We start from the raw sequence: 121,896 nt of genomic DNA, 5'->3' as shown, positions 1-121,896 counted from the left end.
AAAAAGAAAAAAAAAACATCATGGGGTTTAGAATGGAAATGTTTTTCAACTCTAAACTCTTTCATGAGATCGAGAGATAGAAAAATGAACCTGTTTGTAAACTATTGTTTTCCTTTTCTTAACCTCAGATAAAATCTGGTCTTTCTTTTGGTGACAAGGAAAAAGAAGTGTGGGGTTATATACAAATAGCATATCCTTTTCAAGAAGACAAGATGTTATTAGTGAGTAACCACGTAATTTTTGTCTTCCACTAAAGATTTAGGCATTTCTTCTAACATGTCAATCCATACTCCACACATCTCAATTGTTGTTTTTCTATCTACTAATTTCGAAAACTGAGCGTGACGTTGATATACATTTTGACATGAAAATTGATGTTTTCATTATCTTGTTTGGTCCGCTTTTCATAGTTAAGTCAATGGTTATATCAATCTTGTCTACTTCAATCAACTCATTCAATATAGTTTCATATCGAAAAGAAAAAAAACCCAAGGTGAACTGTTTGCAACTCCACACTCGGAAAAGTTGGGAGCATGGGTTTCAAAGAACCTAAAGAAAGTAGATTCCGTTGCACAATGGAGAATAGGGTGAACTTTTTCTTTCTTTTTCTTTTCATTAGTAGCTGAATCTCTCTAACCTGGCTGATGAAAGGAAACTGAGTGGGAATGAAAAAAAAAAAGTTAACCTTGTGGGCTTGAACAAAATCACAATATTTCATGACAATAAATGCCAAAATGAGTCAGGACAAGTAAAGTAGATGGAGAAGTGTCCAGTACTATGAAACTAAAGTCTAATTGGTCACTCATCTTCAATTTTTCAGAACATGAAAGCAGCAGAAAAACAAGAGAAGATAAATTTAATAAATAACATGAGGTACAATTTAAGCCATTGATGGTTACCATCAAGCAACAGTCACTATTGTGCACATTTTTTTTATCAGCTGATGGAACCATGGAAGTGGAATTACACCAACACAAAAGGTACTCTCTCTGTTCTTTGCTGTTTTAACTAAAAAGAAACTGAAAAACTTCAGAATCTTACTCAGACTTCTTTTCAAAACTCAAATATCTCAATAATTTTCAAGAGGAAGTGAGGTAAAAATCTCGATCCTTCCAGATAATGGATTCATGATGATTTACTACTATGCAAGAATTAAATGAAGAACATGAAACAGTGAAACAGTCCTTTAGTCTTGCTATGTTCAAGCTGGAAAGAAAAAGCAGCATGATTCAAAGGTACCCCCCCCTGGACCTTTTCTTATTCTTTCCTTTCCCTTTTTTTGTTAAAATGGAGCTTCACTAAAAGATTCTTCACACCATAGAAGGAAAAAGTATTCAAGCTAAATGAACTGATTGCTTTACAAGATGAACAGGAAAGGTATGTACAACGTCAGAATTGATATTGAGTCTAGTCTAGCTTTTGAAATATGTCGTGGGAGGTTTGTTTCATTTCACTGTGTATTCATTTACCCACAAAGTAAATATAAGCACATTAAAGAGAGAATGGTATGGGCTTGACCTCCCAATTTACGTATTAATTTGTGTGCTACGTATCAAGAATCCAAAAGCTCCAGCTTATGTCAAACACAGCTTTAGCATCAGGACATCTGCCAACATTGAATGAATTGTCAGGCAAACAATAAACGATAATCATAATCCTCCAAGTTAGTAGTAAATGTTTCTTTTAGTGACATGTCATATCCCTCAGCTTTACTTAGAACTTCATGAAAAAAAATATATTAGATTTAAAAAATTTGAAGTTTTATGGAACAAATGCATATCTTACATAATTAAAAAAAATTCTTAATTTTCTTTTATTATTATTATTTTTGGATCAGATAAATCTAATTTTCTTTTATATTAGCAATTGCATGACAATCGTTTCGCCCCACAACATTTAGTTGACAAGAAAACTATGGGCATTATGACCTTTCCGTTCCACCTACTCGTCGAAAATTGTACACAAGAACTTTAAGTCCATGGTTGATGACAAAAGACCTGATTATATACCCCGTACGTACGATCCCATCTCTAGAGGCTTGGCCTTCTTGTTCATATCTCTAGATTTGAAGGCTTTTATGTAAGTAGTAGTTGGGTGGGGTGGCGCTCTCTTCCCCCTCCTAAGGTTGTTATTTGATTTGTGTCGATTCATCTTGTATGTTTCTTTTTAGAAAAAAAAAAAAAAAAACTCATTGTATACATACTTATATATTGGCAATCTAATTATACAGGGACATCTGGGACGAGAAGTGAGGTGGTTTAGTCTGAGAGTTGCGAAGTTTGGAAAGTTGCTTAGCCATTGGCCCGTGGTAAGGAGTTCATAAGACTTGAAAATGATCCATTTTTTAGATGTGGGGTCCAAATTTCTTGGGCCAAGCGAGGGTGGAGTTGGCTTCACTCTCTCAACTCCAACTCATTGAGCCAAACACTTCTATAGTTAGTTAGTTGTAAGGAATTTGTGAAGAGGACATGTAATCCCACATTGATCAAAAAGTTTGGAAGATCCTCAAATACAGGTACATCTCTATTAACTCAAGTCCAAGGTCTTTTAGATAAGAGTTTATTCTCAAAGTTACTTTGACACAACATAACACGCCAGCGTCATTGTAGAAATATAGAGAAGTTGCGAACTAGAAAAGGATGCCTTTGCCTCTATAGCGTTTGTTTTTCAGCTTCTCACTCGTACAAAGTGGTAGGTAGACTCTATAAATCCACCAACTGAATTCTTTCTTTGGTCAATTTAACTTAAGTTGGTTTTCTTTCCACTGGCACCATCGATGTAATGATTCTTTGGGTCTTGTTTCCTGCCTTTGCCGACAGGGACAGAATTGGTTTTAGCAAGAAGTTTTTAGCTAAACGGCAGCTTCGCTACTTCTCAGGGTTCAATAGTGCAACCTTCATGAGTGCTCTTTAATTTTAATGTTATCTACTATGACAGATCTAATTACTTTACCAATTAAAAATCTTGTACAGCAAATCTAACTAATTCTTGTAAGAAAAATCATATCTATAAGCAGTTAACAACGACACTGGAGTCCAGTCAAATGAGAACTCCAAAGATAAACTAACAACAAAGAGTTATCGAAGTGGTTTCGTTATGGTAGGGATACCACTTCCCTTTGTTTCTGATATATATTTAGTATTTTGAACTGACACAAGCGAGTTAAAGTTTCAATAGTTTTAGCTGGGCATTTTTCACTTACCTCAAACTGAGAGCTGAAAGAAAAAAGTTTCCTTTGTTCATCAGTTGGATTCAACAACCATTGGCAGAAAATCGCTGCTGCTCCAACAACAGATAGAAGTGACAGCATCGCTAGGAATCCGAAATGTGAAGTATCGTTGGCAATTATTGCAACTCCCAACATTATAGACTCTGCTAAACTAGCTACTGAGACCTCTGTTGATGCAATGAGGTTCGTTTTGGATGATGGTATACCAGTTTGAAGAATCTGTTGCCCTACAACATTATATGACATGTGTCCGAGCCTAGATAAAACCTGCATATAGGACAATCATTTAGGAAAACAAAAGATGAAAAGATTATCTGATGCATCAAATTTTTAGCTAAGAGCAACATTCGTTAACATCCTACAAACAAGATGAGTCAAATTCTCCCTTGTCTATGAATAACATTAACCTAAATTGCAGATGGTGAAATTTTGAACATAAACAAGCTAATTTATGGACCACAATTATCGAAAATCAGATTAGCTTGCCCACTGGAACTGATTCTGTGTAGGAGTTTGATTCTTACGATCATAGCTAAGAAGAAAAGAAGAGGACTCTGCCGGGAAAGAGACCCGCTCAAGTACACAGCAACAGCAACTGTCAAAAGTGCAGCCTGAAATATTAACCCAACTGCTCCAGCCTGACAAATGGAACTAGGAAGTGCATGAGACAATGCCCAAGATATAGAACCCACATGGTATTACGAGAAGAAACATGGAAGAAAATTTAACCTTCAAAATTCCAAATTGCCTGACCAAATTTGCGGATACAAAGGTTGCAGTAACACCCATGAAAGCACATAATCCACTAAAACCACCAATTATTGATGGACTAAGACCTGTAAGTTTAACAACCAGAAGTAAAAATTTAATCATTCAAAGCCAAAGAACAAAGTTTCAGAAAGCAAGTCAAGGAATAGATATAATTTTTCCAGAAATACAAGTACCAAAGAAAGGAGTATTGGGATTTTGGCAGTGGTATGGTCGTTGATTAAGTTAGGAATTAGATCCACCGATTTTTAAGGACCAAGGAATTGAATTATTTGATGTTTAGCAATTTGTTAATGTGATCTAGCTAAGGTTTTACACGAACAATAATGCTAATGATTCTATAAGAGGGCATCACATATGTTGAAGCTGCAACTGCTTGGAAGAACAACTTTAAAAGTACGATAATCATATTGAGTATGGAGTTGAAAATATACCTTGCTGAGTTAAGAATGCTGTCATCAAACTGCCAGGAGCAAGGACAGCATTGAAGTAGAGGAGCACATAGGCAAGGCTTGCAGGAAGCGCTGGTTGCTGCAAGTACTCTTTCCATCCATTTTTAATAACTTCTACACCCACATCCACTGAAAGCACAAAAACTGATATTAGAGAGAAAGAAAACTATTGAAGCAACTTTGTTTGGGTTACATAATGGTTAGTGAAGGTTACATATATTCTCAGCACTAGGTGAAGTTACTTCATTGGGATCGCCACAACAAGTTTGCAAACACTTTGCACGATCAAGAACACCGGTAGAGAGTTGGTTGGTTAACCATGTAAGTAGGACCTGGTGCAACCCGTATAACAATTAACAAATGTACCTCTCAATAAACATCTAATTAGCAGGGGAACAAGTAATTACCACAACTGGCAAGGACCATAACATTAAACCTGCAGCGAACTTCAAGCAAGTTACTGGATCATACTTGGAAAGGATAATGCCAAATAAAGATGCTCCAACTATCTGCACATTAAGAATACCTTAGTCAATTGAGTGCAAGTTTCCATATAGTTAAGGTGAACGCCTAAATGGTAACTTTTTGTTAGATTATATAATGATTAACCAACAGAAAATCAAGATTACATGGAGCTGAAAAGAAGTGGAATTCAGACGCCCCATTTACCTCACAGAGAAGGTCAATTCTACTAAGAACAGCATTAGCTTCTGCAAGTGCAATAGGCCTATTGATTCCAGCTAACTGTACATCAAAACAAATTTCTAGTTTTAGAGATATACCTTGAATAACAACAATACGGATAATTTTAAAACAAACCTACCAACACAACCCAATCACGCTCCATTGCAACCCCCAGTGCTATTCCAGAAAGCCTCTCTATGGCTCCAGCAAAGATCAGTGTAACAAACCAAGGCTGGAGAAGTATGGAGGACGATGCAGCAGTATGAGGAACAGTATGGGCATAAATAACCATTGAAGCAGATAGCAATTGCGCAGCAGCCTGAATTACAAAGATAATGGCTTCAGCTTCAGCTAGTTAAGTTCCAAGTGTGCTTTAGTATCAGATTTCTGATATTAAGCATATTTGAATATACAAAGATACCTGAACACAATTCAGGCAAGTAAATGCTGGTACTCTGGGAAAATTATCCATAAACTTCCCGACCAAAGGACCTCCAACTATTAACGCAAGCTGTCAACACTTTTTAACATATTAGAGAGTATTTCTCTTGCACCATAATTCAAAATGATTTATCTTGATGAAAAGCTAGTTACCTTAGTAAAGAATCCCATAACTGCAACTGGTAGAAGACTGGGATGAAGCAACGCAATGGCAGAAGGCCAAGCAAAATTCCAAAGCTGTTCTACCAGATTGCCCGCGATACACGAGGCATATAAAGCTGTAAGATAGAGGTATTATTTATGGTTGGAAACAACTACCACGAGGCTAGATTCATAAAAGCCTCATCATAGTTCATATCTGAAAGTATCAAATCATAGTCAAATAATGGCTGAAACATCACCCAGCAGCCATAGAGGTATATCTAGCACCATATGATCTCAAACATCTTTTCAAAAGTTGAACTAAGGATTCTTATTCAAAAATGCATAATAGTTAAATGGTTTAGATATTTTAACTCAGACCAAAGTCAAGACCCTGGGTTTTCACGTCTTCAAACTTCTGGAAGTTTAGAACTCTAGTTGGGGAAAACCTTTGTTATGATTGCAAGAAATACTAGCTTAAGATCATTTATATCACTTCAGCATTAAACTTTGGTAGGGGGGTCTTACCGTATAATCCAGCAGGATGAGCTGGAGTTGCTGCAAGAACATTCTGCTCCTCCTCAGATAAAACCTACAATTACAGAAAAAGAGTCGATCTATTGCCTGATTAACGGATTTGAACTATTATCTTCATCCATAACAAGGTGAAGTACATTAAATTATAGAGAAAAAGAAATTTCCAAGGCAGCATACAGGCAAAGTTGTCAAAAGACTATCAACATAAGTCCCTTCAGTCAATAAACTCAGAGGTTCTGTCTGTAGCGTCAAAGTTTCAGCCTCGAGGAATCCAGAATTCAATTGCACAATTGCAAGTGAACAATCGCCTTCTACAGAAGATAAAGCTTCTTGCACATCATCTTCTACAGAAACTTGATCGAATTGTACATCAGAGTTGGTTATTGAACATTTTGAAATGACCCTCTGAAGTCTGAAGCAAAAAAGATTCAGTAGATAGATAGTTAATCACCAATTCCAACATGAAAAACAATATTTCAAGATTAACTAAAGTGAATTGGTGAATATAAATGTTTACAATTTGAAGGTAGGAAAAAGATATGCCCAATCGACCTAAGTTGATGTACTTTCATTATCTCATTACATGATACTGGAGCCAAGTAAAATACAAAAAACAAACCTAAGGCTCCCCAGTTGCACAAAACTCTATTCCACCAACCAATAAATTCAAACTCCAACTCAGGATCAATTGTTATACGAGCAAACAGAAATATTCAGACAAATGCAGCTACGTCAAGCTCCCTCATACAGTTGTATAATATAAGAACGTCATAATGTTACAATTATATTATGATTCATCATACCGTCCGTGGGCATTACCTAGAGCTGGAAGAAATGCAAGTCTGACTAAGATTCTTCAACCGTCGGCAAGAAACGAAGCTATAGCGAACTCGAGAAGAATGCGACAACAAAGAAACTTCACGAATTGAAAATTTGAAACAACTGAAAGAGTAAGGCTGACTCAGCGCGAGAGTGTAACCAATAGCCATGGCTGCTGCTGCTGCTTTTGCTTCAAGTTCAAGCTCCCAAACTTGAAGAGCCTACAAATGGAGCTTTGCCCACTCATACAGCCCCTCAAGCACAAATCAGCAACTGAGGTTTCTTTAAATACATGAAAAAAGAATCCCCACAACGATTTCTTGACCAAAATCAAAACCCCACAACTCAAATCCTAATGAGGCAATCGAAAATGCTGGAAATTGGAAGCACCCCACAATCTGATTCTTGATGAACAATCTGGGAAGATAAATGTTGTGGGTAATGGATGGTTTTTGGAATGGAAAAGGTGGTGGGAAAGAGCCTTATCCTTGTTGTGTCTGATATGGGTTCGGAGTAGCGTCCAGCGGAGAGTTCAAAGCAGAGTGGCGTATGATCATTTTAAGCCTCAAATTAGGAAGTGATTCGGAGACACTGGGGTTCGTGGGCCATAAGAAATTTTAGAGCTTGGATTGCGTAAACATGTTTACAAAAGAAATTGAGAAGGAAATTAATGAGTATTCATAGTAGAAGCTGGAGGTTGAATCTTGATTTTGATTGAATCAATCTTTGTCTTGGTTTTAAAAATATCTTGAATATGTTTTTGCGGTGATTTCAAGATTATCAAACAAAAAAATTGATATTCCATTTTGGGTGAGTTTTTAAGATTTTGACGATTAAATGTTTGGATGTATCAACGCCAAATTTAAAATTAGGTGGAAAAAACTTTCTTTTTCCCTTTGTAATAAATTAGAGTGAAACTTATGTAAACACCAATGGTAGCTTTGTAACAAATTTATTAGTCATTTTTTTAATATTTTAAGTTTGTCTTTTCATGTTCGTTCTCTATCATTTCTTTTATCATTTTCTTCTTCTATTTGTATTTTTCTTTTCTGTTTTTTATGCGATTTTTTTAAATGGTATTTCTTTTTTTATTTTGCTATTTTTGAAGTCATTTAATCTTTACATTTTCTTTCTTTTTTCATTTTTTTCGTTTTGATTTATTTTCATCCTCTTTCTTCTTTTTCTTTTTTCGTTGTAATTTCTTTTCCTTCCCCTACATCATTTAGCAATCGCGTAGACAAATCTAAACAATCGTATAATCAAATTTAAACGTAACAAAATTAAACAATTTAATTGAAAAAATAAATTGTAGTCATATCTAAACGATCAGTATAAAAAAATTGTTAAACGATCGCGTTTAGTCAAAAAAAATTGATGGTGTAACAAACAATAGCCAAATTTTGCAAATATATTACTCGCCCTGACGACGACGTAGTTGATGGGACGTTTTTAGTACACGGTGTGCTTCTGGTCTTTTTCTGTTTTCAGAATTGTTCCATATATACTTTGCCCCTTTTTTTTATATTTTTGAAAAGACCCTTAAATTAGATTGTTATATGTGTTTGGTCACCTTACGTACACCTTTACCAATTTTATAAAACAAACATGTCTAATCCCTAAAATCGGTAGGATATTAAATTTATGCAAGTAGACATCATAGATTGAATCATCTTTTGACATTTTTACGACGTTTCCACCAGTGTGTGGTTTGATTTTCAATTTTAAAATGACACAAATTTATTGAAGAAATTTGAGTATTTTGCTCCAAACTGTTATATATCTATTTTGAGGTTTTCTTAATTAACAGTCACAGCGTTAACGTCTGATTAATTTTTAATAATTTTTTATAAACAACAAATTAATTTTAGAATTTAAGTTTTCTAGTACAAACAATTATGGAATGAGAGATTAAATTTCAAATCCATAAAAGATCGTGTTAATTATCGTTAAGTTAACTTCAATTAAGTTAACACAAGAACTAAAATAGATACCTAAGAAAAATTAAGGGATAAAAGAAAATATTGAATATATGGAGAAATCACAACTAACCTTGAAATGCAAGAACAAGAAATATTGTAAACATTTAACCTAGAGACTAAATTAAAGTACGAATCATAATTTATGGATACAAATATAAGCATTCGTGATATAAGTTCTAACTATTCACTCTTCAAAAAGTAACTATTATAGATGGAAAATTTTAAGTATCGATATTCATCCATAGTATTAGCGATAGAATCTAAAATTTAGTTATGAATAAATCTTAATTAAAAATCAGTCCGTTGTTTTTTTCGGAAAAAAAAGGTTCACTCTTTGGTATTTCATACAAAACCTCATAAAAAGAAATAGTTTTCGATTTTGCTTCCTCAAATGCAAACCAATCTTCAGCGGACAATTCAATGGCGTTTGTCGCACATGTTCGCAAGCTGAAAGTTCTAGCTATGGCTGTCCACCATAAACAATTTTGATATTTTTATCAGGTAATCAACTCAGACTCTGCCACTTTGCATTTTCAGATTTCCACACAAAGAACATAGATTCCTAATCAGAACTGTAATGGGGTTTTGTGGCTGAATTCAATCCACGAATTTCATTGTTTTGTGGGAAATTTTCATTAGTTACGGTTGTTGATGAGATATTGGCTGGTATCACTATCAGGTTGGATTTGGGTTAATCTAACATGTCTCTATTTGATTTTCGTCTTTACTTATTCTATTCGTTATGGGGAGAAGTGGTTGGAGGATAGTGTTTAGTATTAGTGTAGGGGATTAACCTTCACATGATAGTTTTGTTTGTTTAGCTTTTGTTGTTCCTGGCATTAAATTTGAGCATAGAGTTAATGAAGTGTTGACGGCATATATCCTTGAATGAATATGATGATAGTGTGTTGGTTATACTTGAGAATCATGTTCAATTAGAATATAGTTTAGTATGTAATTAGTTTGATCACTCAAGTTAGGACATTCCTAATGTGGAAGGTCGGATATTAAGTGTTTGAATTTTCTTTTTGAATGAACGGAAAAGAATCACAAAAAGCCCCTGTGAAAGTTCGGGCATGATTGTTAGTGATTTTGGAGTGGTCGAACTCACTTTTGTGTCACATTTAAAATCACTCTTAAATATAACGTTCATCCAAGATCAGTTGTAGTGGCCAAAAGGAGTATGACTTGCTTGTACCATCAATCTCAAAAATAGGAGGTTTGATTCATGATAGAAATGATTTTGACTATTTTAAAATCGCTCTAAAACTTGTCCTTTGTTGTCTCTTAGGGTTGGCTTTTGGCCTTTTCGTGTAGCTTAGGTGGATGACGAAGAAGGCCGGCCCTTTGTTGGAGGGTGTACAGTCCTTTTAAAAGAAGAGAAAAGTGATCACTCTTTTCTTTGAATTCTAAGGTACTGTATGAAGACTACTACAAGTCATGTTTCTCCATGAATTTCCAAATTAACTCTTGTATTAAAATATATATTTTGTTATTTGTAGAAAGATTTGAAGTGCTCAAGCTCAAGTATCTATCTAACACATATTGTGGTTTGAAACACGAAGAGAATTCTAAAATTTCCTTTTATTTTCTTCTTTATATAATGAAACATTTGAAACACCCAAAAAGAAAAGAAACACCAATTATTAACAATTTTCCTATCAAATTAGTACACAACCTGTAGAAGGAAAACATTCAACCAAACTATCAAAACTTTTATTTGAAATGAGCGAGTTAACAAAACGCAGGTCTAATCATCATGAGTGAAGTATCAGAATGTTTCAAGGGAGTCTAGGAATCCACCCATCTTGGTTAATGAAGGATTCCACAGAGAAGCGTCTTAGTTGCGAGGCATCAAGTGTCTTTGCCCATGGAACTCTCATGGAAGTGGAAGCTCCTGGTCCGGTACAATTCTCCTCAACGTACATAAAATTTTTCCTAAAGAATGCAACACCAATTAGAACTTGGCAATTCAATTAAAAAACTTAGAAGTGAGAGGCTTTTTTCCCTTTTTTTTTTTTAAGTTCAAGGCAGTAGCACCTCGTCTTGAAAAGGCGAGACTGACCTTTTGTGAAGCCCCAAGATTCAAAGCCTTGTTTCTTGGGGATTTTTCATTCTTTATTAACCAGAAAAAATTAAATTTACTATGCCTAATGCAAATTTTCTTGTGTTCTCTTCTTTATGCATTACTTTGATATATAATGCGCCTCAAAAAAAAAAAAAAAATAAATAAATAAAAAATAAAAAACCCTGCATTTTTTTTGTGCCTCGCTTAAGTCCTAAATGACTATTATGCTTCACTGTGCTTGAGCTTGAAAAACACACTGGCTGTGAACTTACTCTTTGCTCTTGAAGTTCCAGGCGTCCCATCCCTCTGGTGCTACCACTGGACCCATTATAGCATCTTTGAATATAACTCTGGAAAAAGGACCATATGCTCTCCCCAACAAAGCTTTGCCACTACCCGTTATGGTGCACCCTTTAAATACAAATCCACTTGGATCTGCTGCTGATCTTCGACCTTGTGCAGTAATGAATCCTTGGTGGACTTGAGGGAGACTTGCAACATTAACATTTATCAAGCAATCCTACATTGTCAAAAGAACATGTTTTTATGGTCCCAAGTTGCCGTAAAAGTCTCTTCCAATGGTGTAAATAACAGAAACATTGACATTTGAACTGAGTACCTTATAAACTGATTGGCCACTACCAAAGATGAAGTCTATGGCTCCTTCAATGTAGCAATTTTGGAAGAAATGGCGACCTTGCACATCCCATAACGTGTCTTGATACCCTTTGAATCCACAGTTAAAAAATGCCGATTTGTCGCCATAGATTCTTGCTGCTATTGCTTGTGTAATGTAAGTTCCATCATCGCAAACAAACAGCTCTGGAGCTTCTTCAAGGTTGAAGGAGTTCTGTGTGCATCACAATAACACATAATCAAACATCTTGATTTACCATACAAAAGCAACAATTCTATAACAAGACAGATATTGAGAGTTATAGAATCCTGCTCAAACCCCTCTCAGGTGCGTACGCCATACGATATATATCATTAACTATGAACTTAACTTGGGCTTCAAAATCTCAAATGATGCTATGAATATAAATTCAGTTTTTAGAAGCCACAGCACCTCAAAAGTAATGCCTCTAGCAATAATGTTAGGAGGACGTGAAGTAAATGTAGCACTAGTGTCCGTTTGTTGATGGTCATCGAATGTGATGATCGTATTGCTGCGGTCAGCTCCTTCGAGATATATGAAAGGTTTTTCTGGTGGGATTGTCACCTTTTCTCTGCAAAAGGTTTGCCAACAATATTAGAACAAAACCTCAATACCAAATTTCATAATGGTACTGTTTTAGTATTACTTGTATACACCAGGGTTTATTTGAATCTTAATCCATTGATTGTTATTAGGTGGAACTGAGTCAATGGCTGCTTGAACGGTCTGGAAATCGCCTCTTCCCGACTTGTCAACAACAACAACGGATTGAACTGTAAGGTCAAAGGCTCTTGCATGATTCACAGCTTCAAAACCAAAGACAACAGCATTAAACAGAGTGAAGAGCAAGAGAAATGGAGGTTGTAGCTGCATTTTTTACAATTTTTTTTTTTTTTTTTTGGATTTAGATGCCAGTTAGAAAGTATAAGTCGTTTATCATCAGAATAGTTGTAAAAACTGAAGAGTTATTAGGCCTTGTATTCATACATATACATAGAAAGAAAGAGATATTAATTCATAAATGCAAATTATTTTGGGAATCATCCATGATCTTATTTGATTTTGTTTTCACTGATGAGATGACGAGATGGGATGCTATTCATGTAAAAGAACCATTAGAATTTAGAAGAAGAGTTTAATTGCAGTATCAAAGACAGGAATGTAACCTTTGATCTTGCAATATTTCAGAGGAGTTAAGGGTTCATTTTCTTTTTGAGAATTCTGCATGGATGCATATTATCCCAATGACTTCAGTGATTAACATTTGTGATTTTGATTAAATTAATTGTTTGAAATCCTGAATTTGGTATTAATTTTCGCTATCTATCTTAATGGCCGCATCGAATATTTCCATAGAATTGAATGATTTGTTGATGAATTGCCAAATGAATGCACAGATATAAAAGGCAACAAAACAAATGGTTTGGTATAAGTATACATTTTCTTTTTCGTTTTGTTTTTCTTAAAAAAAAAAAAAGACTGCATGTGAAAGTTGAAAAAAATAATGATATTTTAATTATCAACTTAGTTATTCTCGAGTTTTCTAAATTATTTTTTATTTTTAGATATAATGTTTAGCTCACTAACATGAGTTGGGTTGAGTCGGTAAAAGTTATCAACTCAATGTTTGGCTCACCAATTTTAAATGTTGACGGAGTTTAGTTGATTATTTTTACCAACTCTCTCGCCCTCCCTCAAGTGTTTTTAATGACTCGATTCAATGATCATCAATGACACACTCCAATGATCAACTTTGGCTTCTGACAACGATCTTTAACAAAAACTTTGTGTGACTAACTCTGACGACTATCTTCATGAGACTAGTTCCAACATCTAGAGCCTCCAACAACAAGCTTTAGAATCCGGGAACAACCTCCCATGAAAAACTCATGTGAAAAATCACCTTTTATATGATCAACTCCAATAACCTCCTCTAACGACCAAAAAGACCACTTTGAATGATCAACTTTGGTAGGCAACTTCGACAATTACCTTGGACAACCATTTACCATTCATCTCCAAAAAGTAACTCCAACAACCAACTCGACCAATAATATATACTAAAATTAAGAACAAATGAAAAAAGTTTGGCTAGTGAAAGTTCTTCTATATACAAATTTGAAATTATTAGTTTATAGTGTTTAATAATTATCCTTTATAATAATTTAATACCAAGAGATTGTCTAAGGATGATAGGATCATCCTTATAGTCATAAGCATTGAGAAAGCCAAGTTCTTCTTAAAAGTCCCACTACAATCTAAGAGGAGGATATTGCTTGTGTTTACTTGGTAGGACCGACTAGCTTGACTATCTTAATGAACAATATCTTTTGTATGCATGAAATTTGGCTCATGACAACCCTATTTCTATGCATGTTTTAACTCATATATTCTATGAACGCAAAAGTATATGGAGGGTTATTGTTGATCATATAAATAATAGTATGTTGTATATGTTAAGTGCAAGTATATATATAGATAAATAGACTATTGTAAAATATATTTTTATTTAGGTGTGAGTTCACATCTCAAAATAAGTGTTAAGAATTTGAGAGAGTGTGTTTAGTTAGATGGCACAACAAAAAGAGTAAAAACAAAATTATAAAAAGAAAAATCATAAAAAGTGCACGTGTTTTTAAGGTTAAAAAAATTGCACCAGATGTATTATAACTTAATCCAACTTAACTTTACACTTTAAATATATAAACTTCCTAAACCAACTCAAATCAACCAAACTCTACACTTCAAATGATCCATAGTATATATTGAGAGGGCATCCCCCTGTATCTCTTTTAAATATTGTAAACTCTTCGCATTTTTCAGATGTGGATCCACGATAATACTTATCCATTAACATTTCTTAAAAACAAAAGCCCTAAATCAATTACTTCCTAAACTTGAAAGATTTTAATTTTATTCCTATCATTAGTTTTGAGAGTTATAAGTAAATTGCATGACAAATTGATTTGATTGAAATCATTGTTGATCAAAAACAAGATTCCAATGCAAATACACATATATAAAAAAAAAAAAATATTATCATCATCATTAATAATTAGTTTCAATTATCCATAAGAACTAAAGGCATGAAAAGGAAATCTGATATATAAGTAAGAGATTTAACAGTAAAGTAAAGCTGTCTGATTTTAATATATAGTTTTATATATATAAACACATATATTATATATACTAATATAGCTGTCTAAATTTTATTGGTTGCTTGCAAGTTGAAGGAAAGAATTAACATTAAATCATATAAGATAAAAAGCTATGGGGGGGAACATGAAGAAAAACATACTATAAAATAATATATATCTTTAATTTGAACAATCATTAAAAAATTAATTAACAAAAACAAAAGTAATTGGCATAACCTTATCTTATTTGGGGTATTTTGAATATGTGATTAATTTATAAAAAGAAATCCCAACTTGATAGGGGTTTAATGATGATTAGTAAGAACATATAATAAAGTTTTAAGAACTTCAAAATTTTAGTGGGGTGAACACATTTTGAATTGGCCCTATTTTGATGGATTTTATTAAATTTAAACAAAAAAGAGTAGTTGAAAAGTGATCATATGAATTTAATTTAATTGAGTTAGTTCTTGACTTAAAAAGAATCCATATTAAGTTTGAGTAAATTTTAGTGTATACATTTTAATAAATTAATTGTAAATAAACCTTTATATACACACAAATATGAATATATTGTTTTTTTAACTTTATATATATATATATATATATATATATATATATATATATATATATATATATATATATATATATATATATATATATATATATATATATATATATATATATATGAAGAGACAAAAATTTCTCAAACGTTTCGAAAATGACCTAAAACTTTTAATAGATATTAAGATTTAAAATGACGTGATAGTAACCTATAATGAAAATTTAAACTGTCAAATTATTTAGATTAGTTATCACCATATAGTTCTAAATCTCGATTTGGTTCAAAATTATGAACGATTTCTATTCTTTAAGGATAATTTTGATACCTTTACGAAAGTTTAGGGGTAATATCATAACTTCAAAAAAAATATAAATATATAAAGATGTTTTATTAAAAAAAAAACAAATAGAAAAATTCTATAGTACTTTTTCTTATAGTTTAGCTTAAAATATTTATCAACTCTAAGATATCTCCTCAACTGATTAAAAAGTATATACCATTAGTGAGAGACTCAAATCATCACATATCTATAAGTATAATGAGTAACTCAATATCACTTGAATTTTCGTTACCTATTAAACAAGAAATATATACAAAGAGAAAGAAAAAAAAAATGGGGGGATTAGATCACAAAATTTTGTGAATGAAGATTAGCATATTTTGATGTGAGAGTATTATTTGAGTGGCAAAAATAAAGCAAGAAATATAGAAGAATGCCTCCAATAAGGTAGGCAACCCCATTGTCATGTCATTGTCTTATTATTTATGCATATATGTATATAAAAATTCTTTCTGTTATTAATTCTATTCTTTTTTCTAGAAAAAAAAAACAATATATATTTTTTCCTTTTTCCTTTTAGAATTAACGATTTGTAAGTGTGGGGTCAAATCTAGAATCTTTCACGAGGGAGCGAAAAATTTTGCAAAATTAAAGAGAGACGGGATTAGAATAATACGAAAAACTTTAAAAGGTTAAGACAACCCTAATACGAGAGGCAATTGATGTTCTTTCTTTGCCTAGCTTTCGAAAACAACGATAGACAAAGATTAGAAACTAATAAACAAATTAAAGGTAAAAAATTGAAGTGTAATTAGGATTAAGAAGCAATTTAAGAGGGTTAAAGAGATGGAAGGTAGTATAGGGTTATGGGGATGATGATGATGATATAGAAGAGGTGTGTAGAGAGGATTATTGAGAAGCAATAGATGTGGATGAAAAATTGCCACATCTAAGAAACAAAACAAAGAATAGTCCAAACCTATATATATATAAAAGAAAAGAAAAGAAAAAAAGAGAGAGAGGCAGAATCATAATTTAGAAAGAAAAGAAAAGAAAAGAAAAGAGAAGAGAGAGAGAGGGGGGGACATACCAAAAAAGAAGGAAGAATCCAAAAGAGAAATAAAGAATAGAGGGAAGGGCACATGATTGAAAGTTAGCATCAAAACAAATAAACAACCACTTGCCTTCTTCTTCTTCTTCTACTTCTTCTTCTTCTTCTTCTTCTTCTTTTTTGTTTTAGTTTATTTGCTCAATTGGCTTAATTACATCACTACTAATCATTGCCTTGCATGAAAACAAATTTCTGTTGACACCCACACCCACACCCACATCCACACACACACATACACCTCAATTAGTGCTTCCCAACACATCCACTTTCTCCTATTTTAATAATCAAACTCTACCCCTAACCACAATTTTGTATCTATAACGTAACGATTTTCGTCTACCACCGATTAAAAAGTAAAATTTTGCTATATTTGTAAGTATCTAACTGTTTTATCATTTAAAATAATTTATATATATATATATGTATATGTATTTTTGTTTTTTAATATAGTCCTTTTATGTTATATCATTTTCAAATAAAATTTTGTTTTTCGTGGTAAATGAATATTGAAAATGACTAATGATAATTTTACGTGACATGGTTTGGTGAATGAATGAAAATTTAGAGAAGTAAAGAGAATTTTTGAAAATACACAAATTTCTTATAAACTAATTGTTGTGTAATTTTTATCATTAACTAAGGTTAACAACGACAATCAACAACCGAAATTGGAACTTTTCAAATAAAACAGAAAAAAAAAAAAAAAGAAAAATACTCGGGTCCATACTAAAATTGTTCTCATTTTTATGCAACCGAATATTATATAATACGAGTAAAACATATTTCTGCTTAAAGAAAATAATAAAATGACTTGGTTGTACCTAATTAGGTAATATAGTTCAAGTTTAGTTTCAATTTAGTTGAGTCGAGAAGGTAATTTGATAATTAATCAAGTATTATACTCACACAAAAGTACCAACAATCACGATAGTAGGTCAAATATTCAACTTTTAGGAAAAAAGCGTCTTACATAAATTATCATTGAATTAAGTTAATTTTACGAAATCGATTTGACTAAACAATAAAGTTAAATTAAAGAATAATTCAAATGGATAACTTAATTCAAAAAAAAAAAAAGAAAAAGAAAAGAAGTGTTATATATTAATTAATGTTTTTTGGAATTTGCCTAGCTTTGAAGACAAGACATGGAGACAAAGTGAGGTTGTGCATGTTTTTTGCTTCTAACAATAATAATTAATAACAATTCAAAACCTGTTTTTTTTTTCTTTTTTTTCTTTTGTTGCCTTCTCTTCCCAACTTATATATTGTTTTTTAAAACACTTTAGCAACCAATTTTAATATATTACCAATATCCTCCACCCCACCTAATTACTTTTTAAAAAAAAATTTATTTAATATATCATCATTAATAATTGAATCAAGTAATAGATTTGTTTAGGATTTTCAAGGGTTAATTACCTTGTAAACAAAAGGTTAATAAATGTGGCCACTTTTCATCGATTAGTTTGTATTGAGCTTTACAGCGTTGTAGTTTGTTCGATATTTTCTTCTAAATTGTTTGAAACATCTTTAGGTTGATGGAACGAGGTACACTATTTTTTTTTTTCTTTTTGTCTATAATCAAAATAGAATCTAATTAAAGTCAATGTAAATATAATTAGGAAGTAGAAAAAAAAAGGTTGATTAGCAATTTTTTTAGACTAATTAGTTAAGTTAGTAATAAATAGTAATGATGTTTGTTAATATTCTTACTTTATAAATTTAAATTATTCACAAAAAATATATATATATAGAAAGACATTATTCAATTTTAAGCAATATAGCAAAAATAAAACTCAAATATTTACAAAATATAGCATTTATGTTTATTATATTTTGAAATATTTTTTTAAAAATGGTCTTTAACAAAATTTACATAATGAATATATAAAAATAAGAAATTTAAACTTAAAAAAAAAAAAGAAAAATAAAATAAGCATAAAAAATAGGATTTGAAGCCTTGAAAATAAAACAACAATAATAATAATGTTAAGTTTAAGAAAGAGAATGTTTTTTTTTTATATATATAATTATATTTAATGGGATTAATTAATATAAATATAGTGTAGCATATTTATTATTATTTATGTAGTGAAATAGAAATAGAAATAGAAATAGAAATAGAAATAAAATAATAGAAAGGAAACATAACATCACATGGGTAGTAATGTATCTAAATCTCTAAAAAAGAAAAAGTAAAACTCAAGAATCTCCCTATCATTTGATAAAGAGAGAGAGAGAGAGAGAGAAAGAAATTGAAACTAAGGCTATATAGATTATAGGGTACATTTTTATATACTATATGCTCACCATCAAATCAATCTAATAACAATATATAATATATAGTCATACATTTTTGTTTTATATATATGGACTTTTTCCATAACTCATATCAACCAAATTATTTACCTTTTATGTTTTATAAATATTTTTAACCCTTTTTCATTTGCAATTATTTTCTTACCATATATATACGTGTATACATATTTTATAAATAAAAAAATAATAAAGAAAATATATTTTTTTTAAAGAAATATAGATGTAATTCTATGGATTTGAATGATTATATCTCTATTTAACTTAGATATTGAAAAGTTAATTAAAAAATAACTAAGTTATTGGATGATATATTCTTTTTTACTATTTTATTGTCAACGTTTTACTTAAACAACTATAGGTGAGAGATTGAACATCTTTGATGTGATAACCGTAAGCATGTTTTATTCATTAAACTATGTTTGAAACTCACGTTTTCATTAATTAAATGTTTGTGTGGAGCATTAATTAACCGGAGGGGTATTCTTTGGATCCTAAGCAATTTAGGAGAAGGGAAAAAAAAGCAACAATGTTATCGAATGAATCCCTATAAATTTTAGTTTTCAAAACTTCATTGGTTTTGAAAACATTAGAATGTCCGTGTGAAAGTATATCGATATGAAAAATTAGTTGAATTATATTGACATGAAAAACTCGCATGTCTCATAAGTCTCATTCACCCTTTGGCAACTCACTTCTTTGGTATTAACCTTGCCTTTTCAAGGTGACCCGTGGAAGAACACTCACACCAACGTGGTGTCAAGACAACGAATGTATAATTTAGCTAAACACAAAAGAGTAAAAAGCAAGAGTTTTCCTTCAAACTTTACTTACAAATGAATCTATTTGTAATGTTTTTACTCTAACATCAACACGTGTCTACATGTAACACTAACAATGTCAAAAGAATTATTATAGAACGTTTGTTTCAATTATGTTCCAATTAAAATAATTCTCTTGACTCAACTAGTCGATTTTAATCTAGAAGATTTTTCGGATTTGGAGCATGTGTTAGAATGAAAAAGTTAGATGTTCGAATCTCTTCTCGGTTATATTAAAATTATATATTTTATATATATAAAAAGAGAGTAAAGGAATTAAAGATATATATATATATATATATATATATGGGGAAGAAATGGGAAAGAAGAGAGAGGAAGAGAAAGGGAAGTAAACGTGTTTGAAGGACTCAGAACGCGTGATATTTTTCCCGTGATTCTTTTAAACCCTTTCTTTCTCTCTCAAAACTCAAACTCTTCATTCAATTCTTTCAATATCTTCAATTGGTATATTCATTCATTCATTCATTCATTCTTCTTCTTCATTCAATCGCTACTCCCATGTTTTTGCCTCATGTAATTATTTTGTTTCTCTGTCCTATTGCAGATTCTCTCGCTGATTTCTTTCTAATTCAACGCTTTCAGCTTATACTATTCCATGGACGCCGATCAATCTAACAATTCCACAACGTTATTGCCGCACCCGGCCAATAAGCGACCACCTAAAATTCTAACCGCCGAACCTACTCAACACACATGGAAAACTGAAATCCAGCAACAGATCTACTCATCTAGGCTCGCGGAAGCGCTTCGCCGAGTCACTCATCCACGCTCCTCATCTACGATTAACGGAAACCTAGTTCGCCAAACTGCGGATTCTGTACTCGCCGCTACAGCCAAGGGGAGGTCTCGATGGAGTCGAGCGATTCTAGCCACTCGATTCCGCCAGAGCCTTGCCAGACGACGACGGAGGACGAAGAAATTACTCGCTCGTAAACCGGAGCTCAAGAACGAGAAGGCTAGGAAGTTACCTGCGGTGCAAAGGAAGGTGAAAATTCTTGGCCGCTTGGTTCCTGGTTGTCGGAAACTCTCGTTCCCGAATCTTCTGGAAGAAGCGACGGATTATATATCGGCTTTAGAGATGCAGGTAAAAGCCATGACGGCGCTCGCTGAACTCCTCGCCGGAAATCAAAGGAATATCGCCGGAATCTCTAACGATTCTTGAGATTGGTAATCGTTCCATAGATTCGGAAATCGGGATCGCCGCCGTGGTTTTTTTTTTCTTCCCTTCTTCTCCAATTGATATATATATATATATATATATATATATATATATATATATATATATTTGTTCCCGGCGGTAATATTATTTTTATTTGTTTTGTTGTTATTCCATATGTAATCTTATTTTGTATATTTTAAATTATAAATTTAGATTCTAAATTTTGGTTGAAATTTTGATATTGGAATTTGATTTATCGCTTCATCTCTATATATTACACAATTTATTAAACATAAACATTAACATTAACAATTTTAGGTTAAACTATGGAGTTTGGTTCAAAATTTTAGGATTTAATAAGAATGTTTATTTGCTTCTCTAACCGAAATTTAATAGATTCAAGTTTTTTTATCCTTCCTAAAGTCGTGATTGCAAAATTAAAAAGATTAAAATTTTCAAAAACCAAGTTTTGTTGGGTGACAACCGACAAATTCAAATTTTTTCTGTTTTTTTTTTTTAACTTTTGTTTATTAAAAACAAAATCCATCAAAATGTATTTTTTTTAAAGCTTTTTTATTTTCAAATTTTCTTTGTAATTTTAAAAACAACCTTCTTGTTTGAATTTCTTTTTAAAATAATATTATCAAACAAATTCCTTTTTAAAAACTTTGAATTCACAATGTTAGCCATATTCTAAAATGCTTTCTAAAATAATAGTAATAATCATAATAAAAAAAATAATAATAATAACAATAAACAATAGATTATCAATTCACTCCAAATTTAAATTTATAGGTTTGGATATTATTTTAGTCTCTATATATTTAATTTTTTCTTAAATTTTAATCGTTAAATTAAGGTTGGTTTTTGCTCTACTCTTTTAATTTAAGACTAAAATAAATGGAGGTTGAAAGTAATAAAATGTACAAAAATTTAAAATATAGATACCAAAATTAACCTTTGGAAAACAAAGATACTTAAAACCTAATATTAAAGTAGACATTTATTAGAATTAGTTAGGACGTATATTCTAAATTGCATACATAACTATCTATTTAAAATCAATGAGATTAACAAATGATTTTTGTAAAACAAGAGAGTGTAGTGTCAATGTTTGAGTCATTTGTTATATTAGTGAAAAAAAAAATTGTTAGTTTTTAAATATAGCAAAATAAATTAAAATATAGAGAAATTTCATAGTTTATCGATGATAGATACTGATAGATATTCTACACATTTATAAACCTTAGATAGATTATGAAATCTTGCTACATACTTGTAAATGTTTTTAACAATTTTTTCATTTACAATGATTTTTCTAAGAAAATAAAAAGTTGAATTTTACATTCATGTTATTAGACTCAATAAAAGAAAATTTGTATTTTAAATTTTTAGTTAAATAAAATATGCACTCTTGAAATATTCATCGATATCAATTTTCTACACTGATCTTTTGATTAGAATACATATTTTAGGTCAATTAAGTAAATGTTCATGTTGACAGTAAAATTATTTATTTTATATTAAATGAAAGATCAAAACAAATTTATAACAGGGGGCTAAATTTTTCTTTTATGTTAATTCACTAAGCTTACGATCACTTACAATAATTCAAAGGAACAAAAGCTCAACCAACATAAAGTAATTTACGTACCATTAATTAAATTTAAATTTCCCACCAAATAACCAAATATTCTGGCTTTAGGAGAAAAATCGTAGAAAAAAAAAATAGTCATTCTCAAGATCATTTTAAAGACGTTCGTAACAAAAAAATAGTTGTATTTTTTAGCCGAACAAAAAGGGAAAAAATCAAAGTGGATAAAGTATAATTAATGAGAATCAACATACATTACTTTCGTTAATATCAAAAAGATTCAAATGTTTCTACTCAATATTGTAAGCAAAAGAAACTTAAAAATGTGCGTATATTCTATACTAGCCAAAGCAATTATCGCTCAACTTAAATGTTTCTCGATGTACTAAAAGATGACATGTCATTTCTTATTGATCGAAAGAAATCATCTCTAAATTATTTAATTTACAACAAAAATCATCCACATAAACCCTTTCAATCAAATCAAAAGATTATGGTATTGGTCAAATGACACACATTTAACTTTCTAGGCATCAATGAAGAAAATAATAATAAAGGTGAAGGATCAAACTATCTAATTTTGAAATATAAATAATATATTATTATTCATTAAACTATGTTTTTAATTAGACATATATTAAAATAGTTTGATCCTTGTTCATATATCCCTTTTGAAGAAGTATCCTATAAATTTGATAGTAACCAATTATGTTTATGTCTAAAGTGAAGAAGTTAAACACTAGAAGAGTGTGTTTGGTGAAAGTAAGAATAAAGAAGTAGTAGTTGTGAGTTTTGCGTTGTTTGCCTCAAAGACTTTGAGAGACCCATCAATTTAACATCTTATCAACTCGTTACATTGTGGGTCTACCCACAAGAGTTCACAATTGCTTAGACTCTATAACTTTTACTCTTCGATGTTCTACTCCTCACCCCAAACACTTCTTTAGTTATTGAATTTTGAAATTTGTGTGTATTTGATTACTAAACTCTTAAAAGTACAAATTTTGTTTCTAAAGTTCAATACTTTTAAGAAAGAAAATCAAGTATCTACTTGCCACAAGATTAAAACGTTTCATTAGAAATAATATTCAAATTTGTACTATATATCAATAAATCAATTACATTTTTTAAAAAAAATTGAATTTTAGGTACACAGAATTAGAAGTTTAAAGGCAAAAGTTAAAGAACTAAATAGATACAAACATACTAAATTGAGCCTAAGTAATTGACATGATCTTTTTCATCCCGTACATATATGTATGAATAAAGAAAAGATACAAACCTAAAAAATTGACACTAAAATTTGAATTTAACATTTGTAAAATCAACCCAAAAGATAAGAAATAAATAATAATTTATTGATTTATTTTGCAGACTCCACGTAATTCTTACATGTTATATATATTTTTGTGTCAAACAATAAATGACGATAGCAGCACTATTATGAATAGGTCAAAACATGTATGTTCTACTATTTGTTTGTCGACATGTTTGCTACGTGTCGTATTTAAGTCAAAATATAATTGGTCGTGTCGTTGTACAAAACAGGACCACAAGATTTCATGTGTTAAAAAAAAGAAAAGAAAACAAAGGGTGGAAATTTTTTTTGAATTTTTTTTTTTTTTTTCCATATTAAACAAAGAAAAAGATGAACTTGAAATCTGCTTGTGATTTTGTCTTGTTCTTGTGTTGCATTTTTTGCCTCTACATATATCCCATGTTCAACGTGCATCCATGTGCTCCATTTAATCTCCCCCTCAACTCCCTTTTTATTTTCTCATTACATTTATCCTATCAAAATCTTCCACTCTCAATTTCTTAAATACCTTTGATAAGTTCTAATAGTCTTTTAAAAGAGAATTGTTTAAAATACTATTTCGATATCTGCTTTCAACTGTAGTTCATTTTAGTTTTTGTACTTTTAAAATGCTCGGTATTCTCATTTAGAATATTTTGGTTTTTGTAATTTTAAAGAATAATGGTCTTTTGTTTGGTCGTCTAATTTTCATTTTAAAAATATCGTTTTTTTAAAGTTTAGAAATAGAAATGATCCAAGGTTAAAATAATAATTACCAAAATGTTAAAATAGAGTACTTTTAGTCTTTGTAATTTAATTTTTTTTTTTCCTCTCGTGTTTAAAGTGGTTTAATTTTAATGCCACATGAACCACAAAACTAACAAAAGGACTAATTTTTTTTAGGTTTGTTGATAGTATAGAGACTGAATACGAACATTTTAAAATATAGAGACTAAAGTCGAACTAACTCCTAAAATATGAATTATTAAAAAACTTTACTTCAATAATCAAACAGTCTCTCTTCTTCATTCATTCATAATTAAGCTTATTGAAATTCATATGATATTTTTTAGATTTTAGACATAGAACAATCCATGTTGTTGAAAATATTTTTATTAAAGTAAAACATGGGGCATTTTCATTTTCTTTTAACTAAATGCCAAATGAAAAATAAGAAAAAGAAACCCAAAGATATTAAAATTGAGCTTTGTTTTGGTGATGTTTTTATATCTAATTTCTTTTTATCTTTATTTGATAAGATATTGCTCTTATTCATTGTTTAAAAAGATCAAAAGAAATTATCGTTAATTTAACATATGGTATTAGGATTTTCATTTTTTATCATAACTATTATTATTTCAAACTATAAATAAATAAAATCTTAAGCGTAAATTAAGTTAATAGATAATTTAGATGGAGAGAGATTAAATATTTGATTTTGCTTTTACTCCCGAGCTTAATTTCTACTGTTTATTAAGGTAAGTAAAAGGTCTTAAAAGCTAAATTCACCGTCGATGACTTAAAACACGTCCTAATTTTGTTATGATGAACAAAAGTCCTCAATAGAAGTGAGATAATGTTCAATCAAAATAAAGTCATCAAAATTTTTGAATCTTGACAACATTGACGAGAATGTATTAGAGATTTTTGTATTATTGATCTTAATAGAGAGAGTAATTTTATAATGTCTAAAAAAATTATTTTAATTGATAAGACACCGTTATTTCATTTTGCTATCGTAATAGATAAATTATGATATTTTTTTGATTTAATTTAGCAATATTTTAAAAATATTAAAACAAATAAAGAAACAAAATAAAATAAACAGAGAGAGAAAAAACGTGTTAATAAAAGAGGAGAGACGTGTCATGTTGTTAATGGCGGGGTTTGCAATGGTGACAGCGGGTCATGATTGAAACTTTGTCGTCTTATTGTTTTCTAACATTAAATAATAAATATGTCCTCTTCATATTTACTCACTCAAATTCATTTTTAGCATTCTCTCCTTTTTTATTACTAATTTTTCTCTTTTATTCATTACTTTTTCTTTATTATTATTATTATTATTATTATAAAATATTTTTCCATTATTATTTCTTTTCTTCTTTTTTTTTTTTTTTTATTTCTCTTTTTCAATTTGCATTCTCATAAGAATATTCCTATTTAGATGCATTATTGTTAGTATATAACCTTAGACACAATTTGATGATCATATCATATTCTTCAACTTTACTTCTTTGGTGGAGAATAATAATCAAACATATTAATGTTCTATTATAAGTACTACTGAATTCATAATGTAACATATACCATATCATATACGTTAATATGTTCAAAACAAAGATTATTACAAGTTGTTAAATGACTATTTTATTATTCAAGTTTTTGGTCTAACGAAGTAAATTAAAATTTTCGAGATAATATAATATGAGATAAAGGTAAGACAGAATAAGATTTGATCCTAGTTTATACGGGTTTAGGAAACCCATATCGCTAAGATAAGTCGTGTATCAAATTCTCTATAAATACACAATTACGACTGATCCACGTGTACGAGATATCTAAAAACTTCTAACTTATTCTCTACTCTACAATAATTTTCTATACTAACTCAGATATCAGTGTCGTTTTTCTTCTCCGAACTAAAAATTTAGGTTTTGTTTTTGTTTGATCAAATTAATTTGGTTTCAAAAAAAAAAAAAAAAAAGAAAAAACAAGAACGACAGAAGCAGATATAGTTTATTGATTATGAAAAGGAAAAAGAAAGGAGGAGGCATGTGAATATTTTGAATAGCATGAAATGGGGAGAGATGTAATGATGAAAGAAGAAGACGACAAAAGCAATGGAAGGCATCATCTACTACTCCCTACTTACCCTTTTTGTTTTTAAGTGGGCCACCTCCATTGGACCCCCAATAACATTGGGCTGGGCCCAACTAACCCCATATAAAACGACAAATCATCTTGCCCCTACCCTCTCTACCTACAACCAAATTTCTACTACAACAAAACAATCATACTCCATAATAATTCTTTCAATTAATACTCCTACACTACTCCATAAGAAAAAATAAAAAAAGAAGAACACTATACTTTTACGTTCCTAAATGTTCTTTTTATGCATGCTAGTTTGACGTTACTTATTGCAATCTCATTACTACTACGATAGTATTAAAGAAATTTTCGTTTTAATCAGATGCTGACGTGACAACCATGTAATGGATGTATCCTACGATATTATAGAACATTTTTTTTCTTCTGAGATTTAGTGATGTGTTCTTCCTACGATACATGCATGAAAGATAAGCTTTCTAAAAATGATTTGTAGGAAAAATGAGGTTCTCGATGGTAATTAGTAAACATGTATACATGTGCTAACTTTTAAAAAAAAAATCATTTTGATAAAAATCAAAGTGTATGACAACTACTCAAAATATTTTTCTTTTAACAGTTTCAAATTTTATGTCAAATGATTTTTGTATAAAAATGATTTGTTTAAAAATATTTTTTTTCTTTAGTCAATCTAAAAATGTCCTTCATGAATTTTAAAAGATTTTTATTTTTGGAAAAGTTAATTTCAAGTCCTTTATCCTAAATCAATTTATTTTATAAACTCATTTTTTCAAAGTCTACTTTAAGTGTGATTGTTTATCACTTGAATTGTTTTTTCTTAAATGATTTAGCTTTAAAATTAAACACTTGAAAAATATGTCAACATAAATCATTCACCGACTCAAATGTATAGGAATTCTAAAATTATGTGTGTTTGGTCCAAATTCATATATTTTACCTCAACCAAAGTCGAAATCTATGTGTTGTTCAACCAAATACATGCTCCGACTAAGGGACTTAAAGGTCAACTCGATTTAATACTACAACTTAGATTCAAAAGTCATAGACCAAACTTTTCAAATAAATATAACATTACAACGAAGAAGAACAACTTCACTCTTCCTTTTATAGTTTTTAAGTTCCCACAATTTTTTCACTATTTGAAAAACGATATAAATATCATATCATATGTGAAAAGCACTACATCGATAGATAGATAGTAAGTCACGTTTTTCTCCGAGCCAGCTCAAATGAAGTTATTATCCAAACTATTGGAAACAATTACTCTATCTAGATTTTAATTATCAATAAAAAAAAAACCCTCAAGAATTTTATGATGTTAATATTGTTCTTATTTTTATCAATGCCTAAGTAGTAAAAAAAAAAAAATTGTATGATTTGACACTACTTTTGTCTGTCAGCCAACAAAAGATTGACAAAACAAAGCTTTTGGCAAAGTGCAAATTTCTTGTCAAAGGAGAAAAGAAAAAGTTCCTTTCCCAATGGGCATTACCAAAGCTTTTTACTCCAAAGATTTTTTCTTTATTCATACAAATAATAAAAATAATAAATAATAATAAAACTCCAAATGAGTTGAGGACATATCTCTATCTCTTTTGGCAAGAGAAGTTTTTTTGCTTTTCCTCTTCTTCCTCTTTCGGATGCTTCATCTGTTGTTGAAGAAAAAGAAGCAGCCGACTAATTAAGCTACCACGGACCGGTTCGAAGAAGCAAGCCGTATGATCAGTTTACAAGGGAGGACAGAAGGAGTTGAACCTCCAAGTGGCCTTTCCATGCCCTTTCAATTATACTCGATTCAGTCCCATCTTCCTTTGTCCGGATATACTGAATTTGGAGAGATCTTCAATCAGACGCCATCTGAATCTGAGCAAGAAGAAGGAGGTTTCATAAAAGCAAATGCTACACGATACAAATAATAATAAAACAATTAATAAATGAAAAAAGGTTTAAATAAAATAAAACGATTTAGAAATATAATACTAAACCCAATTCAATTTTTTTTAAAAAAAAAAAAATTAAAATAGCTTTTTGCTAAATTAAGCTGAATTTCAAGTTTGGTTTCTATTGTCGGGATAAAGTTAAAATTTTAGTCTATGTAATTTTAAATTTTAGAATTTAGTTTTATAGTTTGATATAACTTCACATATAATACTTGTAGTTGTAGTTAGTTAAATCTTCTTAAATAGTATCTTACATTATTTATTCGGAAGCTTTTATGGAATCATACGATAAACCATATTATATCTATATTTTAACATATTTTAATTTATAAGGACCAAAATTTCAAAATTTTCTATAAATTATATAATACTAAAAAATTCATATTAATTTCAAGGTAAAAATAATATTGATAATTAGGAGAAGAAAAATAATGGAGTCAAAACTACTAATATTCCCCATATACAATTTAGAATCGACTAGTTTTTAAAAGAAAAATTGTAAGAAATAAACGTTTGACAAAATATTTATAAATCAAGTATAATAATTTTTGTCATTTAATGATTTTATCCTATAGACGATAAATAATTTGTTAATTTTTTCTATTTTTTAAAAAGTAAACAACATTAAATAATTTCCTTGAAAACTAACTCTTTTTTTTTTTTAAGAAAAGCAAAAACGATACTAATACATTTGTGAAGAAAATACATTTTTCTAAAATGTAATACTAAATCAGAATTATTGTTGTATAAGGTCTCAACTTGTTGGTTTCTATTTTAGTTCAATCATGTCAAGAGTAGAAAATTAGTATTTTAATTACCATATTAATATGATAGGGATAGGGATAGGGATAGGGATAGGGAGTGCTTCAATTAAATTATGCTACAATAATTAGTACTTTAATTAGCTAAGTTATCTATCTATATATATATATATATATATATATATATATAAACATGTAGAACAATTCGTATTGTGTGGACATTTCCTTATATTCAACAAAGGATTATTATAGCTTTTTATAAGCTTTCCATATCACCTATTATACTTCTTTTTCCATTTATTCTCTAATTGTGTTATAAATGCTCAAATAAAGCGAGGATGAAATTTCAAATTTTGAAAACAATAACGGATTTCGTGAACTGCGAATGTTCAAATAAACTAAGAATTTGAACCATTCAAACTACTCATCTCAATATGTTAAGGTTTTTTTTCTATTTAATTTGAGTTGGTTATTTCGAAAAAATTGAAAATTTGAGTTGATTCCCAAGAAATTTGATGTTTTCGAAATCTCTTTAAATTAGTTTAGTTTTTTTTTGTCCTATTTGAATGGGTTGTTTTCTTGAAACAGTTAACCAAATTTTCGAGTCCGTTCTTTTTACCCACCTCAACTCAATGTCAATATCCTTAAATTATAGAGAGATCCATATCTAAGTTCAAATTGAATTTTTTTTTTTTTTGTCAATCTCCTCAAACCAGATTTTTGAGTCATTCAACAATTTTTAAATTCACAAATCATTTAGATATAAAACTAAAAGTTGAAGACGAACTTCGACATATAATTTTAAGGTTTAAATATTAAGAAACGAATGAGATATTTTTAACTTAACATAAAAAATGAAAATTCACAAACTTATTCAATATTTAGAATTAAATTTATAATCTCCAAAAACTAAACTCATAGCAAAACTAAAAGAATATGATAACAAAATATTTTTTATTCTTCTAGTGATAGTTTGTATAGACTAACTTCTCAAGTATTTAGTTTTTTCGATGATTAAAAAAAGTTAAGATAAGGTTTGGAAATATTCTCAAAATTGATTTAAAATACGAAAATGGGCCACTTCTGAGCCCAACAACCAACCTTTGGAGGACACTTCAAATTCAAAGTTATTCTTTAAAAAATATAATACATCATTTGAAAATTAAAAAAAAAAAAATAGTCCTTTTTATTATAAATACTGTGAATATATAGATGTCCACTGTCTAACCATGCTATATGTCTTGTTATTATTATTATAGATACGTAGCTTCCAAATAAGATCATTCCTTTAATACATCTGTCAAGTAAATATGATCTCTTAATAGTCAAGTAATGCCATATCCTACTTGCCAAGTTGCTTATAAATTGTGACATTTGGTGAAGTTGAAAGAAGCACACTCACATCGGATAAAATAGAGAAGTTTAATAATTTTAAAATTTTCTTAATTTTTTCTTTTATTTTCTTATTTTTATTTATTTATTTTATTAGTTCATAGTATATATCTTTTTAATTTCTTTGATGGTGCCTCGCTTTTGCACCACCTTTTGACTTTAAAAAATCAAAAATATTTTTTAAAGGGGAAAATTAGAATGAGAAAAATATCTTTGATTTCTTTTGATATATAAATACTCACATGATGAAGAGTAGTCCCTTTAGAATAAAAAAAACATACAAACAAAATATCATGTTTCAAATTTTAATTCTTTAGAAAAGACAATTATTTAAAAAGAAGATAAAAATTGTCATTTTAGTCCCTACTTGGAATTTTCTTTCACCCTCGTCCTTATGTGTTTTAAAAATATCTATTGTAATAGATTTTTTTTATTATTATTTTTCTTTCACTTTTGTTCATATAATATTGTGTTAATTGGGAAAAAATTAACAAATCATGATCGATATTAAACTTTTAAATCGTTATAAGTAAATAAATTTATAAACTTTAAAATTTTTTAAAATTGTTTATGCATTCAATTTTGAAATACAAATATGTATACACTTCTTCAAAAAGATGAATCGATAAAATGAACAATTAAAATGAATACAAATGTTATTTTTCAAGAAGTCTTGATTCATACTAATTATTAAAGTCTATCGATCTATCATTTTATCATTTTAATCATGAAATAGAAAGTCTAATAATATAATGTTTATTCAAAAGGGTACAACCCTCAAATTTTAAGAACTTTGACAAAAAGTGAGCAACCATGATTGAGATTTTAAATTAATAATTAACCAAAAAGAATATAATATTTTAATCGCGATGCTTAAATTTTAAAACATCACATTTCAATTTTCTAACTTTCGAGTTTAATTTCCATTTCATCTTTTAAAATTCAAAAGAATAACATATTTTTCCTAGCTTTCTCTCAACATTTTACATTTTTACCTTCGAATTTTCTTTAATGCCCACCCCTGTCTTTACTAACTCCAAATTAGTTATTTCAAACAATCATGAAATAAAAGCAAAATTCTAACTTTAATAGTGGAAGAAAATTAATGAAAAAACTATAAAGTATAATTCTTTTCGTTCTTTGAAATTAATTTATAATCAACATTACTAATTAAGTACTTATTAAAATATCAAAATTAACTGCATAAATTTTTGAGTTTTAAAAATTAAACAATAATATCATGAAGGATGAATGAAAAAATTAGATAAAAATGATTTCTTCTCAGCTATATATACGCATATTTGCGTATGCAACGGTTGATCACCACCATAGCAACTTAGAAGTAAAAGTAAAAGTTGGTCAGTTGAATTTATTCTATAACAGAAATGTGAGGTTGAATTTTTTCACTCAACATGTTGATTGGCTTTTTTTGATGTATGGGATAGTCTAAGTCAAGTCGTGTGGTTGGGGACAAAAAAATAAAATAAAATAAAAGGGAAATATGTAATGGTAATAAATGAATAGAATGCTTCGTCACTAAGTTTAAAAGAGCTATCTCCCAATTTAATTAGACGCGTTTGATTATAATTGGTGATACATAGCTGTCTTGTTGTGTTGCGTTGTGTTTGGGTCTTTTTCAATTTAAATTTTACGACCCATTGTTTTCACATTTTCATTATTATAATGACATAAATCCACACAGAACCAAACTTTTGAATTTCAAATTTTAAATTAATTACTATATGTATAAATCATAAAGAACATTCTACAAAAAAGAAAGAAAAACCCTAATGAACTGACTACTAATTTTGAGGAAGATCAAAATCAAATTAGGGCTCGTACTACTTACAATCCCCACTCGTAAATTCAACCAGAAAATAAACAAATTGAGTTTAGGAAAAGAAAAAAAGGAATAAATCTGACACTGAGTAAAGTACTAGAATGAATCGGTTCTTACCAGTAGAAAGAAAACTGTGCTTTCTAATGCCGCTGAGGAAGCGAGGAATGATTATTTTACAAGTTGCAGCCGTAGAAGACGAAGAAGAAGCCGATCATGGAGACTAAGGCGACGGATTCGAAGGCGGTGGTGACGGACCAAAGGACTTCATCAACGATGGAAATGTTGAGAAGGCCGCGACGCCAGCGACGGAACCAGGCGGAGGAGCTCCAGTTCCATGAGAAAAGCGAGGAGAGAAGGTCGGTCCATCGGAATATGGAGGATCTGAAGGAAAATTCGAATTCCGTCAAACGGAATGCCGATCTCGGTGACGTTCCCGCCATTGCTCTCTCCGCCTCCGGAAACTCTGGCTAGAGATTATAGTCTATAGAGAGTCTTTGTGAGCGGAGGTTACAAAAATTGAAGACAGAGAGGGAATGGGAATTAATATTAAGTGCGGCCGCGCCTACAGGAAATTTATAATTTCTTTTACTCGAAGTTTCAAGAAATTCAATGTCATTTTAATATTAACTAATTTTCATAATATTTTAGATTTCAAAATAAGTTTGTATTACTTTTTTATATTATATTTACAACAATAATTTTATTGTTTAATTATTATGTTTCGTAAATTTTCTTATGATATAATTGAAATATCGATTCGATTTTAATAATTTAGGAATACTTATAAAATTTTTAATTATTAGTAGGTTAGTAATTCTTGAAAATTTGTTTTTGTTGTTCATTAACATTTTTATTATTAATTTTGAGAATATATTGGTAAAGTAGTCTTAAATTTATTGCTTTATTATTTAACAAATTTAAGTAAAATATAATTTCCACACTTCTAAATTTAATATTTATGGAAAAGTTGAAGTTAGGAGAGGTAAAAAATTACAATAATAATGAAAATAAATCACAAGTTTAGTCTCTAAATGATGAAGTTTGTGGGTTATTAGTTCCTAAATTTTAAAATTATTTAATATATTGAGATCTTATAATTTTATGTCTAAAACCTTCATACCCTTAAGCTTTCACGTTATCTCATCAATTGGAAGTTGGAAGTATTAATTTTGCATTGGCCCTATTTCATAATTTTTTTTTTATTTATTTAACAAATCTACTTGTCATAAAAAAAATCAAGTTTATTTAATATAACCATTGATTTTTTTAAAAAAATTCCACCTGTTAAATGACTTTTTAATATTTAAAATTGAACAAACTTCAAATCACATAGATTTATCGGTGTCTTCAATTTTGCAATTTCATTTTGTTGTCAACCGCTAAAATTAGCATAACTTTAGGCAATATTTCTATGGTTTTGCTATATCAATATTAGGATAATATTTAACATCATGCTAGAATTAGCATAAGTTAGCAATATTTGACATGATTGGGCAATCTCTAATTTCATTTTGTTAATCTCTTTCTTGCGTTAAAATTTATAATTGAAAGCCTTGACGGTTCACATCTTGTCTATCAAACTTTATGTTTAAATTGATCTATTAATTGGTGAAGATGTTGTCTATTTCGATAAACAAAACTAATTTATAAGTACCACTATACTTATTCGTTATAATTGGGTAAATTTTGAAATTAGCTTTCTCAAATTACATTTCTTTTCTTTTACTATTAAACCTCCTTGTGACTAGGTTAGTAATTAACTTTGGAATATGAATTAGAGGACTTTAGATATTATATTTTTATTGAAATTTTTAAAATTTATAGATAATGCTTGTTAGATTGATATATTTGACTACGTTGATAAGCATATTGTGTAGTTTGTAATCTATTAAAATTTTCATTTATGTATTTTATTCTAGTCAAAACCTCTGCATGGTTCCTTAAATAAATAGAAAATTAATAATAACAACTAATATGTTCATCGACAGATAAACATTGTAATGATTGAAAAGTTTGTGAATTGATTTTTTTGATATCTCATTATCCACTACAAGAAAAAGGAGATCTCCCGACGCGCAAAAGCATCGGGAGATGCAAAATTGTCAAGAAAGGATCTTTTAACGTATAAACGCGCGTTGGGACGAAAGTTGGGCAAAATGAGTTGGGAGGATTTTTCGACGTACAAAACGAAGTGTCGGGAGATCATAGACATATCCCGACGCTGTAGCTAGACATATTCTGACATTGTATACATCGTGGGAATATGTCTAGGATCTCTCAACGCTTCGTTTTGTGCATCGAGAAATTCTTTATTTTTTTTTTCTAAAAATACCTTCCATTATTAAATAGAAAGTAGTACAAATCATTGGGTAACCATCCACTTCCTTATCAAAACCATCTCCATCGTCATCATCTTCATTGCTTGGGTAACCATCCATTTCATCATCTTCTTCAACTTCCTCCTTTTTTGCAGCTTTTGTGTGCAAATGAGCATGAACATACAAGGATTCAAACAAAAATCAAACCATGCAGACACATTAGCAATAAGTAAACAAACAAAAAAAAACTATAGTTTACCTTCTAAACTCAGCATTGTTGCTAAGAACATGAATGAGCAATTACAACCCCATTCCAAACTTTTGAATATAACAAAAACAGAAATCAAGAAGAAATATTGGGAGAGGTAGAATGAAAAAAAGAAACCCACCGATAGAAAATGAAAGAACAAATTCAAAGGGAGTTGTATTTAGAATTTTAAACTTTGAATTACCTCCAACTAAGAGGTCGTGATAGAGACGAAGGCGAAAGTAGTGGTAGCGGTGGACAAAGCGGGCGACTAACTACAACGACGATGCACCAGCACTAACAGCGACAACGGCGCTGGCCTTAACCACGAAGGAGCAACCCTAGGGAACTCCATTTATACCCATCCCTTTCCCCTTCTTTGCAAATCTGTGAAGGGGGAGGGTTTTTTAAAGGTTAACTCTCGACACTTTACTTAAAGCGTCGGGATATATCCAAGAATTCTCGATGCTTTACTTAAAGCGTCGAGATATATCTAAGAACTCCCCATGCTTTACTTAATGTGTCGGGATATATCCAAGAAGTCCAGATGCTTTACTTAAAACGTCGGGATATATCCAAGAACTCTTGACGTGTTGCTTTGTGCGCTGGGAGTTCTTGGATATATCCCGATGTTTTAAGTAAAGTGTCAGGAATTCTTGCCTCTCTCGACACCTCAATTTATGCTTCGAGAGAGGCACTAACTCTCGATGCCATATCTCCTGACGGTGTAAAACGACGTTGAAAGATCCGAAACTTCTTGTAGTAACCATTGTATTTTCACCGATTTGTTACTTAAAGAAACCGAAATTCAATGACTAAGCTAGACTACTTGATTTGAAGTTAGTGTATAGGTTAAATAAATTAATTGTAATAGAAGAAATAGATCACGTTTGAGGATAAAACTCAAGCTAATATATATGTCTTTTATTATAAGAAAAAAAAGGAAATAATTCAAATGTTTTATTATTAATTTAAAAGTATCATTAACCATTATTGTTATTATTATTATTTTATAGTATTCTTTTAGGATTAATTTTTAAAATTTTTTTTTGTAGATTGATGGATATAAATTTGATGGTTGACATTTAAGTAGATGTAGATGCCTAGATGGCAAGGTTTTTAATCACGTGCCTTAACTTAAGTCTTAGAATAATTGAAATCAACTCAAAGACTTCTCATTAAAATATGACTAGTGACAAAATTAATATAATGAATATATATATATATATATATATATATATATATATATATATATAAACAAACTATTTACATTACTACACAGAAAAAAATCATTAAAAGAGAATTTATTATACATGAAAGATAATCTTTTGTCAATTTTTTAATTTTTCTCTTTATTCAATAAATTTTAAAATAAACGGCAATAAATATTTAAAACTATATTTTAAAATTTAATAATGTAATGTCCTAGGTTCAAAACTTGGAATTCATATTCTCGATATTTTTCTACAATTTAGCGCCGCCTTAAGTTTGGAGTTATTATGATTGAGCCATCGAAAAAGAGAGTGTACCTTATCTGGTAAGTGTATTAACTTTTAGGGGCCGTTTGGGGAAAGGGTTGGGTTATGGGGGGTTAGAGGTTATGATAAACCTAGTGTTAAGATAAACCTAGGATTATAATAAGATGTGTTTGAGGGAAGGGTTATGGAGGAAGTGTTATGATAAGATGTGTTTGGAGGAAGGGTTATAAAGGAAGTGTTATGATAATGTTGTGAAGAAGGATTGAGGAAAAGTTGAAGAGGAGTTAAGAAGTGTTGAAGAAGGGTTGAGGAAGGGTTAAGAAGTTAAAACTAGGGTTACATAATCCTTCCCCCAAACGGGGGTTGGATTACATAACCCTAACCCCCCATAATCCAACCCTTCCCCCAAACGCCCCCTTAATTCTTTATTAATTTTACTTTCATGTCTTGTCAAGATCTATCTCTTTTGTTTAGATGTGATATTAGTTCATTCATGTACGACGTACCTATCATAAACTTAGGATGTTATAAATAATTTATATTTACTAATTGGTTTACTTTAGGATGCATCATACAAGATAATCATAAGCTGGCATTATAACCAGCTATAAGTTATGTTTTTTGTGAGATATTTAAGCAACTTATTATTATAATCTAAACAACTCCAATTCTTTGTATTATGTTTGTTGGTAAGTGTATAAACTACACTAAATTTTACATGCCATCCTTATTATTAGGCTGAAATAGAGTTTTAAAAGAAAATTTGGGCCAACTACTTATTAAATATAATTTGGATATGAAATTGAAAAATTATTTTAAATGTTAAAATTTTAAAAATATTAAAAAATGGGGTAAAATATCACTATCTAGACTGTTTGTATATATCGTGATATATTTTGGTCTATGGAAATAAGAAGATCAAAAGCATTCCATACGACAAAGGTGAGAAAATCATTGATGAATGCCACTGATTGAAAGGAGCATTAACCTAAATGTCAATGCTTCAAATCCTTTCATGGATGGGATGAGAGTTGGTGTGGTTTTGCATGATTTGCAGGGTGAGAGGGTTGGTGCTATTTTCAGGAGATCTACCAGGAGATCTACGTGTTGAAGTGGTTGTTGAAGCTCTGGCTTCATTATATAGGTTTAAAGAGGCTTTTGAGATGACTTTATCCAATGTTTGTATGTTTCTTATGGGAGAATTCACCCCATCCTTGTCGAGGTAATGGGTCCCTCCTTTTTTCATGTTAAAAAAAAACGTAACTTGCAGTGATCGAGACTAATGACAGTACATGCTACACGATACACACTGGTGGCAACTTCTTCGATGATAGACAACAGAGATCAACGATCGACACTATAGGGTATTTGACGACAAACTCCGTTTTTGGGTGGTGAGAGGTTGCTTGCTAAACGTGAGGAGTGACTTTGTTGAATCTAAAAGTGAAAATGAAACAATTTATGTTGGAACTTGGGCTTGGACATTTAAGTTGGGCTTAAAACGAACTAAATTAAAACTAGACAAAATGTAATGTGTATATGTGCATGCGTATGCATATATGTGTATGTGTATGTGTATATGTAGATATAAATCTAATCAGGCTTGATGTCGATTAGGTTTTGTCTAGAAATCGAGCCTGATGCTCTTTCTTATAACTCGAATATGACCATTCTTATTTGTTAATTATATTTACTTTTTCTTGTCAAAAAGTATAAAAAGCTTACTTTGATTGTAACAAGTTGTATTTGGAGCACATGCTATTTTAATATGAGTTAATACAACTTTGGGAGGAAAGAAGGGTAAGAAATAACAGAGTAACCAAATTAATTTGAAATACTATTTTTTATAATTGAACAAATCATAAAGTCAGCTACAAGAAAGATAAAAAAAAAAAAAGTTAAATGGCTATTCAAAGAGGCTTAAATTGGTAATTCAACTTGAAATTTCTATCTTTTCTAAAAAAACTTAAAAATTCTTCTATAGGATTTGAAAAAAGAAGAACAAAAACAGAATGAGAGAGTAAAATGGGAAAGTTGGAAGAGAAGAAAACAAATTCAAAATCATTTTGACTGTAGGGCTGTTCCCTGTTTCCTCCAAAGTCTCAACCAATCCATCATCCATTCATCCATCCATCATCAATCCATCCACCAAATTGCCAACCAAAGACTGCCCATTTCCGCTCTCAGCAACAACAGCTCAATCCCCATTCCCCTTCCCAACCCCAAACCCACCAACCCCAGCCTCTCAAATCGCCTTCCAAGAACCACCCACTTCACCTCCTGCAATGTCTCTCCGACCCACCACCCGTACCGATGTCCGCAAGAAGTCTTACAAGACCGGGGTCGATGCCGATGAGGCTAGAAGGAGGAGAGAGGATAATCTTGTCGAGATCAGGAAGAACAAGCGTGAGGATAACTTGCTTAAGAAGAGGAGAGAAGGGCTTCTCTTGCATTCCCAGCAATTGCTTGATGCCGCTCAGAATGCTGTCGCCGCCGAGAAGCGTGTACGGGTTTTACTTGTTTGGTGATTTCGATTGATTGGACTTATTTTCTTTAGTTTTTTCATATGGGGTTCTTTGATTTGCTTTTTTCCTATTTGGGTTTCTGCGGAAATGGAGGATTGTATTAGCAATTTGGATTCTGATTCGTTGATTTTACTAAATCTGATTCTGGGTTTTGCTGACTTTGTTGACCAATAGTTTTGAACCGGGGGGAAGTATTGTTGGAAGTGATTTCCATGTTTAACATTCAACGAGGGCAATTTCTGCAATCTTTTATTTTCACGAGTCACTTTAGAAGTTTGTTTCTATTATGCACATTTTTGACACTCTGTGGAAAGTTCTTTTTTTGAATCTTGGTCCATGTTCTCTCTCACTTTGCTCGAAATAATTTCTGCAGTATTTAACTGGTATATGGATCTTGCCTAATTATTTTCATCTTATTTATGTTTGATTGGTAATTTTGATGTTGCTTTGCAATTTCAGTTGGAGAGTATTCCTGTATTGGTACAAGGGGTGTGGTCTGCTGATACAGCCGGACAGCTTGAAGCCACTACCCAATTTAGAAAGCTATTGTCTATTGGTAAGGGTGTTGTTGAAATGAATGAACACGTTCTGTTCTTCCTCCATTGTTGTTCAGTCTTGATTTGAATTTATGTGCAGAGCGTAGCCCTCCAATTGATGAAGTAATCAAAGCTGGTGTAGTTCCCAAGTTTGTGGAGTTTCTTGGAAGGCATGATCTACCCCAGTTGCAAGTTGGATTCCTTGAAACATTTTGTTCACTTTTCTTTCTGTACCTTTGGGTTTTAATTGAATGGTTTCAAGACACCAATGTGACTGATGATTTCGATGGATGCAGTTTGAAGCTGCATGGGCCTTGACCAATATTGCATCTGGAACATCAGAGCATACACGAGTTGTCATTGACCATGGTGCTGTCCCTATTTTTGTACAGCTTTTGAGCTCAGGCAGTGACGATGTCAGGGAGCAGGTTGGCACAGATTCTTTCTTTTTCATCTTCATCTTTTTAGAAATGGTACTAGCTTTTCTTTAGGTTGTGAACTGATAATATTTGTGCCAAAAGATGGTAAAGCCTTTCTGACTGATGGAGGTTATACTTAATATGCACGTAGTTCAGTTGGTGAAAGCCTGTAAAGGGTCATAACTACAATAAAAGCTAGGTGGGAATGAGAATATTCCATTTCTAGGCCAAAAGAACAATTGTAAACAAACAGTTGACTATGCCCCTATGAGCATCCAGATTTCATTGTAATTGTGTTTTTCCGGTAGAATCATCATACATATTTTCAGATTATGATACATAAGGGGAAGGAGTTCAATTACTATTACAATTGTTGCTCCTGAAAAAGTCTAAAAAATCAAGGGGAAGGAAGTGGTGGCTCAGATCTTCCTCATGTCTTTTAGACTGCGCAATAGTTTGAGTTTCTGGATTTAACTCTATTAAAAATATTACCCAAAGCCTCCGAAAAGTCTTGAAAAGTTAATCTTTTTAGATCTGCAACAGTTTGGGGATCTACTAGAGTGTACGCTAATTTCCAGATTTTTTATCATCCCTTTTGAAGAAGGATAGAACTTACAAGGAACTAATCTTCTCCTTAGCATTTAGTAAAACCAGGGTCTCATTACATTATCTTTTGGTGAAAATCCAGCTCGATCATATTAATTCATTGAACTCGCAATAGTTGATCATGTCTTCTGTTACTGGCATATGGACCAGGGAAGGAGCCACAGAGCTATTTTCCTCTCAACCATCTCTCCACAATCTAATCTTCTTCCTATTTTATGCCTTGGAGGTCATAAAATGACTTCTGAAGATGCTGATTCTTCGTTATGAAATGCATGAGCTATATAGTACTGGTCTTGATATCAAGAGGAGACCAGCCTGATGGATGAGATCCGTGTTTGAAATTTTTTGGTGATACCAGGATCAGGGGATGTTCCTTGTTCATTTGGGCATCTCAAAAGCCATTTTGAAGAGATTTTGATTGTGATAAATATCATAAATTAAGTCACCAATTATTATTACCCAACTGCGCCAATCATCAATTGGGAGCTGTACTGTAGTCTGTATTTCAACTCGCAAGTGCTACCTTTAGCTTTAAAATCATCATATCATGCTGTAGAAAGCCTTTGAAGAGCTTCCTCCAACGAAATAGGGATTTCGAAGACAGAAATATAATAAGTTGGAATACTTACTGAATTATGTGAATTTACTCCTTTTTATAAAATATTCAAAAAAGAAAAAAAAGCTCCCTCTTAGTCGATTGTTTTTCCATATGTTAAGTTTGTCTTAACCTTCCTTTTCCACTGGACTCCAAAATTCTCTTTTAGTATATTTAGATAAAGCATTAGCCAATTAGCTTTAGTGCTCTGAGGCTGAGAGCATTGCCTTTGCCTCAACCTCGCTACAGCAGCAATTAAGCCCATTACTACTGATATAATGCGGTTCCCTTCAGTTCTAACGTTATTTCAGAGATTTTTTGGATACTCATTAGATTTTTGAGTTTTTTGTAGCCTATGGTTTCTGAAAATGAGAGTGTTGTCAGTAAATTGTGAGTGGGCTATGTGCAGGCCATTGTTACCAGTAGAGAAGATCCTTTGACCAAGGCCATTTTTGAAGCTTCAAATTTGGAATGAAAACCATCTTGTTGAAATAAGTTCTAACGTTTGTGTTTATTTTTTATGTTGTAATAATATGAATGGAAGAATTACTAGAATAGTTATGATTGTGCTTCGTCTATCCTTAAAAGTTAAAACTATTGATCTCTGTTCTTTCTGGAGCAGTGAATATATTCAATATATACCTTTCATAGATCTATTTCTGTCCTATTATGCTATGCCTTGAACTTGTTTCAAATTTCTATTCAACACTCTGTGTTCCTGTAAAATATAATGACATCTTTGCCTTTACGGGACGATTTGGCACGGAAAGTCTTCACTTATTATTTATTATTAGTCTTTTTTTGGACAATACCACTATTACTTGATTTGCTTAATAACATCATTTCCTATTCTTGCACAGGCTGTGTGGGCCTTAGGTAATGTTGCTGGTGACTCTCCAAGTTGTAGGGATCTTGTTCTTAGCCATGGTGCACTAGTGCCGTTACTTGGTCAACTAAATGAGCACTCAAAATTATCCATGCTGAGAAATGCAACATGGACTTTATCTAATTTCTGTCGTGGGAAGCCCCCAACTCCTTTTGATCAGGTTTATTTCAGTTAACCTTTCGAGTTCAAGATCCAACTTTGAGTTTCTTCTAATATTTACTTCTTTTGTTCTGGATGTTGTGTTGGTTAACTTGCACTTACTCAGGTGAAACCTGCTTTACCAGTTCTAAGGCAACTGATCCACTTGAATGATGAAGAAGTTCTAACAGATGCCTGCTGGGCTCTCTCCTACCTATCAGATGGCCCAAATGAAAAAATTCAGGCTGTCATAGAAGCAGGAGTTTGCCCAAGACTTGTGGAGCTTCTGCTGTAAGCTCCTAGATCTCAATTAAGCACACCTTATCTTTACATTTTTTTGATTCCTGAGGTGTCAGCCTCTCCTTGCCTGTTTATGGTGTACCTCAATAATCTGTAGGACGTTATGCTCACAACATATCATAAAAGCACCGCCTGCTAGCACATCTCAATACCTTTGCTTATAGTGATCATGAATAATTTCTTTCCCGATCTTTTTACGTTTGTTACTAACCAGGATTTGTTTCTGTTAGCCACCAATCACCATCGGTTCTGGTGCCAGCTCTTCGAACAGTTGGAAACATTGTTACTGGTGATGATGCTCAGACGCAGGTACCTATTTATGTTTTTTTGTTCTATGGTCTTTCCTTTAGTTTAATATTTCTGATGTATTGTCTTTACAAGAAAAATGATAGAAATTAGGTATTTACCCTTTTTTGGGTTAATCGTGGTCTGTGATTTTTCTCTTGATCATCTTCTCTTTACTTTTTCTTGTCAATTTTAATGATTTTTCGGCATGTTTACCTCCCTCCTTTTTCAGTTTGTGATTGACAACCAAGTTCTACCTAATCTCTATCAACTTCTCACTCAAAATCACAAGAAAAGCATCAAGAAAGAAGCTTGTTGGACAATCTCAAATATCACGGCTGGAAATAGAGCTCAGATACAGGTACCATATTTGCCTTTTGTTATAGATTCTGCTTTATGATAGAAAATGGGCCAAGTATAGATAAAAGGCAAGCAGGGTTTTGTTTGTTGCATTGTAAAGTCTTCTGTGACCTGCGAAATTGACGATCATTATCTGTTCTGTTAGTAACTTGGAAGAAATGTCACTGAAACATATTTCTTCCCTTGTTTCTGCATACACCTATGATAAAAGTTTGAATTGTCTATTCAATATGATTATGACGTTGATTTGGTATGTACAGGCAGTTATCGAGGCAAATATTATCCTTCCTCTTGTTCATCTCCTCCAACATGCAGAATTTGACATCAAGAAGGAGGCTGGGTGGGCTATTTCCAATGCCACCTCGGGAGGATCTCATCAGCAGATTCAGTAAGAAATAATTTACTAGTTCTTAGCGCTTTAATGATCTGGAGTCCTATATACACTAGACGTGACTTCTCTGAAAAACATAGCTTCCATTTAGAAAGATGAACGAATGCAATCGAACTTTAACGAAAAAGACAGACCCCTATAACAAAAAAACCTAAGCTATGACACAAAAAGAGATATTTGGTCTAAGGCAGTGGTAACTCACTCCTATTAAAAGTAGTAAGCTCAAATCTCGACAAGAATTAGGAAACTTTTGGTAGTGGTTTTGAAATTGCGAAAGTCACATTTGGTAGGTTCTACATCACTCAAAAACATGTCTTTAATAATTTAATGTTCAATTTTATACTTTTAGACACTATTTTTATACAATCTGAATTGATTCGAAGGATTACAACATTGTTTTGGATTGATTTTGAACATGGAAAAAAAGTAATTTGTACATTTTTAAAATCACTCTCAATCAGTCCTAAGAGTTACATGATAATTATACAACTCTAAAGGTCTTACCTTTAGAGAAGTGTTAAATCACTAAAATACTTTTGAAATTTCCCATTCATCTCAAGTTAAATAATGCACAAAACGTTGAGAAATATTCTACATACTGCCCTAGAGCTCCTTGTACCAAAATAGTGGACGAAGCAAGATCTTCTCTATCGTCAGGTGATAGCTTTTCTATAAGCTAAACATGCCTAACATCTCAAGAGAAAAACTATCAGAAATCAAATACGTTATGGAAAGTCCTCCCTCATAGAGTATGATCCAAATCCTCGAAGGCATTTACCCAGAGTGTACAACAACAGCCTACAATCTCAGGTCGTGGGGTTTTTTGTCTTGTTCATTTGTCTCCTTCCTTGCTGGAACTGAAAAAGAGATCACTTTGATCGGTCTGGTTTTATCCGCCTTGGGTTTTCTCAGTATTGTTGGGGAAGTAGTATTAGTTTTTTGGTACCTAACTGAAGCCTACAATCTAAATTGTTGATGTGCTCACGATATAGTATATCTTCCCTGGATCAAAAAATCATTTGAACCAGTACGATGACTAAATTTTGTTTCTAACTTGTTCTCTTTTAAATATTTTAGCAAGATAGATTGAATTTCCGTTACTCTTGTCCTCGCTAGTATATTATGTTACACATTTCACAATTAACATGCTAGGCTTATTGGATTGCATGACCTTGGTGGCTGATTCATTATTTTAGCTATGTCTTTGCTGGAAAAGCTGTGGATTTAGCACAATCATTACTCGATGCAGATTTTTGGTGACTCAAGGCTGCATCAAACCGCTCTGTGACCTTCTAACCTGTCCGGATCCAAGAATCGTGACAGTGTGCCTGGAGGGGCTTGATAACATACTCAAGGTTGGGGAAGCTGACAAGGACATGGGAATGAATGGAGGAATAAACATCTATGCACAAGCCATCGATGAGTGTGAAGGGCTTGATAAGATCGAAAACTTGCAGAGTCACGACAACAACGAAATCTACGAGAAGGCGGTGAAGATGTTGGAGAGATACTGGGCGGAAGAAGACGAGGAGCAGGAACAGAACCCACAGCAGAATGGAGATGCAAATCAACACGGGTTTGCATTTGGTGCAAACCAACCAAATGTTCCACCTGGTGGGTTCAAGTTTGGTTGAAATGGGTAGGGTTTTTGTGAAACTGTTATATCAAAAGATTTGTTGTAGGCAGGCCCCTCGGTGTCTTGTTTCTTTCTTGATTGGTTGGTTGGTGTAGTGAAAGGGTTCAACTTTTACGATGTTTTAGCTTGTTTGGTTCACAAGGGTCAGGGTTTTTGATCTGGTCCATGGTTGTTACTTCTATGGAGTTTTGCCCTCAATTTTTTTTGGTCAGCCAAAGCCTTATCTATGTCAAGCCTTTTCTTCTCCTTTCTTTTTAGTACTATATTATATATATATTGCTTTTTTCAGAATCCAAAACTTAACTTTGTATTTACACAGAACATATATACATATTGGTCTGCTCTTGCCTTTGGTTTCTACTTTCTATGACAAATCAAATTCCTATGTTGGCTATAAAACAAAATTACATCTGAGAAAATGGATAATGGTTTTGTTATTTTTAAAGAAGAAAGGCCTTATTACAATGATTTGGGTGACAGACTGACAGTTTTAAGTTAGGTTAAAAAATGTTTTTGATTGGAATTTAGTTGCCAACGTCTTAATAGTCTCTAGAGTCTATACATTTTAATTTACTTTAAAATTTGTGGCAATTTTGGTTTTGTTATGAAAAATCTTTTCGTGTAAAATTAATTAGGTAAAAAAATTAGTTTTTGATTAACGTACCTCCATAATGTTTTTCACAATAAAGATTTAATCGTTACAAATGGTAATATGCAAAAACTAAATTGTTACTTATTATAAAGTTTAAATGTTGCTAACCCATGTTCTTTGACTTTTCCTTTTGTTTTAAACATATATGCAATCTTTCAAATATTACAGGATCATCATTTACATGTCATAAATATTTTGAAACTAATCACTAGATTAAAACTTCACTAGAATGTCAATCGACAATTGGAAATCGAAATGAGTGTGACGTGTATAGAACGATGTGATGGTGATTAATTCCTAATTTATATTATAAGAATAGCTTTGACATGGTTAAGGAAAGTTAAAAACTAATACGACAAAATTTGAAAGTGTATGGATATTTTTAAAATAATGAAAAAATAGGATTATATTTAAAATAAGAAAAATGACAATACAAGTAGTCCAATATAACTACTCTCAAGTGAAGGAAGTAAGTAAACTCCAAAGTAGAACGCCGACCTCACTTTCTCCTTAGTTAAATTATACTCTTTTTGTACAAACTTAAACCTCAAAGTGTAATTGGCTCAACTGACACACCAAAACGAACACTCTCGTGCATCTCAATTACGAGGATGAGACTAGATTAGAGAAATGGGTCAGCAGAGAGCTTATGAATGGCTCGGTATAATGATGTGTGTGAGTTTCTTACATCAACAAAAGCTGAATAGATTCAACCACCTTCTTACAAAACTTACTAAAGAAAACAATTTAGATTGAAAATTATGTTCTTGTAATAATTTTAATCCTAGATTTTAAATTTCATCAAACTGCAATTCAAAATGTGATGATTGTTGAAATATTAACCCTAAATTTTCTAGAAGGGTTGCAACTTTGACCCTCATTGAATTTATCTATATATACGTTAAAAGAGAAACTTTTCTTTTATACGTTGAATGAAATATAAAACATGTAGAATATCAAAATGATAAATTTTAGGTAAAACAACGTTATAACTAAAATTTTACTTTGATTTTGTTAATTTGAAACTTAATTTTAATTAAAACATTTCTTTGATTGAAATGAACGAGTTTACAATTCTTTTAACTACTTTGAATTGGGGGTAAAAATTGAGCACTTGATTCAGTTTTACGTCTAATTCGATGAAATTAAAAGTTTAAAGTCTAAATCAATATAATGTAACAAGTTTGTGTGTTAAAATTGATTCTTTTCTTGAGATAACATGATATTATGGTGAAGTTTTTTTTTTTTCTATTTGTTAATTAACAATACAACATCGAAAATGAACGATTTAAACCTATAATCTTTTGATTTGGAACATCTTAGTCGATGACATTCGCCGTCAATCAGGTTGGCCTCAAGAGTGTCATCTACATTTCTGTACGAATGACCAAATATTTGAATTGTTAATGCAGAATGTCCCAGTTTTAGAAGGTTAATTTTCATATTATAGGATTGAAAATTCCGCAGTCATTTTAGAATCGGATCATTTTTACAAAAATCTCTTTTTATTGCGGGGTGGAGGCCGAAGCGGAAACGTTCACACCAAAGGCGCTGTGTTCTCAGTGTTCGTGTTGTAAGCGAACAGTTAGAAGTGAGTTTGACCTATAAGTTAGCTCCCGAAGATCAATTACTCAAAAGGGTAGCTTCAGTTTCCATTTTCCAAATTGTAGGGAGCAGAAAGATGCAATCTTGTTCATAATCTGAAGCTAAGTTGTTAGAATAAGACAGCCAACAATGCGGACTCTAGTTCAGAAACTACTGCCCAGAACAACGTTCAAGCAGGTGCGTTTTTGTGAATCTATTTTTTTTTACCCCATTTGCAATGAGTTATCTATTGTTGCTTTGTAAGAAACTAGTTTGTTATGTTGATTGTTTTCAAAATCATCCATTTTTTTTTATTGAGTTGAAGTGTTTGTGATTCTTGAATTGAGCAGAAGTGCTTCTTCTTCCCAGCAATGAGATTCTTTCCAATATGATTGTAAAAATTCTTTCAGATAACAGTGTTGGTTGGAATTGAAATATTTTAGTTGCAGAATTTGTTGCAAAAAGTTAGGCTGAACTCTCTCCACAATCTGAATTTGGAGACTTTCGATGATTATTCTTGTGGGGTCCTTTTCAAGAAGCTGTCAAGAACATCTCAAGAGTCTCCTCCAGGCTCAAGAATCAGTTGTTCAAGTGGAAGGAAAGCTTCAAAGAGGATCAAATCTTCCTTCTGTTGGACTTTAAGAGCTGCTCTTTTTTTGGTCAAAATCTTATAGAAAAGCCTGAAATTGTTGTTTGATGTGGTCCAAAGTCTTTTGGGAAATTTGGTGGAATGAATTCTTAGAATTTTGAAAGATAAGTTAAGAGAAGATGGTGGCCAATTGGTGTATTTTATCTAGATTAGTTTTATGATTCTAGCGAATTGGAGTTCTTTTCCTGATCTCCTTGGCTCTTGGGAAATCTTCTTCTTCTTTTATTATTATTATTTATTTTGTATGTGTTATGTTTTTAAGCTTTTTGTTATAAAAATGCCTCCCATTTGAATACAATTCCTTTACAAGTCTTGAAAAAAAGCACAATGTGTTAATGTTGTTGTATTTTGGTTTGCAGGTTGTTGCTTTCCGGACATATTGTACTGATAAGATACTTGACATTGGACAGCCTACAGCTGCTTCTCATCCAGAGGTCTGATTTGACATGAAGTACAAAGGCGATGCACTAGGCATGCCTCCATTATGGTTTTGCTTAATAATGAAATGGTATTATTGTTTGCTAAAGTTCTACAAATATATTCATTTAGTTGCTGAACCTTGTAGTTGATGAAAGAAGGGGAAATCACCCCAGGAATAACTGCAGAGGAATACATTACGAGAAGAAAAAGGTTGCTGGAGCTTCTACCTGAGGATAGTTTGGCCATTATTGCAGCTGCGCCGGTGAAAATGATGACTGATGTGGTGCCTTACACATTTCGACAAGATTCTGATTACTTATATGTCACTGGATGTCTACAACCCGGTGGTTTGGCAGTTCTGAGTCATGACTTTGGATTGTGCATGTTCATGCCTGAAACAAAGCCTTATGTATGTCTATTCTTATTCATTTAATAATTCTTCTCTCTTTTCCCTAACAATTTAGGTTCTCAGGTAGCAATCGCTTTTGAAGTGGTTGGATATAAAATTAAGGAACACAGTTAAGTTTATAAACAAATTTTATCTCTTTCATCTCTCTTTTAGTTTTTGATGTAACCGCATTCCTGTGTGCCCTTATGCACTTCTGTTCATTTTAAAAATGTTCACTTTCAGTTTTCACTTCTTAACCTTATCAGATATCCTTTAAGACTACTTTATCAACAAAGAGACCATGGATATTTATGAGGAGAAAGATGGGAATGAAAGGTCAAAGATTACCAAACCAAATATTCTCTAGAAATTAGGTTTTCTCCATTATGTAAAACAAACTTGACAGAGGGTAGGGAAAAACTGAGACCTTTAAGAAATGTACTTCCATGGACTGTGATTAGGAACTCTTTGAACCAAGATGGGAACCATCCATTTTGTAGGAGATAAGACAGCTTTCTCTCAAAACCTAAGCAAGGTGATTACAGGAAAGACCCCCAATTAAGGCTATCTTAGAAGTGAAGAAATCACATAAATCATTAAGCATTGCTATCTAAGAGGAAGCAATGGACTGTACAAGATCTCAACAAAAACCAAAAACTCTACACTGACCTTTAAGCATCCTGTTGTTCCAAAAGAAGGATAACTCAGGGAGCATTTTTCCAGATAGTTTTTGACTTTCCCTGTAATGACCAATGGATAAGAATCAAGATCTCTTGGACCAGATTAATGATATCTCTAGGACAATGCTATTCAAATCTAAACTGAAGCAAGATCTCTGCTTTCTATTTTCTTAAATGAATTTAGTATTGTTTAGATAAAATGTAAGGTGACATTCAAGGTCTTCTAGCCATGGTGCATTATGCTAGCTGATTTTACTAGGATGGGACAAGTTGGTTATGGGGGTGGAGTGAATAGTATATTTAACATTTTTGTGAGTTGGTCTGAAGATTTTTCATCTTGAATTTTTTGCTGTGATGGTTAACTTAAGGAATGATGCAACGGGGTTTGTCTATTTTCTCAATTATTTCCTTGTTCATTTTTTCTGTAAGGTAAGTAAGATCTGAGTATGATCAAGAGGTCAGCAGTTTTTGTTTTTGGAGGATAAGAGGTCAGCAGTTGCGTGGCCATATAGTGATGCAATTTAATTATATTTTATCAGGATGTTCTTTGGAATGGGAAAATTGCAGGAGTCGACGAAGCATTGGAATTTTTCAAGGCTGATGAAGCATATCCATTGAGAAAGATGCGTGAGGTGAGTCAAATTCTAGGGAATATGATAGAGCCAATACTGAGATCTGTTTGTTTTGTCACGGCTGATTAGCATCACTTGTGAATTTACTTTTAAGATTCTGTGGAACTGAATGAGGCATTTTCGCTGTCCATGAAGTTCTCTTTACCAGTGTTTTGCTTTTCACCCTCTGTATTGGACCACAGATACTTCCGGATATTATTAGGAGGTCCTCAAAGTTGTTTCATAATTCGATTACTGCCAGTCCAGCTTATGTGGATTTGGAGGCCTTCCAAAAAGCGGCAGAGAATGGCCAAGTGAAAAATATTTCACTTTTTACTCATGAATTGCGGTTAACAAAATCAACAGCAGAGATGAAGTTAATGAAGGAATCTGCTTCAATTGCTTGTCAGGTATCTCCAAGCTTTTTGTTGATTTGTCCTGTTGGCTTCATGATCTTGTCTTGAATGTCTCCTTTTGAACTCAGTTATTTGTTAAGAATTAATTCATTCATGGTTGGAAGGCTGTTACTCAATAGTTTTATTGGAAGAGGGGCTTTCTCATCCTCTGCGCCAAGGCTGTCCTTTTGAACTCAGTCATAGTTTGTAAGGCGGAGTCATAGGCTTGTAGTTTGATATATTTATTTTACAACTTAGCTAGAGCACAATGGTAAAAATGGACAATTCGTTTTTCAGAATCAACCTATCAATTTGATTTTAAATCCTCTTTTGTATCATGTAAGTCTTCAGTCAGTTAGTCTGAGGAAACGTTTTCCTCAGAATCCAAAGTTATTCATAAATAGGAGTTTATTTTATTTTATTTTTATAATAATTTTTATTTTTTATGAGACATTAATCACCGACTTGAATCATCATGAGAAACCCCCCTTCAAATTGAGGGAGGATCAATAAAATATCATGACAGTGCAATATTTTTTCTTCAAAGCACAACTGTATCTTCCACATGTTGTCAATTTTTTCCAAGTTTACTTTTACAAAAATGATGCTTCCTATGTTTGTTTTTGTTGGGTTTAGGCTCTTTTGCAGACAATGATGCATTCAAAGACATATCCTCATGAGAGTCTGTTATCCGCAAAGGTAGAATATGAGTGCAGAATGAGAGGTGCCCAACGGATGGCGTGAGTGCTCTTCATAATTGGATTTAAAGAAGCATCCCTATCTAGATGTTTGCATTTTATTCTTAAGTGTATGCTGAATTGTGCAATTTGTGAACAAAGTCTAATTTTATATTTTAATAGGAGACTTTAAATTATGCAAGATTTTACAATTGATTCTCAATTTACCTTCTCTGTCACAGATATAATCCTGTGGTGGGTGGTGGCTGTAATGGTAGTGTTATACATTATTCTCGAAATGATCAGAAAGTAAGTGAATTCATCAATTAGTACTTAGGCTTTACAATCGTGAAAGATTGAAAGAGTATGGACATTCATAGGTGGCATGCACATGATAAATGATTGCAGGTCAAAGAAGGGGATCTTGTTCTAATGGATATTGGATGCGAATTGCATGGTTATGTTAGCGATCTTACTCGTACCTGGCCCCCTTGTGGAAAGTTTTCTGCTGCTCAGGTGTTTTACCTTTTTCCCCAAGTCTATTGATCTATTTCAAACAATGTGAGGATTTTCAGCAAACTTCTTGTTTTGCCGAGTTCTAACATCAATCTTTTCCATGCATGCCTTTGTGAACACGAAAGCTTTAGTTGGATCGACAGTCGTTGTTACTGCTCTTTAAGCTGACCTCGGTTTTTTTGAATGTCTGATGTTGTTGTTTTTGGGATTAGATCTTACCCTCTTTTGTGCCTCGACTTACTTGGTTGAATGTATCTCAGGAAGAGCTTTATGAGCTTATACTACTTACAAACAAGGAATGCATAAAGCTTTGCAAACCTGGTGCTAGTATACAGCACATTCACAACTATGCGGTAAGTTTTGTATACTTATTCAATCAAAGTCTAATTGATATATAAACAATAGCAACAAATCTGGTGCAGAAAGACCTCATGAGGAAGTTAACATAGTTTCTCTATGGTTTAGTCTTTCTAAAGTTTTCCTTGCAATATGTTCGATTTTTTCCATTTTGGTCAGTTCTTCACTTGATTAAGCATCTCACTTTTTCATATATTAACAATGCTACACAATCATTGAACAATTTCATGGCCCTTCTCATATTTTTCATGTTTGCAGACCAAAATGCTTCGAGAAGGCTTCAAAGAGCTTGGAATTTTGAAAAATTCGAAAAGTGATCTTTTCCACCATCTAAATCCCACTTCTATAGGTGATTTTACCTCCTTGGGAAAAAATTAGCCCCTTTTCTTTTTATTTGAAAGAAGCATGCCACATTTTTTTTAAGAAAAATGTCATGGTACATGTTTCTTTTCATCAATGTGCTACTTTCCAGTTCCAGAAACTTTCCTACTTTGTTCCCATCAATGACATGATATCCGTTCTAATTTGGCTACTTGATTACTTTCTTTTCCCTTTCGGGTTCCTTTGCTCAGGCCATTATCTTGGAATGGATGTCCATGATTGCACTAGGGTTGGTTATGACCGGCCGTTGAAGCCAGGTGTTGTAAGTTTCGTTCCTATTCATATATTTGGACACAGACCCTTCTTTCTATGTTTTCATGCCCCTCTGTGTGAACATGTTCGTCCCATTTAGAGATGTCTTTTTTTAAAAGGAAAGATCCGTTAAATCAACCATATTTCGATATTTAGTTTTACTAGTCTTGTTTTCATTTGGAATTCAATTTCTAAGAAATTCTTTGTTGTTTGCAGGTAATAACAATTGAACCGGGCGTTTACATCCCATCCATTTTTCAAGGTCCAGAGAGGTAAACAAAGCAAAAATAGAAGCTTATCAAGTAACAAAAAATGAGCTAGTCCTTCAACATAGTTTACTATTGTTGTTTTGTTTCCTGTGAATAGGGAGTTTTCACGATTAGATTTGGAAAAGTAAATTTGATCACGAATTTCTCTCTTGTTGCAACTTATCTTTGTGTTAACATTTGGATTCTGCTTTTCAACTCTATTCTTTAATTATATATTTCTAAAAATATTTTGCTATAATGTTTCTTATTTAAGAATGTACCCTGCAGATTTGCTGGTATCGGGATAAGGATTGAAGATGAAGTCCTTATAACTGAATCGGGTTACGAGGTATGTAGTTCAAATCCAAGTTTCTTATGGATAGTTCTGAAAGTTTTTGTTTATTTATTTTGAGGAGTGGAGGAGTCTGGTCTGATAGTTGATTTAAGAGAAATGTGGGGAAAATTAGTCATTCCATAATGATGGTAGCGACTGCAAAATGGGCTGTCGACATTCTATAAACCTGTAACCTTTAGGCCAAAAAGTGAGCTTTATGTTACATCATGTGCTATACAACTGTTGTCCTCGAATTGTCAAAGAGTCTTCCATTTTCATCATGAATTAGTGTGTAATTTGGATTTTAGGATTACGCGTTTCGCAGTTTGGTTATATCTTACGATGGCTAGATCTGATAAATCAATTTGTTCTTCCTAGGAATGAATTAATCAATCCTACTTTCTTGCATCAGGTCCTTACAGGCTCAATCCCAAAAGAAATAAATCAGATAGAGTCATTGCTGAACAACTTCTGCTTTGGATCTACAATGCATGCCCCAAATTTTATGAAAGCTTCAACCTGTTGATCAAATGTGGACTCTTTTTAGGTGTGACATATTTGAGAATGGGAGGACAATGATTTTATCCAAAGTAATACTTGAGTCTGGATTGTTCGGGATGATAGTTAGGTATTTTTGATGTGCAAATGGGGCATGCAAGCATGATGGTGAGACAATGGGGATGTGGATTTTCTGTCACTAGTCTTAGCTTGAGTATCCACGTTGAGATGCGACCATTGTTATGAGTTGCACTGGTGGAGGATTTCAGCTAGTGGCATCAAAATTGACTATATCATCTGTACTTTCTGTTTCAAAAGAATTGCAAGGAGAGAACTCATTTTGGTTTCTTAGTATTAGTTGTGGAGTCCATGTCCATTGGCAACTTGTGGTAACTATCGCACCGAAACGTTCGAGTAAAGTCGTCGAATTTAGTAGTAACTAAGCTCACTTGATAAAGTGGCGGAAGAGGCACCACCACCACCATGAGGCTGCTATTTGCACATCACTTTCATCTTGCTGTCATTTCATATTCACCATGGCGTACCGGTCCGACTTGATTCAAGTATCGTTTGGATCCCTTCGTCTCAATTCCCACAAGGAATATATTCTGAATCACTACTATAAGTAGCCTTTTTGTACCATCTATATACTTTAATTCCATTCATGATCATGGACAGGTAGTTAGGAGGTTAACAGTTGGTTGGTTTTTAGGTACAATTCATTTCAATTTAATTTTCCTTGGATCCAATGGCCTCAATTTAATTTTGCAGTTAATTTTTTGTAAGAAATAAGCAGTAATATTTTGAAATAATGTTTCATAGTTATGGTGCAGCTTCCTACTGTTGCAAGCTGCATCCATTTATTGTGTTTTTGGTTATGACTTCAAGGAGGCCAACTTCTGAATTTGTTGCCTAAAGAAAGTATGGCCATTCTGTTACTATTTATTAAAAATCACAATTTATGATAGTCCTTCTCTGAGCTCCTCATCATTTGTAGATTACTTTTAAAACATTATCTTTTAAGTTTTCTATTAGTGGAAAAAAAGAGAATTTTATTTCATATGAGATTTTGTACCACAAAAAAAAAAAAAAAAAACCCCTTTAATTTCGTTTTGATCATTTTATCTTTAAAGTTCATAAAAAAAAACCCCATTGATTATAATTATTTAAAATTCATAAAAATGGTAAATTTAATGCCAATTTTATGTATTGTAAATTAAATTAAAACTTAAAAGGTTATTTTAAAGTTTTTTTTAAAATATTTTTTTTATTAAAATTGAATGAAAAGTAATAATACACTGTTACACAATTGTAAGATAACAATTTTACAAACATAGTGACCTAAACCAATTTTACAATTTTCAAAATAGTATTTTAAAGTAAGTTTATTAGCAATATAACATCCATTAATCTTTGTAATACACTTACATGCAAAGTTTTAATTATTATTATTATTTTTTGAATTTGCTAGATTAAATTAAAGGTGAAGAAATAAAAAAGAAAAAAAAAACTCTTAATTAATATTAATCATTCAAAATAACAGTAACAATAATAATAATAAAAAAATAAAAGTAACAAATTAATTCCAATCCTCAAAACTCCCAGCTACGGAAAAAAAAAAAGAAGAAAAACCTAATAATTATTATAAGAACGATAATAACTAGACATTCCTGGATAAGTTCTAAGAGCCGAAACTTGTAAAATCTTAAAACATAGACGTTCGGTGTCCCAACGCAACAAAATTTCATCCCCACTATTATAGTCTACGCGGTTGACGAAGTCAGGACCCCAACTAATAACAAATTTGTTAGAATCGGATAGCATTGTCATGGTTGCTTGAAAACTTCTGTACAAATCCATATCAAACATGGTGATTGTTGCAGATTGATTTTCGTTGGGAAAATATTTGAGAAGAAAATTGGCTCCAAATAACATTTCTCCAGCATCCAAATTTAGATACAAGCTTGTGCTTCCATCTAGTGTCTCTGTAACTGACCATGCATCCTCCATTTTCTTCTTCTTCTTTTTCTTACGTAATACGTATTCAAATTGCATGCAAATACTAACTCTCTATTCTCTATATATATACAGATCGATGTTTCGTTAAATAAGGACAGTATAATGATCAGAAACAATTAAGGAAATATTTTCACGTGCAATAGTATTTAATATTTCTTACACAAATATAGAAAATATTTATTTAGTTAAAGAAAACTCTTGTTAGATTTCAAAAAAGTTAATGTTGGTTTATATATTTTCTTTTAGAAAAATATTGACTTTCTATAATAATATAATTTTTTCAAGACATATATATTCCATAATATAAATTATATCGTGTTGAATGAGGATAATATTTTTGAGAATATAAATTAAAAATCGAGGAATTGAATTTCTCAATATTTTATTTCATTTGAGATTTTGCAAAAATATTTCCCTTAATTTCATTTTGATTTTATCATTTTTCCCCTTTATTTTAATTATAGCAGGTGATTTTGCATTTTATTTCATATAAATTATTTTTGCTGATTTTTTCCTTTTAATTTCATATAAGATTTTCCACCTTTTTTTCTTTCTTAATTTCTTAAAAGTAATATTGGAAAAGGTTGGAATTAATTTAAAAGAAAATCCGATTGTGATATACTGAGATATATATATATATATATATATATATAGAAAAAATAATATTTCGTAAAAGAAAAATATTAAATGAAATTGATCTTATACCAATCCCAATAGCTTTGTTAATTTCTATATATACATATAATTTAGGACAACAAAAAAGATTTCATACTTTGTCTATTTGTCACGTGAATATATTTTTAAAAATAGTATGAAATTTACTTCTATTTATAAACATAGATATTTTTAAGTGTATATATAGAAAATATTATTTTTGTAAATTATTGGTGGATGAGAGAAGTCCCTTAGATTTTAAAAATTGTTGATTTATATTTTTAAAATATTAAAAATTGTATCAATTTAAATTCTAAATTTTCTTAAATGGATGTAATATCAAATTAAGCCTATTCGTTGCTTATTATTTAATTTATTTTATTAATTTTTTACGATATAACAAAAATGTTAATTCACACTTTATGTCGATGTTCAAATCTTTGAATATATAGAAATATCAATAAATTGTTAAAATAAGATAGAGAACATTCAATTAAAGTATCAACTTGTGAACTAAAATTGAACAAAAATCAACGAACTTTCCACAATGTTATGAAAAAAAAATAGATTTCCACTCCTCATTTTATTGTCTCTTCAAATATGTAGTTTCATCTTTGATCTTTATCCGTGTGTAACATATAAGTGTGTGCAATGGTTTGTTATTACTAAAATAACATATGTATGTATATATATATGTATGTATATATATGTATGTATGTATGTATGTATGTATGTATGTATGTATGTATGTATGTATGTATGTATGTATGTATGTATGTATGTATGTATGTATGTATGTATGTATGTATGTATGTATGTATGTATATATGTATGTATGTATATATGTATGTATGTATTTAATAACAAGTTACTTTGAGGTAATGAACATTCAAATTATGATGTCACATCATTTATTTATTTTTCTTAATTAGAGTGATTGTTGAAATACAATGTCATTCATTAATTTTTCTTAGACCTAATGAATGAGGGGGGGCAGCTAGTTGGTGGATTATTATTATTAGACTAACTATGAGTCCAAAATAAATACCTAAATTTTAGGACCAATTTCTTTCAAATTTTGTAGGCCAATAAAGCACTCCCTAAAACTAATTCTATATCTAATTAATTATTCAAAAAAGAAAAAAAGAAAAAGTCTAATTGTATTGTTTTATTAATTAAATTAATATTCTAAGGTCGTGAAATAAAGACTTTGATTAATTTGATCCTTATTCTTTTAGAACGGTTTATTAGAATTTTAATAAAAAGGATAAGCGGTAGCCGTTTTTTATTTTTTAAAGAATCAAGACGAGCAATTTTGAAAAAAATAGATGAACTAATAGAAGATGAGTAAAAAGAACAAAGACAAAATCACACGTTTTGAAAGTATATGAACGAACGTCATATTTTAAGGCTACGATACCTGATTTTGCAACCTCCAAATCAATGCAAACTGAATGAATGTGAAGTTAGATATTCATTGACTTAAAAAAAACAGGTTTCTTTTAATTGATTTAAATTCTATTTTGAATACAATAATTGAGAATAAGGAATTGAACCTCTTACTTCTAAGGATGAAAGTCATACCAATACCACTCGTACTCATTTGGTTTTAATGGAGTTAAATTCAAACTAACTACGTAAACAAGTTCATTTTAATTCAGTTAAATTCAAACTATATATACAATCAATCAAGCATATGTTTGTGAGATTTCGAGATTGTTAAACTGGTTTTTGACATCTTCAAAACTACTTCCAAATATGTCTTTAATGATAAAAAATAATTTAATATTCGACTAATGAAAATCAATTCTAATATGGTATAAAATGACATGTCCTCAAGTTTACAAAATCACTCCTAAACATACCACAAATAAATCACTTGACACCCATCGTAGTTAGATGTATAATCAAAATATATTTTCCAATCTCCTAACCATAAGCATGCATGACAGCAACATTTTGACAAAAACCTCAGACAACTTATCCAATGTAATTCAGCCTCACCTTTCACATTAAACCTTGTGCTTCTATACATTAAAGTTTTCAACCATACAACCACTTATAGTTGGGAATACAAATAAACAACTATATAAAGTCCAACATCCTCACTTTTCTTTCACAACCAAAACAAGTGTGATCAAACAAGGAAAGAAGCTATAAACTCATAAAAAGAATGTCTCTAATCACAGAAGAGATCAAAGCCAAAGCTGATGAGCTCTACTATGGAGATGAGATGTGCCAAATCAAATCAAGGGAGCTGCTCAAAGAAATGGATCTTCCAAATGGGCTGTTGCCAATGAAAGACATGGAGGAATGTGGGATTGTGAAAGAGACGGGGTTTGTTTGGCTGAAGCAGAAGAAGAGCTATACTCATAAGTTTAAAGACATTGATAGGTTGGTTACTTATGGCACAGAAGTTACAGCCTATGTGGAGAAAAACAAGGTTAAGAAGCTTACTGGAGTTAAGGCTAAGGAGCTCATGATTTGGCTCCCACTCTGTGATATCTATGTTAATCAACCACCAAACGGGAAAATCACGTTCAAGTCTACGACTGGACTGTCGAGAACTTTCCCTGTGTCAGCCTTTCAGGTTGAAGAAGACGTCAAGGTTGTGGGAGAGAAGGAGAACAAAGAGAAGGAGAACAAAGAGAAGAAAGTAGTGAATGGAGCCGCAGCTGCTGCAGCTATAGAGGTGAAGGAGGTCTGAGTTTAGTTCTTTAAAATTTCAAGGGGCTCTCTCTTCCTCTTTACTACTGGTTTGTTTTTGGCTCAATATGTTCGCTATATGTTCTTTTTTTCTTTTTTTATGTTGAAAGTTTGTTTTATTGAATAAACATTGGTATGAAGTTTACGTACTGTAATCGTGTTAAACAAAGCTTCAACATGGCTTTTCTGGGTAACAGGGGGGGAGGGAGATGGATAAAGTTAAGTGAATGGAAATGTATTATTGTCAAATAATTTACACATAAGATGTTCAAGGAGAGAACCCACAGATCAATATTCAGGCTCTCACTCAATAGAAAAATCTATTGCCAATTAACTACAATTAATTGGTTGACAGTATCAGCGTATTTGGCTGTTGCTTGCAAAACAGAGCTTCTGCTATCCTTTAGAACTATGAACTCTTTAATTTAATTGCTATAACCTATTGACTTATAGCTGTACAGTAAAGTGCAAAGGTATTCTCATTCTTCAAGAATGGAGTTACCTTAAACAAGGATGTGTGATCGAGCAGCACCGCGAGAGCACTTCTTCCTGCCCGTCTTGCTAAGTGCACAAACACATATCTCAAGTAGCTCGTAATCCTCTTCCCAGAATAAGGATGATGCAAGCTCTGGATTCTCAACCAGCATTTTTGATGTCAGGAACCCAGCAATTGACCAGGTTTGATAGAGTCGGGATTGCTTTCCAATGAACTTTCCAGTACGAGTGTCATAATATTCGGGCCAGCGATCGCCTGAAATCCTTTTCTCAGCCACAGCAACTGCTTTCTTGGCCATTTCAAGTCTTCCCATCTTGATGCATGCCAAAGTGAACTGCAAAATATTTGACTTAAAATTGTTATATATGAAACTATTAGACCGGTCCCTACTAATGGACTACAAGGCAATTACTTAATTCAATAAATAAAAAAGGAGCCATTGCGAAACGTCTGTTCACTAAAAGCAATGAAATGAAGGACTCATCTCAATGCTATCATCATTTTTATGTTACCTGCCAAAGAAGTGTTGGCCAGGATCCACCGTTATGATATGACCATGGACTGAAAAGAGTCGGAAAGATAAATGGAAATGAGCATCAACAAATCACAGGAACAATTTTTTTATAGGAATAAAGTAGATCTAGATATTCTACGGAGAAGGATAATGCAAGGCAGAGAAGTAGAATACATAATACATATTACATATAATGGATAAAACTCACGTATTTTTGGGGTCGCTGCCAGTGATTATGCGCCATTCCTCATACTCCAGAGCAGGGTAACATATCTTAAGAGGCATATGACCCACAAGATCACTCCATTTAGCTTCAATAAGATTTAGAATAGCTTCATTTTGCTTTGGTGTACCCAAAGATGAAACAATAGACCAAAGATTTCCAAGTGTAAAAAATCTAAAATCCATATGAGCTGGTTGGAGATTGCCTATCAAATAACCTCCTTCCTCTGGTACCCAGTCCATTAGCCACTGAGGAATTTGGTCAGGATAGATGTTGAATTTGTTTGTAGCATCCATGGAGTATTCTTCTGTCTTATAGCGATAAATCTCATTAATTTTCTTCATATCAACCCAATAATATTCTCTGATATGGAAAGATAGTGCACTGAGTCGATTGTTAATGGCCCTCACTAAGTTCTTGGATCCATCATTCACAGTGAGCATTTCACGAGAGCATCTTAAAGCTGAATAAAATAAGGCCTGCATAATCGAACTTGTTATGATGGATGCACACGACAAACTTAAATGAAAAAAGGCAAAATGTCCACACATGGTTAATATGAAACTGAAATAACAGGGATAGGATAAAAAAAGGGTTTCATCTGATGGATTGGATGCTTTAAGAAGCAATAAGCATGCAATGTAATGAAACAGAAGCAGCATCAAGAACTGAAGGTGAATCCAGGATGAAATTCAAATTCTTTTAGGCAATAAGTTAAATGCAGCGTGCAATTTGTTTAAGTAACATTGAAACTCACTTGGATCTCAAGGGGATGGCCATGAATACCCATTCGACGATCAATCATGCAGGAGCCATCAGTAACCAACAGGGAAGGAAACATATCAAACCCATCTGTTAGACAGAGGTTAAGTATCATTTTCAACCCTGTCTGGACATCCACCCGATCTTGTAGAGCATAATCCCCAGTAATTTTTCCGTAAGCCCTTAGAAGAATGATCCACCACAATCCTATCAAAGAAGAGAGAAAAAAAAAATTAATATCGAATGTTTCTATCCAGAGTAGTTTCTGAAAAGGAGAAAAATTTGGCTTTATGAATAAGAAAAATAGTTCTCCTAATCGATACTTGACTCAAATAGGTTATACCTCAAACCATCTTCAGAAGGAGTTACAAACTAAATTGAAATGATTTGAAGTGTAATCCTGACTGCTGATGTCAAACAGAAAAGAACAAAGTAATCGTAGTAACCTGAATCTACTGGTGCCACCCGACCAATAGCTGATTCACCAAAGTCAGGATCTAAGACTTCCTCAAAGTTATTGCCGTCAAGGGGAACAGTTCTGACTTTAAAGCTTGCTGGCATCAAGCCCTGTCCTGGGCTATAACAATCAACAGTTTTCTCCCAGCTCTGAAAAAATAAATGTCTTTTCTAAGCTTCAGATAACAAAAAGTAGCAATATATGAATATCTTTTGAATCAATCTAACTCCAGATACAAAATTTGTTATGAAACAGTAACACTTTGTGTCAATTGAACAATCATAAGCAATAAACAAAAGATTTTTGACTAACAAGCAAATTTTCTCAAACTAAAATTAGACACTCAAGCCAGAACACTACCTCTGAGATGGAAATGATATCTCACATGCAAGTACATCCTTAAATTTAAAATCTAAGTTATATCCTTTGTGCCCGAGGACTAGATACACATTTTATAATTCTTTTATGCAGCTGCGGAACACTTGGCTAAAACCATGAATGCTACTAATATTTTGGTTGAAAATGTTGGTTAAATGGTCAATGAAATCTCATATCATAAATACCCACATAGAGTGAGTGAGATCGAATAATTTACTAAAAATGATCAAAATTTAACATATTTACGTAAGAACTAGCAGCTGTAGGGTACGGAGAAGAAAGTTCCCTAATCATTAAGAAGTTGGAAGATTCTAAAAAGTAGGGTTTATATTTGATTAAAACATTACATAAACATTAAGAACAACCAAATCAGACAAATAAGTAAAAGAGATAAATAACAAAACCCATGAAGAGCAAGGAAAAAGGTACCTGCAACTGTAAGGTATGAAGGAGGAAGTTCCTCACAATCTCCCCTTCGCCGTTCAGCAGGAACGCAAGGGCAGAAGGAATGAAATCTCGAATAAAGACCTGGTCATAATTCAATGGTTGCTTATCAGCCGGATCATTTGCAGCCATAGTCCCAACCGGACTTCCACAATATGTCACAACAGCTTCACGCAACAATCTCCAGGCCTCTTTCTCAATATCAGACACCTCTCTCTTGGAAGTAATAATCTTAGCTTTGTTCAAATCCTCTAAGTTTTCCCCATTTACATGTTCACCACCAACTTCTATTCTAGAATCTTCTTCTCCTACAATATTCTCATCCTTGTCAATCTTTTCAACAGCCAAAGGCTTCACATTCAAACCACCTTGAACATATATCCTCTCGAAGTTGTTGTCATTCACACGGGTTTCAATCGACGTCGAAAAATCACGAACTTTTGAAGCAATTCCAGCAATTATAGACACACCCCTTTTGGTTTTAGGAAAAATACTATAATTACAAGGCCTTGTTATTACCCTGGATTGGCCATAACTCAATCTAGCCACAGAACAATTCTGGGTCCCTTTCAAAAACCGTTGAGACCTCGAGAAATGAAAAGGGTGAGAAGTATAATGACTATTAGAATGAAATTTGAAGCTAAAGTTTAAACAAGAATTATGGGGCGAAGTATATGAGGATTTTACAGGTGAGAACCCAAAAAACCCTGAATTCCTACAACTAATTAGAAGCCTACAAGAAGCCTTCATCGTCGAATTATCAAGCAAAGCAATCATATTCAAAACAATGAATCAGAACAAAAACAAACCAGAGAAAATCAAATCAGTGAAAAGTGGATAAGATTCAAGAATTTTGCGCGTAACAGTCGTGCTTAACGTCGGTTTCTGCGGCGAATTACAGAGAAAAATTTAAAGGGAAACTTGAGATTGATTGAAGAGGAATGGTATCTGAAATTGAAGAAGCAAATGATTGGTTTGGGAAAAAGGTAAAATGGGTTTCATTTTATAGATGCAATTAACGAGAAAAAGTAGGTAAAGCTGTCCAATTGGTGGATTAAGTGGTGGGTTTTTTAACTCTCAAATTAGCAAAGTTTTAATTTTTATTTTGAGATTTTAAACAAATCTATAAGCCTTTTTTTAAGGGAATTGTTGGATTCTTCTCAAGTGGAAATGAATAACTCAAGTTTTTGCCTTTAGATTTTTCACCTCCCTTAATTATCTCTCTTATTTGGGGAAATATCTAGCAAAATTGCCTTTAAAACCCAAAAGTTTTTGTGGATGTTTACATTTATATTTCACTTATCAATTTCAACATTAAATATCTAAAATATCTTCGAGCTCGAAATAAACGTAATTATTTTATAATTATTTTGGTTCATTTTGTTTGGTTTAAAAATGTTCTTCAAATCCAACTCCAAAATCTATCCACCCTATTACAAGAATTATGAATAGTAAAATTGCATTTTTCCACTAAAAAGAGTTAAATATCACAAGTTTTCGACTTTAAATGTACATTTATACACTCTAACAATAACACATAGATTAATTGTTATATAGAAAATTGAAAATTTAAAGACATGTAAATAACCAAATTAAGAACGTGAAAAACGTACCTCAACATTTTTGGTAAATTTTAGTAAATTAACTATTAGAGCTTAATTTTTAATATAGGTTAAAAAATGAAAATGTACTAAAAGAATAAAAATAAAATCATTAATTTCACTATTGAAAAATATTGGTTTAAATAGATGAAAAATATTGTATTTAGTACCTTTGTTTTTGGTAGGTAGGGTTATAAGATTGAGTTTTTCGATAATTACAAAAAAGTATATTAAGGAAGTTAATAGAATTACTTGGTAAATGTGAATAATATAAATATAGGAAAAATTTGAGTTACTTGATAAATGTTAAAAATATAAAAAATATAAAAAAATGGAGTCACCCGATTAATCTACGACACTTGTTATTAGAGTTGAATTGTTTATACTAAGTCACAAACTCAAGAAGTTAGGTGGGACATTAACCCCTTAGAATTAAGATTGGCATAGGGATCCAAACAACATAAAAAAGAAAACAAAAAGAAAAAAATAAAAATTTTAGGTTAAAATAATATTTTTCAAGTTTATTCAGCTTAGTCCCATATACTTTCAAAGTTAAAATTCTCCATTTTAGTATTTGTATTTATTGAATTTTAGTATTTGTACTTTCAATAAATCTTAAATCTAGTCCCTACTGTTTAATTGTAGATTTTTTAAAATAATTTTTATTATCTATTAGTAATTTCAGTATAAAATTTTGAAAACATATTTATAGTTAGTTTAAAATATGAAAAAATGAACTAAAATATTTATAAATATAACAATATTTTCGTATTTATTACCAATAGATATATACTGATCGATAATATTGATAGAAACAGATACAAATCTATCACTATCTATTGTTGATAAAATTTTAACAATTTGAAAGTACAATACTTAACAGTGAACAAAAATTAAACTATAAAGACTTGTTTAATTGAAGTTTTATCACTCTCTTATAAGTTAAAAAATGGGATATTTGCAAATGTAGCAATTATATTCAAATTATATTCAAAATAATTAAGCATATAGCAATATTTTAAAAAAATTGCAAATATAGCAAAGTCTGTTAAAATCTATCAATGATAGGAGTCTATCACTGATAGACCATGTAGAAAATGTTGGTCTATCACTGATAAACCATAAGAGTCTATCAATGATAGGAATCTATCACTAATAGACTTTGCTATATTTGTAATTTTTTTTAAAATATTACTACATACTTAATAATTATTCTTAAAATTGCTACCTATTATAATTACCCTTAAAAGAATCACTTAGAATTAAATTGTTTTTTAAGAGAGACCTAAAATGGCATTGATAAAAGATATCTCATTGTTGTGTCAACCATGCTTTGTATTTCTACTTTAGTTAAGTTTTGTTTAGTGTGATGGAGGTAGAAATTTGGACCATACATTTTTAGCCATTAATCCAAATATATTAGTTGAACTATGTTTGCATCGAGCAAAAGTTAAATTTATTAGTGATTTTAAAATTGCCTAATAATATATACACACTTAATAATTTGTCATTGTAATTAATTGAGTTTCTTTGATTGAGTTAAACATATGTGAAGATAACGATTCGAACTTTTAATATAATCGATGGTACAATGTCTCATTCAATTAAGTTAATTAACTTTGATTTTTGTTTTCAAACTTAAGAAATACCTTCAACATCATTGTTCGCACGAGGTTTTCGACAAAACGTGTTTTGTAGAGTTGAATTTGTGTGTGTTTATGCATGTTGATTTGATACGATGTGCTTTGATTTGTAGTACTTGATCTTTTGATTCTCTCTCAATTGGATTTGTACGCTTGACGTATGGAAGCAAAATGCGTGATCATGTACTTGAAGTTTGAAGTATTGAAAGAGTGTTTGTATCTCCAATGGAATTTCAATATTCGAGTGTGGTGAGCTTCAGGAGTTAAGGAGTTTTTTGATTGTGGAGAATTCTCTACCATATTCCGACGCATTAATGCGTCGAAAAATATGCTATTTCTTGTAGTGCTAAGCCCTTTGGAGTGTAAAATTTGTGACCATTCATGAAGAAAACTTTTTTATTTATAGAGTTCTCGATGGGCTTTGGGAGCTTGGGTGTGGTTGGCCCATTGATATGGCCTTTAGGCTCAAGTATATACAACTTGGGTTCCATTTATTGTTTGGGCTAAATTAAGTCCTTTGTTGGGAGTAATTGAATTTTAGTCAAAATAATAATATTCAATTGAACTAATATATATATAAATTAGTTTGACCTAGTTGTAATATGATGAAAACGCTTGGCACCATCGAGATCAACCAATTTACCTTTCCCAATTTTAATTTGGGACAATGTTAACTTTTAATACTCCAAATTTAGTTATTTATAATTTCAGTAAATGACGTGATAATCCGTGATCGGTCCAAAATTTCTTAGTCAAGAATCATTAAAAGATGTAATCTCGAGGTAAGAGATTCTTCTATTAGACCGTAGTAATGAAGTTAAGAGTTTGCATGCGACTTTCCTATATTATGCATTAATGTAGCTTAAAATGCATAATGTATTGATGACGTATGATGATGACTGATAGTTATGACTGAGTTATGTTGATGATGATAACTGATGATGTTAATGATAATGCATGAAATAGTAATATCATAATTTAGAATGTTATGATTAATACTCATGCCATGTTTATGATGTTATGATCTGCTACATGTTGTGGATATGGTATTCTGTTAACTTTTTCTATTAGGGTCCATATGTGTAACGACCCAACTCCTTATACTAAGCTGAGGTCATTACTAATTAAAAGATAATAAAATTTCTTAATTTAAGAAATAAATAAAATAAAATAAAATAAAATAAAATAAAATAAAATAATGCATCAGATGAAATGACATAAAGCGAAAGCAAAAAGAGATCCCTATGGCTCGCCACGGTCACTTCTTGTAATTTGCCAGCTTCCTTCGGCTTCCACCTCTACCTCTGCCTGAAAAATTTAAATAAGAAAGAGTAAGTACAAAAATATACTCAGTAAGGGACCCACTACTAGTCCCGCTAGGTACCTGTTAACTTCCTATTAGAGTCCTGTAAAGTGGTATCCTTAACTGACACGTTCCCGAACACGTGCAATCTGTGATTCTGTAGGAACATATCTGGTCTTCGGTAAACCCAAAGGAACACCTAGGACAACTGATCTTTAGTGTACCCGAAGGAAACACTAAGACAATCGGGCTGTGAGTGACCCCATCGAATCACTCGTAATCATGTTTATGTCAATGTCATATTGGACTGGTAATCCTGTCAGACTACACAGTCATAAAAAGGTGGTGATCTCGAGGGACACCCATGTGGGTACGACTCTAATAGATAAAGCTAACAGTAACCCTACCCATAGCATGTAACATGACATAACATCACCGTAAACATGACATAACATAACAATCTAGCATACTTAACCAAATATCGTAATCATAAGCATGATGCAGTCGCCTTCATCAACATACTACCCGTCATAACATGACATCAGTCATCAACATCAATCATCAATACAATGTCAGTCATTATAAATAACATTGAGTTATGCAATTTAGCTATCATCCATGCATAACCATACACACATGCGATCTCTTAATTTCAGTCGAAAGTCTAGTAGTAGAATCTCTTACCTGGAGATTAGTTAAACCGAGATTTTCCTAAAAGTCGTGGTTACACTTCCCAAGGAAAAATCCTAAAGATAGGGGTAAATAACTAAGTTTAAATAATTTAACTCACAGTTGATTAAGGATCCAAAAAAATCCAGTTGATTTAACTTACCCAAAAATCGAGGCCAAAATCGATTTAGACTTAATTGGACAAATTCCAAGCTCGGTTTCCAGTTAAATCTAGCCAATTTAACTTAACAATTAACTTAGTTAGGGTAAAAAATAAACCTTAGTTGGGTATGCTAAAAACCAAATCAAACTTACCAAGGCTTACCAAACAAATGGGTCAAATAGGGTAAAAAAGAAGCTTGGCAGCTCAAATGGCTCGGCTGGAAGAGAGAAACCGACTGGCGGCTCGGCTAAGGTGGGCGCGTGGCTTGGGAGAAGGCGCGGCTGGCTGGCGCGACTCGAACGAAGGCGCGGCTCGGACGACTGGAGGCGTGACTCGTACACGCACATGCGACTAGGGGCTACTGCTGTCGGGTCGACTCGAATTTGTGCCTACTGACAGTCCGTTGATGGAGAAGATGAACGAAGAAGACCACGATGATGCTTTACGAACGGCGAAGCGCGTTTGCTGATGACGACAAGCGACAAACCTTGACGGCAGCAGATGAGCGACGACTCGTGACGGAGACACTAATGGCTACAGACGGACGACGGAGGCAGACGGCTGGCGAATCGCAAGCGGCGAGGATGATTGGCTGGACGCGGTCAAACGACCTAACTCCTTATACTAAACCGAAGTCATTACTAATCGAAAGATAAATAAAATTTTCTTAAGTGTAAAAATAAGAAATAAACCAAAACCTCTAATACTTATTAAAGATCATAAACAAATGTTTTAAGGATAAAATTAAATAAAATCCTAATTCGGGACCTATCTAATTTAAAAAAATTAAAAAATTAAAATAGAAAGTGCATCAGATCAAATGACACAAAGCAAAAGCAAAAAGAGATCCCTATGGCTCGCCACAGTCACTTCTTGTCATTCGCCAACTTTCCTCGACTCTTACCCCTACCTCTACATGTAAAATTAAACAAGAAAGAGTGAATATAAAATATACTCAATAAGGGACCCACTACTAGTCCCGCTAGGTGTATGTTAACTTTCTATTAGAGTCCTATAAAGTAGTACCCCTGAGCTGGCACGTTTCCAAACACGTGCAATCTATGGTCTCGTAGAAACATATCTGGTCTTCGGTGAACCCGAAGGAACACCTAGGACAAACTGGTCTTTAGTACACCCGAAGGAAACACTAAGACAATCGGACTGTGAGTGACCCTGTTGAATCACTCATAATCATGTCTATGTCAATGTCATAATGGACTGGTGATCCCGTCAAACGACATAATCATAAAAGGTGGCGATCCCGAGGGACACCCATGTGGGTACGACTCTAATAGATGAAGCTAACAGTGCACCCTATCCATAGCATGTAACGTGTCATAACATTATCATAAACATGGCATAACATAACAATCATAGCATACTTATCCAAATATCTTAATCATAAACATAACGCAGTTGTTCTCATCAACATACTACTAGTCATATCATAACATTAGTCATCAGCATTAATCATCATTACAATGTCAGTCATCATAAATAACATCGAGTTATGCAATTTAGCTATCGTCCATGCATAACCATACACACATGCGATCTCTTAATTTCAGTCGAAAGTCTAGTAGTAGAATCTCTTACCTGGGACGTTAAACCAAGATTTTCCTAACAATCGTGCTCACGCTTCCCAAGGAACAATCCTAAATGATAGGGGTAAATAACTAAGTTTAAATAATTCAACTCGTAGACGATTAAGGATCCAAAAATCCAGTTAATTTAACTTACCCAAAAATCAAGACCAAACTCGATTTAGACTTAATTGGACAAATTCCACACTTGATTTCCAGTTAAATCTAGCCAATTTAACCCAACAATTAACTTAGTTAGGGTAAAAAATAAACCTTAGTTGGGCATGCTAAAAACCAAATCAAACATACCAAGACTTACCAAAAATGGATCAAAATAGAGTTAAAAGAAGCTTGGCAGCTCAAATGGCTCGGCTGGAGGCGAGAAACCGGCTGATGACTCAACTTAAGGGAAGAAACTGGCTGGCAGCTCAGCTGAGGAAGGGACTGACTGGTCGGCTCGGCTAAGGTGGGCGCGCGGCTCAAGGGTGGAGAGCGGCTCGCACGAGTGGGGGCTTACGCACGCGTGGCTCGGGTTTGGGTTTTACGGTGACAGATTAGACAGAGGAGGACAGCTCGAGTCGAGTGGTGCAAAGGACGGCATGCGACTCCTCTTCCGCGAAGATGCGACTGCTCCGACGACTTGTGCGGTTCGGACGAATGTGGACAGACGACGGTGACACAATCGAAACGACTGGGTGGCAGTATCTTCGAAAGACCGCTGACGAAGCACGACGGGCACTTGGCAGATGGTGCGGCAGACGAACTCCTCGACGGCTGGTCGAGCGGCGGTGGAGAAGGTGGCAGCGGCTAGAGTTGATGGAAAAATGAAATTAGGGTTTTTAGGGTTTGGTTGAAAAAGATGATGGGCTCCCACGCATCCCGAAGCCTATTTTATAAAAATAATTCCTTTTGTTTTTATTTTTCTCTTTTTCTCTTTCCCAAAAATCTTCACACTCTCTCTCTTCATTTAAATCCTACCAAATCTCCTCTTTAAACTCAAATTTCCCTCTCTCTCCAAACCAATCATCTTTATCTTTCGAAAATAAATAAATATCTCTACTTAATTATATTATCCACATAATATAATTATTTTACCTTCAAAATTTAATTAATTATACAATCAAATATATAATTAATCAAATTTTCTCAAATACCACCAATTAATTCATAAACTCCAAACACTACAACAATTAGATATTTTCCTAATATCTAGAAAATCCAATCTTCATAACTAAAATAAATCAACCAAAAACACCCAAAATTACAAAAATTTAAACTTAAGATAATTAGAAATAAATTACTTTAAATTTTAAGGCGTTACAATCTTCCCTCCTTTAAGAAACTTTCATCATCGAAAGCTCTAATCCTCAAACAGCTTAGGGTACTGGGCTCTCATGTCATCTTCTCTCTCCCATGTAGCTTCTCCCACTCTATGGTTTTGCCAAAAAACTTTGACCAGTGCAATCCCTCTATTACGGAGCATTTTGACCTCCCTTGTTACAATCTCAACGGGTCGTTCCTCATAGCTCAAGTTTTCATTAATATGCAATGGCTCAAAGTCAAAGCGTCGGGTCTGCGGAATACAATGACTCTGATACCAACTATAACGACCCAACTCCTGATACTAAGCCGAAGTCATTACTATTCGAAAGATAAATAAAATTTTCTTAAATGTAAAAATAAGAAATAAACCAAAACCTCTAATACTTATAAAAATCATCAACAAATGTTTTAAGGATAAAATTAAATAAAATCCTAACTTGGGCCCTATCTAATTTTTTTAAAAATAAAATAAAATAAAATAAAATAAAAAGTGCATCAGATCAAATGACATAAAGCGGAAGCAAAAAGAGATCCCTATGGCTCAACCCGATTGTCTTAAGTGTTTTTTCGGGTTCACTGAAAACCAGTTTGTCCTAGGTGTTCTTTCAAGTTTACCAAATACCAGTTTTGTCCTAGGTGTTCCTTTGAGTTCACCAAAGACCAGAGATGTTCCTATGGGATCATTAGATCGCGTGTGTTTGAGAATGCACCAGTTTAGGGGTACTTCTTTACGAGACTCTAACGAGAAGTTAACAAACACCTAGTGGGACTAGTAGTAGGTCCATTACTGAGTATATGTTTAGACTGACTCTTTCTATGTTTAATCTTTCAAGAAGAGGATTCTTTGAGACTTGAAACAATATAAGAATGAGGATTTGAATTTTATGATATATTGTATGATAAAGGTTATACAAACATATTTTACATAGAATTTGAGTTAATATAATTTAGAGAGAGTTGTAAGAGTCAAACTTAATATGCTAGCTAACCGAGGCAAGCTTAGTTCAATCGTAATTGTCCTAACCTTCTATCCTAATGGTGAGAGGTTCAAATCCCCGACCCCTAATTATTGTACAAAAAGAAAACTTATATTTAATAAATTTACGTTTCCTATTAGAGTCGTATCCACATGGGTGTCCATATGGGTTAACTTTGTCTATTAGAGTCGTATCCACATGGGTGTCCACATGGGTTAATTTTGTCTATTAGAGTCGTATCCACATGGATGTCCCTAGGGATCACCACCTGTTTCTGATTGTGTGGTCCAATGGATCACCAGTCTCATGAGATGTTATGTATATGAGTGGTCTCACGGGATCACTTACAACTCAATTGTCTTAAGTGTTCCTTCGGGTTCATTGAATACCAGTTTGTCCTAGGTGTTTTTTCAAGTTTACCAAATACTAGTTTTGTCCTAGGTGTTTCTTTGGATTCACCGAAGACCAGAGATGTTTCTACGGGATCATTAGATCGCGTGTGTTTGAGAACGTGCCAGTTTAGGGGTACTTATTTACGGGACTCTAATGGAAAGTTAACAGACACCTAGTGAGACTAGTAGTAGGTCCATTACTGAGTATATGTTTAGACTGACTATTTCTATGTTTAATCTTTCAAGTAGAGATAGAGGATTTGAACTTTAACGTGTGAAGAGGATTCATTGAGACTTGAAACAATATAGGAATGACGATTTGAACTTTATGATATATTGTATGATAAAGGTTATACAAACATATTTTACGTAGAATTTGAGTTAATATAATTTAGAGAGGGTTGTAAGAGTCAAATTTAATATGCTAGCTAACCGAGGCGAGCTTAGTTCAACTGTAATTCTTGTGATCTTCTATCCTAGTGGTGGGAGGTTCAAATCCCCCACCCTTAGTTATTGTATAAAAAGAAAAGCTATATTTAATAAATTTACGTTTTCTAAATCCTAATCCTTGAAGAACATAAATGTACAATTGTATTTTAGAAACCAAACTTGATCATAGGTTTACAGACCGTAGGCTTAATTCCTTCCTACCACATTTTGCATGTGTAATAATGCTTCTGAAGAAAATATTATACCATTTCAAAATTATACTTGTTCGTTCAACTCTCACTCCATAATTAGTGAATTCATCAAAAGCAGTAAATTAAAAATTTGAAATCCATATTTCATCTCACACAACATATAGAAAAATTTAAAATTCTTAAACAAGTGAATACCAAAAAAGAAAAAGAAAAAGAAAAAGAGTTTCATGGTTATCATATATGAATTAAAAGTTTGTGTCAAAGAAATACAATTTCACGATTGGAAGGTAATTAATTAAGAAAAATGTAAGGAAATGGATGGAAAGATGTGAGAGTGTTATGGAATAAAATAAGCAATTTGAACCATTTAATTTATACAACAATCATTTTAATTAATATAATAATTATTTTTAGTTCAAACTTATATAGCAATTTGAAAGTTGTTATCATATATTAGAATACGAATCATCTAATGACGATATATTTAATTTGTAATTTTAGTTATTATATTTCAATTATTAGATCCATTGTTTTATGCTTAATTATTCTCTAAATCGTGACATTCAAAATAAATATTTTACTTGAGGTTCTTCTTTTTTAGTATAAATAAATCCAACTTACCTTATGAATGTCAATTCAAACATACTATAGTAGATAAGTCATCAATTATCATTATCAATGTTGATTGTTTGATTCTCTCTCCATTGAACAATCCAAAATTTGGTATATGAAGGCAATGGAAGGGAATAGATGGAAAGAATTGAGGTTGTAATTGAATAACATGAGCAAATTAAACCAATAACAAATACAACTCTATAAATTCCACTCTCATTTTTACTTTCGCTTCACCAAAATTCGAATATGTCTTCTTCAACATGTTTTTTATCTTGGCTTACCTTGTCCATCGTTCTCATCACTTCTAAATTGACTATGGCCGCTGATAGTGCAACTGAAGCTAGAATCGACACATTGTGCCATCAAATAGAAGAATTTGGGTTTTGCAGCCAAACCTTCCATCAGAATTTGAAAGGTGGTTCTGCAGACTACGTAGGGCTAACTCAAATAGCAACCAATCAAGCCTATAGCAATGCAACCAATACACTTGGGTACGTTATTTGTTAAAGAGAGAAAGCTATTGAAATCTAAACACGTACTTAATTGTCAAGCCAAGGGTATGTGTCCAGAAGTACATGCTTTTTTTCTCAGAGACAAAATTAGTTTGAGACTTTTTTTCCTATTAATATTACTATTTTAAAAGCTTATTCATGTATATTATATAATAATTAATTTTGTAACATGTTATTAAAATACTGGTTGTTTTGGTTATCACCCCTTGAAGATAAGGAGAAAGGACCTTTTACTCACATCCTCTCTTAGAGATGAAAAACATAAAATATATTTAGAAAAAAACTTGCTAAAGCCCTCTAGTCTGCTAATGAATTAAGTTGATTATCCGTTTTGATGATCTCAATGTCTAATTCGTTTTTTTTCGTGAATGAATATTGTTAAAAAAGGTACATTGAACAACTTTTGAGAAGCACAACTGATCCAGCACTGAAGAACGATTTGATAGTATGTGAAAATGCATTTAGGATAGTAAAGCAAGCATTTGGTGAAGCACTTAGATTGTTTTCACAAAGAGATTATAGAGGAATGTTGAGTGCTGAAAGACCGACACCAAGAGCACAAGCAAGTTGTGATGTAATTTTTAGTACACCACCAGCAAGACATAGCCCAATAATGGATGAAAGGAATAGGGAGATGAGAATTTTGATTGCCATGGCTATAACATCTAGCTCTAACATTCATTGATCTTAAATTTGTAATAAAGTTTATGTTTGTTTAGGACGTTTCTACCATGTAATAATTCATTTGATCGATGATCATTTGAGATCACAGTTTAATAAAGATTATCATTGGTTGATTGTCAAAAATGAAAATGGAGTTTACACATATTGTCGAATTGTTATCATTGTTTCTCTACTTACCTATCTTATATATGTTGACTTAGTGCCAAAAAAAACTATGGTCATGACCCATGAGTTTAAATATAAATAATTACGAGCCAATGCATGTGTTCAAATATATTTTGATAGCCACCTTTTTTATATTGAAAGTTTTTTTAAGTACGCACATCCGGGGTGGGGATATGAACTTGAGAACCCGATACCTCTGATTCTTCAGTACATACAGGTGTTAGTTGAGGGTAACCTTACCGATAGTATTTTTCTTAATTTAACATGATAGAATGAGATGATAATAATGAATTCAACATTAAAAATTTAAAATAAATGTTAGCAAACCTGTGGACAATGTACAATTTGAGAAGGTTTATTTAATCCTATCAAATAATAATTGATATTTTAAGCTAATTACCCGAAATAATATAATTGCACATTTTTTATTTGATAATTACAATTGATATTATTTTTAATTAAGGAAAATGATTTGCAGTGAAACAATTTTAAAGAATTACAAATATAACAAAATTTAGACTACAATAAGCAACAACCTATCACTAGTCTACTCCATAGTATTGGATCAAAATGATGCTATATCTACAAACTTATTTTGCATTTTTTTAATAATGAGAGTTTATACTTTTTATTTTTAAAAATGATTTTTAACTATTAAACCTTCAAACCAAAGTTTAAATAAATTTGTTAAGACAAGTATCAATTTATATCTTGAACTTTCCATATATTGTATCAATTTAAACTCTAAACTTTCATAAATAAATAAATTTAAAACCTTGACTTTTGTAAGTTTATCTCCAAATAAAATATAATGAAAAGTTCAAATGGATTCAATTGTGAAGGATGCATTTGGAGAAGGGATAAAGTTGCTCTCACAAAGAGAGAGGACTTTCAAATGATGAGAGGATAGCATATAGAGCACAAGCAAAGTTGTAGTTAAATATTCAACATTATACACCACCACCCAAACAGAACCCACTTCTTGAAATTTATAGGGAGATGAGAATTCTCATTTCTATCTATGGCCATAGTATATTTGGTACTAACATTTTAATTTTTTTCTTATTTTTTACAATGATTTGCAACTTTCTGATTAAATGCTTAGCAAATTTCTAAAAAGATTTATTTTCTCACAGTCTAGTCTCATCTAATGTGAATCGGTAGATTACAAATAAAATGTAATTGTTTTTTTCTTTTCATCTATGAATTCCAAAATTAGAAGAAAATGTGAATTTTGTTTTTAGAAATTCCTTGTAAATGCTAAAAATAGAGAGAAAAATGTCATATTTTAAATAAAAAATTTATTAAGGTATGAATTTGGTGAGTTGATGGTTTGATCCCTAACTTATAATTATTGAACTAAAAAGGGCACAAGCACGAGGAAAAAGAAAAGAAAAAAACACAAAATGGAAGAAAGAAGGATTAGTGTTGTAACTTTGCCTACTAATTGCAAAATCGAGCACAATCTAACCAATATACATTATACACCGATGAGTTAGTGACTATAAGAGTTCCATAATTCGAATCCCTTATTGCACTAAAAAAGTTCTAACTAACTAATTAATTATTTCTCGCCTAAAAGTGCTACACTCCCTTAGAAAATACAACAAAAATCAAAGCCAATCGAAAGTTGGATATTTCCTTATATACTTATCGATCTGCCTTTTGCAGCAAATTAATTTAGGATAATCAACAACCCTATGCTTTGGACTTTCGAAGATCTAATTCAAAAGATTTTACATTAATGTTTTGAAATGGATTTCTTTAAACTTAAACAATATAAAAAATGAGGATTTGAACTTATGACATTGTTTTTCGTAAAGAGTTATAATGACGTGTATTTAACATAGAATTACTTTCTATGTTAAATGGTTATGGATTAATTACATTCTCAAGAAAATCCAACTAACTTAGAAAGGTATTTAAGGAAAGTGAAAGAAAATGGATTGAAAGATATGCAATGTTACTGAATAAAACGATGAGCCTAACCATTACTAGACACTATCCGGTGCATAGGATTTTACTTTAATGTCTAAACAACAATCATTTTAATTATTTTATTTGTGGAAAATGGAAGGAAATAAATGGAAACAAGTGATTGTGTAATTGAATAACATGAAGTAACAAATAACAAAAAATGCTCCTATAAATTCCACACGTCTTTCCTTTCACTTTGCTAAAATTCAAATATGACTTCTTCAACATGTATTTTGTCTTCGCTTACCTTATTTATTTTTCTCATTGTTTCTCGATTGATTATGGCAGCTGACAGTGGAAACAAAGATAGAATCAATAGAATATGTCGTCAAATGGAAGAATTTGCATTTTGCAGCCAAACCTTCCATCGAAGCTTGAAAGGTGGTTCAGTAGACTATATAGGACTACTGGAATAGCAAACAATCAAGGCTACACAAAAGCAACTAGTACATTTGGATACGTTGAAGAGCTGTTAAGAAGCGTAAGTGATCCAACATTGAAGAATGCATTAATAGTATGTGAAAATGCATATAAGGTAGTGAAGGATGCGTTTGGTGAAGGGATACATTCGTTTGCACAAAGAGATTATAGAGGAATGTTGAATGCTGAAAGGATAGCACCCAGAGTACAAGCAAGTTGTACCTCGATATTCAGCACTACACCACCACCCAAACAAAATCCACTTTCTCAAATTAATAGGGAGATGAGAATTCTCATTGCTATGGCTATAGTATCTGGCTCTAGCATTGGTTGATCTAGAATTCATAAAAACCTATGTTTTTTTTAGGAGAGTTTTATGATGTAATAATCCATTTGATGATCATTTGCGAGCACACTATAATAAAGATCATTGGTTTATAACCAAAACTAAAAATGGAGTCTATATTATTGTTTAATTGTTATCATTGTTTCCCTACTTAACTATCTTTAGTTGACTTAATGCTATAAAATGGTCGTGAGTTTACTAATGAATTTTGAGCTTATGTGTTGTAGTTTATTGATATCCACCTATACGTAGAATTTAATACCATATATGAGTCTTCTAGACATCTTAGTACGCGAGGAGCAGACCGGTGAGAGGCAAGAAGGATGTGTGAAGGCCATATGGACATGTCTAGTTTTCGATGCTTTAGCTGAACGTATTTGTTATTTTTATTTCTTTTTAATTATTAAATGGAGTCATGGTTAAAACAACTGTTCTTTTGTTTGGTTTTGATGACTTCATAGATTATGTTTTGGAACTTTTGGAAAGCGATTTAAAATAGGGCTCGAAATTGCTTTTCTTATGTATTGGAGGTTTTAATGAATCGTAAACAGGTCTTTTTATGAGTTTGTGTGTTTTACTATTGAGTCTTAGTAGTAAGTAGTAACCTCAGTTTAGTCTGAAAAGTTGGGTCGTTACAGTATATGCCTGGAAGTGCATGCTTTTTTTCTCACAAACAAAATCAGTTTGAGATTTTTTTTCTATTAATATTACTATTTTAAAAGCTTATTCATTAATATTATATCAACAACATAATATTAAAACACTGGTTGTTTTGGTTATCACCCCTTGAAGATAAGGAGAAAGGACGTTTTACTCACATCCTCTCTTAGAGGTGAAAAACATAAAATATATTTAGAAAAACTTTCTAAAGCCCTCTAGTCTCCTGATGAATTAAGTTGATTATCCGTTTTGACGATCTCAATGTCTAATTTGTTTTTCGTTGTTTCTTCTCCAATATCTCAATTCTAAACATAATCCAATGCACTTGCTAATTTGATCTTAGCTATGTACTTAGTCTCCTTTAAAAACACCAATACAATGTTTTGATTAGTATTTCAATTACAAAACAGTCAATTAAGTTGATTACATCGTACCTCTCTGCCTACTTGACCATCCATTCGAGCACCATTAAGTGGCGACATTTTTTTCCTTAAATTTTACCATCAAATCCTTCACCATTAAATCATAACATTCATGTAATTCAACTTTAGTACAGGCAAAGTCATGTGCATAAACGTAAACCTGTATCTTAGAAACATACCTGGCGAGTGACGAAAGACCGTAATAGCCATAGAGACAAAAATCAAAGACTCACATCGTAGGTCAGTTTACAGAACCTAAAACTTACACTCTGATACCAACTGTAACGACCCAACTTTTCGGACTAAGCTGAGGTCACTATTTACTGCTAAGACTCGACAGTAAAACACACGAACTCATAAAAAGACCTATTTACGATTCATAAAAAAAACCTTCAATACATAAGAAAAGCAATTTCGGGCCCTATTTTAAATCACTTCCAAAAGTTTCAAAACATAATCCATGAAGTCATCAAAACGAAACTAAAGAACAATCGTTCTAACCATGACTCAATTTAAAAAAGAAACAAAAATAACAAATATGTTCAACAGAAGCATAAAAAACTACACATGTTCATATGGCCTTCATGCATCCTTCTTGCCTCTTGCTGGTCTGCCCCTCGCGGCCTTTAAGGTAATAACAATTAGCTTCCTATTAAGGGGTACGCTACATAAAACAGTCTAGTGATTTCATAGAATGCACACATCAATCAGTCTAGTGATCTCGAAGGATACATATATTAGTGATCCCGTCAGATACACGTATTAGTCTAGTGATCCCATCGGATACACGTATCAGTCTAGTGATCCCGAAGGATACACGTATCAGTCTAGTGAACCCAAAGGATGCACATATCAGTCTAGAGATCTCGAAGGACACCGTGCCTGCAAGGTACACTACCCCATAGATAAAGCTAACCATTACCCCTCAGTCCATACTAAACCGTCTACAACTGTCACATCATAATATCGTTCAACTAGCAGTTAAGTTTATAAGCTTAGTCAATCAGATAGTTTAGGTTTAGTCAACAGTCTCATCTGTCACTATACATATATCCAATCCACACAATACTGTTACATTACCTAAATCCAGTCAAGAAGTTAAATAATCACTTTGTAAATTCACCTGACAATCACTTCGTCTCAGTCCAAACCCTAGCATAACTACAAGTAATTTATATTATGCATAACGTCCATATCATAACGTTCATATACAGTCTACAACACAGACCATCAGCAAATACACAACCTACACATGAGGTCCCAAACCTTAGTCCATCAACGACATAACTCAATAATATGCAACCTAACAACATAATTCAGCTATACATAATATCAAGATTTTCCTACTCCATCGACCTCACTATTTCAGTTAACAACACGACTCATCCATATAACTATATTACACAGAACATTCGAGCATCTGTACTCCATCAGCAGAACAACCCATTCACATATATACAAACTACGCATAACATTTTAGGCATCCAAGCCTCATCAACAGAACAACCCATTCACACACACACACATACACATACACACACACACACACACACACACAAACACACACACACACACACACACACACACACATACACACACACACATATATATAAGCTACAACTAGCAATTATGTCACATTTAATCAGTCAAGAGTGCATACTAGTGATGTTTTCTAGGCATAAATGCATCAATTAATTCAGTATAGTCGCTACTGTATAATCTTCAAAAGAGTTACTACGCTTTCCGTCTCGATTTGGGCTCCAGTAGTAAGAAATCCCTTACCTGAGATTTAGCTACAATCCTTGTTCGAGTCAACGTCCAAACGAATCAACCTAAACAAAAACATAAGGATTTAAACGATGACACAACTAAAATCTAGATTTAAAATGCTCTAAAGCAACATCCACAGACTTACCCAAGTAGAGGAAAGTTGACTCCAAACTACACTTGCCTAAAACCCAAGAATTTGAGCGTCACCTCTCTAACACCTTCAAGGATCAAAAGTTAACCTAACCAATAAGTCTAACGTTTTATTTCAAAATTTATACTCAAATCAACTATAGAAAATGTTAGGAAACTCACTAAATCACCCTTACCAAAGACTCACTGTGACTCAGCGTGGAGGGACACGACTTAAGTGGCTCGGTGAATAGGGAGATCGGTTTGGAAAATCGGCTTGGGTTGGGAGGCAACTCGGCTAGAGTCGACTTTAATCAGCTTGAGTCGGTTTGTGACTCGGCTCGGCTCGTAGCTCGACTCAGCTCGACTCGCAGAATTGGCTAGGATGGAGGAATGGCTCGCGATAAGGGCTATTCACGCGTTGGATTGTCCACGCTACGGCTCAGGTCCTTCTAGGCTTCGTCGGATGGCGTATGTGAGAGGTTAGGCGACGACGCGAACGAAAGAGCGACGGCGAGCGACTGAAATGCAAGGATGTATCGACGTCTATCGCTGGGTTTGGACAGAAATAGTCGACCGAAGTCGAAAAGAGAACTTCAAAAATAGAAGGGGCGACCCTGGTGGTCGACGACGAAACTTGAACAAAAAAGATTATGAACGAGCGGCGGTCGAACTTTGCATAAGTGCTGGGGACGAATGGGTGCACGACTGTGGTGGCTTGTGTGGACGGCAAAAGAATATAAGAGATTGAAGGCAGTCTGTGAAGAAGAAGAAGAAGAAATCGGATTAGGGGGGTTGCGACGCACGAGAGAGAAGAGAAAAATTAGTTTTTTTTAAAAAAATATTAAATAATAATAATAAAATAATAATAGTTTATACTCGTTTTTTTTTCTAAACTTAATTAATTTTAACACTCAATAAATTTTAAATTCAAAAAAATTAGTATAAAGCGTTGAATTTACCTCAAAACTTTTAGGGCATTACATAATGTGCTACATATGTTGTGGATACGGTGTTCTGTTAACTTTGTCTATTAGAGTCGTGTCCACATGGGTGTCCCTAGGGATCACCACCTTTTTATGGTTGTGTGGTCCGATGGGATCACTAGTCTCATGAGATGTTATGTATATGAGTGGTTCGATGGGATCACTTACAGTCCGATTGTCTTCAATGTTCCTTCGAGGTCACTAAAGACCAGTTTGTCCTAGGTGTTCTTTCGAGTTTAAAAAAGACCAGTTTTATCTTATGTGCTCCTTTGGGTTCATCAAAGACTAAAGATGTTCCTATGGGATCATTAAATCGCGTGTGTTTGAGAACGCACCAGTTTAGGGGTACTTCTTTACGGAACTCTAATGGAAAGTTAACAGACACCTAGTGGGACTTGTAGAGGTAGAGGATTTAAACTTTAACGTGTGAAGAGGATTCTTTGGGACTTAAAAAAAAAATATAGGAATGAGGATTTGAACTTTATGATATATTGTATGATAAAGGTTATACAAACATATTTTACGTAGAATTTGAGTTAATATAATTTAGAGAGAGTTGTAAAAGTCAAACTTAATAAACTGGCTAACATAGGCCAACTTAGTTCAACCGTAATTGTCGTGAGAGGTTCAACTGTAATTGATTCTACAAAAATCTATCTTCATCATATGTTTATAAATTGTAGGCTTAATTCCATCGTCGACATTTTGGATATAATGTTTTTGCGGAGAATGTTAATGTTTTTTAAGATGCTTGAACAACAGTCATTCATCTTAATTACCATTTCAAAATTATAGTTGTTCATTGAATTCTCGTCCCAAAATTGCTGATTTGAAAGCAAAATTTAGTTTCTGAAATTCATATTTCATTTCACACATGCACAAAGAAAAAACTTAAATTCTTAAATTTGTGAGGACAAAAAAAGAAAAGTTTTGTGCTTATCATATATGAAAAATGGTTGTGGATTAATTACCTTCTCGAGAAAATCCAACTAATTTAGAAAGGTATTTAAGGAAAGTGAAAGAAGATGGATTGAATGATATGGAGTGTTACCAAATAAAACGATGAGCCTAACCATTACTAGACACTATCCAATGCATAGGATTTTACCTTAATGTCTAAACAACAATCATTTTAAATATTTTTATTTGAGGAAAATGCAAGGAAATAGATGGAAAGAATTAATTGTGTAATTGAATAACATGAAGTAACAAATAACAAAAGATGCTAGTATAAATACCACACTCGTCTTTCCTTTCGCTTTGCCAAAATTCAAATATGACGTCTTCAACATGTATTTTGTCTTTTCAATTATGGCTTACCTTATTTATTGTTCTCATTGTTTCTCGATTGACTATGGCAGCTGACAGCGGAACCGAAGATAGAATCAATAAAATATGTCGTCAAATGGAGGAATTTGCATTTTGTAGTCAAACATTCCATTCGAGCTTGAAAGGTGGTTCAGCAGACTATATAGGACTAACTGGAATAGCAAACAATCAAGCCTACACAAAAGCAACTAGTACATTTGGGTACGTTGAAGAGTTGTTAAGAAGCGTAAGTGATCCAACATTGAAGAATGCATTAATAGTATGTGAAAATGCATATAAGGTAGTGAAGGATTCGTTTGGAGAAGGGATACAGTCGTTTGCACAAAGAGATTATAGAGGAATGTTGAATGCAGAGAGGATAGCACCAAGAGCACAAGCAAGTTGTACCTCGATATTCAGCACTACACCACCACCCAAACAAAATCCACTTTCTCAAATTAATAGGGAGATGAGAATTCTCATTGCTATGGCTATAGTATCTGGCTCTAGCATTGGTTGATCTGGAATTCACAAAAACTTACGTTTGTTTAGGAGAGTTTTATGATGTAATAATCCATTTTATGATCATTTGCGATCACACTATAATAAAGATCACTGGTTTATTACCAAAACTAAAAATGGAGGCTATATTATTGTTCAATTGTTATCATTATATCTCTACTTAACTATGTTTGGTTGACTTAATGCTATAAAATGGTCATGAGTTTACTAATGAATTTTGAGCTTATGTGTTCAAGTTTATTGATATCCACCTATACGTAGAATTTAATACCATATATGAGTTTTCTAGACATCTTGGTACACATATGTTGTTGTATATAATCCAACAGGTTTGCTCGACAAATTAAAGAGTTTCACCATGCATATAACACATGCATTTATCTATAGCTTATGATCGGTTACATGATCATATTTTGGTGGTTATCTTGTTTGACATGCTTAAATTGCTTTGGATATATTTGTCATAACACCATTTTTAAATATATAAATATGTGTGTATATATGTACATAAACTTTTGTTATTTTTTCTAGTACAAACGTTGAAAGGGGCAAATATCTAGTGTAACGATCCAAAATTTTCAATTAAGTTAAGGTCATTACTCAAAAGATAAACATTAAAAGAAACTTTCTTGAAAAGAGGATAACTAAAATCTTTATAAAATTAATATCAAGATGTTCACAAAAACATAAGATTATCAAAATTAATAAAAATAATTTGAAAGCTAACTCGTGGGTTCTAACAATTTTAAAAAACTAAAGCAAATAAATAGGACAAAATCTTAAGTAAAATGATTAAAATTTAAAATACTAAAAACATATAAATAGATGCGGAAGCTAATTGTGAGAGGTTCAACTATAAAGGTTATACAAACATAATTTAGAGAGAGTTGTAAGAGTCAAACTTAATAAACTGGCTAACATAGGCCAACTTAGTTCAACCGTAATTGTCGTGAGAGGTTCAACTGTAATTGATTCTACAAAAATCTACCTTCATCATATGTTTATAAATTGTAGGCTTAATTCCATCGTCGCACATTTTGGATATAATGTTTTTGCGGAGAATGTTAATGTTTTTTAAGATGCTTGAACAACAGTCATTCATCTTAATTACCATTTCAAAATTATAATTGTTCATCGAATTCTCGTCCCAAAATTGCTGATTTGAAAGCAAAATTTAGTTTTTGAAATTCATATTTCATTTCACACATGCACAAGGAAAAAACTTAAATTCTTAAATTTGTGAGGACAAAAAAAGAAAATTTTTGTGCTTATCATATATGAAAAATGGCTGTGGACTAATTACCTTCTTGAGAAAATCCAACTAATTTAGAAAGGTATTTAAGGAAAGTGAAAGAAGATGGATTGAAAGATATGGAGTGTTACCAAATAAAACGATGAGCCTAACCATTACTAGACACTATCCAATGCATAGGATTTTACCTTAATGTCTAAACAACAATCATTTTAAATATTTTTATTTGAGGAAAATGCAAGGAAATAGATGGAAAGAATTAATTGTGTAATTGAATAACATGAAGTAACAAATAACAAAAGATGCTCCTATAAATACCACACTCGTCTTTCCTTTCGCTTTGCCAAAGTTCAAATATGACTTCTTCAACATGTATTTTGTCTTTTCAATTGTGGCTTACCTTATTTATTGTTCTCATTGTTTCTCGATTGACTATGGCAGCTGACAGCGGAACCGAAGATAGAATCAATAGAATATGTCGTCAAATGGAGGAATTTGCATTTTGCAGTCAAACCTTCCATCAGAGCTTGAAAGGTGGTTCAGCAGACTATATAGGACTAACTGGAATAGCAAACAATCAAGCCTACACAAAAGCAACTAGTACATTTGGGTACGTTGAAGAGCTGTTAAGAAGCGTAAGTGATCCAACATTGAAGAATGCATTAATAGTATGTGAAAATGCATATAAGGTAGTGAAGGATGCGTTTGGAGAAGGGATACAGTCATTTGCACAAAGAGATTATAGAGGAATGTTGAATGCTGAGAGGATAGCACCAAGAGCACAAGCAAGTTGTACCTCGATATTCAGCACTACACCACCACCCAAACAAAATCCACTTTCTCAAATTAATAGGGAAATGAGAATTCTCATTGCTATGGCTATAGTATCTGGCTCTAGCATTGGTTGATCTGGAATTCACAAAAACTTATGTTTGTTTAGGAGAGTTTTATGATGTAATAATCCATTTTATGATCATTTGCGATCACACTATAATAAAGATCACCGGTTTATTACCAAAACTAAAAATGGAGGCTATATTATTGTTCAATTGTTATCATTATTTCTCTACTTAACTATGTTTGGTTGACTTAATGCTATAAAATGGTCGTGAGTTTACTAATGAATTTTAAGCTTATGTGTTCAAGTTTATTGATATCCACTAATACATAGAATTTAATACCATATATGAGTTTTCTAGACATCTTGGTACACATATGTTGTTGTATATAATCCAACAGGTTTGCTCGACAAATTGAAGAGTTTCACCATGCATATAACACATGCATTTATCTATAACTTATGATCGGTTACATGATCATATTTTGGTGGGTATCTTTTTTGACATGCTTGAATTGCTTTGGATATATTTGTCATAATACCATTTTTAAATATATAAATCTGTGTGTATATATGTACATAAACTTTTGTTATTTTTTCTAGTACAAACGTTGAAATGGGCAAATAGCTAGTGTAACGATCCAAAATTTTCAATTAAGTTAAGGTCATTACTCAAAAGATAAACATTAAAAGAAACTTTCTTGAAAAGAGGATAACTAAAATCTTTATAAAATTAATGTCAAGATGTTCACAAAAACATAAGATTATCAAAATTAATAAAAATAGTTTGAAAGCCTAACTCGTGGGTTCTAACAATTTTAAAAACTAAAGCAAATAAATAGGACAAAATCTTAAATAAAATGATTAAAATTTAAAATACTGAAAATATATAAATAGACGCGGAAGCTAACTGCGTGCCTATATTATAACTAGACATAAGATCCTATAGTTCTATATTATAACTGCATCCCTAGGTATGCCATGAATCACTTTCTGCTGCTCACCAGCTTCTCAAGTTCTGTAACGTCCCAAAAAAATTTTAGGTATGTTCTCAACATAATTACTTTAAGTTATTGAGAATTTAAATTTTTGAGTGTTGAGTTATTTAGATTTGGAAAAGAAAAGAAAAGAAAAATGAGGAAAATAAGTTTTATAATAATATAATATAATATAATATAAAATAATATAATATAAATTATATTATTATTATTATTATATTTAAAAACCTAAGGATATTCTTCTTCTTCTTCCTTGTACCCAACCGCAAGCCTACCACCTCCAATCTTTTCTTCTCCTTCGCCGTCCACGCATCCCTTTGTTCGCTACCTTCTTTCCCCGCCGTGTCTGTCTTTGCAAGCGCAGATCTGCCCGCCGTTGTCACCATCTCTTCATCTGCGCAAGTCGTTCGATCGCCACCTCCTCTTCACCACCGGTTCGTTGGCAGCCATCCTTTCAAGTCGCACCTCCTTGTCCGTCTTTTTCGTCACGCCTGTAGATTCACCGACCATCTCAGTCCCACATTCGTCTCTCTTTGCACCGCGGACCAGACTCGAGCTGCCCAAGCCGACCCGAGCCGACCCGAGCCGACCCGAGCCATGTCCTCTTCCCAGGCAAGCCACACTTGTTTCTTCCTTGTTCACCGTTGTCTGAATCACTTGGTGTTCTACCGCTTTTGCCTCGTTGTAAGTTTTGTGGTAAGGATAAATATTGTGGGTTTTGTGGCTATTATCATGGCTATTTAACTGTGAATGTCAGATTAATTGGTTGAACTACTATTAAATCTTTGAAGGTGTTAGCACTCGAATTCTTAGGATTTCTGGCAAGCTTGAGTTGGACTCCATTTCGCCATTTACTGTGAGCGTGCGTTGATGTACTTTAGATGAAAGGATTGGTTTAGGAGAGTATTTGATTTAATGCTTGAATCTGTTATATTATATTAGGTTGGTTCGTTGGATCTTAGTATTGGTTAAGGAGCGTAGCTAAATCACGTGGTAAGGGATTTTTACTACTGGACTCAACCTTATATTGGCTCGTATTGACTGATATGAGAGCTATAATATAATGATTGTACTGTTCAACTATTTGTATAGATAAAAAGTATGGATAAGTTATGCTTTCAACTGAGTATGGACATCATGACTGCTATGTGTAATTGAGTTATATTGATGGGTTATGCTATTGATAGAGTATAGAAGACTTAACTGTTATATGTAGTTTATACATACTGATGGGTAGTGCTGCTAATGAGGTAGTGATGTTTCAGCCGTTATGTGTAGCTTGTGCATACAGTTGGGCTATACTGTCGATGAAGTATGGGTTCTAGATTGTTATGTTGCAGGGTACCCTTAATAGGAAGGTAACCGTTGTTTTCCTTAGCGGAACCAGTAGTGGGTCCCTTTCTGGGTATATTTTTATACTCACCATTTTTGTTTAATTTTGTTTTCAAGCAAAGGTAATTTACGAGGCAGACGAACGAGTGGCAAGAAGGACACGTGAAGGCCATACAGAAATGTCGAGTTTTATTTCTTCTGCTAAATGTCTTCGTTATTTTTCGTTTTGAGGATTTTAAAATTAAGTTTTGGTTAGAACATTTATTCATTTGTTTCATTTCAAATTTCTAGACTATGTTTTGAAACTTTTGAAATTAATTTGAAATATGGCCCAAAGACGATTTTATTATATCTTGAGTTTTAATAAATTATGAACAGGGTCTTATTGAGTTTTTATGATTGGATGTCGTGTTTTAGTAGTAAGTAATGCCCTCAGCTTAGACTGAAAAGTTGGGTCGTTATAAGTTCTCAACCTTAGCCTGAAATATTAAACATAGAAAATAGTGAGTATATAAATATACTCAGTAAAAGACCCACTACTAGTCCCGTTAGGTGATCTTTTAACTTTCCGTCAGAAACATAATCATAACGTCGTTTGCCCAATGGAGCACCTGAGTGAGTGAGACCATCGAATACCCCTAAATCGTGCGAGTGATCCCGTGGGAACACCCCTAGTCGTGCGAGTGATCCCGTGGGAACACCCCTAGTCGTGCGAGTGATCACAGGTACACAATTCATCAACATATATGTAATACGTAGGTACACCCCTAATTGTGGAGTGGCCTCGTCGGAACACCCCTAGTCGTGCAAGTGACCCCATATACACAATATAACTGTCCCCTAACTGTGCATGTGATTTGTAGGTACACCCCTAAATCGTGTGAGTAATCCCGTAGGAATACCCCTAGTTGTGCAAGTGACCCCATAGATAGGATCACAATACAGGTGGGGTAAAAAGCTCAACAGACAAAGTTAATAGTCACACCACAATCCAAAGCATGTAACATCATCATAAACATCATAACATGACTGAATATTAATTATAATTAACATCCTTATTCATGTGATTAATATATCATGAATTATAAACATCATAAACATACCAGTCATCGTCGTCAATCATAATATCAATCATCATCATCAATTATAATATCAATCATCATCTATAGCATCACATTATGCATCTTAGCTACGGTCAATGCATAATCGTAAATACATACAATCTCTTAAATTCAGTTAGAAGGTCCAGTAGTAGAATCTCTTACCTGGAGATTAGCTACAAATATTTCTTTGTTAACATTAATTTCCCAAATAAAGCAGATCTTAAATAGTAAGGGAAAATCAGTAACTTAATTAATAAAATTTACCAATGCCTAGTATTTAAAATTTCCCAATTTAACTTATCCAAAATTTAAGGTTGAAATCAATTCAACCTTGATTGGGAAAGAATCAAAGATTAAATCTAAACAATTAGCTAATTAAACCTTAAGCCCCAATTAGGTCCAAAATTAAATTAACAAATTATTAATATATCAAGATATACATATACCAAAATATACATATATCTTTATTCCCATTATCTTTCTTTAAAATAATTTATTATCTTTCATAATAATTAATTATTATTTATCTTTCTCCAAAATAATTAATTATCTTACACAATAATCGATTATTATTTCTCTTTCTCTAAAATAATTAATTATCTTCCACAATAATTAATTATTATTTATCTTTCTTCAAAATAATTAATTATCAATAATAATTAGGGGTCTTTTAAAAAATATAAAAAAGCGAAAAAATATTTACATTTTATTGAACAATTCCAAAAACGGAAAAAGCTTAGAGACCCACCATGTAAATAACAAAAAATGCCCTGTCAACCACGCTGTCAATAACGCGCGCATAATTTATTTGCGATTTATACGCGATCATTTAGATATGGTTCAATATATACGCAATCATTTAGATATGGCTATAACTTATACGCGATCATTTAGATATGGCTCCAAGGAAATCGTTTAGATATGGTTCAATATATACGCGATCGTTTAGATATGACTATAATTTATACGTGATCGTTTAGATATGACTACAAGGCGATCGTTTAGATGTGGTTATAATTTATACGCGATTGTTTAAATATGGCTACAACGCGATTGTTTAGATATGACTATAATTTATATGCGATCATTTAGATATGGCTACAATTTATCTTTTCAATTCTATCATTTAATTTTGTTATATGATCGTTTAGATTTGGGATTTGGGACTCAAATCTACATGATTTTTTTTAAAAAATCTGGTACACGACTTTTTTAATTCTTTTGGTACACGATCATTTAGATTTATTTTCACAATCGTTTACTTTTTTTACACGATCGTTCACATTTGTCTACTCCAATCTAAATGATTTTTTTTCAAGATTTTTTATACACGATCTTTTATTTTTTTTACATGATCGTTTACTTTTTTAAACGATCGTTTACATTTGGCAACTCCAATCTAAATGATTTTTTTCAAGATTCTTTATGCACAATCATTTATAATTTTTTTACACGATCGTTTACATTTGGTTACTCCAATCTAAATGCCTTTTTTTCAAGATTCTTTATACTCGATCTTTTAGATTTTGCTATTTTGTTGTACACAGTCTTATACACAGTTGTTTAGATTTGGTTACCAAATGTAAACGCGTAAAAAAAAAAAATAGAAATACGATGGAAAGAACTCGCAGCGAAAAAAAGAAGAGAAAAAGTTGAAAGACGATGGAAAGAAATTGAAACAAAAAAAAAAAAAAAACGAAGAGGAAAGGAAAAAATGATGGAAAGATTAAACGACATAAATAAAGAATTGAAAAATAAGAAAGATGATGGAAAGAAATCGCAGAAAAGAAAAAGAGAAAAGAAGAAAGACGAAATCGGAGGGGAAGATGGGGAAGACGAAATAACAGGAGGAAAACGAATCGCGAGGAAGAATAGAAAGATGGAAGGGCAAACCTGGAATATTTAAAAAATGACTAACCTTATGGGCTTTGTTACACGAGCCGTAAATAGTTTACAGTTTTTTTACATTTATGTAAGTTTCTCTAATAATTAATTATCTTCCACAATAATTAATTTTTATTTATCTTTCTTGAAAATAAATATCCTTTTATAAATAATTATATTTTTCCAAAATATAATTATTTTCCTTTTTCTCCGTAAATAATTATCTTTTTTCTAAAATCAAATTATATTTTCCTTAAATAATTATATTTCAAAAAATATAATTATCTTTTCCTTTCCCATAATAATTATAAATATATTTCCACATATACACATAATTATCAAATCTGCAACAAAATTTCTCCTTTACAATTTAATTAAATAACATCCATAGTTATTTAATTTAATTCAATTCCAACAACACTAAAAATCCACAACTTTACTTAATCCTCTTAACCTACCATTTAATCAAAATCTCAACAAACACCACATGCTTGATTTTAAATGTTATTTGAATTAATTGTTGAAATTATTTGATTTTATGGGAAGTAGGATTAATTAAATATTTTGGGAGAATATTTAGTTAGTTTAGAGATTAGGAATTTTTGGTGTTATGAAATATTTGTTTTAAGTGGAATATGATTGGTGGATTTTATATTTGGTGAAGTTGAGGAAATTATGATTAATTACCTAGAGATTAGCTTAAACCAATAATATAATCTTGACAGCAAGGTCAAGCTTCGTAAGAAAAGTCCTAAACAGTAAGGGTAAAATATACTAAGTTCAATAACTAAATTAGCAGTTGCTTAAGAATAAAAAAAATTCATTTAATTCAACTTACCCAAAGTTAGGGAGAAATTTCATAGCACCAACTCCCAATTTGATCTAATCAGTTCTTTATGAAAAATAATCCAATTTAATCCAATATTAAATTATTTTGGGTCCAAAATTAATCTTTGTTAGGCATTAGCCAAAACCCAATTAAACTTACCAAAAATAGGGGAAAAGGGCAAAAAATAAGTTTGGTGGCTTAAAATGGCTTGATGGCTCAAGGAATAGGCTAGATGGCTCAAGGAATAGGCTAGACGGCTCGAAAAGGGGTGGCAGCTTGTGAAGGGTTGCGGCTGGCGTACGGCTAGCTGGTGGCTTGGCGCGAAAAACGGCTTGGACGCTACAAGTCTCAACAATGGCTCGGGTGGACGGTGGCTCTTCGAACAATGATAGAATTGGATGAGACGCACATATCAACGATGGATGATGACTCGTCAACGGTGATCTGCACAGCAGAATGGAGTGATGAACGGGTAGAATGGTCAACGAGGTAAATGACGTGCGGCGACACTCATGACCCTCAAACCCACCAAAATTAAAACAGCCAATAACATTCACTTAAAACAAACAATTTCAATCATTAACTTTCGAATTTCAAATAATTAATTAGATATTTTCTTAAAATATCTAATTACTTCTAATTTCTACAAAAAAAATCAATAACTTCAGCATAGTCAAAATCAAACTTAAGGTAATTAAACTTAAAATTACTTACTTGGGGAACTTTCGTCCTCAAAAGTTCTAATTCTCGAACAGCTCGAGGTACTTGGCTTTTATGTTTTCCTCCCTTCCGCATGTGGCCTCTTCATCTCCGTGGTTTTACCAAAGAACTTTAACCAGTGCAATTCCTCTATTACATAGCATCTTGACCTCTCTTGCCAAAATCTTAATGGATTGCTCCTTATAGCTCAAATTCTCATTAATTTGCAGTTGTTCAAAGTCAACTACATGTGTCGGATCTGCTACATACTTCCTCAGCATAGAGGCATGGAATACATCATGAACTGCAGAAAACGATGGAGACAACACAAAACGATAAGCTACAGGCCAATTCGCTCAAGTATCTCAAATGGCCCTACAAAACGTGGACTTATTTTTCTCTTCTTCTCAAATCTCAAAACACCCTTCATAGGTGCTACCTTCAGAAAAACCATGTCTTCAAATCAAACTCGATATCCTTACACTGTTCATCAACATAACTTTTCTGTCTGCTTTACGCTGTTAATATAGAGCTCTAATCTTCTGTATGGTTGCATTGGTGGTCTGAACTAGCTCAGGACCTAACATTCTCTACTCACCAACCTCACCCTAACATACAGGAGATCTACAACACCTACGATACGAAGCCTTAAATGGTACCATGCCAATGGTAGCCTGATAACTGTTATTATAAGCAAACTCCATCAAATGCAAATGAGAGTCCCAACTCCCTGAAAAACTCCAGCATACAAGCTTGAAACATATCTCCAAAAATCAGGTTCAAACAATCTATTTGACCATCAGTCTGAGGGTGAAAAGCTGTGCTGAAATCTAACTTCGTGTCCAAGGCAATCTGAAGTCCTTTCCAGAACTTTGAAGTCAAACGAGCATCTCTATTAGAAACGATAGATACAGGCACTCCATGTAGTCTTACTATCTTGGTCATATATAACTGTCCCCACTTATTGGTAATGTAAGTGGATTTCCCTAAAACGAAATGGCCTGACTTCATAAGCCTGTCGACAACAACCCAAATTATTGTATAACCCTTCAGAGTCCTAGGCAATCCTATAATAAAGTCCATAGATACACTTTCCCATTTCCACTTTGGCACACTCAAGGGTTGTAACAAACCTGCTGGCTTCTCCTTTGGTGCCTTCACCTGCTGCCACACCAAACATCTACTAATGAAGTCTGCCACTTCTCTATTCATATTTCGTTACCAGTGAACTCGTCTCAAGTTCTGATACATCTTTGTACTACCAGGATGCATAGAAGATGGAGAACTATGAGCCTTAGTCAAATGCTCTGTCTTAACTGCACTGTCTGCTGGCACGCACAAACGTCTCTCAAACATAAGTCCATCATCAGAGGATATGGAAAACTCCTCATCATGCCCTACTTCTGAAAGGCGGTGCTTCTCAACCAAATATGGATCATTAGCTGAGCAACAATAATCCTCTGTCTCAAAGTCGGCTGCAATGACAACTGAGCCAACTGTGAGGTAACTTCCCCTACATAAACTGCAATCTCAGCTCTCTCAAAGTCTCTAAGCAAAGGGGCTTGCTCAATAATAAGTGCTGCTGAATGTGACACCTTCCTACTAAGCGCATTAGCTAGAACATTCGCCTTACCTGGGTGATATAGAATATCGCATTCATAGTCCTTTACTAACTCATGCCATCTTCTTTGTCTCATGTTCAACTCCTTCTGAGCGAACAAGTATTTCAGGCTCTTATGGTCAATAAAAATTTGTATCTTCTCACCATACAAGTAGTGTCTCCATATCTTTAGTGTAAAAACTATTGCTGCCAATTCTAAATCATGGGTAGGGTAGTTCTGTAGAGGCATAAGCAACCACCTTATCTTACTGCATTAAAACACAACCTAGTCCTTTCTTAGAGACATCACTGTAAATCACAAAACTCCCAGATCCATCTGGCATTGTAAGGACTAGCGCCGTCATAGGCTTTTGCTTAAGTTCCTAGAAACTACTCTCACATGCTGGGCCTCAAAAGACTGGCTATACAAGAGAAATCTTCCACGATCCTTCTATAATAACCTGTTAAATCTAGAAAACTACAAACTTCACTGATTGTAGAAGGTCGAGGCCAACTGATAACAACTTCTATCTTTGTTAGATCTACAGAAACTCCCTCACTAGATACTACATGGCAAAGAAAAGACACCTTCTTCGGCCAGAACTCACACTTGGAAAACTTAGCATATAGCTTATTGGCTTGAAGAGTCTAAAAAACCTGGTGTAGATGCTCCTCATGTTCAGCCTCTGTCTTGGAGTAAACCATGATGTTATCAATAAAAACTATAACAAAAGTGTCTAAGAAATCCTTAAACACCCTGTTCATGTAACGTCCCAAAATTTCGAGGTAAGTTTTAACTTTTTTTTTTATGTTAATTTTCGAAAATTTAAAATTTTGGGTGTTAAAATTCATTTGGTTTAGAAGAGAAAGGAAAAAGAAAATGAAAGATATAAATTTTAATAATATAATATATATTAATATAATAATAATAATATAATATAAATTATATTATATAGTATTATTATTATTATTATTATTATTATTACTATTATTATTATTAATTATATATATGTATATATATATATATATTTAAAACAAAAAACCCTAAAGCCCTTATCTCCTGCACGCCGCCCTCCTTTCTGTTCTTCTTCTTCTTCTTCTCCATTCGACAACCGATCGCCGCCCCTCCGATCTCCATTCCTCTTCCATTCAACGCATAGCCGCTTCTGCTGTGCCTCGTCTTCTTTTCCGTCGAATCGCGTCTCACGTCGAAAACTCGCCTTCAGTCGGCGTCTTCGACTGACCGTTGTCGTCGAGTCCTCGCGATAGCCAAACTTCTTCATCGCTCCTCCATATGACGTCGGATCTACCTCAGCTACACATTTAACTTCTGTCTCTAGCTCGTACACCGTCAGCCGCACAATAGCGACGCGAAGACAACCCGCAATGGCCACCTTCGATCGCTCTTCTCCTTCATTCCACGTGCACGGCCAACCGTCGACCGTCTTTGCTTCGGTTGTGTAGTGTCGACTGTCGTGCGTCTTGTCATCGACAAAGGTAACCAGGAAAGTCTTCTTCATCGCCCCCGTCGGGTGCTCGCTGCTGTGTGGAAACAAAATCGGCTACTCCAAGTTAGCTCAGTTGAGCTGAGCTAGTCGAGCTGCCAGCCGTACCGAGTGGAACCAAACCGAGCCGAGAGCGAGCCGAATCGAGTCAAACCAAGTCAAAAGCCACGAGCGAGCCAAACCGAGCCACGAGTCGAGAACTGAGCTGAGTCAAGCCACGAGTTGAGAACTGAGCCGAGTTGAGCCACGAGTCAAGAGCTGAGTCGAACTGAGCCGCGAGTCGAGCCGAGCCATTTTTCCAAGCCAATCTCCCTGTTCATCGAGCCGCGTAAGTCGTTTCTAGTCGTGCCTGTGTCCCGACGAGTTTCAATAAGGATAATGCAAGGAATTCCTTACGTTTTCTATAGTCAGTGCGAGTTTAAGTGTCAGGTTAAAATGTTGAACTGATTAGTTGGGTTAACTGTTGATCCCCTGAAGGTGTTAGAGAGGTGACGCTCGAGTTCAGGAGTTTTACGGTTAGCGCAGTGGGAGCCAACTCTCCTTTGCTTGGGTAAGTAGGTAGCTGTTGCATTGAAACATTTTGTACTATGGATTTTGATGATGTCATCGTTAAACCCTTATGTTTGTGTTTAGGTGGATTCATTTGTACGCTGACTTGAACAAGGATTTTAGCTACATCTAAGGTAAGGGATTTCTTACTACTAGACCTCAGACCGAAACTGTAAACTTAGTAACCCACATGGGAGTTATACGATAGCAACTGTAGTGAATCTATTGATGCATGTTTGCCTAGAAAACATCCCAAATATGCACTCTTGACTGATTAAAGGTGACGTGATCGTTAGTTGTAGCCTATGTACTATTATATACGTAATGAGTTGTTCTGTTGATGGGTACTGATGGCCTGATGTTCTGTGTATTGTGGTTATGTTGATGGGTTGTGCTGTCAATTGGAATAGTATTGTCGATGGATTATGAAAATCTTAATGTTATGTAAAGTTGAAGTCTGTTGTTGGGACACTGGTTATGGAGTTATGTCGTGGAGGGACTAAGAGATCGAAAACCTCTTGTGTAGGTTGTGTATACGCCGTTGAACTGTGCTGTAGACTGAATGGGACTGTTATGCATAATATGGACGTTATGCATAACATAGATTACCTTTAGATGTGCTAGGGTTTGAACTGAGACGAAATACCGTCAGGTGAATTTACAAAGTGATGATTTGACTAGTTGACTGGATTTAAGGAAATGTCACGATGACGTGTGAATTAGATATACATATAGCGACTGAGGAGATAGTTGATTAAACCTAAACTGTCTGAATGGCTAAGCTTATAACTGAACCGTTAACTTGAACGTTATTGTGATGTGATTGTTGTAGACAGTTTAGTATGGATTGTGGGGTAACCGTTAGCTTCATCTATGGGATAGCGTACCGTACAGGGACGGTGTCCTTCGGGATTCCTCGACTGATATGTGTATCCTTCGGGATCACGAGACTGATATGTGCATCCTTTGGGATCACTAGACTGATATGTGGATCCTTTGGGATCACGAGACTGATATGTGAATTCTTTTGGATCACGAGACTGATATGTGCATCTGACGGGATCATTAGACTTATTGATGTGTGCGTTCAACGGAACCACTAGACTGTTTATGTAGGGTACTCCTTAATAGGAAGCTAACTGTTATTACCTTAACGGGCCAAGTAGTGGGTCCCTTACTAGGTATATTCTTATACTCACTCTTTTCTCTTTAACTTTTCAGGTAAGGGTATGGCAAGGGGCAGACCGACGAGGGGCAAGAAGGATGCGTGAAGGCCATATGGACACGTCTAGTTTCTTTATGCTTCTGCTGACGTATTTGTAAATTTCTATTTCTTTTGAGAATTTAATGGAGTCATGGTTAGAACATTTGATTAGTGGTTTTGTTTTGATGATTTTGTGAACTATATTTTGGAACTCTATGGAACGTGATTTAAAAGAGGGCCTGAAACTGCTTTTGTGATATTTTAAATGTTTTTAATGAATCGTAATCGGTCTTTTATGAGCTTGTGTGTTTTACTGTCGACTCCTAGCAGTACATATTGACCTCAGCTTAGTTTGGAAGGTTGAATCGTTACAGTTGGTATCAGAGCCTAAGTTTTAGGTTCTGTAGACTGACTTATGATGTGAGTCTGTGTTTTATGTTCCTATGGCTAAAACGATCCTTTGCCACTTGTCAGGTATGCTTTTATGAAATTATATGTATCACTCTATATGCATGACCTTTCCTAAGTAACCTGTGAGGTTAATTATCGTATGAGACTAAAGGAATCATTAGTGGTTGTCAGAAAAATACCGCTGAGGAGAGGTGCGCGTAGGGGTGGCCAAGGAGGCCGAGGTAGGGGAACAGGACAAGTCCAGCCTGGAGTACAGCTTGTAGCTCAGGCTACCAACCCTGCTGCATCGGTTACTCATACGGACCTCGCTGCTATGGAGCAGAGGTTCAGGGAATTGATTATGCAGATGCAGGAGCAGCAGCAGCCTGCCCCACCAGCTCCTGCTCTGGCTCCAGTTGTACCCCAGGGAGTGCCGAACCAGTTGTCGGCAGAGGCCAAGCACTTGAGGATTTTCAGAAAGTGCAACCCCACGACATTTGATGGATCTTTGGAAGACCCCACCAAGGTTCAGATGTGGTTGTCCTCTTTGGAGACCATATTTCGATATATGAAGTGCCCTGAGGATCAGAAAGTTCAATGCACCGTTTTCATGTTGACAGACAGAGGCACTGCCTGGTAGGAGACGACAGAGAGGATGCTAGGGGGTGACGTGGGTCAGATTACTTGGAAGCAGTTCAAGGAGAGTTTCTATGCGAAATTCTTCTCTGCTAGTTTGCGAGATGCCAAGCGGCAAGAGTTTCTGAACTTGGAGCAGTATAATGCAGAGTTTGACATGTTGTCTCGCTTCGCTCCCGAGATGATAGCGACCGAGGCAGTCAGAGCTGATAAGTTCGTTAGAGGTCTCAGGCTAGATATCCAGGGTCTGGTTCGAGCCTTTCGACCCGCCACTCATGCTGATGCACTGCGCCTAGCAGTGGATCTCAATTTACAGGCGATGGCTAACTCGTCCAAGGTTGCAGGTAGAGGTTCGACTTCAGGATAGAAAAAGAAGGCTGAGCAGCAGCCTATGTCAGTGCCACAGCGGAACTTCAAACCAGGTGGTGAGTTTCGACGCTTCCAGTAGAGACCTTTTGAGGCAGGGGAAGCTGCCAGAGGAAAGCCTTTATGCACCACTTGTGGGAAGCACCATCTGGGCCGTTATTTATTTGGGACCAAGACTTGCTTCAAGTGTAGGCAAGAGGGGTATACAGCTGACAGATGCTCGATGAGACTTACCGGGGGTGCACAGAATCAGGGAGCAGGTGCTCCACATCAGGGTAAAGTCTTTGCTACGAATAAGACTGAGGCTGAGAGAGCAGGCAATGTGGTTACAGGTACGCTTCCAGTGTTGTGGCATTATGCCTTAGTTTTGTTTGATTCTGGTTCGTCATATTCCTTTATCTCTTATGCATTTGTGTTGCATGCCCGCTTAGAGGTAGAGCCCCTATACCATGTTTTATCAGTATCTACTCCTTCTAGAGAGAGTATGTTGTCGAAAGAAAGGTGAAAGCATGTCAGATATAGATAGCAGGTCATGTGATTGAAGTAACGTTGTTGGTCCTTGATATGCACGACTTTGATGTGATTCTGGGTATGGATTGGCTAGCTGCTAACCATGCTAGCATAGATTGTTCCCATAAGGAGGTAGCGTTTAACCCTCCCTTGATGGCTAGTTTTAAGTTTAAGGGAGAAGGATCAAGGTAAACCTAAGGTAATCTCAGCTATGAGGGCCAGCAAACTGCTTAGTCGGGGTACTTGGAGTATCTTAGCGAGTGTTGTAGATACTAGAGAGGTTGATGTGTCCTTGTCATCAGAACCAGTAGTGAGGGACTATCCGGATGTCTTTCCCGAAGAACTTCTAGGGTTACCTCCTCAGAGAGAGATTGAGTTTGCCATAGAGTGGAGCCTGGTACAGTTCCTATATCCAGAGCCCCATACAGAATGGCCCCAGCAGAGTTGAAAGAGCTGAAAGTGCAGTTACAGGAGTTGCTTGATAAAGGCTTCATTCGGCCGAGTGTGTCACCTTGGGGTGCACCAGTTTTATTTGTTAAGAAGAAGGATGGATCGATGCGCCTATGTATTGACTATAGAGAGTTGAATAAGGTAACCGTTAAGAACAAATATCCCTTGCCCAGGATCGATGATCTGTTTGACCAATTACAGGGAGCTACAGTGTTCTTTAAGATCGACCTTCGGTCAGGATATCATCAGTTGAAGATTAAGGATAGCGATGTACCGAAGACAGTTTTTGTTCTAGATATGGACACTATGAGTTTATTGTGATGTCTTTTTGTTTGACAAATGCTCCGACAGTGTTCAGGGATTTGATGAACAGAGTGTTTATAAAGTTCCTAGACACTTTTGTGATCGTGTTTATTGATGATATTTTGATATATTCCAAGACAGAGGCCGAGCATGAGGAGCATTTACGTATGGTTCTAGAAACCCTTCGAGCTAATAAATTGTATGCAAAGTTCTCAAAATGTGAGTTTTGGTTTAAGCAGGTATCCTTTCTAGGCCATGTGGTTTCTAAAGCTGGTGTTTCTGTGGATCCAACTAAGATAGAGGCAGTCACGAGTTGACCCCGACCTTCCACAGTCAGTGAGGTTCATAGCTTTCTGGGTTTAGCAGGTTATTTCTGACGATTTATGGAGAACTTTTCCCGTATAGCTACTCCTCTTACTCAGTTGACCAGGAAGGGAGCTCCTTTTGTTTGGAGCAAGGCTTGTGAGGACAGTTTCCAGAACCTTAGACAGAAGCTACCTGCACTGGTTCTTACTGTACCTGATGGTTCAGGGAGTTTTGTGATTTACAGTGATGCTTCTAAGAAAGGTTTGGGTTGTGTTTTGATGCAGCAAGGTAAGGTAGTCGCTTACACTTCTCGTCAGTTGAAGAGTCATGAGCAGAATTACCCTACCCACGATTTAGAAATGGCAGTAGTAATTTTTGCCTTGAAGATATGGAGGCATTACTTGTATGGTAAAAAGATACAGATCTTCACAGATCATAAAGGCTTGAAATACATCTTCACTGAAAAGGAACTGAATATGAGACAACGAAGATGACTTGAATTAATGAAGGATTACGATTGTGAGATATTGTATCATCCAGGCAAGGCGAATGTGGTAGCTGATGCTCTTAGTAGAAAGTATCACATTCAGCAGTAGTTATTACCCGACAGGCCCCTTTGCATCGAGATTTTGAGACGGCTGAGATTGCAGTGTCAGTAGGGGTAGTCACTTTGCAGTTAGCCCAGTTGACGGTGCAGCCAACTTTGAGGCAGAAGATCATTGTTGCTCAGAGTAACGATCCTTACTTGGTTGAGAAGCGTTGCCTAGAAGAAGTAGGGAAAGCTGTTGAGTTCTCCATATCCTCTGATGGTGGGCTTTTGTTTAAGAGACGCCTTTGTGTGCCAACAGACAGTGCAGTTAAAACAGAACTATTGACTGAGGCTCATAGTTCTCCATTTTCCATGCACCCAGGTAGTACAAAGATGTAAGGACCTGAAACGAGTTTACTGATGGCGTAATATGAAGAGTGAGGTGGCAGAATTTGTTGGTAAATGCTTGGTGTGTCAGCAGGTTAAAGCACCAAGGTAGAAACCAGTAGGTTTATTACAAACCTTGAGCGTACCAGAATGGAAGTGGGAAAACGTGGCCATGGATTTCATTACAGGACTGCCTAGAACTCTGAGGGGTTTTACAGTGATATGGGTTGTTGTTGACAGACTTACCAAATCAGCGCACTTCATTCCAGGGAAATCCACTTATACTGCTAGTAAGTGGACACAGTTGTACATGTCTAAGATAGTGAGACTACATGGAGTGCCAGTGTCGATTGTTTCTGATAGAGATGCTCATTTCACTTCTAAGTTCTGAAAGGGTTTACAGGCTGCTATGGGCACGAGGTTAGACTTTAGTATAGCCTTCCACCTACAAACTGATGGTCAGACTGAGCGTCTGAACCAAATTTTAGAGGATATGTTGCAAGCTTGCGCATTAGAATTCTCAGGTAGTTGGGATTCTCACTTGCATTTGATGGAATTTGCTTATAATAACAGTTTTCAAGCTACCATTGGCATGGCATTGTTTGAGGCCTTGTACGGCAAATGTTGTAGATCCCCTATTTGTTGGGATGAGGTTGGTGAGCAGAGATTGATGGGTCCTAAGTTAGTTCAGTCTACTAACGAAGGGATACAAAACATTAGATCACGTATGCAGACCGCACATAGTAGACAGAAGAGTTATGCTGATGTGGGACGAAATGATCTTGAGTTTGGTGTGGGGGACAAAGTGTTTTTGAAAGTAGCACCTATGAAAGGTGTCTTACGATTTGAAGGGAGAGGAAAGTTGAGTCCTCGTTTTGTTGGGCCGTTTGAGATTCTAGAGCGACTTGGCCCTGTGGCATATCGCTTGGCGTTGCCGCCATCACTCTCGACAGTTCATGACGTGTTCCGTGTTTCTATGTTGAGGAAGTATGTGTCAAATCCATCCCATATGGTAGATTACGAGCCATTGGAGATCGATGAAAATTTGAGCTATTCAGAACAACAAGTTGAGGTGTTGGCTAGGTAGTTTAAGTCTTATGGCGGAATCACAAGGTTGAAGAGGCTACGTGGGAGAGAGAAGATGACATGAGAGCTCGTTATCCAGAATTGTTCGAGGAATAGAACTTTCGAGGACGAAAGTTCCTTAAGGAGGGAAGAATGTAACGCCCCAAAATTTTGAGGTAAGTTTTAACATTTTTTTATGTTAATTTTCGGGAGTTTAAAATTTTGGGTGTTAAATTTCATTTGGTTTAGAAGAGAAAGGAAAAAGAAAATGAAAGGTATAAATTTTAATAATATAATATATATTAATATAATAATAATAATCTAATATAAATTATATTATATAGTATTATTATTATTACTAATTATATATATGTATAGATATTTTTTTAAAAAAAAACCCTAAAGCCCTCATCTCCCGCACGCCGCCCCCTTTCTGTTATTCTTCTTCTTCTCCACTCAACAACCGGTCGCCAACCCTCCGATCTCCATTCCTCTTCCGTTCAACGTACAACCGCTTTTGCTGTTCCTCGTCTTCATTTCCGTCAAGCCGCGCCTCATGTCGAAACGTAACCTGCAATCGGTGTCTTCGGCTGACCAATGCCGTCAAGTCCTCGCGATAGCCGAACTTCTTCACCACTCCTCCGTACGACGCCGGATTTGCCTCAGCTACACATTTAACTTCCATCTATGCCTCGTACGCCGTCAGCCGCGCAATAGCGACGCGAAGGCAACCTACAACGGCCACCTCCAACCGCTCTTTTCCTTCATTCCATGCGTACGGCTAACCATCGATCGTCTCTGCCTCGGTCGTACAGTGTCGACCATCGTGCGTCTTGTCATCGACAAAGGTAATCGGGCAAGTCTTTTCCATCACCGCCGTCGGGTGCTCGCTGTCGTGTGAAAAACAAATCGGCTCCTTCAAGTCGGCTCAGTTGAGCCGAGCTAGCTGAGCCGCCAGTCGTATCTGAATCAAGTCGAATCGCGAGTTAGCCAAACTGAGTCGAACTAAGCAACAAGCCGCGAGCTAGCCGAACCAAGCCACGAGTTGAGTCGAGCCACGAGCTGAGAGCCGAGCCGAGCCGAGCCGAGCTGTTTTTCCAAGCCAATCTCCCTGTTCATTGAGCTGCGTAAGCCGTTTCTATCCGTGCCTATGTCCCGATGAGTTTTGGTAAGGACAATGTAAAGAATTCCTAACGTTTTCTATAGTCAGTGCGAGTTTAAGTGTCGGATTAAAATGTTGAACTGATTGGTTAGGTTAGCTGTTGATCCCCTGAAGGTGGGAGCCAACTCTCCTCTGCTTGGGTAAATCGGTAGCTGTTGCTTTGGAACGTTTTGTACTGTGGATTTTGGTGATGTCATCGTTAAACCCTTATGTTTGTGTTTAGGTGGATTCATTTGGACGCTGACATGAACAAGGATTTTAGCTACATCTCAGATAAGGGATTTCTTACTACTGGACCTCAGACCGAGACTGTAATGTAGTAACCCACATGGGAGTTATACGATAGCAACTGTAGTGAATCTATTGATGCATGCTTGCCTAGAAAACATCCCTAATATGAACTCTTGACTGATTAAAGGTGACATGATCGTTAGTTGTAGCCTATGTACTATTATATACGTAATGAGTTGTTCTGTTGATGGGTACTGATGGCCTGATGTTCTGTGTAATGTGGTTATGTTGATGGGTTGTGCTGTCAATTGGAATAGTAATGCCGATGGATTATGAAAATATTAATGTTATATAAAGTTGAAGTCTGTTGTCGGGACACTGGTTGTGAAGTTATGTCGTGGAGGGACTAAGAGATCAGAAACCTTTAAGGTAGGTTGTGTATACGCCGTTGAACTGTGCTGTAGACTGAATGCAACTGTTATGCATAATATGGACGTTATGCATAACATAGATTACCTGTAGATGTGCTAGGGTTTGAACTGAAACGAAATACCGTTAGGTGAATTTACAAAGTGATGATTTGATTAGTTGACTGGATTTAAGAAAATTTCACGATGACGTGTGAATTAGATAGACATATAGCGACTGAGGAGATAGTTGATTAAACCTAAACTGTCTGACTGGCTAAGCTTATAACTGAACCGTTAACTTGAACGTTATTGTGATGTGATTATTGTAGATGGTTTAGTATGGACTGTGGGGTAATTGTTAGCTTTATCTATGGGGTAGCGTACCGTACAGTGACGATGTCCTTCGGGATTCCTCGACTTATATGTGTATCCTTCGGGATCACGAGACTGATATGTGCACCCTTTGGGATCACTAGACTGATATGTGGATCCTTTGGGATCACGAGACTGAAATGTGCATCCTTCGGGATCACGAGACTGATATGTGCATCCGACGGGATCTCTAGACTGATTGATGTGTGCGTTCAACGGAAACACTAGACTGTTTATGTAGGGTACCCCTTAATAGGAAGCTAACTGTTATTACCCTAACGGGCCCAGTAGTGGGTATATTCTTATACTCACCCTTTTCTCTTTAACTTTTCAGGTAAGGGTATGGCGAGGGCAGACCGGCGAGGTGCAAGAAGGATGCGTGAAGGCCATATGGATGCGTCTAGTTTCTTTATGCTTCCGTTAAAGTATTTGTAAATTTCTATTTCTTTTGAGAATTTAATGGAGTCATGGTTAGAACATTTGATTGATGGTTTTGTTTTGATGATTTTGTGAACTATATTTTGGAACTCTTGGAAACGTGATTTAAAAGAGGGCCCGAAACTGCTTTTGTGATATTTTAGATGTTTTTAATGAATCGTAATCGATCTTTTATGAGCTTGTGTGTTTTACTGTCGAGTCTTAGCAGTTGTAGTGACCTTAGCTTAGTCTGGAAGGTTGGGTCGTTACAGTTCATCAGGTCCATAAATACAGCAGGAGCATTTGTTAAGCCACAAGACATTACAATGAACTCGTATATCTTGAACAAAAAGCAGTCTTAGGAATATCATTGTCTCTAATCGTCAACTGGTGATAGCTTGAACGTAAATCAATCTTAGAGAAAATATTGGTTTTTTGTAACTAATCAAACAAGTCATCGATCCTGGGTTAGGGATAACGGTTCTTGAATGTCACCTTATTCAGCTCTCTATAATTAATGTAAAGGTGTATTGACCCATCCTTCTTCTTCACAAACAATATTGTTCCTCCCCAAGGTGACACACTAGGTCGAATGAAACCCTTGTTTAGCAACTTTTGCAACTGGACCTTCAGGTCTTTTAACTCAGCTAGGGCCATTTTATAAGGAGCTCTAGATATGGGAGCAGTGCCTGGCTCTAACTCAATAACAAAATCGATCTCTCTAGAAGGTGGAAGTCTTGGAAGCTCATCAGGGAAAACGTCGAGGTATTCTCGTACCAACAGTTCGTATGACAAGAAAACTTCAGGCTCTCTGGTGTCTACTATGCTAGCCAAGATACTCCAAGTACCCTGGTTGAGTAGCTTACTGGCTTTCATAGCTGAGATAACTTTAGGTAGGACCACAGTCCCTACCCCCTTATACTTGAAACTAGCCGCTCAATAAGGGTTAAAAGCTACCTCCTTGCGGGAACAGTCTATACTTGCATGGTTAGCAGATAGCCAGTTCAAGCCTAGAATTACATCAATATCCCGCATGTCTAAAACTAGCAAAGTTACAACTATTACATGGTTTGCTATCTCTATTTGACATGCTCTTATCTTTTCTTTGGACAACATAATTTCTCCAGATGAAGTAGAAACATATAATATACTATTCAACGGTTCTACCTCTAAACACATATGCTGAACAAACACAGAGGATATGAAAGAATCAGAAAACCCAGAGTCAAACAACACAAATGTGAAGTGCCCTAAGATTGGAAACGTATCTATCACCACATTACCAGCTTGCTCGGCCTCCTGACAAGTGGTGGCAAATACTTTTCCCTGCTAGGAAGTGGAAATCTAGTTCGAGGTAGTCCCCAACAGTTTTTTAGGGTAAAAGTCAACTATATGCCCTGGTTGCTTGCACTTATAACAAACTCTGTTTCCTGCTAAGCAACATCCTTCATGAGATCACCCACAGCTACGACAGGCAAGTAGTTCTCTCAAGGTCTTTCTTGCTGCAGCAATCTCCTGACGATGCCACTGAAAAACACCACCTGACCTCAGATTCCTCTGTGGCGCTATAGTAGGCTACAACTTTGCCTTCCTCTTCCGACCTGAGGTTGACCCTTTCCCTACAGCCTTTGATGGATCAGCTCTCTCATGCAGACTCATATCCACTGCAAAGTATAGTGCATCAGCATGGGTGGTTGGCCTGAAGGCTCGAACGAAGCCCTGGATGTCTAGCCTAAGACCGCTAACAAATTTGTCGGTCCTGACAACCTCATTCGCTACTACCTCAGGAGTAAAGCAGGACAACATATCAAACTCTACATCGTGCTGCTCCACAGTCATATCGTCTTTCTCTAAGTTTAGAAACTCTTGTTGCTTAGTATACTTCAGGCTGGAAAAAAAGAATTTGGCATAGAAACTCTCTTTGAACTGCTTTCAGATTATCTGGTTGACATCACCACCCAGCATTCTCTCTGTAGTCTCCCACTAGGTGGTGCTTCTATCTGTAAAAAAGAATATTGAGCACTGAACCTTCTTGTTGTTAGAGCACTTCATATACCTAAAGATGGTCTCTACAGAAGCCAACCACATCTGAGTCTTGGCAGGATCTTTCAAGGACCCCTCAAACATCTTAGGGTTATACTTCCTAAAATCTCTCAAATGCTTAGACTCTGCTAACAGTTGGTTTGGCACGTTATGGGGTTCCATTGAGGCCTGCGTAAGGGCTGGCGGGGTCTGTTGGACAGCATGAAACTGTGCTAATGCATCTCTGAACATATCTTGGTATCTCTACTTCATTGCAGCGAGGTCTGCTTAAGTGACAGATGCTTAGGGTTGGCATCTTGTACAGTAGGTTGATCTTCAGACTAGGTACGTCCAACTCTTTTACTTTCCCTACCACCTCTACATACACCACTACGTCATAACATTTTTCCTAAATTCCACCAGTAGAAGTCTTTCACAATGTAATCATAACATTCATACTTTATCTAGTTTAATTCAGGCAAGATTATAAACATAGCATCATCATAAACCATAAAACATACCTGGCGAGTGACGAAGGACCGTATTAGCCATAGGGGTAAAAACAAAAAACAAAGACTTACATGGTAAGTCAATCTGCAGAACCTAAAAACTTAGGCTCTGATACCAACTGTAACGACCTAACTCGTTATACTAAGCTGGGATCATTACTACTGAAAAGAAAATGAAAACTTTCTTGAAACAAAATGGAAAATAAAACTAATTTTCATAATCAAAACTATTAAGTACTCATTAAAATCATAAATAAACTAATATATGTAGAAATAAATCTAAAAAAATAAAATCCTACCTCGGGCCCTATCTATTTTAAAAGAGTAATAATGAGTGCAAAAATACAGAAATCAAAATTAATAACATAATGGCGAAAGCAAAACATTTTCTTATGGCACGCCACGGACACTTCTTGTCATTTGCCAGCTTTCCTCTACCTCCACCTCTACCTTTGCCTGAAAAATTAAACATTAAAGAGTTAGTATTAAAATATACTCAGTAAGGGACCTACTACTAGTCCCACTAGGTGTCTGTTAACTTCCTATTAAAGTCCTGTAAAGTAGTACCCCTAAACTGGCACGTATAAAGTTTGTATAACCTTTATACTGACTCTTTCTATGTTTAATCTTTCAAGCACAGGTAGAGGATTTGAAGTTTAACGTGTGAAGAGGATTCTTTGAGACTTAAAACAATATAGGAATAAGGATTTGAAGTTTAACGTGTGAAGAGGATTCTCTGAGACTTAAAACAATATAGGAATGAGGATTTGAACTTTATGATATATTGTATGATAAAGGTTATACAAACATATTATACGTAGAATTTGAGTTAATATAATTTAGAGAGAGTTGTAAGAGTCAAACTTAATATCGTAACTAACCGAGGTGAGCTTAGTTCAACCGTAATTGTTGTGGGAATATGATTGGTTGATTTTATATTTAGTTCAATCGTAACCGCGCACCTTCTCCTCCTTCAGCCGAGCCACCCGCGCACCCTTCTCCTCCTGCAGTCGAGTCGCGTGCGTCGTCTTATCTCCCTAATTGAGTTGCCAAGCCATTTTCAAGCCACCAAGCTTAGTTTTTGTCCTTCTCCCACCTATTTTGGTAAGTTTTTAATGAGTTTTGATTAATACCCATGAGATATTAATTTTAGACGTTAAATAACCTAATTTTGGATTTAAGTTGAAATTTACATTAAGTTGGATTTTTTTTAAGGATTTTTAATTGAATTTTGGAAGAAGTTACCAGAGAATTTCTGCCTAAGGTTGAGTTGGTTTCAACCCTATTTGTTGGTAAGTTGGAAACCCTAATTAAATTTTGGTAGTTATTGGTTAACAAAATTATTAAATTAATTTTGTTTGTATTTAGGACTTGATTGTTTGAGAAAGCTTGACTATTGCTATTAGGATTATTTTTTGTTAAGCTAATCTCGAGGTAAAAGATTCTCTTACTAGACTCTCGTAATGAAATTAAGAGTTTGAATGTGATTTTCATTAATCTAGCTAAAATGCATAATGTATTGAAGACGTATGATGATGACTGCTAGTTATGACTGAGTTATGTTAATGATGATGACTGATAGTTATGACTAAGTTATGTTGATGATGATGACTGATAATGTTAATGATAATGCATGAAATATTAATCTCATGATTAATAATGTTATGATTAATACTCATGCCATGTTTATGATGTTATAATGTGCTACATGTTGTGGATAGGGTGTTCTGTTAACTTTGTATATTAAAGTCGTGCTCACACGAATGTCCCTAGGAATCACCACCTTTTTACGGCTGTGTGGCCTGATGGGGTCATCAGTCTCATAAGATGTTATGTATATGAGTGGTTCGATGGGATCACTTACAGCCCGATTGTCTTAAGTATTCCTTCGGGTTCACTGAAGACCAGTTTGTCCTAGGTGTTCTTTCAACTTTACCAAAGACCAGTTTTGTCTTAGGTGTTCCTTTGGGTTCACCAAAGACCAGAGATGTTCCTACGAGATCATTAGATCGCGTGTGTTTGAGAATGCACCAGTTTAGGGGTACTTCTTTACAGGACTCTAATGGTTAGTTAACGAACATATTTTACGTAGAATTTGAGTTAATATAATTTGGAGAGAGTTGTAAGAGTCAAACTTAATAAACTAGCTAACAGAGGCGAGCTTACATCAACCGTAATTGTCGTGACCAAAATTGTCGTGAGAGGTTCAGCTGTAATTGATTTTACAAAAATCTACCTTCATCTTAGGTTTATAAATTGTAGGCTTAATTCCATCATCGCACATTTTGGATATAATGTTTTTGTGTAAAATGTTAATGTTTTTTAAGATGTTTGAACAACAGTCATTCATCTTAATTATCATTTCAAATTATAGTTGTTCATCGAATTCTCGTCCCACAATTGTTGAATTGAAAGCAAAATTTAGGTTTTGAAATTCATATTTCATTTCACACATGCACGAGAAAAAAACTTAAATTCTTAAACTTGTGAGGACAAAAAGAGAAAAGTTTTGTGCTTATCATATATGAAAAATTGTTATGGATTAATTACCTTCTCAAGAAAATCAAACTAACTTAGAAAGGTATTTAAGGAAAGTGAAAGAAAATGGATTGAAAGATATGGAATGTTACTGAATAATCATTTTAATTATTTTTACTCGAGGAAATGGAAGGAAATAGATGGAAAGAAGTAATTGTGTAATTGAATAACATGAAGTAACAAATAACAAAAGATGCTCCTATAAATTCCACACTCGTCTTTCCTTTCGCTTTGCCAAAATTCAAATACGACTTCTTCAACATGTATTTTGTCTTCTCAATTGTGGCTTACCTTATTTATTGTTCTCATTGTTTCTCGATTGACTATGGTAGTTGACAGCGAAACCGAAGATAGAATGAATAGAATATGTCGTCAAATGGACAAATTTGCATTTTACAGCCAAACCTTCCATCAGAGCTTGAAAGGTGGTTCAGTATACTATATAGGACTAACTGGAATAACAAACAATCAAACCTACACAAAAGCAACTAGTACATTTGGGTACGTTGAAGAGCTGTTAAGAAGCATAAGTGATCCAACATTGAAGAATGCATTAATAGTATGTGGAAATGCATATAAGGTAGTGAAGGATGCGTTTGGAGAAGGGACACATTCGGTTGCACAAAGAGATTATAGAGGAATGTTGAATGCTGAGAGGATAACACCAAGAGCACAAGCAAGTTGTACCTCAATATTCAGCATACACCACCACCCAAACAAATTAATATGAAGATGAGAATTCTCATTGCTACGGCTATAGTATCTGGCTCTAGCATTGGTTGATCTGGAATTCATAAAAACCTATGTTTGTTTAGGAGAGTTTTATGATGTAATAATCCATTTGATGATCATTTGTGATCACACTATAATAAAGATCATCAGTTTATTACCAAAACTAAAATTGGAGTCTATATTATTGTTCAATAGTTATCATTGTTTCCGTACTTAACTATCTTCAGTTGACTTTGTGCTATAAAATGATCGTGAGTTTACTAAAAACTTTTGAGCTTATGAGTTCAAGTTTATTGGTGGCCACCTATACGTAGAATTTAATACCATATATGAGTTTTTTAGACATCTCAATACACATATATTGTTGAATATAACTCAACAGGTTTGCTCGACAAATTAAAGAGTTTCACTATGCATATAACACATGCATTTATCTATAGCTTATGCTTGATTACATGACCATATTTTGGTGGTTATCTTATTTGACACACATGAATTGCTTTGGATATATTTGTCATAATAGCATTTTTAAATATATAAATTTGTGTGTATATATATACATAAACTTTTGTTATTTTTTCTAGTACAAACGTTAAAATGGGCAAATAGCTTGGGGCATTCAAATGTCAACCACCAGCCAAAATACTCGTCAACGATTATTTCATTATATTACACACTTATACTTTGGTAAATACTTTATATATAGCCAACATCAAGGAACAAACATGAATAATAATGTATATGTCACGAGTACTTCAATTGATCATACATAAAAATCAATAAATATTTAAAGAAAATTTTATATACATCAAACATACCAAATATCAAGATCCAGACGCACACATTTAAACCAAAACTTAAGTATAGTTCCAACCACTTTAGATATTCGAACAAAAAAGAAAAGTGTGTATTTTTATGATTATAATTATATAAGTTAAAGCAAATATTTATACACTCGCATTAACCAAACGTCATTTTAAATTTATTTTCTTAATTTTTTAAAAGGCTAATTTGAGCAAAAGATAGTCAATTAAATAGTAGTTTTACTGACCTCATGTGTTGATGGCTCAATTCCTACCTTATAATTATTATTGAATGAAGAAAGAGACACATGCATGCACGATCAACAACAATGAAAAAACACAAAATGGGAAAAAGACAACTTTTTTTTACATAGTTGTAACTATTACTGTTAATAGCCAAAGCAATTTGTGCACAACAATCTAACATATAGATGAGTTATTGACTAAGAGATTTATGGTTCTATCCTTATATTGTACTAAAAGAATCCAACTAACTAATAATTTCTTGCCCAAAAACAGTTCTACACATTTTTAGAAAATAGGTTGAAGAACCAAGATAATTGAAAGTTGGACATTGTAACATCCCAAAATAAGGTAATTTTAATTATAATTATCTTAAGTTTAATTTTAACTATGTTAAAATTATTTTGGATGTTATTTGAGTTAATTGTTGAAATTGTTTGATTTTGTGGGAAGTGGAATTAATTAAATATTTTGGGAGACTATTGAGTTAGTTTAGAGATTTGAATTTTTTGGTGTTATGAAAGATTCGTTTTAAGTGGAATATGATTGGTTGATTTTATGTAAGGACCCAACTCTTTATACAAGCTAAGATCATTACTACTCAAAGGAAAATAAAATTTCATAAGTTAAATTGGAAAGTAAAACAAATGTTCATGATTAAAACTTCAAATACTCATTTAAAATCATAAATAAATAAATAAATAGGAATAAATCTTAAAATAAAAAAATCCTAGTTTGGGCCCTAGCTAGTTTTAAAGAGTAATAATGAAAGTACAAGAAATACTAAAATCAAACTAAAATCATAATGGCAGAAGCAAAACATTTCACATAGCATGCCACGGTCACTTCTTGTCATTCGCTAGCTTTCCTCTACCTCTCCCTTTACTTTGCCTAAAAAATTAAACATAAGAGAGTGAGTATAATAATATACTCAGTAAGGGATCTGCTACTAGTCCCGTTAGGTGACTGTTAACTTCCTATTGGAGTCCTGTAAAGTGGTACCCCTAACTGGCACGTTCCCAAACACGTGCAATCTATGATTCCGTAGGAACATCTCTGGTCTTCGGTGAACCCAAAGGAACACCTAGGACAAAACTGGTCTTCAGTGAACACAAGAACACCTAGGACGAACTGATCTTTAGTGAATCTCAAAAGAAACACTAAGAAAATCGGGCTATGAGTGACCTCGTCGAGCCACTCGTAAACATATCATCTCATACTGGACTGGTGATCCCGGTCGAACTACACAGTCATGAAAATGATGTGATCTCGAGGGACACCCATGTAGGTACGACTCTAATAGAAAAAGCTAACAGTACACCCTATCCATAGCATGTAGCATAACATAACATCGTAAGCATGACATGAATATTAATCGTCGCAGTCTTAATGATGAGATTAATCATTTATGCATAAACATCAACATCATCAAACATGATCATCATCACACTACCATGTCATAACTAACATTTAACATAAACAGCTACATCAACGCATAACGGAAAATTACATGCAAACTACTACTTCAATTTGAAGGTCTAGTAGGAGAATCTCTTATCTAAATATTAGCTTAATTCATAGAAATAAACTCTTGATAGCAAAGTCAAGCTTCCCAAGAAAATCATAAACATTAAGGGTAAAATACTAAAAAAATAAATTTAATGGCTGTTTGAAGACACAAAAGTTCAATTATTTCAACTTATCCAAACTTGAGGTCGAATCCAACTTATCCTTGGTTGGGAAAAATCCACAGCTCAAACTTCCAGATAAAATCTAACTAAATAATTCAAAATTAAATTAATTAAGATCCAAAATTAATCCTTGTTCGGCATTAACCAAAATTCAATCAACTTACCACCAAAATAGGTGGGCAAAAGGGCCAAAAATAAGTTTGGTGGCTCAAAATGGCTAGGCTAGAGAGGAAATTGGCTAAGCAGCTCGATTGAAGGAAAGAAATCGGCTAGGCAGGTGGCTCACACGCGCAAAGGCAGCTCAGGTACAGACGCACGTGGCTTGAAGAGAAGCGGCTCGACGACTGGAGGAGCGGCTGAGGACAGCTCAGGTAAAAGCACGGCTACTGCGGGTGCTACGGGTGACCTATACGGCTTGGGCGGACGTGAACGAACGACTGACGGACAACTGCCGACACGACAAAAAATGAACAGTCGGTTGATAGACACTGTAAAATACGGCGACAACGGTGTTTTATGAACGACGAAGATGGAGACGGACGATTGCGAAATGTGATGATAACGGTGTTTCGCGAACGATAAAGACAGAAACAAACGGCTGATGCGGTACCTGGGACGGAAGGGATGTGGCGGCCGACAGATGATTTCGGTGGCTGTCGAACGAGAAAAATTGCGGTAGCGGCGGATTTGCTTGCTAGGATTTTCTCTTTAGGGTTTTCTTGTGATGAGGAAGATGATGATGAAGAAAATGATGAATAGTTACCACGCATCCCTTATTATTATTTTCTTTTCTTTTTCCTTTATTCTTTTCCCCAAAAATATCATACTCTCTCCCTTCATTCAAAATCCACCAAATCTTCTTTTTAAACTCAAATTTCCCTATGTCTTCAATCAAATCACCTTTATCTTTCCCAAAGTAAATATCCTTACATAATTATATTATCTACATAATATAATTATTTCAACTTTAAATTCAATTAATTATATAATCATATATATAATTAATCAAATTTCTCCCAAATACAAATCTCTTAAAACAAATAACTTTAATCAAAAATTCTAAATTTAAACAATTAGATATTTTCCACAATATCTAATAAATTCCAATCTCCACTAATCAAATATTTCAACAATTAAATCAATTAACATCCAAATTAATTTCAACACTAATCAAAATTAAACTTCAGATAATTAAGAATAAATTACCTTAATTTCGGATATTACATTTTATATTTGGTGAAGTTGAGGGAATTATGATTAATTATATATGTGTTTATATATAATTAGTTAAATTGTGAGAATGTTAAGAATAATTATTTTATTGGGGATAATATAATTATTTAAGAAAAGATATATTATTTTGGGAGTTATTGAGGAGATAATATATTTAAGAAAAGAAGATAAAAAAGAAGATTTGATAGGAAGAGTTATTGAGGAGAGAGGATATTTATTTTTTTTTAAAAAAGGGAGAAGTGATAAAGATGTTAAAGATAATGCATGAAATATTAATCTCATGATTGAGAATGTTATGATTAATACTCATGCCATGTTTATGATGTTATAAAGTGCTACGTGGATAAGATGTTCTGTTAACTTTGTCTATTAGAGTCTTATCACATAGGTGTCCCTAGAGATCACCACCTTTTTATGATTGTATGGTCCGACGGGATCACCAGTCATGTGAGATGTTATGCATATGAGTGGTCCGACGGGATCACTTACAACTCGATTGTCTTAAGTGTTCTTTCGAGTTGATTGAAGACCAGTAGTCCTAGGTATTTTTTGAGTTTACCAAAGACCAGTTTTGTCCTAGGTGTTCCTTTGGATTCACCGAAGACCAGAGATGTTCCTACGAGATCATTAGATCACGAGTGTTTGAGAATGAGGGGTACTTCTTTAGTTGACTCTAATGGGAAGTTAACAGACACCTAACGGGACTAGTAGTAGGTCCATTACTGAGTATATGTTTATACTGACTCTTTTTATATTTAATCTTTCAAGCACAAGTAAAGGATTTGAACTTTAATGTGTGCAGAGGATTCTTTGAGACTTAAAACAATATAGGAATGAGAATTTGAACTTTTTGATATATTGTATGATAAAAGTTATACAAACATAATTTACGTAGAATTTAAGTTAATATAATTTAGAGAGAGTTGTAAGAGTCAAACTTAATATGCTAGCTAACCGAGGCGAGCTTAGTTCAACTGTAATTGTCGTGACCTTCTATCCTATTGGCGGGAGGTTCAAATCCCTGACCCTAATTATTGTACAAAAAGAAAACTTAAATTTACGTTTCTTAAAAATTTGAAATCCATATTTCATATCACACAACATATAGAAAAATTTAAAATTCTTAAGCAAGTGAATACCCAAAAGGAAAAAGAAAAAAAAACGAGTTTCATGATTATCATATATGAATTAAAAGTCTATGTCAAATAAATACATTCTCAGGATTATAGCCGTATTTAATAAATTTACGTTTCCTATTAGAGTCATATCCACATGGGTGTCCACATGGGTTAACTTTGTCTATTAGAGTCGTATCCACATGGGTGTCCACATGGGTTAATTTTGTCTATTAGAGTCGTATCCACATGGATGTCCCTAGGGATCACCACCTGTTTTTGATTGTGTGGTCCAATGGATCACCAGTCTCATGAGATGTTATGTATATGAGTGGTCTGACGGGATCACTTACAACTCAATTGTCTTAAGTGTTCCTTCAGGTTCATTGAATACCAGTTTGTCCTAGGTGTTCTTTCAAGTTTACCAAATACTAGTTTTGTCCTAAGTGTTTCTTTGGATTCACCGAAGACCAGAGATGTTTCTACGAGATCATTAGATCGCGTGTGTTTGAGAACGCGCCAGTTTAGGGGTACTTATTTACGGGACTCTAATGGAAAGTTAACAGACACCTAGTGAGACTAGTAGTAGGTCCATTACTGAGTATATGTTTAGACTGACTCTTTCTATGTTTAATCTTTCAAGTAGAGGTAGAGGATTTGAACTTTAACGTGTGAAGAGGATTCATTGAGACTTGAAACAATATAGGAATGACGATTTGAACTTTATGATATATTGTATGATAAAGGTTATACAAACATATTTTACGTAGAATTTGAGTTAATATAATTTAGAGAGGGTTGTAAGAGTCAAATTTAATATGCTAGCTAACCGAGGCGAGCTTAGTTCAACTGTAATTCTTGTGATCTTCTATCCTAGTGGTGGGAGGTTCAAATCCCCCACCCTTAGTTATTGTATAAAAAGAAAAGCTATATTTAATAAATTTACGTTTTCTAAATCCTAATCCTTGAAGAACATAAATGTACAATTGTATTTTAGAAACCAAACTTGATCATAGGTTTACAGATCGTAGGCTTAATTCCTTCCTACCACATTTTGCATGTGTAATAATGCTTCTGAAGAAAATACTATACCATTTCAAAATTATACTTGTTCGTTCAACTCTCACTCCATAATTAGTGAATTCATCAAAAGCAGTAAATTAAAAATTTGAAATCCATATTTTATCTCACACAACATATAGAAAAATTTAAAATTCTTAAACAAGTGAATACCAAAAAAGAAAAAGAAAAAGAAAAAGAGTTTCATGGTTATCATATATGAATTAAAAGTTTGTGTCAAAGAAATACAATTTCACGATTGGAAGGTAATTAATTAAGAAAAATGTAAGGAAATGGATGGAAAGATGTGAGAGTGTTATGGAATAAAATAAGCAATTTGAACCATTTAATTTATACAACAATCATTTTAATTAATATAATAATTATTTTTAGTTCAAACTTATATAGCAATTTGAAAGTTGTTATCATATATTAGAATACGAAGCATCTAATGACGACATATTTAATTTGTAATTTTAGTTATTATATTTCAATTATTAGATCCATTGTTTTGTGCTTAATTATTCTCTAAATCGTGACATTCAAAATAAATATTTTACTTGAGGTTCTTCTTTTTTAGTATAAATAAATCCAACTTACCTTATAAATGTCAATTCAAACATACTATAGTAGATAAGTCATCAATTATCATTATCAATGTTGATTGTTTGATTCTCTCTCCATTGAACAATCCAAAATTTGGTATATCAAGGCAATGGAAGGGAATAGATGGAAAGAATTGAGGTTGTAATTGAATAACATGAGCAAATTAAACCAATAACAAATACAACCCTATAAATTCCACTCTCATTTTTACTTTCGTTCTCATCACTTCTAAATTGACTATGGCAGCTGATAGTGTAACTGAAGCTAGAATCGACACATTATGCCATCAAATAGAAGAATTTGGGTTTTGCAGTCAAACCTTCCATCAGAATTTGAAAGGTGGTTCTGCAGACTATGTAGGGCTAATTCAAATAGCAACCAATCAAGCCTATAGCAATGTAACCAATACACTTGGGTGTGTTATTTTTTAAAGAGAGAAATCTATTGAAATCTAAACACGTACTTAGTTGTCAAGCCAGAGAGTGTGTGTCTGGAAGTGCATGCTTTTTTCTCACAGACAAAATCAATTTGAGATTTTTTTTCTATTAATATTACTATTTTAAAAGCTTATTCACTAATATTATATAATAATTAATTTTGTAACATGTTATTAAAACACGGTTGTTTTGGTTATCACCCCTTGAAGATAAGGAGAAAGGACGTTTTACTCACACCCTCTCTTAGAGATGAAAAAATAAAATATATTTTCAAAAAACTTGCTAATGCCCTCTAGCCTACTAATGAATTAAGTTGATTATTTGTTTTGATGATCTCAATGTCTAATTCGTTTTTTCGTAAATGAATATTGTTAAAAAGATACATTGAACAACTTTTGAGAAGCACAACCGATCCAGCACTGAAGAACGATTTGATAGTATGTGAAAATGCATTTAAGATAGTAAAGCAAGCATTTGGTGAAGCACTTAAGTTGTTTTCACAAAGAGATTATAGAGGAATGTTGAGTGCTGAAAGACCTACACCAAGAGCACAAGCAAGCTGTGATGTAATTTTTAGTACACCACCAGCAAGACATAGCCCAACAATGGATGAAAGGAATAGGGAGATGAGAATTTTGATTGCCATGGCTATAACATCTGGCTCTAACATTCACTGATCTTAAATTTGTAATAGAGTTTATGTTTGTTCAGGACGTTTCTACCATGTAATAATTCATTTGATCGATGATCATTTGAGATTACAGTTTAATAAAGATTATCATCGGTTGATTATCAAAAATGAAAATGGAGTTTACATATATTGTCGAATTGTTATCATTGTTTCTCTACTTAACTATCTTATATATGTTGACTTAGTGCCAAAAAAACTATGGTCATGACCCATGAGTTTACATATAAAGAATTACGAGCAAATGTATGTATTCAAATATGTTTTGATAGCCACCTTGTTTTATTGAAAGTTTTTTTAAGTACGTACATCCGGGGTGGGGATATGAACCCGATACCTTTGGTTTTTCGATACATGCAGGTGTTAGTTGAAGGTAACCTTACCGATAGTATTTCGCTTAATTTAACGTGATAGGATGAGATGATAATAATGAATTCAACATTAAAAATTTAAAATAAATGTTAGGAAACCTGTGGACAATGTACAATTTGAGAAGGTTTATTTAATCATATCAAATAATAATTGATATTTTAAGCTAATTAGCCGAAATAATATAATTGCACATTTTTTATTTGATAATTACATTTGATATTATTTTTAATTAAGGAAAGTGATTTGTGGAGAAACTTTTTTAAAGAATTACAAATATAAAAAAATTTAGACAACCACAAGCAATAGCCTATATATCACCGGTGTACTCCAAAGAGTTGGATCAAAATGATGCTATATCTACAAACTTATTTTGCATTTTTTTAATAATGAGAGTTTATACTTTTTATTTTTAAAAATGATTTTTAACTATTAAACCTTTACACCAAAGTTTAAATAAATGTGTTAAGGCAAGTATCAATTTATATCTTGAACTTTCCATATATTGTATCAATTTAAACTCTAAACTTTTATAAATAAATAAATTTAAAACCTTGACTTTTGTAAGTTTATCTCCAAATAAAATATAATGGAAAGTTTAAATGGATTCAATTGTGAAAGTTAGAGTTTAAATTAGTACACTGCTTGATATGAAAACCCCAACAATTGGAATTAGAAACGCCCTTTTGGGATGCAACCTCCAATTCCCAATCCCTAAAATTAAACCCCAAAATCAATATGGTTTCAATGCTAAGGATTGTGTTAAACACAGATTGCCTTAGATCAAATATCTTAGACAAGAACAAATTTTTCACCCATGATATTCGAACAATCCACAAGATAGAATGATCATTCCCACTTGAATGTTCTTTTGCATGCAATTGAACACATGAACCGAAAAATTCAAGAAACTCTCTTGGCTAAATCATTGTTTTGAGTTTCGTTCTCTTTTACAATCAAAAGATCCAACTTAACTTATAATTAAACAATGTCATAATTTGAATACAACTCATTAGCGAATTCTTTATCAATTACCATTTCAAATGTCGATGGTTCAATTATTGATCTTTCACATTGAACTAAAAAATAGAAGATATTTGAAAAAAATGGAAGGAAGTAGATGGTAAGAAGTGAAGGTGTAATTGAACAACACAACATGAGTTAACCAATAACAAAGATGCAGTTCCTATAAATTCCACTCATATTTAATTTCCTTTTTCACTTAGCGAAATTCAAATATGACTTCTTTAACATGTTTTTTGTCTTCTCAATCGTGGCTTACCTTATTCATTATTTTCATTGTTTTCAATCGACTATGGCAGTTGATAGTGAAACTGAAGATAAAATCAATAGAAAATGTCGTACGTTGACATGGAGGAACTTGCATTTTACAGCCAATCCATCCATCAAAATTTGAAAGGCATGTGGTTCAACAGACTATATTGAACTAGCTGAAATAGTGAAGTATTGATCTTAGCCAACATGAAAGAAACTAGTACAGTTGGATACATTAAACAACAATTAAGAAGCGTAAGCGATCCAATAACGAAGAACACATTAATAGCATGCGAAAAAGCATATAAGATTGTGAAGGATGCATTTGGAGAAGGGATAAAGGGTCTCTCATAAAGAGAGAGGACTTTTGAATGATGAGAGGATAGCATATAGAGCACAAGCAAGTTGTAGTTAAATATTCAACACTATACACCACCACCCAAACAGAACCCACTTCTTAAAATTTATAGGGAGACGAGGATTCTCATTTCTATCTATGGCCATAGTATATCTGGTACTAACATTTTATTTTATTTTTTTTCTTATTTTTTACAATGATTTACAACTTTCTTAAGTACACATTGATTAAATGCTTAGCAAATTTCTAAAAAGAATTCTTTTTTTCTTAGAGTCTAGTATCATCTAATGTGAATTGGTAGATTACAAATAAAATGTGATTTTTTTTTTCTTTTCATCTATGAATTCCAAAATTAGAAAAATGTGAATTTTGTTTTTAGAAATTGTGCTGTTAAGAAGTGTAAGTGATTCAACATTGAAGAATGCATTAATAGTATGTGAAAATGCATATAAGGTAGTGAATTTTGGAGAAGGGATACAGTCGTTTGCACAAAGAGATTATAAAGAAATGTTGGTTGAGAGGATAGCACCAAGAGCACAAGCAAGTTGTGATATTGGTTATTAACAAATAAAAAGTTCTAACTAATTAATTATTTCTCGCCTAAAAGTGCTACACTCCTTTAGAAAATACAACAAAAAAACAAAGCCAACTGAAAGTTGGATATTTCCTATATACTTATCCATCTCTCTTTTGGAGCAAATTAATTTAGGATAATCAACAACCCTATGCTTTCAACTTTCAAGATCTAATTCATAATATTTTACATTAATGTTTTGAAATGGATTTCCTTAAATTTAAACAATATACGAATGAGGATTTGAACTTATGATATTATATATCGTAAAGAGTTATAATGACGTATATTTAACATAGAACTTGAGTTAATATAATTTAGAGAGTTGTAAGAATCAAATGAAACTTATATTTAATGGTCAAAGCGAGTTTATAAGTCAACAGTAATCGAAAATTGAAATGAGTATCCATCTTAGAGGTGGAAGGTTTTAATCCCCCAACTCCCTATGTTTGTACTAAAAAAGCTTATATTTAATAAATTTAAGCTTTTCTATATCCTAACCCCATGAGACCATATATATAATTGATTTTAAAAACCTACCTTCATCATAGGTTTATAAATTGTAGGCTTAATTCCTTCGTCGCAAATTTTGGGTGTATAATGTTTTTGCAGAAAATGTTAATGTTTT

The 121,896-nt window shown here is 33.4% G+C and overlaps 10 protein-coding genes and 1 long non-coding RNA gene across 24 annotated transcripts; 9 read left to right on the top strand and 2 right to left on the bottom strand.

The window, feature by feature from the left end:
- Positions 1 to 1,320: 1,320 nt before the first annotated feature.
- On the bottom strand, positions 1,321 to 7,827 carry LOC103494075 (solute carrier family 40 member 3, chloroplastic). The gene is made up of 14 exons (XM_008455103.3): positions 7,072 to 7,827; positions 6,430 to 6,664; positions 6,244 to 6,307; positions 5,728 to 5,852; positions 5,555 to 5,644; positions 5,273 to 5,452; positions 5,119 to 5,193; positions 4,857 to 4,958; positions 4,664 to 4,781; positions 4,432 to 4,578; positions 3,959 to 4,065; positions 3,754 to 3,867; positions 3,203 to 3,496; positions 1,321 to 1,606 (listed from the first exon to the last, which is right to left on the bottom strand). Exons 1-14 carry the CDS (start codon positions 7,239 to 7,241, stop codon positions 1,598 to 1,600), a joined length of 1,830 nt encoding a protein of 609 aa, XP_008453325.1. The 5' UTR covers positions 7,242 to 7,827; the 3' UTR covers positions 1,321 to 1,597.
- Positions 7,828 to 9,380: 1,553 nt separating this feature from the next.
- On the top strand, positions 9,381 to 12,819 carry LOC127149408 (uncharacterized). 10 transcript variants are annotated; one of them, XR_007820962.1, is made up of 5 exons: positions 9,381 to 9,551; positions 10,342 to 10,464; positions 10,553 to 10,955; positions 11,406 to 12,356; positions 12,472 to 12,819. It is a non-coding gene; the product is annotated as an uncharacterized LOC127149408 (long non-coding RNA). The 10 variants fall into 10 exon arrangements; XR_007820966.1 differs by having other exon boundaries at positions 9,384 to 9,551; positions 10,368 to 10,464; positions 10,799 to 10,955; XR_007820961.1 differs by having other exon boundaries at positions 9,385 to 9,551; positions 10,799 to 10,955; positions 11,412 to 12,356.
- A 7,484-nt stretch (positions 12,820 to 20,303) lies between these two features.
- On the top strand, positions 20,304 to 21,419 carry LOC103503137 (transcription factor bHLH149). Of its 2 annotated transcripts, none has more exons than XM_051084643.1 (2): positions 20,304 to 20,471; positions 20,572 to 21,419. In XM_051084643.1, exon 2 carries the CDS (start codon positions 20,623 to 20,625, stop codon positions 21,187 to 21,189), a length of 567 nt encoding a protein of 188 aa, XP_050940600.1. In that variant the 5' UTR covers positions 20,304 to 20,471; positions 20,572 to 20,622; the 3' UTR covers positions 21,190 to 21,419. The 2 variants fall into 2 exon arrangements, with proteins under 2 accessions (XP_050940600.1, XP_016903402.1); XM_017047913.2 differs by having other exon boundaries at positions 20,323 to 20,471; positions 20,610 to 21,419.
- Positions 21,420 to 38,873: 17,454 nt separating this feature from the next.
- LOC103494054 (importin subunit alpha-4) lies at positions 38,874 to 45,943 on the top strand. Its single transcript, XM_008455073.3, has 10 exons — positions 38,874 to 39,410; positions 39,891 to 39,987; positions 40,068 to 40,159; positions 40,264 to 40,395; positions 42,448 to 42,633; positions 42,739 to 42,902; positions 43,142 to 43,220; positions 43,429 to 43,557; positions 43,817 to 43,944; positions 45,197 to 45,943. Exons 1-10 carry the CDS (start codon positions 39,192 to 39,194, stop codon positions 45,579 to 45,581), a joined length of 1,611 nt encoding a protein of 536 aa, XP_008453295.1. The 5' UTR covers positions 38,874 to 39,191; the 3' UTR covers positions 45,582 to 45,943.
- Positions 45,944 to 47,579: 1,636 nt separating this feature from the next.
- On the top strand, positions 47,580 to 54,974 carry LOC103494048 (intermediate cleaving peptidase 55, mitochondrial). Of its 3 annotated transcripts, XM_008455061.3 has the most exons (14): positions 47,580 to 48,017; positions 48,828 to 48,902; positions 49,034 to 49,297; positions 50,496 to 50,588; positions 50,771 to 50,977; positions 51,599 to 51,702; positions 51,882 to 51,948; positions 52,048 to 52,155; positions 52,416 to 52,508; positions 52,771 to 52,861; positions 53,085 to 53,155; positions 53,362 to 53,417; positions 53,682 to 53,742; positions 54,140 to 54,974. In XM_008455061.3, exons 1-14 carry the CDS (start codon positions 47,970 to 47,972, stop codon positions 54,251 to 54,253), a joined length of 1,452 nt encoding a protein of 483 aa, XP_008453283.2. In that variant the 5' UTR covers positions 47,580 to 47,969; the 3' UTR covers positions 54,254 to 54,974. The 3 variants fall into 3 exon arrangements, with proteins under 3 accessions (XP_008453283.2, XP_050940599.1, XP_050940598.1); XM_051084642.1 differs by lacking the exon at positions 54,140 to 54,974 and having other exon boundaries at positions 47,586 to 48,017; positions 53,085 to 53,150; XM_051084641.1 differs by lacking the exon at positions 47,580 to 48,017 and having other exon boundaries at positions 48,828 to 48,939.
- Positions 54,975 to 58,908: 3,934 nt separating this feature from the next.
- On the top strand, positions 58,909 to 59,753 carry LOC103494033 (uncharacterized). The gene has a single exon (XM_008455040.3). It carries the CDS (start codon positions 59,072 to 59,074, stop codon positions 59,603 to 59,605), a length of 534 nt encoding a protein of 177 aa, XP_008453262.1. The 5' UTR covers positions 58,909 to 59,071; the 3' UTR covers positions 59,606 to 59,753.
- Positions 59,754 to 59,823: 70 nt separating this feature from the next.
- LOC103494041 (alkaline/neutral invertase A, mitochondrial-like) lies at positions 59,824 to 63,937 on the bottom strand. Of its 2 annotated transcripts, XM_008455051.3 has the most exons (6): positions 62,864 to 63,937; positions 62,046 to 62,205; positions 61,595 to 61,806; positions 60,823 to 61,316; positions 60,613 to 60,661; positions 59,824 to 60,434 (listed from the first exon to the last, which is right to left on the bottom strand). In XM_008455051.3, the coding sequence occupies exons 1-6, from the start codon at positions 63,653 to 63,655 to the stop codon at positions 60,108 to 60,110; spliced, it is 2,034 nt and encodes a 677-aa protein (XP_008453273.2). In that variant the 5' UTR covers positions 63,656 to 63,937; the 3' UTR covers positions 59,824 to 60,107. The 2 variants fall into 2 exon arrangements, with proteins under 2 accessions (XP_008453273.2, XP_050940597.1); XM_051084640.1 differs by lacking the exon at positions 60,613 to 60,661 and having other exon boundaries at positions 62,864 to 63,871.
- A 10,166-nt stretch (positions 63,938 to 74,103) lies between these two features.
- Positions 74,104 to 74,985, top strand: LOC103499372 (putative invertase inhibitor). Its single transcript, XM_008462368.2, has 2 exons — positions 74,104 to 74,279; positions 74,688 to 74,985. Exons 1-2 carry the CDS (start codon positions 74,104 to 74,106, stop codon positions 74,983 to 74,985), a joined length of 474 nt encoding a protein of 157 aa, XP_008460590.2.
- A 2,463-nt stretch (positions 74,986 to 77,448) lies between these two features.
- On the top strand, positions 77,449 to 77,880 carry LOC103499366 (uncharacterized). Its single transcript, XM_008462356.1, has one exon. It carries the CDS (start codon positions 77,449 to 77,451, stop codon positions 77,878 to 77,880), a length of 432 nt encoding a protein of 143 aa, XP_008460578.1.
- A 5,333-nt stretch (positions 77,881 to 83,213) lies between these two features.
- Positions 83,214 to 83,687, top strand: LOC103499358 (putative invertase inhibitor). Its single transcript, XM_017045966.1, has one exon. It carries the CDS (start codon positions 83,214 to 83,216, stop codon positions 83,685 to 83,687), a length of 474 nt encoding a protein of 157 aa, XP_016901455.1.
- A 1,688-nt stretch (positions 83,688 to 85,375) lies between these two features.
- Positions 85,376 to 85,849, top strand: LOC127149593 (putative invertase inhibitor). Its single transcript, XM_051085365.1, has one exon. It carries the CDS (start codon positions 85,376 to 85,378, stop codon positions 85,847 to 85,849), a length of 474 nt encoding a protein of 157 aa, XP_050941322.1.
- Positions 85,850 to 121,896: the final 36,047 nt, after the last annotated feature.

Source organism: Cucumis melo, chromosome 5 (assembly GCF_025177605.1).
Source record: "Cucumis melo cultivar AY chromosome 5, USDA_Cmelo_AY_1.0, whole genome shotgun sequence".
Classification (NCBI taxonomy): Eukaryota; Viridiplantae; Streptophyta; class Magnoliopsida; order Cucurbitales; family Cucurbitaceae; genus Cucumis; species Cucumis melo.
The sequence above is the reverse complement of the archived record's forward strand: the minus strand, read 5'-3'. Positions and strand labels throughout refer to the sequence as shown.

Excerpts from the sequence above, each read along its gene's own strand:
- LOC103494054 (XM_008455073.3), top strand. The coding sequence starts at position 39,192 with ATGTCTCTCCGACCCACCACCCGTACCGATGTCCGCAAGAAGTCTTAC. Across the intron at positions 40,396-42,447 it reads GTGACGATGTCAGGGAGCAG|GCTGTGTGGGCCTTAGGTAA; the intron begins GTTGGCACAGAT and ends ATTCTTGCACAG. Across the intron at positions 42,634-42,738 it reads CCCCAACTCCTTTTGATCAG|GTGAAACCTGCTTTACCAGT; the intron begins GTTTATTTCAGT and ends GCACTTACTCAG.
- LOC103499372 (XM_008462368.2), top strand. The coding sequence starts at position 74,104 with ATGGCCGCTGATAGTGCAACTGAAGCTAGAATCGACACATTGTGCCAT. Across the intron at positions 74,280-74,687 it reads AATGCAACCAATACACTTGG|GTACATTGAACAACTTTTGA; the intron begins GTACGTTATTTG and ends TTGTTAAAAAAG.
- LOC103494075 (XM_008455103.3), bottom strand. The coding sequence starts at position 7,241 with ATGGCTATTGGTTACACTCTCGCGCTGAGTCAGCCTTACTCTTTCAGT. Across the intron at positions 5,853-6,243 it reads TCATCCTGCTGGATTATACG|CTTTATATGCCTCGTGTATC; the intron begins GTAAGACCCCCC and ends TCTATCTTACAG. Across the intron at positions 4,959-5,118 it reads GAATTGACCTTCTCTGTGAG|ATAGTTGGAGCATCTTTATT; the intron begins GTAAATGGGGCG and ends CTTAATGTGCAG.
- LOC103494033 (XM_008455040.3), top strand. The coding sequence starts at position 59,072 with ATGTCTCTAATCACAGAAGAGATCAAAGCCAAAGCTGATGAGCTCTAC.
- LOC103494041 (XM_008455051.3), bottom strand. The coding sequence starts at position 63,655 with ATGATTGCTTTGCTTGATAATTCGACGATGAAGGCTTCTTGTAGGCTT. Across the intron at positions 61,807-62,045 it reads GGTGGCACCAGTAGATTCAG|GATTGTGGTGGATCATTCTT; the intron begins GTTACTACGATT and ends CTTCTTTGATAG. Across the intron at positions 60,435-60,612 it reads GGCCAACACTTCTTTGGCAG|TTCACTTTGGCATGCATCAA; the intron begins GTAACATAAAAA and ends AATATTTTGCAG.
- LOC103499366 (XM_008462356.1), top strand. The coding sequence starts at position 77,449 with ATGTCGTCAAATGGAAGAATTTGCATTTTGCAGCCAAACCTTCCATCG.
- LOC127149593 (XM_051085365.1), top strand. The coding sequence starts at position 85,376 with ATGGCAGCTGACAGCGGAACCGAAGATAGAATCAATAGAATATGTCGT.
- LOC103503137 (XM_051084643.1), top strand. The coding sequence starts at position 20,623 with ATGGACGCCGATCAATCTAACAATTCCACAACGTTATTGCCGCACCCG.
- LOC103494048 (XM_008455061.3), top strand. The coding sequence starts at position 47,970 with ATGCGGACTCTAGTTCAGAAACTACTGCCCAGAACAACGTTCAAGCAG. Across the intron at positions 52,156-52,415 it reads GAAAGTTTTCTGCTGCTCAG|GAAGAGCTTTATGAGCTTAT; the intron begins GTGTTTTACCTT and ends AATGTATCTCAG. Across the intron at positions 53,743-54,139 it reads TAACTGAATCGGGTTACGAG|GTCCTTACAGGCTCAATCCC; the intron begins GTATGTAGTTCA and ends TTCTTGCATCAG.
- LOC103499358 (XM_017045966.1), top strand. The coding sequence starts at position 83,214 with ATGGCAGCTGACAGCGGAACCGAAGATAGAATCAATAAAATATGTCGT.